General features: G+C 39.3%; 4 protein-coding genes and 1 pseudogene across 6 annotated transcripts; 2 read left to right on the forward strand and 3 right to left on the reverse strand.

The window, feature by feature from the left end:
• Positions 1–576: 576 nt before the first annotated feature.
• Positions 577–8,015, reverse strand: ccne2 (cyclin E2). 2 transcript variants are annotated; one of them, XM_085472021.1, is made up of 12 exons: positions 7,536–8,015; positions 6,016–6,055; positions 5,328–5,394; positions 5,165–5,218; positions 4,238–4,380; positions 3,797–3,932; positions 3,563–3,709; positions 3,359–3,454; positions 3,126–3,260; positions 2,864–2,975; positions 2,568–2,725; positions 577–828 (listed from the first exon to the last, which is right to left on the reverse strand). In XM_085472021.1, exons 2-12 carry the CDS (start codon positions 6,027–6,029, stop codon positions 715–717), a joined length of 1,176 nt encoding a protein of 391 aa, XP_085328147.1. In that variant the 5' UTR covers positions 6,030–6,055; positions 7,536–8,015; the 3' UTR covers positions 577–714. The 2 variants fall into 2 exon arrangements, with proteins under 2 accessions (XP_085328147.1, XP_085328149.1); XM_085472023.1 differs by lacking the exon at positions 7,536–8,015 and adding an exon at positions 6,764–6,915.
• A 2,160-nt stretch (positions 8,016–10,175) lies between these two features.
• On the reverse strand, positions 10,176–21,932 carry tp53inp1 (tumor protein p53 inducible nuclear protein 1). The gene is made up of 4 exons (XM_085472024.1): positions 21,709–21,932; positions 18,874–19,264; positions 14,857–15,391; positions 10,176–14,499 (listed from the first exon to the last, which is right to left on the reverse strand). The coding sequence occupies exons 2-4, from the start codon at positions 19,004–19,006 to the stop codon at positions 14,277–14,279; spliced, it is 891 nt and encodes a 296-aa protein (XP_085328150.1). The 5' UTR covers positions 19,007–19,264; positions 21,709–21,932; the 3' UTR covers positions 10,176–14,276.
• A 13,281-nt stretch (positions 21,933–35,213) lies between these two features.
• Positions 35,214–58,652, reverse strand: nagpa (N-acetylglucosamine-1-phosphodiester alpha-N-acetylglucosaminidase). 2 transcript variants are annotated; one of them, XM_085472026.1, is made up of 13 exons: positions 58,428–58,652; positions 54,539–54,744; positions 54,088–54,355; positions 51,799–51,938; positions 49,536–49,644; positions 45,861–45,989; positions 45,483–45,688; positions 44,181–44,228; positions 43,715–43,843; positions 41,398–41,529; positions 38,399–38,480; positions 37,586–37,678; positions 36,293–36,346 (listed from the first exon to the last, which is right to left on the reverse strand). In XM_085472026.1, the coding sequence occupies exons 1-12, from the start codon at positions 58,508–58,510 to the stop codon at positions 37,600–37,602; spliced, it is 1,611 nt and encodes a 536-aa protein (XP_085328152.1). In that variant the 5' UTR covers positions 58,511–58,652; the 3' UTR covers positions 36,293–36,346; positions 37,586–37,599. The 2 variants fall into 2 exon arrangements, with proteins under 2 accessions (XP_085328151.1, XP_085328152.1); XM_085472025.1 differs by lacking the exon at positions 37,586–37,678 and having other exon boundaries at positions 35,214–36,346; positions 58,428–58,647.
• A 181-nt stretch (positions 58,653–58,833) lies between these two features.
• Positions 58,834–86,822, forward strand: ndufaf6 (NADH:ubiquinone oxidoreductase complex assembly factor 6). The gene is made up of 9 exons (XM_085472027.1): positions 58,834–59,239; positions 60,996–61,095; positions 61,622–61,744; positions 61,975–62,031; positions 63,912–64,014; positions 64,934–65,067; positions 75,171–75,272; positions 81,301–81,357; positions 86,296–86,822. The coding sequence occupies exons 1-9, from the start codon at positions 59,049–59,051 to the stop codon at positions 86,422–86,424; spliced, it is 996 nt and encodes a 331-aa protein (XP_085328153.1). The 5' UTR covers positions 58,834–59,048; the 3' UTR covers positions 86,425–86,822.
• Positions 86,823–134,512: 47,690 nt separating this feature from the next.
• LOC146699084 (histone H1 pseudogene) lies at positions 134,513–137,521 on the forward strand (annotated as a pseudogene).
• The last annotated feature ends 6,658 nt before the right edge of the window (positions 137,522–144,179 follow it).

Raw genomic sequence — 144,179 nt, forward strand, 5'->3', positions numbered from 1 at the left:
TTTAACAAAATAAAAATAATACACACACCACAGGAAATGAGTCTGTCCATCTTCCTGAGAAGATGGCCTGAAGCACCATTCAAAAGCAGGCATCACTTAGAATAGCACCAGTGAAACTCCCAGATATGAAATGATTGGCTCTTTTTCAGACCAAAACCAGTCTAAGGAAAAAGAAAAGCCACGACAGCTGCTGCACATCTGTGGGCTTGGTCAAGCTAAAATCAGTTTTGAAGTAGCTGCTGCTGATTCAGACCAACATTTGCTAATTGTATATGTATTAAATATATTAAAAACAAAACAAAAACAAACTTAAAGTTAGGTAGCCTGTGAGCTGCATTCTCTGACCATATCAAAGGAGTCAGACCTGAATGGAAACGTGAACACGCTGATCTTAGCCTTCGTCACCTTTAACCACAATACTGTTGGCAGGATTGTCAACAGGGACAAATCCCAATATTTTACAGCTGAACATTGTCAATTCATCACCATGGCTACTAAAAGTCTGATCTTAGTGTTTAAAACAAAAAAACAAAACAAAACAAAAAAAAAAAAAAAACAAAAAACAAAAAGAACCACACAACACACAAACAGACCCAACAACACACGCACACACACAAGCTACATGAGGTCAGTTTGCCCAAAATTGTGCATCATTCAGCAAGTGGCTCCTATCGGACTAAGGAGAGGTAGCACGTCTCTCTGGTTTTGTCCTGGTCAGGGATTGGGTGGCTTCTCTGTGCTGCTGGGTGGTGTCAGAATTGGTCCCGCGGCAACAGGCGATAGCTGACCGGCGTTACTCTCAGAGATCATACACTCCTGAGCCATTCTCTGCAGGAAGAAACAGTTCCATGTTAGTAATTAAAATCACTTTATCATATACTTTAAGCTCCTAGGACCTGGCGTCCACATATGTGGACATCACATTTTGGGTTATTTAGACCAAAATACTCAATTTTTGCTCTTCAAGGGCCCGATATCCACTTACGAGGACATTATACTGCTACTGTTCTATCAAAATTTTAAACGAATATCCTCAGATGTGGCTCTTATTTTTCTTATAAACAAAAATCAGGTTTTTTTTAAAAAAAAAAAAATAAATAAATAATCTGGTAATTCTTTGTTTTTACATTGATCGGGCCCCAATGTGACCAAATATCAAAGAGAAATTTAAAATGCATGCCGTGGAAGAGTTCGGGTCTTAGGAGGTTAACCAAAAAAAGGACAAAAATCTGTCCAGTAGGGCTGCACAATTTTGCATAAAATGAGAATCATGATTTTTTTTTGCGCTTAGAATTGAGATCACGATTCTCACGATTTTCTTTTCCAATATAAATATTTATTGCACATCAACTTCGTAACAGTTGAGACCGAACATAAAAACAATAAATGTCTCACATTTTGTCGTTGCCGCAAAATGTTGTACTGCTTGCAATTCCGTCTCCACCGTTGCTCGATACTGCGTGTATAGAGCAGGTAGTGCGACAATAGAAAAATAGTTGCGGGACGGCACTGTGTAACGTTTGTCTAGAGCGATCGTTTTCCTAAATCCCTCGTTTTGCACAGTGTTGATGGGAGCCATATCTTTAGCCAGTCGATAAGTGATAGCCTCCGTAATTTCTTTGTGCCTGCAGGAGTTCGACAGGTATGGGGAAGCGCTGTATAAGGTTCCCGTTATTGATGGTTGGGTGGTTGACTGGGACGGATTTTCTCCTGTCACTTTCTCCTCATCTCTCCGTGCTCTCCGTTGTTTTTTTCCCCCCTGCCAATTTTAGCAGCCAGCTGGCTTCTGTATCATGTGGTATACTCATTTGTTGAGTAGGAAGAGTGAGCGCTTGTTTTCATGCAGATTATGTCCCGGATCAAAATGCGGTACAATAGTCTTTTTTTTTTTTTTTAAACATAGTTGTCATTTGGAAATGAGATCGCACATAAGTATGAATTGAGATCGTGATTTTCTAACGATTAATTAATTAAGCCCTACTGGCCGATTAATTAAGCCCTACTGTCCGATTAATTAAGCCCTACTGGCCGATTAATTAAGCCCTACTGTCCAGTCAGTCATAAAATCAAATTTCAAAGCTTTCATGTCATTGATGGATGAACACATGTAGCCGGATTAAGCAGTTTCCCTAATGATCAAATTTGCCAGTTTATACCAAGTAGACCCTGAATGATCAGGCAAGTTTTTAAAAACCCGAGTACCATTTTTACCAGGTAAAAGCCTGATATTGGTGCCTTACTTTTCCAGCGACAATAACAATAAGTGTTACACTGTGGTAAAACAATTTAAGTGGCCTCAGTTATATTCTTTCTTTCCCTTTTTGGGCTCGAGTCCTCCACCGGTTCTGTACAAATATGTGAAATTTAAGCCAAAGAATTAACAACTCTTTCAATTATATAGACTTATATATAGGCATGCATTGCTCTAAGCTCTTGCAAGGAGGCGTCTATATAGATATTTAACTACACTTTCTAACCCTTTTAAAAACATTCAAAATTGTGTATTACTTTACAGTGATACTAATCTTGCATTTCAGATTCTTAGTTTTCTGTCTACTTTTTCTTACCAGTAGGTTCAGATAGGCCACGTGTGTCTGGATATTGTGTCTGTCATCTGCTCTGACTTTTGGGAAGTTCTTGAGCTGAGGTTTGGGTTCAGATCGCAGTGTTTCCATGAAGGGAGTCATCCACTGATAACACTGAGACACACTATCCCATGTGAGACCTGAGACAAAAACAAGTTAACGATTGTGAGTGAAGTTATAAAACAAAGAATCCCACCAACAAATAGAGCCAAAAAATAAAAAATAAAAAAAATAAAAAAATAGAAATTAAATCTGATGATGTGAATGGGGAAACTCACCTGAGACTTTATGAACAACGTCAAAGGTGGAAAAGTGGCAGAAGGCAGCTGCGGCAAGAACGCTGTAGTTATAGTCGAGCGCGGTGATGTCCATCATACACAAGTCCAACAGCTGCAACATGCAGGTCAAAGATCAGTATAATACTGAATCAGAAAGTGTTTGCATCATTTTTTTTTTTTTTTTTTAAAATTCAAACAGATGAATAAACAAGGATAAACAGAAAAGGAGGATTTAAATAAATGTAGCAGCCGTTGAAAGTACCTGTGTGATCTGGATGTAGGTTTCCTGGGAGAACTGCGGCTCCAGGAAGTTCACTCCATTTTTCTGGGCTTCAACCTGAGTGTATAGCTTCAACCAGGAGATGGGGGTCTCAGGACAAAGGTTCCAGTCTAACGCCTATGGGACAGCAACACGAGGTCAACACAGAAACTTTGATTGCTACCACTCAATATTACAAGATTAGATTAGAAAGTGAAGTAGATGAGTTTGCGTACCTTTAATATGTGAAGCTCTGTGCGCTGGATGTCCCACTGGTCGCAGGCACCGTCTGTGACATAGGCAAACTCGTAGGTTTTAGGAGGGTAGATTTCCTGATGAGAAAGAAGGGGCAAAGTTGGTTATTGAGATTAAACGTCATCAGCACAAACAGAGGTTTGACTATCAGAAATATCTGACTCTATAAGAATTAAGACACTCACCTCTATCTTGGAGGCTATGAAGAGCGCCGTGATGCCGATGAGTTGCAGGTAGTCTTTGTTGATATTCTCCTGAGTGAGCATGAAGCGGTCAAAGTAGTCCTGGGCAAGGTACGCTGTCTGTCTGTGAAGGCTGTACACCTCACTCACCTGCCGAGGCAATCGGACATAAAGGCTGAGTCTTTGTCCAAAACCAGAACAGTCGAATTTCTGCACATTAAAGATTTTCACGCTCACCTCAAGCAGCCAGTCCAGGAGAATTGCCCTCATCTTGGGCTGCAGTTTAGGATGCCGCTCCAGGTAGCTCTTGTCATGAACGTACTTCAGCTCCTTGTTAAGCATTTTGATCCACACATCGTCCGAACTAGCCCAACTGGAAGAGAAACGGCAAGTTTTAACCATTTATGCTGGTCAATAAGTACATGCAACAGTGATGCTAACAACTGACTACAGACTGGACAAAATCCGAGAGGTGAATTAACGAGTTCTGCAGACAAAGCAAGTAACAGGATACATCTGAAACTTGATTTTTACTTGCAAAGTGACTTTGACTGTAATTGAGGGCCTTGAACCCTAAATACCAGGTGGGGTGGAGCAACATCTCCAACAACAATAGCGCTGTGGAGTATTAAGTGTTGCGCTACGACCTCCCTATTGAGGTGTAAAAGCTACACTTACCTGAGATGAGGAATGGGCGAAGCCTTGATGAAGAGGTTCTTGAATGTGTATTGTTTGAAGTTGGACGGGTTTGCTGGTTTTAGCTCTTTGTGGGGAGTTTCTATGAGAATGCATGGAGACGCTCCATCCTCTGACCAACACTTCTGGAAAGAAAGAATAAAACTTGAATTTAAAAGAGGAGACGGAAACTCCCAGACCTGACTGTTGGTCAAGCAGATGTATTAACATACTAAAAGGGATTAATCTGGCACATCCCATTGCTCTGAACAAATCAAAGTTACTCAACATTGTGACTTCACCTAGTCACAATGTTAAATTTGCAAAATGTATGATTTTCTGTGGAATCGGTGGCTGCATTTCTGTCATTTTTGACACTGCCTACATACCAAGTGTCATCTCATCTACAGCAGGACTCTACGTTACACCACCACTGTGAAGTTCAGTTTCATATCATGCTAAACAGCGACACCTGCTGTTGAATAAAAGGTAGTGCATGGCTACGACTAGAAATTTACTACTGAAACCTTTTCACCTACTCCTATAATATGATCTTATCCAGATACAAATCTGCTAGAAATAAGTCACTTAGGACCATGTATCAAGTCATAAGAGAAAATAGTTAAATAAAATATTTTAATTAAATAAAAAGGAACCAATGCAAACAAAGCCCATTTTCGACTACAGGCACCCATTCTATCTATAAATACAGAGACCATTTACTATAAAGCTTTACTATGTAGTAAATGGTGGAAATTAAATTAATTTCCTTATATAAAAAAAAAAAGTTGGGCTGACACACACACACACACACACACACACACACACACACACACACACACACACACACACACACACACACACACAGGGCTGAGCTCTTATCAGTAACAAACAGTCATTAAGCATCAATATCATTTGGGCAGTACTAACTTGTATTTCATAGCTTTGTTTCTTGGCAGCGGGTTGTAGTTTCTTCTTAGAACACTAAACAAGAAAAGACAGAAACATGTGTCTTTGAGCTAAAAACAGGACAAAGCTGAGACAAACACTGATAAACTGAAACACAGGATTGCAGCTAGTAACAGAAACAAACCTCAGTCTTTCTTTTCCTCAGCGTGACGGTGCTATTTGGATCTCTGGCTTGAAGAGTGATGCGATCACTGAAATTAAAATTAAATAAGAATGGTCAAATAAGAATCTGCCTCTTGCTCACTGAAATATTAATCGAATTAATCTGCAATTAGAGCCAACTTTTAAAAAAATAAATATTGGTGATCAACTTAAACACCAGTATTGATGGAAATAATGACTGGGCCACAGTGACAAAAGCAATCAGCAAGGCAACTGTATTAGGAGTTTCGCCCATTTAAATAAAGGGGTGATTACAGCTTGATGGATTTAAAGCTTTTACATTTGAGCGACTGGCCATCTTATCTTACTACATGTGATTGTGAACAGGTGACAAGTACAAAAATGTATGACATCACTGTAGGCTCTAAAACCTAATCACATTTACAACAGACTATGCCTTTCAGCAATCAAAACACTAAAAGCAACAGTGAACAGACAATGTGATCCAATCTAACTGTACAAACATCTATTAGTTTTCACCTCCAGTCACTCATCTCTGCTTAATTTGAACAATGGTGTCATTAAAGTCTCCTGATGTATAAACATCTGGAGTTTGATCTCTGAGGAGCTCCTATAGCTTTGCTGTAGGGTAGTGGCTCCACTTCACCTCCGGGCCCCCAGTTTCAGAACAATCACCAAGAGGTGCTCACCTGCGCCTGGACATGGTGCTGACTGTATTGTATGGCTCCGCTGTAAAGAAGGAGAGATTACATTAAATTCAATATTAACACTGTGAACAGAGATATTAAAAAAAATGAAAAAATATAAATAAATAAAAAACACTTGGGAAAAATAATTCAAATTCTCGTGGAAGTTTCCAAGAGTTAAGTGGGCCCTTTCTGAAGAAAATGCCTCCCCAATGCAACTAGGCATCTGGTTTAATGCTATAGGATCATATACAACCAAAAAAACCGTTTAAAAGTGAATGATCCACAGCTGGATCCTAATACGCTCAACAACCTCAGATATAATAAGACATCCCTTTGTAGGATTACTTCTAACCTGCTTACAAGTGATGGTTAGCTTATAATAACATATGCAGTGTTAGCTTGTGGCCACCATTTTAGGAGCCACGGAGATTCGATAAAAACCGAGAACGGGGAATTAACAATGCCGACAGACTGCATATAAGGACTACCAAGTGTCTCATTTCAGAGTAAAAAGGTAAAACTGATTAAAAACGTGATAAATACAGAGCCAAAGCAGCCAGGCAGGACCTGTAAGCTAGTGTGGTATCTGCAGCCAGAAAAGAGGGGGGCTGGTTTTTCCCTCGATTTTGAACAAAAAAAGCGGAGAAATCCCGCAATTCATATCAAATTTACCACTTTCAGCGTCACAATATACATCTCCAAACATCTTTGGTGTATTTAGAATGAGTGAAATCGACAAAATACTAACTTTAATTCGGGGTTGAAACTCAAAGACGCGCCAATTTCCGCAGCGTAGAAGCGGGAGGATTTGAGCCCTACCTCCCCGAAACTGCTCCAAGCCTGCCGGGTTAAAATAGCCAAAAAGACCGCTTAACATAAACGATATATAATTTAAAGCCACCTGGGCACCTAAAACAAACCCTTATGAAGCACATTTGTCAACAAGAGGATTTTTAAGCGCTACAAAGTAAGAGAAACTGAGACCGACCTCAGGCCAAAGATACAGAGGGGAGCTACTGTAATTAGCAAACTTAGCTCGGTAACTCCTAACTAGGTCAACAATAACCAGCTAACCCCGATGTGTACTTAAACTGGGCATCTACAGCTTTTGCATGCAAACGCATTGTTAAATGCTTGGTTTAAGGAAACGTGCACAAATGACAAAGACAACGTGAGGACGTAATTTTGTACAAAGTTTTAAAGCTACACGCCTCAGTATTTTAACAGAATCTCCACCAAAAGGCCAAATTCTCTCTAAATACACATCTGGCACGACATGCAAGAGCCAACTAAAGTAGAACAGACTACATCAGAGGTGGAAACAATGCCCGGGCAGTTAAAAAACAAGTTAACAAGAACACAAGAAAGCAGTCCACATTTGAATCCTTTTTGCGCCAATAACGACGACTTAAATACGAAACCTAAAATGAAAACCGCAGGAAAGGTTAAGCAGCTTCGAGGCATAAAATATTAAACTATAAATATTCATATAGCTGAAGTCTCCGAGTCGGTGCTCTTACCTCCTTAGTGAAGAATGAATGAGTACATCAGCTGTGGCGCCGGCGCCAATCCTTATATCCGCATCTGCCTGCCTCCTGCCAGTGCGCATGCGCGTTCCCGGTTTCACAGAAACGCGCTAAACGTTTAAATACGAATTGAGATTTGTACAAACCGGCTAAACTGGACGGTTCTAATCGGGTTGTTATAACTTCGACCGCGATAAAACAGCTTATTGACAGGCTCAGGACGGAGGTAAACCGGCTGTGCTTCCAGTTTGTCTGGAGCCTCCGTTCATTTCTAAGGGACACCGAGCTGAAGTATGAATTATGCAGTAAACACCACTTTCTGTACATTCCGGTTAAACTTTAACGATTCCGTAGACACCCTTGAGTATACTAGCAATAGATATTGGTGGTAATTATTTCAATCCGTGGAGTTATTTTCGCTTTTTTACGCGGCATCGAAACTCCTTCCGCATCCGAGTCCCGCCTGTGGGAGGGAGCTCCATGACGTAGAGCCAATGAGAAGGCGAGCAGCTGCAGCCGCGTGCTCCTTCTGCAGAATGTAAACAGAGGACCACGTGCATCTGCTGTCAAAAAGAAGTGCTGAAAAGCTGCTGCTACTTCCAACTTTTAACTACAACAATTATAATTACTTCACGAAACAATAGCAGAGCAGCAGTTATAAGAAAGTAAATAAAATAACTTGAGATTACCAACCAGTAACGAGAAAATAAAACTGACAAAAAAGGCACCAAGCCACTACAGAGATTCCTAACAACAATAAAGTGGAGTAAAAAAACCAAAACAAAAAACCCAGACAAATACTCAAAAACAAAGAGCCAAATAATTAAGAATGCCATCAGTAAAAAAAATGCTAATATAAACCTCATAAATAGATTTTTTTTAAAAAGCAACTACAAATAAGTCAGAGACAAAGAGATAATATGGGAATATAGATATGTAAAACACCAAAGTGGATCAAAAAGATCACTGAGAGGCATAAAACAGCTGCCAATACACAGTCAACTACTACAGAGACTCCTAAAAATCACAACATTACAAAGGGCTCAAAAGAGTCTTACAAGAACAACAGAGAGACATTAAATAACCATAAGTAGACACAAAATGGCTGTAAATACACAAAACTGTTGCAAAACAACAAGCACTTTGAGAGCACAACCCTCCGGAAAGGCAGCTTCCTCTCCAGGCAGTATTTACTTTTAAGGGAATAGTATTTTTTGTACATATTCTTTGTTTTCTTTGTTGTTGTAATTTGTACGTTAAGAAGTTATTTCATTGTTATTTTCAGCATTTTAGGAGCACCTTATCTAGCACTTTATTTAGCATCGTACTTTAAGCATAGATTTGCAGAGGAAGAACATTTGCATACAAAGTTTAATTATTCATTGAATATTTATTGTGTATTTTAAAATCAGTTGGTAGCCTTTGTTCCAGGTCCTGGACAGCTGCTCCTCGTCAAGAAATGTGGTGGTTGTCTGTGAAAAGGAAAGGTTGTGATTGAGAGCAAATAAGGTTTACCAGTAAGGATAACTAATGCAAGTGTGTGTGAAAATCTAGAAATAAAGGTGGTGCAAAGAAGCAACTGTAAGACACAATTACTCACCTTTCTTTCTTGTGTCCTGTTCAGGGTGTTTGGGCAAATGTTTCCTTGGGGGTCCAGACACCATTTAAAGGTTCCGGGAGAGGCCATGGGTTAAGAGAGTGTGGCGTTTTTATAATAATGGGTTTGGTGTAAGGATAAAGTGTAAAATATGTATTCATATGAAAATGAAAAATGTATTTAGATATTTATTTATTTGAGTTGATTTATTGTATAATGTGGTGGAAGGTTGGGTTTGAGAACTCACCTGTTAATAGAATAATGGTTTAGCCTGCAACAGCTGAAAGTACTTAAGGCTGCTAGTTGCCATTAGATGGGTGGACTGTTTGGTGAGGAGAGCTGTCTGATAAAGAAATACCCCTTGTTCCACTATACTTGTCTTGGTCTGCCTCATTGTAAATCCAGCCACAAAAGGCTGCCCTGTAACAAGCAGTAAACCTCAGAGCAGGAGCAGCGGATCAGCTGATCACAGTCTGTACACTAAGAAAATCTACTAAAGCTCACAATCAAAACTATTGTGAGCTTTGAGTCTTTTCTCCACACTGAGCCACTACAACCAATGTAAGGGTTCCTCCACCTGATGAATCCACTTTAACCTTTGACTGTACTCATTTCCCTTTTTAGGTGCGGCATTAAAGTTACTCTCTACGATGTAGACAACAGAAAATAGAGCTACTTTAAAAAATGCACTCTTTTTTTCTTTGCTCGTGTTCTACATAATTGATTCAAGCTAAATAGATTCAATAGAATTAAAATTTAGACTGAAATACTTAAAGCTCTTGGTAATATGGTCATGTAGCAGATACTTGTAACATTATTTCAAAGGTGGATACAAGCATCAGTTTGTGCATTTTGTCCGTCTGATGCCACTAGTTTGAAAAAGACCACTTGTCAGCAGCTTCTTGTTCTGAGGCAATAGTGCTAACCACTGCACTCCCTAGAATATGAAGTTATCTTCTGCACTATTATGTGTTATTTCTGGCTTTTGGTTGTTGTGTTAATAAGCAAAACTGAGGCTAAAGACAAAGACAAGAAAATTGTGTATGAAAACATTTATTAGAGGCTAATAAGAGATCACATGTATTAACTATTACAGTGTGAAAACAGATGACCCCACTTTTAATTAGCTTTTTTTTGTTTCTGATGTCTGAGTGATCTGTCATACATCCAAAAGACAAAGGAAACCAGTTATGTTGATAAATAAAAAGGTAACCCTAAAAGTCCTACACCTTTTTTCTTTTTGGCAAAGTGCAGTATTATTCCAGTAAACTACACAGAAAAGCAAAAAATGACAAAACAATACAAAACAAACAAAAACCCAAAAAGTCTAACACTTAGTGGAAAAATGCCATAAAATATTCTTCACACTTACAAATAAAACAATAGGAGAAAAAAAGAGGTTTTGCTACATCATTCTGTCTGGTTTGTTGAGTCATTATAAAAGCTGTACAAGGACTGGGCGGATGGTGGTGGCGAGAGCATATGAGCTTCCTCGAATGATGCATAGTTGGTTTCTGATGTTTGTCTGTGTGTTTTAATTTATTATTACGTCCACTTAAAAAGTTAAACAAAAAGAAAAACAAGTTCAAGTTCTTCATTGATGCATTGTCATCATAACATTTCAACCTGGAAGGCACGTGATCCACAAATTTCAAGGCATTGAACAAAAAGCATTACAAATCCCTGTTAGATTAATGATGGAGAGATGAGCTGAGAACAGATACTTAAGAAAAAAAACAAAAGAACAAAAAAACAAATTAATCGTTTAAGGCTCCTGACAGCAGGAGGAACCTCCGATCCCTTCTGTCTTTAAGTTTCTCTTTTTCAAAAAATAAAATGACACAAAATAACATCGTTCGTGATTGCAAAACTCACTGCAGAGAGAGAGACATTCGAGAAAGGACAAGAAAAAAAAAAAGCTTGAAAACACAAGAGATCCACTCTACTACAGTTTACGATTATTTACAGCAAATAACAAAAATGCCTTACAGGGCTTTGTTAACAACGCTACCTTCCCAGAAACTCGACTAGAGACATTCAGTCAGGTTTACAAGGCGATTAGAAGACCACACTGCAACAGTTTCCATTAAAAATGACTGAATCTTTTCTCCTCCATAATATGTGTTCGTTCCACGCTGCATCTCCGTATCTTCAGAACAGGATCGGTTTCCAAAACATCATCGTTAGGCAAATTTACAGAGTTTAGTAAGTTTCTGTTGATGTGTGTAAGGAAATGAATTTTTTTTTTTAAGTTGATAAATAAGCAAAATGTGAAGTTATATGTAGAGTCCTTCACCTGTTCTTAAATTATTTACGAACATTAAAATGGTTGCCGATTTCTGCCAGACAAAAAAAAAAAAAAAAAAAAAAAAGGGTTTAAAACAGAAAAAAATTAAACATTTTGGAACAAATTTTCAGTTATAAAAAGTCACAGACTGAGTCAAATTTTCTGTTTAACATCAGACAAACATACATGCTCCAGAACTTTACTTTAAACCTGTTTACCCTATATATAGATTTAAATAGTCTTTTTTTGGCAGAAATTGTCTTCCATAGATTTTAGTCACTCTATAAGGTTGGTTATTTCTCAACTTTTGCAGTGTGGCGACTCGGCCTGGGCTCCGCTTATCCCTACAGCAGACACATTAAACCATTAAACAGTCTACCATTTTAGAGCACCGTAACCGAGAGCTGTTATCAAACACTCAAACAATTTTTTAAAAAAAGAAGACCAGTATAATAAAACTACGGAGAGATTAAAGATCGCTGCTACTTTTTTTTTGGTTTAAATATTTAACGAAATGTAACTACGTTAACATGGAAAAGAGAACAGTTAAAATAGCATAAGGTACATTTCTAAAACCATGTTAGGTACAGTTGAGCAAAATATATAAACATAGCTGAAAAAAACCAACAGTTTCTCTCCATCCTGATGGATTTCCAACAGCCAACTGACAGTGTCAGAGTTCATTTCACAGTCCCGGGACCAAAAGACGTTTCTGTGACACTAAACAAGAAGTTGATTATTTCTCACAAAGGTTTTCACAGAGGGAAAGCACGCAGGGACATAGCTGGAAAAGTCCGAGTACACACAAAGAATCATCAGCCGTCAAGTAAATCTGCATTTTCCTAAAGAGTAAAGGTGATTGGTTGTGACCCTGAGAAGTGGACTGCAGATTCATTTAAGAACAAAAACAAAACAGAAAAAAAGAAAGAAAATAATAATTATCCATTTTTCTTTTTTCCCCCACCATCATGACACTAACAAAACTCTACAACCATGCAACAGATTGCACACTATCATAACCAAACACACCTAAGCAAGAAACCATGGACGCATATATACCAACTTCATACTGATATGTAATTTGTTTTTTCTTTTCAAAAAATATTTTTGGAAGTTTTTTTTGTTTTACATATTTTTTAACATTTCTATTTATCTCAAAGCTACTGTTAAAACAAGGCGTTTAGTGATATTTAACCCAGTATTTTTCCCATTTTTTTCTTTTCTTTTTTTCTCCTTTAAAGAAATATCATGAAAAGTACTGAATTATAAAGTCAGAGGCAGGTTCAGCTGGAGCTGCAGGATGAGCAACATGGAAGTTTTTCACCTCTGGTGGTGCTGCAGAGCTCAAAAAGCAGGAACTTAAGGAAAAATACCCTTTAAAGGCTTTAATACAGCTGTGTTTTGCTTCACTGGCTTCATTTGTGGTGTTTTCGAAGCTTTTTAATAATCAGTCAAACACACACAGCATAAGGTTGGGTGAAGGGAACGAGTTTCTTCTGCAACCAAAGTGAATCACAGAGAGAACCGTAGCACAGAAACTAGAAATCTACGTCTGAAAGTACGAGAGCAGAAAATGGACTAACAGGCAAAGCAGCTACAGTACATAGTTAGGTTTGACTCAGACGTGATTCTAATTTTGCTGAAACTCTCTGTTTTCAGTTAACACACCCTCCAGTTTCACAGGAGAACCTTTGAATGCACGTGTTTAAGTCTGGCTGAAGCGTTTAGTATTAAAACATAACAGCAGGAACCATGTTTTTTATAAAAAGAAGAGAATTTGTATTGCACTTATAAAGAGGCTCAAAATGTTGCACTTTTCTTCTGTAATAAAGATGTTATAAAGCTTTAAACTTTCACCATCAAAAAGGCGTAATTATAATAAAGTCAGCTGTAATAAAGCAGAGCTTCTGTTCCTACAGTTGTTATGGACATACCCTGTTCTCCTCTAAAATGCAGGAAGTCACTCAAGACACAAACAGAGCATTTAGTACAGATCACTGATTATAAGCACGTGAGATTACATAAAGGGATTTTTTCCTTTAAACCCACCTAAACTTCATCCTCTAGTGTGAACAGCCCTTCACTGGTAACATATTGGGAACACTGCATTCCAATACTCCTGCATTGATTAAATGAAAACGTTGTCCGGCTGCACTGTCTATGTTCAAGTCATTTAGGATCTGAAATGTCTCCTACTGCCCTCAGTCAGTCCAAAAAGTTGCCTAGATGACCAGCAGTCTCACTGTGAGACCCTGAAGTGACACCACCAGACCATCCTGCCACACAGTGAACCTGCCGCTTAGTAAAGTGACCTACAGCATTGATTCTACACATTAAGGTGACGGTAAAGAAGAAGAAGAAGAAGAAAGAAAAGAAAGAGAAGTCATCATGACCTCTGTTTCTCTCTGTGATTGGACGTACAATGCTCTGAAGAAATAGAAGAAGAAATGGTCTTGTGAAAAGGGAGGGGAGGGGGGGTTAACTTTATGACCTTTACATATCCCTTCTTCTCAGTATCAATACATAGGAGGATGGAGGATGGATGAAGAGGAGTAGGACGCGGGGAGTGAAGTGAGGGAGGGAGAAAAAGTCTTCACTGGCCACATTACTGATATAAAAAGTCAACAGCCACCTTCCCGATTTCACCACCCATTAAGCTTTCAGGAGAAATTAGGTGTGAGGTGTGTAAGTGGTGGCTGATGCCGTAGTTAACTTGCTGCTGGTGTTTGTTTGTTGAGAAGATGAAAGAAAACGGAGATGAATGCTTGTGGGTGGCCAGTGTTACATTCCTGTACTGCTTAAAGTATTGAGGTTGATGATGATGATGATGATGAATAGTGATGAGGATGTCTCAGAAGTTGAGATGCCTCTGGCTGGGCTGGTGCAGGTGCATGGTGTTGGCTTTTGGGGGGCGGAGCAGGTTGAGGCGTCGCAGGGCCTTGCGGGACATGGGCTGGGTACGTTGGGTGGGGTTTCCCGGCCTTTGTTGCACAAGGCCGGCCTGAGCGGAGAGCGCCGCGGCGTAGCAGGAGGAGTGAAGACTGGAGCGCCGCTGTGAAACTGCCGCCTCTGGCCTGCAGGAGGCAGAAGTTTTCAGAAGAAGGCAGATTAGTTTTTAGCACAATGCAATAAGTAATTTAACAGCTGCTTCAGAACATGCATTGGTTTACTATTATATCCAATTATCAGGAGCATTTTTGAAGTATCTGCTACCTTGTGTGCTCTTTCAGTTAGTAGATTATTTTTTATTAAAATGTCTCAAAAAGCCTGTGACTGGATAAGTTAACACTAAAAACGGCTATTGCAAAGTTGGTGCCTTTGAAGTGTTGTCCATTTGGTACTTTTGGACATATTTATAAATATGTCCAAGCTTGAAATCTATTTTCCAATGATGATGAAATTTCTGTCCATGGACAGAGCCCAGATTTTACCTGTGGCGAGAGCCATCTGGTGTTCTTCTGGCCTTTTCCTTTCCACTTGAAGCTGTCAGGCTCGCGGTCATCTCATCGGATGAAAAGTTCAATTCTGGTTCATGTGAGCTTTGTGGCAGGGGGTCAAGGTTCAGTTGTGGGATGCTGTGGTGAGTGTAGACGGACATGCTGGGGTGTTCGATTAGCAGGTTCTCCAGAGGGCTGGGCTCCAGGACGATGGGAAAGGTGCTACGCCCAGTGAAGCAGGGTGGGGGGGTAAGAAACCAGCTCTCCTGCAGAGAGCGGGTGTCCACACGCAGAAACCCACTCTCATCATCTTCCTCGTCCTCATCTGGACCACCGTCCGGGTCGGTGTCAGCCGTTGAGTTGAGGGAGGTGCAGGAGGCGTAACGGACAGGGGGGATGCCCATGGGTGAGGGGATCATCACCAGCTCATCATCTTCTTCATCCTCCTCTGCCTCCACCTCCTCGTCTTCATCTTGGATGATGGTGGATCCCGAGTGGCCATCGTTACACTGGCTGGAGCCAGCTTCAGCTAAGGGGTGAGATGAAGGTGTCATTAATGGAATGAAAATAGTACTAGAGACGCATCAGATTTTATGTCTTATGAAAAAAGTAACACCTGTATCTGAAAAGTACCAAGTACTAGTCATTCCCCACATGCTCTTACAGGCAACTTTTACGGCAGAAAGAGTCATGTGAACAACCTGTTACAAAAACAGGCTTTTAAGGCTTAAACCTATTCATTATTAAGGCATGGCCGCTTTGACTGCAGCAGGTGTCTTCTACTGTGAGTCATCGAACTGCACCTCATGACAGTGTTTGTGCCTTTTTGAGCATCTTTAAAGCCATCGTCTGTCAAACAATAAGGCCTGTTTTGTATTGACCTTCCAGGAGGCGGTGGTGGTGAATGTCGTTAACTTGTAGAAGCTTGTTTCCACAACTAAAAACAGAAAAACTATTTTTTTAAAAACCCAATAAAAACATAAATCCATTTTTAAAAATAACTTTGGGTCATTATCTCAAAATTTGGACTTTGACTAACTTGAAATGTTATTTTCTCATTTTTGAGTTATTTTCACAGAAGTTTGAGGTAATAAATCAAAATTTTAAAATACCAAACTCGAAGTTTTGAAATAATAACCCAAAACTTTGGTTTATGTTTTTTTTTTTGAGTGGTGGAAAAAGTTCGTCCCTTAAACTTAAAATACATTGGTTATACACAAACCAGTGAAAAGAGATTCAAAAATAGGCGTCCCTCTCTTTACAGCATATCTTTGTAAACATGTTCTGCGCCCTACTTTTCTAAAATGTTTCTCTATGAGGTCTCGAACCATTTGGTTTACAGACATCATAAATCCAAACTCCTTTATGCAACAGGTCATTTACTGTTCCAGCTGTTGTTTTGATTTTAAAGTAAAACGCCTGTGTAATGTCATCAGTGTACCAGCAGGCGGCACTGTGGCTTGGCCACGCAGCAGAAGGGAACCTGCCAGATGTAAACAATAATTTTCTGGAAGCTGATCAGCCAAACAGCTGCAAGCAGGCTGACAGCCTGACAGCTCAACATTGCATGCCCAATGAACCGCACGCACGCATGTTTCTGTTTGAATTTGCAAAAATGTCTGTCTGCTGTTAACCCCAGGGAGAGCAACTTAAGCTCTCTCTACAAGAAGCAGCATACACAACCACTGCTCGTTCCTTTGCACATAAATCATCGTGTGCAGCGAGCACGCATACATCCTGCCCTGCTAGCTATCTTATGCAAAACTGGAGGCTTGCCAAAAGCTGCGGGTCGGGCTCTTGTTTTGATCCAGCCACAGCTTCTAATGATTCACAGAGAAACAGGAAGTTGTGAGGTGGAAGGCCAACATGATCTCAAGCTTGCAGACTGGATGTTAAAAATAACTTTGTGTCAACACAGCAGACATCTCTGCTCGTTTTCAGTTTTCTTTAAGGATGGGGACTTACTTTTGTAAAGAACATGATTATTAGAATGTTTTAGTGGTCATCAAACACACAGGAGGAAGATAAAGGTTTTTTGACCTCCACCCTTCTCCTCTGACCTCAGTGCTCTCACCCGTTTACTGTGAGAGCAGTGTTTAAAGCTCAATTTCTACACGTGACATTAACACCGCCCTGTGGCTCTGACTCCCTGGAGTTCACAGAGGAGTCCTTGTTTACCCACAACAGGCCAGAGAGGTTGCAGGGTGCTGACTCAGTTCGCAGCAGCTGATCTTCTCACTTTATCCTCTCAGCAGCAGTGGGACAGCTCCCACTGTCCGAGCCCCATCAGCTGCTGATCTCTTCCTGCGGAGGCTGCAGGCGTTTGCAAACACAGCAGCTCACGGTATGCAGTGTCAACTAGACAACAGGTCTCCAGCTCTAGAATGGGGTGCATGTAGTGTTTTGTACACTTGGGCTCACTGTACATTGGGTTAATGAGGTCAGTCCAGATTATGAAAGGACCAGCTGATCCCCCACATAACCCTGTCTCCTCCATGAACCACAAAGGCTCAGAGCATGCAGAGCATCAGCAGAGCAAACAGACAGCATCACCTTTAACCAGACTTCTTCAGCTCCTGGCCTCATTCAACCACATTTGCAACGTTCAAGCCATACTTTCTTATAACATTATTACTTCTTACTCATTTCTGACACTGTGTGTGGCACATTCATGAGCCTGTATTCACACTTGATAATATGCATGAGTGATGACAGGCCATAAAAACCTCTTTTTTTTAAATATTGCTCTTGACATGCTTACTTATGTGATAAAACCCAAACACAATTCTTTCACCACACAGATCTAAGAGCACAAATGTTTGTAATAGAATAAATAATAGGTCCCCCTTAAATCAGCTCTAGCCAGAGCTGGTGAGAAACCTGACAGAAAATGTCAACAAAACATTGAGTCACAAATACACTGAGCTTCTATCAGCCTTGTACAAAACATAGCATGGTGTATCTTTGTGATGGAGACACGGATATGATGTAGCCAGGTGTTTTTATAGTGGAGGGATGTTTGAGGAAACTTTCTGCCCATACATGTTTACCTCCTGGAAGCACTGGGACCTATTTTTACCTCATCTGGTTCTCCAGACACTTTTGTTTGACCTGTTTGCAGGTTGACTTGCCCATAAACTGCCTGACATCCAACCTCTTCACCCCCTCCAGCTTGAAGTGAGTCAGACAGCCTCTCGTTCTCACCAGCCCTCGTGCCAGAAATATTCACACGGTTATGGAATTTTGGGAGGGGGGGTCAATTCAAGTTAAGACCCACTGTGGGTTAACACCAAACCAAAGCTGTGCCAAGAATCATCCAGAGCCATTTGGGAGTCACTGCAGTGTGTCATGTTTCTGCATACAGTGTGTGGGTGGGTGACTTGTTGAACTCTTCTGTGTCGTGTCGTGTCTGTTTTGACTGGAATCTTTTTATGGTCTCAGACTGCACTGGAAACTTGGCATGGTTTTTACCTGCCATTACAAAACTCTAAAGTTATACACTGTCTTTCTAGCTGGTTGCTCCATGTTGGATTAGCTCAGTAGCCTTTCCTGAACTCACAGTCTTCATCAGGGGGTGGATTTTGCTCTAATCTTCCTTAAACTGATTGACTTTTTTTTTACTTTTGGCATATATGCATGGCATTTAACACTTGCTATGCATATATCTGAAGTGTGTGTGTGTGTGTTTCTAATTTGTTTACCTATTTAACCCAAAGTTTTCACATATGCCATATAATGAAAGGCTGGATAAAACATTTCTGCTTGAGCCCTTTGTTCCTCAGTGTCCTCCTGTTAGAGTCAGCTTTCATTTCATAGTTTAGTTTACAGTGTTTTGAGAACAAAAATGCATTGTCTGACAGCTGAACAAGTGAAGCAAGTCTCAAAGTCGTTCTAAAATCACTGCTGCGTGTCAAAATGTTTATTTACCTTCTACTTTATGGTACTAATGCAAGGTGTTGGCTGATTACAGATTCTGAACCATTAACTGGTTCTTGTGAGAATCAGACTTACTCAGGTAGTTGACCAGGATCCAGTCTTCATCCTCCTCCTCTGTCTCCTCCACTTTGCCGTCCCCAGGTCTGCTGCCTCGACTCACCTCCTCCACATCGTCCCCAAAGAGAGCACTGGCGAACCTCTGGAACATCCTGAGATGTCCTGCAGGGGCGTGAGGATGAGGGAGGGGTCGGGGGAGGCGCGTGGCTCTGGGCGACGGCAGGGAGGTGTTGCGGTCGTTTTGGTCATCAGCTGCGGGGTTCACAGCAGGGGGAAGGCTCCGTAAAGGTGCTAAAGTGCATCAATAAGTTGTGGTCATAGATCATCTGAGGGCCAGCAGGCGCAGGCTGGACATCGCTCAACGTCAGGATCGCTTCAGTGAGTGCAAAAGTCTTCAAAAAAAAAAGCCCTGAGAGGCAGAGAAACATGAGGATTCGGTTATAAACATTTACAGGTGCTGGTTTTACACACAAGGCCTCACATCCCCATCCCTCATTAAAGATGTTAGGACAGAGCCTGAAAACACACCAGGGCTTCCCAGAGAAATGGTTTAAACACAAACACACACACACACAAGAACGACTTTAATGACAAGCCTGTTAGTATTCGCCTCTAGCTGCACAAATTTCCGGGATGGATTAATTTCCTGTCAGACTTGATGGTCATGAGCAGCAGCTGCAGTTTCTTCAGTTATTGATCTGAAGGAAACGAGCGGAGAAAAAAGATGTCCTGTCTGTGTTTAATTCACGTGCAAATAAAGGATCTGCTGTGCTCAGAGGATGTACAGACACAGCTGGCTGGCAGCCTGTTTGTTGGCCTAACTACAGCCTTTCACATGAGGAAAGTAGAAAGAAATGAAAAGTCACAAGTGTCACTGTCACCCTACAGCTGCTGTGTAAATGGAACCCACTGGCACGATATTAGCAGATTGAAGCCAAGTGTACTCCCCCCCCCACCCACCCCTTATTTTGGCCTTCACTCTACAAATTCAGGTTTCTGTAATATGTCCAAATGAACTCTTTTACTGTCCAACATGATAGCCCTATAGAGTTTACTTATGGCTAAACAAACAAACGATGGTGCAAGATGCAAATGTATCATCTATAAGACTTCCATTACATGTAAATTAGATGTAAACTGAAGAAAATGTGGCAAATATGATAAGCAATTTCATCATACTTCATGTATAGGTGTGTCAGGCAACACATGAACACTGCATTAACAGGTGCAGTAGCTCAACTGTTGTAATAACAGCCTTATCTTACATCATTCACAACCTAATCATTTGTTATGAGTAACGAGCTCTCTCAGTGGATAAGTGACATTTTAATTTCATATATCTGTTGGCACTTTTTTCTGCTTACGCAAAATGACTCACGATAAGTTATGGTTTATCCACGAACACTTAAACATCTAGTTACAATAACGGTAATCACCGGTAGGAGGCGGAAACAAAACACGGCACTGGATAAAAACACTTAAATTCTCATCAGGAGCAAACAAGCCCAGATATCCGATTTTTTTCTCCCTACCCTTGAAGGCGCATTGCCTCTGGCTGTGTTGCGTTTAATTACCTCTCGTATTTTCCGGCACATAGCGAATAAAAAGCGCTCTTCTTTTCAAGAACAATCTAACCCCGCCTCTGTAAACATCGAACAGCTGTGAGGGACAGAAAACGCTTCTGACTGACTCACTGTCTCACACCGACAACAGCAGGCTGATAATCTGCAGCACCTGTTTCTCATTCCCCCTGCTCACCCTCCTGCCCCTCCTAGGGCAGGTCATTTCAGGATAGGCCTAAATCATTTACACGACTTTATTCCTGTTATTATAATAATAACCATACACAAAGAAAAGCTCTCCCGGGCTTGGTTAATGCCTGATTAATGTTGTTAAACGGGTCACTGAACGTCAGCGCAATTGATGCATCTATTACATCAGATCGCGCTTTGTTTGGGTGTTGAGTGCGAAACGGGCTGTAAAAGAAAGATGGGCTGTTGCATGGTGTTTAAATCGGATGTCTATACAGTATGCAGTCTGCGGGATTAAGAATAAACCCATAAAGTGGGATTCAGTGGAGGATAAAATACAGATTACCCACGTTTTAGCTGGCAAACAAGAGTTAATACACAGCTAAACTCAAAGGGCGCACGCTTTTATCCTCACCTTAGATGATTTCTGTAGAAAATAGTTAAGATTGTTTGGGGAACCCATCTTATTTCGCGCACCCCCCCCCCCCCCCCCCCCCAAAAAAGAAAAAAAGATTCTTATTGACTTTACGGGACAAAAGCAGCAAATAGTCATTACCGAAAGGAATACTTGACACCTCTGCTTGATAAAAGACCAATTACCAAGTTAAGTTTGTTCTCAATGGAGTGATCGAAGCGCTAATGTGATTTGGCGTCCAGACTGTGGGGGGATAAAGGCTGAAGTGATTCGGTAATAATGTGGAGCTACAGCTCCCTAAGAGTGTTGGCCGGTTTCGATGGTTATACAAGGAAAGAAGGAGGAGGAGGCTGTAATTCTACCCGCACAGTGCTGGACCGCATATTCACTTTAACTTTTATCTCCGTATGATATGATATCAAATATTTTCCCAAAATAAACTTACTCCAGTCCAAGTCGAGCAAAGGCAGAAAGCTGTGCAGAGCCACAGCAACCAAAGCCACCGGCAGAGAAAGCCGAATAAAACGCACAGTTAAGGCTTAATAATGGAGCATAGCTTCTTAATTGCTGTATATCTACCAAAACACCAAGTGCCTCTCCTGTTATGTGCATGCAATTTATATATAATACCGAAATCAGAGGCTTTGGGGCCGGGTATATTCACCGAGATGAAAACAAAGAGCTCACCTGCGGCAGAAGGAGGAGGTGTAAACGAGTCCAAACCGTGATTAAAATCCTTAAAAATGAGGTAGATGCGTTACTTTTCGAAAAATAGAAAAACTTGAGGTTTCTTCGCGGAAGAAATAAAATATAAAAACGTTACTTTAAGGACTGCACATCAGGAGTCACAGTGCGGCGTTTCTTTTCAGTCCCGTTTCCTCCTCGAGCCCCCGACTGCGCCTTCTTTTGTTGTTGTTGTGGAGCTCAACAGCTGATCGGCCGTGACGTCGTTAAGGACCACCTCTCTGCGGGAGGAGCCAACCGGAGCCCTCGAGGGGCCAATCAAATGCGCGTTAAGGGCAGTCACTAACCCACGTGACTCCCTCCTCCCTCTCCTAAGGAAAAAGAAAGGGACATGACTGGACAAAGCGCTCAGCTGAGCAAGACTATAGTTTGTTTCTTTCCCCCAAAACAAGTTAATGTTACATAACAGAGCAGATATCCGGGTCCAGCCGCTGGGTTTCCTGTTTTCTAACCGTTCAAACACCCCCTTAGAGTCATCAGATTTACAATTTTATTAAAATACGATTACACAGCGAGGTTTGAATAAAGTTTTCATCATTTACTTTAGAGTTAAGAATGATTTCATTAGTTTTGACATTTAGACATAAATAGAGCATACTACACAAGTTTTGGGGCTTTTTGTAAGTAATATGAGTATCTGTGACGTTTACAGTAGAGTAACTGTTTTTGCTTTAAGATTAAGAAAAAAAAATGCTACAGCAGCACTTAATATTTAAAAGTTTAAAAGCCAAAAACGGTTGATGTGCTTCCACATTATATTTGTCCCCTTCCAGTTTCAGCATAAAAGAAATGCAAAAATCCAGTAAAGATCAGTGTTGTGCTCAGCAGTCTCAATCCTCAGAAATGCAAAATGAGAAAATGCAGCCCTCCCCCATGTTTCACACTTCATCCTCTTATCACCCTCCCTGCACCCAACCGAAGAAGTGGAGGAAGGGCCATCAGTTCCAAATAAAAGGCCTTAAAGATACACTTGGATATCTTCACTGGTCTTTAGCTACAGCTGTAAAGTCGATACTCTTATGTTCAAACTGCACACTATGTTTTATTCTAGGCTTGGTAATAACAGATACTATGAACAACAACCAACAGTTGTTGGATTTAGACATGTCAAGAGTACATGGTATGCTGGATTTGTCTTCATGTTTAGATGAATGAAATTCTTCAGTGTGGCCTGCACTGTACTGTTTTCCATTTAAACTGAATACTTTCCCACTGATTCACTGACCCGTTTTTACAGAGAGCAGCAGCCCAATAAACATAATGTCGCCATTCTAATAACGGTTTTATTAACAGTTAACGTTTAACTAATTTACTCGTGCTGTATTAACCTTTAAAACTGGATTAATACCACTCTTTCTGAACAGCTGTCATAGGTATCCACTGCAGTTTCCAAGACACCACATCAAGTATCAGGGAATCAGATGAGTTTTATGTTAACATGAATTTAGTAAGAAGGACAAATATGCTGCACCTCTTCCTAATTTTCACTATTTATAAGCTTCTGACTCGCATGCTTGGCTCCAAATTCAAAATCATGTTAACAGGATGGAGATAACATCAGTTTTGGGGTTTTTTGGTCAGCAGCAGGCTTAATAGGATCCACCTTCGGAAGGGTGGAAGTAGGAAACCTAGCCTTCACCCCTTCCCCTTTTTAAAAATCTCATCCTCCCATTGCCCTGCACACGACCCACACTGTGGAGGAAGGGCCATCAGGCCAGACAAAAGGCCTCCAGGAAGTTGTGTTATTCTTCATCTCGAACCACCAGTATGTTCTGTTCTTTATCTCCAGCTATAAAGTTGTTTTATGAAGATGTTATGGTGTTCAAAGTACTGACAATTTTTTTTCTCATAAATGCTAGTATACATAAGGTGAACATAAACATGTAGGTCTAACTGTATAACACGCTATAATGCAATTGTAGATAAGATAAAAGTGGTCTGTCAACTAGTATTTTCTATTGTGGACACCAGCAAGTGCAGGTAGCTTTATAAACAGATAATCAGTGGAAAGTACTCGCTTTTAAAAATGTCCTCATATTAGTACATTATGGGATATTGCTCACATCAATTGTCACGGTGGTCATAAATGCCAACGATAGGGACACGAGGGCTTTTTTAGAGCAGGACATTTAAAAAACATAATGATGAAAACAATACCACGAATGAAATCACATCAAATATGAAAGACTTAAAGACAATGATTCTCTTTTAAAAGAACTTTGTTCGTGTTTGTTTTTTAACAGAATTGGAACACAACATGTTCCCTTTTATCAGAAATGATTACAGGCATTTTGATGGTGACTGTATTTCTTTGTACAATGATTGTAGTACTTTAGATAATGTAGACAAAACAACTTGTCATTCCTTTCGAACACGCATAATACTTAAATTTTACATGTGGAATAAAAACACTTAATAGGGAAAAACCACAGACTGTATATAAAAGATTTACTTAGCCCTCTTGATGGTATCCATTAAGGTTTCGTAGTCATGTAACCACTAACCACATGGCATTAACTTTTCCTCCATTTTGGGCGTGTTGACAATTGTGGTGATAATGTAGGCTTAAGTGAATAAGGCCCAGTGTCACAGGCCTACAGACATGTCCAAAGCCATCTGACAAACACTGAGAAATCACCGTCTGCTTGGCAAAAACCTCCTTGTGATTGCGTTGGTTAACAGCAGATTGCCCCAGTCACCTTTAGTTTGCATGAAATACAGCGACTTCTTTATAAACACTCACCAGCTACTCTGTGAGCTGTAATAAAGGAATGAAAGCAGGTAGCAGGCTGTAAACATCCTTATTAATTGTACTACGTTGGGTATTTTAATACGTAACTCTATGGGGATTGATTCATTCTTGTAGCCAGCCTCAGCTGGCTGTGAGAGCAACTGGACTTGTGTCGGCTGTGGTTTGGCACAAATATCAAATAAGACTACAACACATGGCGCTGTTAGGTAGCTTGATAGCATTAGTGCCACCTAATTAACTGAAAACGTATTCCTCCCGGTCGGTGGTACCTCCACATAGCCAGTGTTGACTTTAACTAAGAAGTCGGATATCAGAACTCAGAATGACGTCACTTTTGAGTTGAGTGCATTCCAGATGTAAAGTCAGAAAAACAATGAAAAACAGGATTCATTTTGCTTCTTAGCATAATAGAAAAATGTGTGTATCGCTAACAATGCAGCACAATGCTTGTTTTTTTGCTCTGCAGGACATTCATGGATAAAGCCTGATCAGTGGTCTATGCATAGCATATTTAGCGAGTCAAAAAAACACAACAGTGGCAGCACAGATTTAAAGTTCACAGCTTTACTTCTGTTTACCTTCAATCCTGCCATATTGGATTGTTAACTCGTTAACTAATAGTTTTTACCATTATTAGTACACAGCCCAGGTAATAGTGCACTTTGGAACACTCAAAATAGCAAATATTGAAGTATGCAACTTGACATACAGCACGAGGCTCACTGCAGTCTTTATGAATAGATGTTTCCCTTTGAAATGTCCCATTAAATTTTTACCTTTTAGTATTTTCCTTCCGATCCATATGTTATATTTTCAAATCTTTTTACTAAATATTTACACTTGATGTTCATGCTTTTGTTTTTGAGGTTTTTGTAATATTGACTAGCTTAAGTTCCTCTCTTTTGTTCTCCCTCCAGCTGCTTTCTCTATTTTTCCTCCAAATGTGGAAAGTTTGAGTTTCAAAGTTGATTCATTGACTGTTAGATGTTACAGGGTTGGAATGCTACTGAGTATATTTACTCTTCTTACGTAATTTTAGACTGTTGTTCTTCACATATTTCTTCTACATTTCAGAACCCAACATGACACTCTTTAACTTTATTGAACACATCTGGCTACTTAGAATTCTTTAAAACCATGGAGTTTAATCAACTTGTGAAACACATAAGGGATCACTGGTTGTGCTGTCACTTTGTGCAGTCTTTTTGGATGTATTTTGAGTATAATTTGTTTTCCCTAATCTTGCTTTGTCTACCTGGCATTTTCTTTTTCTTCTCCCTATAGCTGTTTTCTATCTTTTTTTGTATTTCACTCATCCTTTGTGTGGCTTTGTGCGTCCCTTTGAGTGCTTTATGTCTGTTTGAGCTTGTTTTGTGAGTTTTTGTCATTATTTTTTGCGATTTGGCAGTGGCTTATGGGTCACTGAGGTTGTTTTGCTCCCTGTTGGGATCACTGTGTCTCCTTGTGGTCATTTTGTGCATCTTTGTGCAATTTTAGTTAGTTTTGAACTCTTTATAGTCAAATTGTAGCTCTCCGGATGAGTTACTTTTCAATAACAATTGTTAGGACTCACTTTAAGTGGACTCTCTGGTCCAGAGCCACCAATCCTAGCAGTATGCCTGACTTTTCTACAGCCGTCAACATCCACACAGAAGAAATGTGATTGGTTCAAGCAAACAGAACAGAAATTCCAGTGGAACATCCATGTCGAAAAAACATACAGGGACGCAGAACATAGGACCAACGTGTTAGCCTACCATGTTTTTCCATTTCCCAAAACACAAGGACGCACCTGTACCACTCTGACAACACAACGCTGATAAGATGTCCTCAACTGCTCTGTTTTATTTTTCTTTCTGAACTATTACATCACAGCTGCTGCATCCTCCCAATATAACGTCCATAATGCTAACTTGCATCATAAAACTAGAAGCATTCTTGGTATTGAAAGGACAGACAAAACGAATGTAGTGACATCAACCTGTTACAGGATTGTTAAATAAATACATTACAATGTTTGACTTGACTGAAACAATAGCATTATCTTTCTTTAATTTCTAAGTCTTATTGCTGTTTTCAACAGAACTCAGTGCCACAGAGTTTTATTGTTGTTGTGTAGAAACTCTTAATCAGTAAGCTATTCTGTGTGACTTGTTCCTTCATTATCACAAAAACACACACAGTTGACTTGACCACATACTCGATTCCCTGCTACCCCAAAAACACATACCAGAGGACCAAATTTTCTAAAAGCAGTTCCAAAAAATATGCTCTAAACTCTTCTATAATGACAAGCTTGTTTGGGAAGTTCCCGAGTCTTTTTTGAATTAAACCTCAACACTTGAGAGGTAGTGAGACATGAACTGACACTTGAAAAAGGAGAGTGGGTGTGTGGATGATGAGCTAATTCAGGTACTCACTGTCTTTTAAATTAAGGCTTGTTCCCTGCTTACGAACACTTGTTTGTTCACTTAAGCTGTTTCTTATTAACAAATACTACGGGACTAATGAGGCATATTCTCTGTCCTGTGGGTGTGTGTGTGTGTGTTTGCATTACCTGCACAGTGGGGACATATGTACACCTATTTTCATACAAACAAAAAAGATCTCAAAACTTAAATGGCTAAGATTTAGTCGTGGTTTAAGGTTATGATAAGATGAGGGTAAGATTAGATGCAGGTTAGACTTACTAAGGAATGTCATGTGGAGTGACGCAAACCCTGGTATGTGTAAGTAAACAGGAGTGTCATGAACCAAATGTCCGCTTGCCAACATAAGTACTGTGTGTGTTACACTACGCATTCATCCATCACAACAATGCACAGTCGCCGTCCTTCTGCTGCGGCTTTATGTAATCGAGCTAATGTTCACTGTCTGTGTTGCACAATTCTGTCCTCGGCGAGCAGACGGCAGAGGTCAATGACTTTGTTTTGATGTCATTCAAGACACACTGAGTAACGTATATGCTGCACAGTGATCACAGGAACCTACCAGAACCTGTTTGTCCTCATACTAAAGTGATACTTGCTGCAGCTTTGAAAGGTGACCGTAAAGAATTCAGTTTGCTCCAGGGATTCCAGCAGTGGTGAGTGTTAAGGTGGAGCAAGGGTATCAAAGTATTTCTAAAACATCCGGACTCGTAAAACTATTGAGAGACCCATGGGGAAAAGACTGTAATGAACTCAGTAATGATTAAACTGTGATGTCATATTTGTAATTCATGTTGGCTAACATGACATAAGTAACGTGTAACAATAATTGAATGCAAAATGTGTTTTCTTAGCATGCGTGTGGATGTTTTCATATTAATGTGCAGTTTTTATGCATATGTATATTTACATGCACGGGCATTCATAGTTTATGTGTACATGTAAGAAAGAATGTGTTTTTTAGGATAGGTGTGTTAATTTAGTCCGATCCTAACATCAAGTGTAGAGCAAGATTTTGTTTGTGCTTTTTTCCTTCTTATGTTTTCCTTGACTGCGTATTTTATTTAATCGTATTAACAATAAAATGATTGAAAAATAGTTCTTGCAGTAAGTGATGTACAAACACCTTGAGTAAATCTAACTGGTCCCTTGTCATTAATGTATCTAAGGAGATGTTAAACGTTTCCATGTGTGGCATAAGCAAAGGTATAATCCTAAAGAACCAACATTAGAACATTATATATCCAACTTGGAATTTATGAAAGACATGGTATCATTTGAGACATTGTGATCTTGATAAATTTCAAAATATGTAATTATGTTTTATTTTCCTTGATAAATCTATAACTAACTCTTATCTGTAAATAAAGGTGCAGTCTCAGAATTGAAACTACGAGGAAATGCTTAAACTCTATACAAGTTGCAGAAGAAGACCAGTTGTATAGACGTTTAGGAGAACATTTCTTTATCAGCGATCTCAATAAATACTTTTCTGATTGGTTTATGGTCTAGGTTGCTAGTTTCAAGTGTCACGCAATACAGCATCATATTAATTTAGTATATTATGGTCATAAGCAGGGAATGTGTCACAGAGCAGGCCACTTTGTGATTGACAAGCCACTACCATATGAGTGTTGTTCTCAGTCAGGTCCACCCCTTGCTTGCGACATAAGCTTTCAACAGTCAAGATGGCACAAATGGTCGAAAGCATCAACCCAATAAGCGATGTCCCTGTGGCCACATCCATCTTTTATAAACAGTGTGAACTTAAATCAAATTTAACATTTTATCAAAACAGTTCTTGTTTTACATCTGCAACGCCGAAAGAAGTAAACGCGCCCTCTCAGCATGTTTTCAGTATCATCTCCATGTTGACTGTTGCTATGGGGACAAGCCGTCTGTCTGTTGATTTGCACTTTAGATTCATGACGTACAGATGCAGAGAGGAATGTGGGCCCGGCTGGGAGTAGCACACTGACCTCTGAGGCATCAGAGGTCACAGCTTCACAACTAACGACGATCAATGACAACTTCTACTTTATCTTACAAAAATGTAGTAGTAAAGCTTTCAAACATAATATTTCTAAGTTCCTGTGGTTTAAAAATGGAGGGCTTTAGATTTTGAATAGATACAGTTTTCTGCAGATATTTCACAAATTTATTATTTGTCCCTCAAACAAGACTCTTTAGCAACTCTTTTGTATTTCTAAAGACTGTAATCAGAGACACTAATTGCATCTTACAATGATCACAGTGACAAAAGAGTGAATATAGCTGTATCTGATTTCATATTCCATTATTCTGATTTGTAGATGCCCATAAAAGCTGCACAAATGCACAAAGGTATTTGACCCACTTGAGGGTCCACAAAAGAACTTGTATGAAAAACACATTGCTCAAAGTCTGCACTGAAAATGATGTATCGTAAGTGACTACAGTAAATCCTTCTAGAGGGATGCGAGCTATACTCTCTAAATGTGTTGTGTACATTAGTCAGGGCTGTTGTGTGTTTTATTGGGCCTGCTATTTAAGGGATCAGCTGATTCTGGCCATGTAGGGTATACAGACAGAGGAGAGGACTATACTGCAGTAATTGTCTGAGATGTGTCCACTCTGAATGCATGAATAAGCAATGAATTCAAAATGCTGCTTGTTATCAACAAGGAAATTAAAAGCCTACAGGACCTGAGCGTTCGAGCTGTTGATAGATGGGGCGGATTATCACTCGAACTCGTTATAACCTTTACATGCAAGACCACAAACACAAACATGTATCCACACCCAGTGGAAAAATGCTGCTTTAGAATTCCGACAAGGGTTTGATGTGCTGGTATCAGAAACACATTGTGCAGATGGTTAACTTTGCAGTAAAGGAAAAGGTCCCTCCCATAGTTTCTTCAGAATAGAAAGCTTGAAAGCTGTTTTAATATAAACATCTGAAAAGCTGAAAGGTGACATCCTCCTCTTGAGTTGCATCAGCTGAGCTGAGCAGACTAAGGGGCGGGACAAGGTGCTGAGAACCAGCAGGCCATTGGCTCTTAATGCCCCTTTTCTGCTGGCTGCAGCTCCAGTCCTGCTGCTCATAAAGTGAGTTAATAATAGTGGTGAAGTTATAAAACACAGACAGTTTCCTTTCTGTTTTAGGAAATTGCAGGAAGAACATGAGTCACAGCTTGGGAAAAAGAGTTTGACTGCATGTAAAAAAGCAATGCAACTGTACACAATGACACTATGGTTTAATATTTTGCAAGACAGCATTAAAGGTTATTCAAATGTTGAAAAAAGTTAAGGAAGAAGCATTTAAATACTTCAGAAACATTACTGAACAGGTTAAAAAAAAAAAAGGCATAAATGCATGTGAGTTTTTAAATTAGGTAAATGTGTTGATGAGTTGTTGTGTTGTAGAGGTGCGGACACTTAAATCCTCTTTTATACATGAATATATTTACTCACTAATGACCAAGCAGCATTTTCTGGCTTCATTTTAAAATGACTTTATAGAAGACACAAATAGCAGACACTTTTGAATGACTTATACATTTCCTCATTTAATTGAATGATAATATTAACTCATTCACTGCCAGCCATTGGCAGTGAATGAGTTAAACCCATTGACTCATTCACTGCAATTGACGGCTATAGACGTCAATGGCAGTGAATGAGTTAATAAAATTCCTATTAGTCCAGAATGACACCACGTCTAAACTTTCTATACTTAAAATAGGGACCTACAGTACAGTACGTGGATAAATGTACCTTTAAAACTAACTGGTCTAGAATTACCAGGTAAATTGGTTGCATTGATATGGAGTTTCTATACAAAAACATTTAATCCCTTTTTAACCCATTCATACGGATACAATGAGGACAGGGTAGCATTCACAGCACCAGCCTAGCCATTGGATGCAGTGGGAAGATCCATTGTTTCTTCTCAATGACGCTTTTCTGAGTGAACAGCGAGGAGTGACCCACCCACCTTGAGATTAGAAGTTAGCTAATGGACGACCCTCCTACTGTGCAGCCGAGGTTGGGCAACAAAGAATTTGCATCCGATTTGCATCCTCATTGTTCTACAGCAGCTTTTAAAGGTAGAAAAGCCAAATGACTGCTCTCTGAGATGAGTGAAATCTGTAAATTTGTGTTTTTCATCAATAAGAATCATGTTGACACCTTGAGTTGTGATTATCACAAAAATTATATTATAAAACATTTTTTTCTTATTTCATGTATAAGGATGTGTGGCTTTTTTGCACAACTGTTTTCATCATGATGCAGAAGGAAGTTTGTGATGATGCCACATAACTGATGAATAAACAGCAGTTTTCTTTTTTAAAAAAATACATGTTACAATTAAAAATGTCATGTGGAACCCTCTCGTAGCAAAACAGTGACATACCACGTTAGGGTAGTTTGTGCAGTATAAATCCCTGTATTCCTGCTATGATTGGCTGGGAAGCCTGGAATTTCAAAACTCTTAACAAGCGAGAGTCTTCTATCTATATAACCGGTTTTCCAGCTGGTTTGCTCGTGAACTTTTTGAGATGAACGCGGAAGTAAAGCCAACTAAGCTGCTGAGTCACAAACTGTGTTTCTCCACAGATGGTCAGTGCTAACATGGTTACTAAACATGGTGGAGCTCTGCAGAGCAACTGTCAGCAGCTGCTCAGTGTTAATATCCATTGTAGGTTAACTAGGAATGCTTGAAATAAAAGAAATCAACAGGAGAGCATTGTCAGAGAGACCGACAGGAGGTCCTCTACAGAGAGTCACATAACTTTTTATCCATGGAACAGAAACAATAAACTTGCTTGGTTCAGCTAAATTTGTCCTGGTACTGTAAACATTGATGTTACTTTGGTTCCTGCTGACATTAGGGAAAATATCTGTATTTATTCAAAAGCAGTATGATGCCTCTCGTGTCTCTCTGTTAAACGTGAAGCTACGGCCTGCTGTCTTTTAACCTAACTCAGCAAAGCAAACAAAAGCATTCCTTTCTGCAGACAAACATTTTTTTTCTGACTTAATATTCTCAATAAAAAAATGCTTTTCCTGTTAGTTTCACAGAACCACAGCTGATGGTTTACAGTGAAGAAACTATTTGGATGACTAAGTTTAAAAGCATGGGTTTTCTTTGTCTGAAGATGAATGAGACTGAAAACACTCTTACATTTCCCATGCTTCCTGTACAGAAGTGTGGCAAATATCAAGTTGATAGGTTAGTGTAAGCATACGCAGTGTCCATACTCTTATGCAATGGTGCACTCGCATGTACTCAAAGTAAAAACAGGTCTGAAGGATTTTTTATTTATTACAAAACTAACTTACAGCTATGATTTTTTTAAATTTTACATGTGTAGTTGTCAGTAAATTTGATGCCTACATTTGTAAGATCTGGTTGCATAAGTTAACAAGCAAGTAAATAAACTGACAACACTGGTGTCCACATACCAGAGTGGCAGTGTATAAAGGACTTAGTGTCCTCTGTTTTTTGGTATACTGTGTTGATTCGATTTCATCTTTGTGACTGCCACACTGAGGTGTAAAGGGTGTTCTTCACTTTGCAGTTGCAATCAGTAAACATTGAAGGAGAAAGCATTCTATTAATGCAAATATCACCTTTTATTCAGTGTACCGTATATTATGCAACAGTGTGTCGGTCTAATGGCATGATGACTGCAATTTGTGTGGTTTAGATCACGTAAGAGCAGCTAATGCAGCACTTGTAAGTGGTGGAGTATTTGTAGCGTGTTTTATGTGTCCAGATGTCATATGAGTGGTGACCCAATTCTTCAGCTGATGGTATAATACTCAGATCCCCACAGCGCCATGGTGAACTACATAACTCGTTCAAATATTTTAACTTTCCTGTTAGTCCTGCTTTATCCTTCTACCCCTTCTGTAATCAGTTTACATTTGATTGCATAAGTTAAGGGGACTGTGCCTGAATGAGCTCCAGTTATATATTTTCTTTGCCTTCTCCTGTAACTGGTCTGCCCTTTGATTGCTTTGTGGATGCTTTTGGACCGTGAGTTTTGAACATAATTAGAACTGCATTTAAGTTTCTTGCAACTGCCTTAGGAAATAATTAATTTGGCAATTAAATAAAGAATCCATAAATATATACAGAGCCCGCAAATGATGAAAGTCTCATGTCACTGTTAATTAGGGACTGATAGAGAAAGAAAATGCCTTCCGGAGCTACAGTATTTTTCCCAGGGAATGAAGAGAAATAATAGATTCTCCCATAAAGAATGAAAAATGTATTTTATTAATAGAAAATCTTAAGTCCATCATTTAGACTGCCTTACAGAGCAGAAATACAAATGTCCTCAATTCCCTCGTCTTTCTCAAATAAAGCAAAATAAAATGTGAAGCATTCAAGCAACACACAAAAAGCTGAAGATAGGAAACTCAGAACAAGTTAAAAAAAATCATCACTAAAAAAAAAAAAAAGTAAAAGTGAAAGTAGGACAAAGTTATATAAAGTGACAAGTGAGCAGCTCATGGTTAAGGTCCGAGGACAACTGTATGCCCCAGTCACCTGCAGGTGAAGGTTCAGCCTGTTTATCTCTGCACAGTTAAAACTTTGTCACTGTGTAGCAGCACTAGAGTTTCCTCATGGAAACACAATGCTGATTTAGAACAACAAATAAACAAAGACAGGATAAGGCCAGTCAGTGAGAGAAAAAAAAAGACAAGTGCATCTACAAAATCGGCTTTAACAGTTAGCACAATGCATAAAATCACTCCATAAACATCCATCCATCCATCGTCATCCGCTTTGTCCGGGGTCGGGTCGCGGGGGCAGCAGCCTAAGCAAAGAGGCCCAGACCTCCCTCTCCCCAGCCACCTCCTCCAGCTTGTCCGGGGGAATACCAAGGCGTTCCCAGGCCAGCCGAGAGATATAATCTCTCCAGCGTGTCCTGGGTCTGCCCCGGGGCCTCCTCCCGGTGGGACATGCCTGGAACACCTCACCCAGGAGGCGCCCAGGGGGCATCCTTGTCAGATGCCCGAACCACCTCAGCTGCCTCCTTTCGATGTGGAGCAGCAGCTGCTCTACTCTGAGCCCCTCCATAAACAGTTAATTAAAACATCAAAATGACCCAGTGCTTTCTCTTTGTGCCGTTTGACAGTTAGTGCAGAATGAAGAAAACAGGAAATATAAGTTTCACAAAACATCTAGCAACAGAAGCTAAGCCTGTTTTCCTGTTGGTTCACCGTCTTGATGAATGTTGGGTGGATTCCTCTCAGTATCCCCAGAATCCCACTGACTTTGGTGGTCAGACTTACTTTTCCCAAACAGCCAACTGAAGTCCCTTCTAGAGCTAATTCCATGCAAACACAATCTTTATATAACACAGGACACTAACACAACCGTGTTAGCATGCTGACAAGATGATTTTACTTTTTGGCTAATGTTATCGTATACCAGTGAACCTGCAAACTCCAGTGCTGAACTGAAAACTGCAGTTCCCTCTGATGGCCACTTGAGGCTGGCTCCAAAAGACTTTCATGTTAAAATTCCCAATTTTACAACATTAAAAGCATTTTTAGCTCCGGATCAAATCATCGAACTGGATCTGAACTGAGTACTGTTGGTACTTTTGTATAAATTCATGCATGCTATTGGATAATATGGTCTCTTGTGAGATAGAGTCTGTCCAAAAAGTTTGCACTTCAGATTTCGTGAGAAAAGCTTTAGTTTAGTAAAGTTTGTTAATTAGCAGTAATTAGTGGATTTCTGTTTCAATGTATTACAGTTTACAGATACAGTTTGCTAACCAAGCCTGCTTGCTTACAACTTAGTACCATAACGTCTTGTCTAAATATGATTGGTTCAGACACCACAAAACCAACAAGTCAGTGGCCAAAACACTATTGTTAAAGCCTGGTAATGAAGAATCTAAAGACCAGTTGCTATAGTACCAGCACAAGTTAAAACTCAAGATCTTTTTGCTAGCTTACTCAGAAGCTTTAAAACACATCTCACTGTGTTTGCAGCTAGATTTTCTAAAAGGTCAACTCTTTTAGTCATTTATTTTTCCTGACAACTGTAGCAGTCAGTCTTTATGGTGGTGTTTCAGTTAGCATACAATATTAGTACACTACTATGCTAAATGCTAACGCACCGACCAGATGACGTTGCTTTTGCATGATGGTGCTGTTTGAGTGCAAGAGCAGCGAGTATAATGGCCCCGACAACTGTGTTAGGTTGAAAGTGAACATAGAAAGAAAAGTAAATGATTTCTACTTTGAACAACCAAAACTGAATCGTGATATTTACTTTATTTCGCTTAAAACAAAAATAAATCATCTCATAAATACACTCTGGGTGTCCGATTATGCTTATAAATGACATAGTAATAATTTTCTTAATAACATTTAATATAAAATTGGCACCTTTCTACACAGAAATTCAAAGGGATTATTCACATTTATCTCATAGATATCTGAAATTCAGACATGGAGCTCAGTGCAAATTGAGTAAACTCTATCATTTTGTTTAAAAATTGTCTGATTGAACCACATTTTGCTTGGAACATCAAACGTTTTCATCTTCGTCTTCTTCATCCGATTACATTGCAACACGCGGAAAAGTTTGTCCTATCAGGAATCAGTATCATAAAGTAAGCCCAACAGTCTGGGAGTTCTTTGGTTACATAGCTTCACTGATCTTAAAAATATTGCTGATGCGTTCAAATTAAATCTGATTCTAAAAAGTCAGCTATGAAAAAATATCCATCTGTTTTATACTAAGTGGAAAGATAGTTAACTGACATTTAAGTGAGATAACCCATTAATGCGATCTTGTAATACAGATTCCTGACAGGAGTTTAAAGTTCTTCACAACTTGAAAAGTTGTGGTTTTGCTGGAGTTTAGCTGGAATGGAGACATTCAGATTGCTGATCAAGTTTCATAGCTGTAAACAAAAACCTTAGGCATGTATGTGGGTTAAAGACTGCAATAAAGCTGTTGTGCTTTGTCCTTTAGTTTCAGTTTCATTTTATCAGGAGTGTTGATAGAAACCTGTCATTGATAAGAAGAGCAAATAAAGCAGAGGATTACAGAGTTCAGCGTTATCTTTTTGTGCAATAACTGTCTTCACTCACTATCCTTGGTCCTCTTGACAGCTACGACTACCCTGAGTGTGAGGAAGACCAAATTTCATCCTGAGAGTCTGAGTCCTCCAATTGAAGATCCTCTTTCTCAGCTCTCTCAGTGTTGCCTCTGGCACATGAATTGACTCTGTTGATGTTGTTCAGAGGGACGTACGAATAATCCTTGCGCTCGGGAAAGTGAGATGCCACTGAAACGGCACGGCACGCCTGTACGAGGTGAACCAGCAGGCTGGCTGAGAGGACAGTAGCCAGGGTGAAGGTGATGATCAGCCACGTTCGCCTGAGGAGTGGAGGAGGTTAGATCATTTCAATGATGAATCCAGAAGCCACATGTATCAGTACAAAGCACTCACTGCCTTACTGTAATGAGAGCAAGCAAGGTTTCCTTACAGTGTGCCTTCATTTTAAAACTGGATTTTACTGAGTGACTGAGTTCAATAATGTCCACAGCTGTATTTGCACTTGTGCAGTTTCTCCTTCTCCTACAACTTTAAACAGCTTTTCATACAGGAACTGACCCACTTGTGTGGCAGGGATAATATAAAGTTGTGGGAAATATGTGCATGTTTTTTTTTTAAACATCAAATGTTTTGATTTTTAGGTTCCACTTTTATAGTATTTTATAGTGAACCGCTAACAGTCCTACAGTAGGAAGATTTACTGCTGCAGGGAGATTTAATGCCCAAAGTGACAATGGAAACAATGTAGCTGATGGACATCAGTTGGGAAAACTATATTTAGACTATTTTAAAACATTTACTATATATAAAGACAATGTTATGGGTATGCTAAAGAGAAAAAGAGCCATTAAAAATTACGTGTTCCTGAGTGTTGGTTAAAAACCAAATCAGTTGCTAAAATAGCTGCTTTAGGGTTAAAATGTATTTTTCCAATGTATCTCATTCCTTAACCAATTTGTTAGCCTTCTGTTTATGTAGAATATGTAGAATATAGTTTATCATTTCCTGAAGCAAATACAAATACTTTTCCTTGTCTGATAGTAAGTAGTGAGAGGAAAAAGCAACAAGCCGTGAGAAGAAGTCTGAGACATTTCTCACATGTGGCACACAACATGAGATAGTCTGCTAAGGGTTTCTTCTGACCACTAGAAACTTTCTGTCAGTACTGAGGCAGTTGCCTGGAGGAAGCTGCGTGCAGGACGACTGCTCACTTGCTTTAAAAAGCTACTTTCAGCTGCCTTCTTATTCACAAAGAGGTCACCATCATGTGGAGCTCTGCATGTTAACAAATGTTAACAAATTTCCCACGTGTGGGACTAATAAAGGTTATCTTATCTTAGAATTGGCAGATTTTTACACTATTTGTTAGAGGCAGGTTAAAAACTGTTTAATATTCAATAAGACTGTGCATGAGATTAGCATATATCTAATCAGTTTAACTGCCAGACTGAAAAGTTGGTGGTATTATTGTTACCGTGGTCTTGAGTCAGTATCTCCTTCACATGCTTGTTTGGATGATAAGGGACAGAAACAGTTAAAGATAACAGAGCTCCACCTACTTTGTCGCAGCTGATCAATCCCTGCCTGAAGTGGGAGTTGGTTTTGGAAAGTTACAAGAAATGAATGACAAAGACAGCCCCATCTGGAAGGCCCTGGGGGAAGGGGATTTCAACGCTGACATGCACTTTGACTACTGCTGAATATAACAAATTGGAACGTGTCCAATTTTTTAACAAACACTGTTTAAAGGGATTAGTTCTTTTTAAACGTGTCCTTTCCTACATAAGTGACCAAACATTAGAAACCATAGCAACAACTAACAATCCCTCACTTCCATGTGAAAGGTAATGAGGCCAGTGAATGCATCCCACCCCCAGAGTGTCTTTTACATGCCTTGTTTACATGTAAAAGAGAGAGTGTGAGAGAAAAAGCCAAATGCGGGTCTGGGCTGCTTCAGATGTTTTCTATTATTATTAAACTGAACTACAGTATTTAGAGCAGAGGGAAAAACTGGATCACTTATTAACAGGATCTGTAATTTTCTGTATACATAGCAATACCATATATACATGGAACATGGCCAAAGCCTTAGATTTCACAAACAGCTTTTTAAAAGCTCTTGGTTCTGTGTGCAGCCAGTGTGAGTGAATAAGAATTCTTGAACCTCATTCCCATTCATATTCCTTCTTATTTAACACATTAATACTACGTCGAGAGCTCAAATCAATGCTAAAAATGGTATCAAAATGGCAAAATGTAACCACTTTATTTTTTAAAAGGGAGACAATTTATTGAAAAGACCTCAAGATGCACAGCAGGGTAAAAGGTGACAGGGGAGGGTGGGTTAAGGTTGTGTGATCTTTGACACTTACTCCGTAAAATAAGGCCGCTCTCTGTAAGCGTCTTCTTCTCGCCTCCAAGATATAAACATCTTTCTAGCCAGGCAGTGTCCAGCTATGGTGAGGTGAGGAAAAAGAACAAGAGATAAATGACAGAGGACACTGACTGTGGCTGGTCAGTGTTTTTAATCCCATCCTGCATGAAAAGGTAATTTTCTAACCCAGACTTCAGCCACAATTACACTGGCTGCTCCTCCTGTAATTGAAATCTCCTCCACAGCCAAACCTTGGATTTCAAATTGGTGTTTTTCCAAATAGAGCAGCATGGCCTACTTTTATATCAGCTCTGTGTGAAATTTAACCTACAGGCTGTCACCATTAAAGGGAAACTGGAGTAGTTATTAGCAGCTCAGGTTTCCAGCGCAGTTATAGATATTCAGACTATCACTGATATAGTTGGACATGTAAATTAGTAATCAGAAACTAAGGCAAGAAATCAAAGATAATTATATGCAAGTCACACTAAATTTTGCCAACTTGTTACTCTTAGAAAAAGGATTTCTGAATAAAGTCTCCCACGCCTGTGCACCTCTGGGGAGAGGTTTATGTTTCTGTGTTGGCTTTGTGCACACGATGCCTGCTACAAACCTCATCTCATAAGTTATTGTTGGATAAAATATTGCATGGACCAATGAGTTAAACTGCTTAGAGAGATGTATTTGAATATTAATTTACTACGTCTTTAAAACTGATATCATAAGTCAACTTTGGAAAATGTTAACAGAATCAGGTGAAGACAGTATTTAAAGCTTCACTTTCTCCCATGTAGCACACAGCTTTAGATGTGTTGTCACGAGACTGAAAACACTGGAGCGATGGATAGTTAGAGCATGCAGTTAGGAAGGTAGGAAGGCCATTTGGAAGTTATGAATTATAGGTTTGTGGTTTGAACTCATACAGCGGTATCCGAGATCATTTTTTCTGTTTTTGTTGTTCCTATTAGAAACATAACAGAAGCAGTAAAAAACAAGTCTATTTATATCATGATGTAAGTAAAATATCAGACCTGTCAGGCCACATAAACAGTGCTTTAGGTCACAAAAAATGGCGTTCCTGAAAACTCGTTATAGGGTCAAGATTTTCAGAAACTTGTTCTGCAATGACATCATGTAACATCAAAGGTGTGTGGCTTTATCACATTTTTATGCTTTTTTTTTTGCTTTTGTGCAATGGCGGACATAGACAAAATACTTTTTCTGTTAACGATATTATCTGCATTTTTCTAAGCATGCGGACACATGCGCACAAATGCAAATCTCGCTTCTTCCTCTATGCACTGTCTTTTGTTTATATAATAACTTCCTGCCCCAGGCATCTGATTGGCCAGGATTTCTATACAGTTATGGTCATATTACCATCTGTTGCTGCTATGGTATGCTCTTCACAGCCCTTGACACTGTGTTTTAATATGTTCGTGTGGGTGGAAATATTTTTCAAAACGATGCTTGAGAGGATAGGATTTAAGGAAAAAAAAGAAAGCTGAAAAACCCCCCACAAAAAAACAACATCAATGATAATAATAACATTAAAGGGTATAATGTAATACAAGTAGAGTGCAGAGTGGAATTAAAGCCTCTTTTAAATAAACAATGATTGAACATTACTAACTTTTATGAGGATATTCACTGTACTAGTTTTGGCTACATGTACCTAATATTCTGAAAACAGATTGTAGAGCAGAAAGACATAACCGTATGAGTTACAGTGGAAAGTTTTGAGAGCTGACATGCAGGTGAGTAACATTTCCAGTCCTCCCAGATGAGCTGACACGGTGCTCCTCTGTTTAGACAGACGGCAACAAAGACAGAGCTGCGTCTACATCTGCTCTCTGCAAATATTGAATCATTTGCTCATGTGAGAATATGCACACTTCAACACAATGATAAACACCATCTCTGCCTTTTCTCCTCACGCACACACATACTGAAGCTGATTTACATAGTGTCACATTACTTTAGTGTCTCCTCTCACACTGACTGTTTTTCCTCACACATATTCTCTTACTTTCTTACACTATGTTTACTATGTGAGTATCTCACCCTACTTTAAGGAGATGGGATAGAGAATGACTGAATCAACAAATGGAAATATATTTGAAACAAAGTAGCCACATTAACCAGCTGTAAGGACTGAGAGCTGGTTAATGTGTACATGTGTAGTGCTTATGGGCAGCAGGCAAATCAGTATTTAATATCTGCTCAGCTGTTTAACAGGAAAAAAAAAAAGAAAGAAGAAAAATGTAAATGAGAAACACCACAGTGGGACTTCAGTTGCACTGAAACACAGTACAGATGACCACATTTTGAAATGTGATACAGTGAAACAGCAAAGTATGTTAGACAAAAGATTTGGTCTCCAACCCTGTGGAACTACATGCTTTAAAAGGTTGCTACTTGCTGTGATTTGGTCAGAAGGCATCTATTAAATAATACTTTAGTCTTTAATCTTTCTCCTCTCTTGTATGCTGGCTGTGAATTTTGCCCAGAAGAAAGCAGGCAAAGGAGATGAAACTGAGTTATTTGCATCTTGTTTCACTTCAAATTCTCTACAAAAACAACCATAAATGTTCCTGCTTTCACAACTAGCGGCATAATTAATAATTAAATATGGTGTAACAAACAGGCTAGGGATGAGGGAAAAGGAAGGAACAGAGGCGCTGTGCATAGAAAAAAAAATTCAAACTGTTCATTCACGTGAAAACCCCTGCAGCTAATCACCAGCTGCATGAGAGCTTAAGGACAGGGTTTCGTTCATCTCTTTACCGCTACCATCAACCACCATATGACCCTGTGTGTACAAGCAGTATGTGTGCCTATATATGGGTCTGCACAGGAGTTATTGCAGTTTTGTAACAACTTTGTTTGCATTCTTTTTATTTCAAGCAGTTCTTTTAAGTTTACTTTATGCTTTACGTAGCTTTAAAACAAAAAAAATAATTTAGCTTGGTTAACTTTAATAACCTTGGTCTGTACCTGTGTGTAAGGTGTAGTTGGTGCTTCCTGGCAGTGTGGTGTGGCAGCTTCCTGTTTGTGGGTCACATGGACACCGATCCTCACATTGACACTCATGAGCGCAGGACAGACCGTAGAAACCCAGAGGACACACTGAAAGAAAGAAAAAAATGAAGTGAATTTACATTTTTTAATATTTAAATAAAGAACAAACAAATTTAGCAAACTAAATGGTTCATTTTGTGACTGAAATGGTCGTCAAGTTGATTTTTCTCTGTTTCTTTTCAATCAAGTTTAATCGTCGGATCTTTTAAATAAGTTCTGAAAAGTTTTAATACCCGTTTCATTTTTACAGCCAAAATAAAAGCATGAATGAAAACAAAAAGGTTATTGAGTGACTTCACTCAGACTTTTTTTGTGATACACCTGTTCAACTGCTCATTAATACAGATATATAGTCAGCCAATCACATGGCAGCCTCTCAGTCCATTTAGACATGTAGACATGGTCACAACAAGCTGCTGAAGTTGAGTATAAAACTGAGTATAAGAGTAGGGAAAAAGGCAGTTTGGTGCCACACTGGTGGATTTGCATATTTCAGAAAGAGCAGATCTGCTGGGATTTTCCCACACAAACATATGGTTGTCTGCTTTACAGAGAATGTTCTGAATATGAGAAAATATCCAGTTAGCAGTAGGGCTGGGCCATACCATACTGTTCACAGTAATACCGGTATAATGTTGAGCAACGATAAGAAAATGAAATATTGCGATAGAATATGGGTAAAACGCGCATGCGCAGCGCCTTTGTTTTCATACGCACATGGCGGAGAATGAGAAGGACGAAAGCGGATCATTGAATGAAACGGATGAACCAGAATTGGTTTGTAAAAATGTTGCAACTTCAGTGGTGTGGAACTGGTTTAGCTTTCGTCTGTCAGAAAGCTAAACAAAGCACTATTTTTGGTAGAGCATGCTAGCGGGCTGTCGTTATTACCGTGTTCTTTTGAAAATACGGCACACTTAAAATCAATCCTTTCTTTTTCTGAAAATCGACAGTGCCCCTGTATAATCCAGTGGGCCTTATGTATGAATTCTGTTTGTGTTTACTGACCTCGAAATGATTTTATGTGGTACACGGCGCTCGAAAAGCTGTCAAATGTTTTAGTACGACTTTGCTAAGCTACGAAGCCGCACCACTTGATGGATTGTTGGAGCATTACGGCTATCTTAGGCAGGAGCCTCACGGAGTGATACGTACTGTGCTTCAACATAATATTACCGTATTGTGTGTGTATAACCTCTTTTTAAAGTTTTGTGGATATTATACATGGTTATGCTGAGGATATGTCAGCCAACTTCCACTGGAAATGCCTTTTGGTTAAACTGTCAGCAAGCAATTTGCATTTGCACTGTTATATTTTTATATAACTTTAATGCACATAAAAAACAGCTGCTTGTTTAAGTGAAAATACATTGATGTTTTTTTTTGCACTAATAAAGTTGAGGAGTTGTAAAGTATTTTGTCTAGTGTCAATTATATTGTCAGTTATATCGTTATCGCAAATTTTCAAATGTATATCGTGATAAATATTTTTGGTCATATCGCCCTGCTCTAGTTAGCAGTGGTTCTCTTTTTGAAAATGCCTACTTGATGCCAGATATGAGAGGAGAATGGCCAGAGTGCTTTGAGCTGACACAAAGGAAACAGTAACCCCAATCACCACTTTTTGCAAGCAAGGTTTTCAGCAGAGCATGTTTGAATGTTCAAGAAGTCGAACTCTAAAGCAGACGTGCTACGGCAGCAGAAGACCACATTGGGTGCCATTACTCCTCCCAAGGAGAGGAAACTGTGCCTACAATTTACACCTTCTCACCAAAATTGGACAAATGCTGCCTGGTCTGATTATTTTTAGTTTTTGCTGTTACATTTGGATGGTAAGGTTACAATTGAAAGCATGAATCCATCTTGCATTATATCAATGATCTCTATTTCTGGTGGTGGTGTAATGGTGTGAGGAATATTTTCTTAGCACACTTTTGGCCCCTTCGTACCTGACCATGCCTTGAAGACCATAGTGTGATCCACATGTGACACATAATACTAACTTGTATTAAGTGGTGTGAATTCTAGCCAACACAGCAAAGGTTTAGTTAATGATTTCCTTCTACAGCATAAATAAAAATGGATGGAAATCAAGTTGCAGTTCAACACATGTGACAGAACATACATGCAATAGTTCAACACAATAGTAAAGAAAATCCTTTTATTTCCACTAAAATTCCGAGTGACTTTCAACAGGTCCGGGTGAAGTGACATTTAGCATGCATAGCTCTACCTTGCTCACAGTAGTTGCCATGGAAACCTGGAGGGCAGGTGCAGCGTCCGTGGACGGGGTCACAGGAACCGCCATTAACACAGGAGCAGGTCTGATTGCAGCCGTCACCATAGAAACCAGCGAGGCACTCTGCAAACAAAAAAACAAAACAAAACAACAGAGACATTTCATGTAAGGAGCGTGTTTAATTTTTGTGTCACAGGACAGCAATCAAACAATGTGTGAACATACATACACATTTAAACAAAATATAACACAAATGAAAAAAAAACAACAACATGTAAAGGTGCAGTGGGATGACCAACAGACCCACACGGGTGGGAAAAATGCCACATTTAATCAAACCATAACTCACCATTAGAGGCTGGTGTTGGTGAAAGTTAATGAGGTTGCATATGTGTATAGAAGAACAAAAACATGTGTTTGCATTCTTGCGTACGTGTGACTGGATGAGGCTTTTGATTACCTTGGCTGCAGTTCTTTCCTCTCCAACCAGCATCACAGACACAGCCATCTGCAACACAGATGGAACAGACAGAAAGACATGAATCACAGAGGACAAACAATGAGTCAACAATCAGTGGGGAAAACAAGAAGTTTGATCTTTCACTTATAATACCCCCTCTAGGCAGGCTTGAAATATAACTGTAAATACTGTGCTGCTCTACGCTTCCACCACTCAAGTCAAACTGCAGTTTGTATCCAATTCTGGAGTTTGGAGCATGTCTTTGCACATTGAGCTGACAATCATTGTCAGCTAGACCTCACATCTGTTAACTTGAGTCATCGGACTTCTTAATTATGTTTGTGAAGTTTGGACTTCAGTTTTGAAATTCTACATTTTATTAGTCTGTTACTTTGCACTACTTAGCTGATATCCATGTCTGCGGATTTCAAAAGTACTGTTTATTGTGGCAGCTTGCCAGCCAAGCTTACTAGCGTTTGCTGGTAACTTAGCACTCAACCCTCTTGTCCATATGTGGTAACTTCTGGGCCCAAAATACTCAAATAGCAGCAGCCAAAACGGTAAGACTGAGGTATCAAAATGTGAACAACACAAGCTAAAAAAAAGTAGGTTTTTAACAGTGTTTTTAAATGATTAAGAGACTGGGCAGCACTTATGTGAAAAGGATTGTTGTTGCAAAGATTAGAAGCCACCATTGAAAAGGCTATCACCTCTGATTTTAAGCCTGGATCTATGATATCAAAGACCTCAGTGCTCAGCTAGGATTTTGCTGTCACCAAACCACTGACACTCTTAAAAAGAAGCAATCAAATTTTAAACTGGATCCTGAAATGGACTGCAAGTCAGTGTAAAGAGGTCAGTATAGGTGTAATGTGTACACCTATCTGTAGGTCCTCTAAAAAGCAATGAAAGGAGATGTTGTTTTTTTAAAAATGGACCCCAAGAGAAGCATATATAAAATGAAAGAAAAAATGGAGAACCCTTAGGTATTCCTCAACCAAGTGGGGACACACATAATGAATACTGTCCTAAATGCACAGGGGAACTCCTATCTGACAAATATGACTGGAAATTTTTAAAGGCTGTACTCTTAATACCCAGACATTGGACAAAGATTACTCTTAAACCAGCTGCAACTGCACTAAAAGCTTTAAAACTCAAATTTTAGAGGAACTTAGAGTGCACTGATGTCAAATTCAGTACATCACTGATGACATGTTTACAGGGCTAAAGGTTTAGAATTACTGTACTATAAGTAATCCTGCTATTTTGCTTTATCTTTACCAGCACTTTCATGCTTACTGGCGGTACAGATGCCATGGGGTCGGCAAGCTGATGGCTGACACACCAAAGAGTCACAAGCAGCACCCTGCCAACCATCATGACACAGACAGTGTCCGTCCACACAGTCACCGTGCTCGCTGCAGTTTGCTGGCTGGCATAGTCTTTTATGGATACACAAGATGGTGGAGACCTTTCGCTCACAGCGCCACATGTTATCTGAAATACTGGGAGGGAAGGAGATGTGTTGACAGCATGGAAGGACAGAAAAAAGTCTATTAAAAAAATCAATCATTTATTAACTATCATGTACACCTATATGCACACTTTAACATTAAATGTTGGAGAATAAAAAAGTAAGTGTAAAGTTTCACAAGTGTGAAGGGACAACTCACTCACCAATGATCAGATGGATAGCTGGCCAAAACGCCATTTTTAACATAGGTGGCAGATCCGCCCCCATCCAGATTAATGGCATTGATCACTCCATGCTCCTTCAGGAAATCAGCCATCTCCCAAAGACTCAAACTGTGTTAAAAAAAGCAGCACTGAAAAAACTGAAGACAAACACTGTGGCCATAGAAATGTTGAGGACTTTAGTCATACTGGCAGCGTGTCAGAATCAGTGACTGCCAAACAGCCTGGTGCATCTGTTACTGTTCTGTCTGTCTACATTTATTTGGTTCTGTGTTTTGTGTTTGTAATTATGTAACTACCATGTTTCTCTCACAAAATCTTGTGCATGAGTCATTCAGCTTTGTGTATTGTATGGAAACAAACTTGCATGGGTGTTGCATTAGCTTGGGCTATAAATTCCTTGGTATATGCTGCTGTACATTGCATACTTATCCCCACATACAAAAACAATAAAACAAAACAGATATCCATTTACAAGAATATCTCAAATAACTGTATACAAACATTCATAGTCCTCGGAAGGTGAATCCTACTGACACACAGGTAAAAGCTTCACGTGATAAAAAGATCATTTTTGGAGCAGATACAAGGTAGTGCTGACATTTTGCAAAAATGTCCCACAGATCACCTCTCATGGTTGGATATGAATTGCTGGCAATGTGGATAAGTGGCAAGCTTTGGTCAAAGATCATATATTTCAGACAGTAGAAATTACTTCTAAAAGTTATCTAAAAGCTTAGTCTCCAATTTGTCTTTTGCAAACAGTGTTTTTGATCTTGATTCTGTATGATGTCAACAAGGGGAGGGGGATATACTTAATATGGTCACCTCAGGTACATGGTAGCTCTGGGTGTGTGTCTCCACAGAAGCCCCCCTCTGTCATTTAAATCTTTTTTGAGAGGCAGTCATGCAGAAGACAACAGGCCTAAATACACAGTGTCCTTTAAAGGAGAGGAGCTATCATGGTTTGCCTCAGACAGAAGATGACCTGGGGCCCTGCACCAAAGTCCATTATTTTCCACTGTGAATGATGCAAGCAACTCTAGCGGAGTCACAGTTTGCCACAGGTTTTCATGTGTCACCTGCCTGCCAAACTTAAAAAGAGTGAGTCTTTTCAAGGATTCAAGGGTAGAGAAGAAAAGAAAGGTGTGGGATGCTGTAGATGACGTAACTTTAAAATTGAAACTGTGACAATAGATGACAAAACCTCATCTCAGTAGTCTGGCTTGATTTTTGTTTTGTTAATCTAAATGGAATGAAACAACCATTAAACTCTGCAAATAATTAAGATTATGCAGATTAAGATAAAAATGATAGTCCCTGAAGAGAAATATGTTCTTGATCATGAGAGCATGCAGACCTGCCTGTGTCAGAATTAATACAAGAAGAACAAATACCAAAATATATTGTTTTTCCATTTACTCAGTATGACTTACCATCATCGTGGTTACAATGGCACTATAATATGAGAAATAAAGTATATACAAAACACAAAATCTTCAAAAGCTAATGAGTCAAAAACACTGCAGTCAAATATTTTCATGTTGTTGGCATTTTACTTTATGTTTGGGTTTGTCTGGCCAAATTTCTAAAACAGACGCCTGATTATTTCACCAATCGCGTGTAGATTAGGCTAAAAAGTCCAAAAATGGCCACTGTACTGTGGATAAGTGGTTCTTTGCAGTTAAGATGTCTCACAATTCAATGCTAATCAATGCATCACATAATGAACACAGAATGATTAATTAATTGTGAAAATAATCATAGATTAAGTGTCTGACTGGCTGATCATCTACGGCAACCTCCACTAGAATTAGTTGAGAATTTCAAAGAACTAGCATGTCGTTCATGGAAACTAGAGGTCAGTTTCTGAGGTCACAGCTTCCTTCGACCTGACTTTTTCATGTTTTATTGAGTGGGAGGTGGCCCTATATTGAGCAGAGATATACAGAGGGCAGCAGACATGTTCAGATGTGTCCGATTGTTGTGCTTTTCAAACCCCGATCATAAACACAACAATAGAATATCTGAAGTCAGTGCAGGTCTGTGGGGTCACAGCACTAAAGGTGGAGGGAAAATTAGATCAATGCAATTGATTGGTGGAGTATCTAAGAGGGTTGAGCTAATATAAGCCTGATAGTGTTATCGGATCTCTGTTTACCAAAACCCCTGTTTACTACATTCACTGTCAGCTTGTTTTTATTTTTCAGCCTCCAAATGACCTCGACCTGCATTAGTCCATCATCTTGTTGTTCAATGCTGTTGTTATTGATTAAACTAATCTATAATTAACAGCTATATTTTGAAACAACTTTATATTTTTTTTTTTGCATCTTGTGAAAATATCATTTCTCTGCAGAGTTTGTGGACACATTTTTACTGTTGCTGCTTCTAAAAAAAAAAGATGTTTTGTTGTCAAAACAAACCTACAAGACAGGAAACAAGCAGGTCGAAAAAGCTGTGTGTTCATGTGTGTTTTGTGTGTTTACGCTTGAGCATCTGTTTACATTTGTGATGTGTCTTCTTAAGCCTTTTCCCACCAAAATACCTGTGGGGGTTTTGTGTGCGCTACGAGTTCAGGAGCCATCCCTGAGGGTCTTCTTTCTTTTGTTTTTTTTCCTGGGGGAGGCAAAAGCAGATCTAATCGTTTGTAGGCTCTGGAAACTGCTGTTCAGTGCTAACTTGGCTGTTTCTGCTCAAAGCTGATTGGCCATTTCTGAACCTTTTGTCCTTGACGGCCAGAAGTCTTCACCTCTTCAACCTCGCCATTAACAGTGTGAAGTTTTACTGACTGACAACAAAACAACAATGCAGCAACCTTGCCTACATTTATAAAACCCGGTGCTGTACCCTGGTGTTGTGACAATAATTCCCTCCATTGTTCTCATTGTTTTTATGGTTTAAAAAAAGAAAGTCATCAGAAAATAAAAACTGATTAGTAGGATGTTGCTGCAAAATGTTTGCAATACCTTACAGCCAAACCAGTACCTGTTGTGAAAAGTTTGAGAGGGTCTTAGGGCTGCTCACTGAGCCCAGATCAGCCAAAATGTCTTTGTTAGACGGTCGTTAGGTAATTTGTCTTGCTTATTCTCTGATATTTCCTGACCACAACAAGGAAGCTGCCAGTGTTAGGCTGTAGATGCTTGTGTCACAAGATCAACAAAAGATAAACACTGATGGATTAAGTTTGGTGTTGGTATAAAACAAATTTTAAAGATTCACTTTTTTCAAGGTTTTAAACATCTTTAGAAAACCAGCAAGTGGAAAATATGCAAACAGTCAACATGTCATTTTCATGGTCATGTCAAGTCTTTCAATGAGCTGAAGTAAACTGGAGACATTCCAACGTACATGGAGGTTGTTTTTCTCTTCACTGTGTGTGAAATCGGTTCCTGGATAATAAATTCCCACTTGGGACATCCTGTGTTGACTCAAAAACCAGTGAATCACTTCAAGCTAACAGGATAAATTGACTCTTTTCTTACATTTACACCCGTGTTTGCCGTTTCTTTTCTAATGGTTGGAGTAGATAGCTTCCCACTCACTGTGTGTAATTTTAAAAACAAATTGTTTCAATTTCATCACTACTTCTTGCTTCAGATTTCTTAAAAAGAAAACAGCATTGTAAACATTGTTTATCACCTTTCCTTTTCTTACCCTCGTGCTTTTGTCTGTCCATCAAAATGAAACAGGATTAACCTTCCCTCTGCATCGTGGCCCACTGCCGTCCTCGCTGAAACTACATCCACAAAAGTGCGGAAACCCCCTGTGAAAATATGAGAAAATGCTTTTTTAATTATGATGTACGATTAACAGTTCAATAAAACCTGTTAAATCAAACTGTCTTGAATTTATCCCACCATAGAATTCAGGATCTACAGAAATGTGCACACCAGTATGAACCAGTTATTCCAGATTAGGAGTTTTGTGATTAATTAACTCAATATTTTGTCTTTTTTATGCTGACCTCACATTTGGGAATTTAAAGTCTAACACCTTTTCCTAACCATGCCTTTACATCCAAATGATGCATTATAAAGACATGACTCAATAATGCCTCAGTGCTGCTATTTCAAGCTAATGGCTGATTTAAACTTCTGCAGTGAATGCTTGTAGAGCCTACAATGTAATATGTAAGTCCCCAGCGTTGCTGCTGGCATTTATGTTTGTGCTTGGTGCATTATGTGCCAATTACCTTGTGGTCATGTCCCTGTGTTTTATATTCCCTATTCCCTCCTGGGTCCCTACTCTTTGTTGTTTTTGGGGGCCAACATACTTTTCCCTCAAGTTCTACCATTCCTTTGTGCACCCCTCACATCCATACTGACAGTTTCATCAATGTCCTTTCAGGAATTTGCTGACATTTGTGAGTCCTTATGTTGAAGCTGACATTAATATTCCTTATAGTGAGATGATGATTGTTTTTCTCTCACTGATAAATTCAAAAACTGCAGTGAAAATTAGCCAGAAATGTGTTTTAATCATACATCCCCAGTAACAAGACCAAACATTTAACCGAACGAATGAAGAAAAAGCAATTACCTTTATTAGAATGACCAATAAAATTTGATAAAAATATTATTTCAATGTTGTGTCTTTGCTCCAAAACAATGTTTAAAATCACTTTTTGTTTCAGTATGGTTCGATTGAAGAGTCAATCCAGGGTGCCAGTTCAGTTCAGTAAAGTTTTAAATACTGTAATCAACTGTTGGCTACAGGAACAAGGCAGCAGCTATTGAGACAATAAGGTCGTGACCTTTGAATTTTTTTTCTGGGAGCCAGGTGCTCCAACACTTAAGGTTGCTGTAAGTGTTCCCTATACACAACTAAATTAAGGCAAGCTGCATGACATTGATGAGTAATGTGGCTTTTGGCCATTACATTTAGTCATTACTAATATCTATCAGTCAATACTGAGAACTACTACTTATTCCAGCTAGCTGGTACACAGAGACATATTGTACTGGCTGTTAATGGGCAAAACATGAAAGGCTGCACCATGTCTCTTGCACTGCTCTATATTTTTCCATGTTATAAATTCAGCCTTGAAAAAATGTATGGGTTGATAGATAAGGCTAAATAAGACAAGATAAAAATTACTTTAATAACGACTATAGTGGCTTAGGATTAGTTTGCTCTTTGTGTAAGACAAATGACTCTAGACGTGTCATGTTTATCATCTGGCGCCATGCCACACCCCCCGTGTTAGTTCAGAGCTAGATTTAGAAAACCTGGGTCTACACACATGATAGCAGCTGTTAATTTTAGTGAAGACAGAGAGTGTAAGCACAGACAATGTAAAAGAATTAGCTGTCTATAAATGTAAAGACATTGTGGGCATTATGAACAGGCCTCTGGGTTATGCCAGTACTGAAGCACTCTAGCCAGTTAGTTACTGAATCTGATTGAATAAGCCCCAGACAATTCCAAGGTCAGAGAAAATGATGCTGGACAAGCAGAGAGTAATCTAAAATAAATTACCTCCAAATGAACTCTGTTTTTTTTTTTTTTTTTACTGAAATCCTGAGAAATGTTTTTTTTATTTTATTTCTTCATTTTTTTTTTTGGGGGGGGGGGGGTTGGTTACTGACAGGCTGGATCCTTTTATGTAACAGTTTAACGTAACCAAAAATCTGGGTCAATACCGGTCCTAATATCAAATTTTCACTATGCAAGTATCGTGGAATAAGACTTTACAGATAATATCGCAATATCCATATAAGATTTAAAAAAATTCTACCAGTCAGAATCAACCTTTACTTTTATTTGCTTAACTTCAGTCACCATCAATATCAGTATACCGTGACAAGATTTATAAATATCTCTATTTCTCAAATCCTAAAATCTTACGATTGAAAACCTTTATACATACATGTGGTCAAAGAAATGAATCCAGCTGGATGTGGATTTGCATCATTACCTGTTTCCTGTGTCTTGTTGCACTCGGCCTCAATGCTCTCATTGATGTAAATCTCGCCGTTTCTCAGTAACCACACCACCCCGCTGACTAATTGGACAAACGGATTGGACTGATCCAAAACGTCATCCTGAGATAGATACCTGAACGGTAAGAGGGGAGAAAGGAATTCAAAAAATATATAAATAATAAAATAAATATAATACTACTGTAGTACATATTATAATTTCATGTTTCTATATTTGATATTTGTGGTGATAAATAATGCTGGTAGGTAATCCTCTACTTTAGTCCAGGCTGAAATGTCTGACATCAATTTGCACAGTTTTTTATGCACCCCAGAGAAAACAAAGAATATTTTTTTACTTTTGTGTTACGACTACTAACAAATCCTCTTTTTTACCACTTTAGGTTCAGGCAGCTTTATTAACTTTAACAGCATTTCTGTTAACTTAGAGGGATAATGTTAAAACAGCATAGCACGGTGGTTCCCACATTTGTACTCGCTGTAGCTGTTTGATGCGTCTCTTAATAAAAATAAAAAAACCACACAACCCACACACAGATATCAACACTTCAGTTATCTAACAACATATTAGTCATAGCAAACAGCTGTTTGGACTCTGTACTTGATTTAGTTTAGTAGACCAAAGCTACTGAACTTTTGGACACTGTGTCTACAAAGAAAAACTGAGCTCGGCTCCATCTGGAGGAGTAAACAGCCCAACAGTCACTTCAAACTAGGACCCAAAACTGTCATTTTGTGGGCGAAGCAATGCGTCCTATTTTAAATCAGAGGTAGGTTTATTATGAGCTCGACTGACAGGTCATGGACGGCACAAAGGGCCCAAGCAGGACTGTGAGCAGGTTATTTTTTTACTGAGGTCCACTCGCTCCCTGGGAGTGTGACCGACGACACAAACCACATCATGTTGCATCATGTGCATTTCTGACCTCAGTTATCAAACAAACAAGTTACATAGAGTACTTCATGGTTTAAAGATAGACGATGAGCAGATGTTTTGTTTTTGTTCATCGAGGAAAATGTGGTGGCTTCACATATGAGTGTTATTTAACTTCTAGTTCAATTTTAATGTGATTCTCTTTAAAGCATTAATGTAAAGATATGCAGTTTTCTTTTTCTACAACAATTTGATGATAGTTTAATGCATTTCCACTGATTTAACATGCTACAATGATAAACACTAGTTAGATCAGTGAGTGATTCAGACATGAGCTCATCTTCTTTTGTTTTTCACATTAAAAAAGAGCAGAGGTTATAAGCTTATGCAAACAGGAAGTCACTGTATTGCAAATGTGCATTACTTGGGACAAAACCTGAAAAGAGGCCAGTATCAGAGGCAGAGGTGAGAAGATATTTTAGTGCCATGATGTCAGGTACAGTTAAGAACAAAGAGGGAATGGAAAGAGGTTTGTTTTTATTCACGGTGTGGTTTCTGGCTGTTTGAAAACACTGATGATACAAACTGTGAAAGTGGGCTGTACCTTGTAAAAATAAATGCTGGCTTGTACGTTGAATATTGTAATCTGAGAGCTCAATCTAGCAGTAATTCTACAATTATTGGTAACTTCACAGCGTGTCTTCTGTCCTGTCTCCCTCCCTTCACCCCCCCTAACTGGTTGCAGCAGATGGCTGCCCCTCCCTGAGCCTGGTTCTGCCAGACATTTCTTCCAGTTAAAAGGGAGTTCTTCATTCCCACTGTTCCCAAGTGCTTGCTCATACCAGGATGTTTGATTGTTGGGGTTTTCTCCATATTATTTTAGTGTCTATGCCTTTAAATATACAGCACCATGAGGTGACTGTTGCTGTTATTTGGTGCTATATATAAAATTGGATTGACACGAACATTTGTTACTTTAATTCTGCATCTTTTCTTTTTCCTTTGTTTTACAATTTTTATCTTTTTAGGAAAATATCCAACAGTCAGCCATATAAAGCACAGATGCCTGACAGAAACGGTACTTGAGACACACTTGACAGAGGAGAAAACGTGCTGTCTGGAAAATAAAAACATACTGATATGTATGATCACACTTCTTAAAAGGTTTGACTTTTTTTGCCTCCTTGCATACTGTGTGTAATATGCTGTTTAAAGGGTGTTTAAAACTGCATATAAAACATTACCTCACCTTGGATCATGTCTGTTCATGCAGATATCTTTGAGTATTTGGATGAACTCATCCTTTGTCTTTGGGGCTATGATCTAATGGTGAATCAACAATCACTGAAACGGATTTCTCTGTTTTACATTTTCAAGCCGCATTTCTTACCCAAACACTAGGCTGCCGTCTTTTCTGATTCCAAACTGGGCATTTTGCAGTCCTCCACTGTCCCGCACCACCCTGCTGTTGCTCACCACGTTTCCCAGACACTCCCTTGTTACTGTATTGAAGAAACCAGCATTTTGCGCATACAGGCACTCAGCCGCTTCAGCCGTCTCTCGTACTGTTGCCCTCACTCTCATTTCGCAGCCGCCTGGCCCCCCTGGCTCCAACACGGACACCGTCCTCAGGGGGTCGTTGACCACTGTCATGTGTCCTGGTAAGAAAGCCGCAGCAGGATGAGGTGAAATTGAATCTTCAGTGATATATAATAAAGGATTCTTGCCAACACTTTGAGATGAAGGTGGGCGAGTACAGAAGTAAAAAGAGGGATCAATAAATCAAACACCAGAGATTGATATTATTTTTTGTTCCTTTAACTTATGATGTCATCACTAACCATAAACAATTCTGGAGCTCCCCGGAATATTGGACACAAACAACTTGGTCTCAGCAACCGGCTGCCCGCTGCGGTTACTGGAGGCCCAGCTCTCATAGGTGGTGTTGCCATGAATGATGGGCTGACAATCCCTGACATAGCGATGAGAGTGGGAGGGGCCGTGGCCTTGTGTGTAGGGCAGCAGGATGTCATCGTCCATAGACTCTCTGCAACGAGAGAAGAGTTGTTGGTCTTAATTGAAAGTGACAAAAGTCAATTAGAAAGTGCCACCTGTGGCAGGTGTTGCATGCAAAAACATTTTGTGTGTGTGTGGGTGTGCCTTTGGTTCCAAGTTGCACCCAAGTGTTTGTATATTAGAACTCTACCTATAGACAGACAAAGGAAACACCCTGTCTCTACACAAAGGCCAATGTAGAAATAACATTTCTCAAGTGAACTTAGTAGATAGTTGGACAATGTTCCATCACAATTCTTTCAAGACTGTCTGGAGACTGAAAAAGGTTTTACTGGGGAAAAAAGCCAGATAAATGAACGGACCTGTTAATCCCTTCATTGATCTAAAGACATAACTGAATCTTTGTGTACGTTTGTGTGCAGAAATGCCAAACATTTTCTAGTTCCATCTTCTCACAACAAAGCTCTGGTGCTTTGCTTTGTCATATACTGCCAACCTATCACATATCATATTATTCTGGACAGTTTTTTGATCAATGCCAGCAAACTGAATATTACTATGGGTTCTTTGAGATTACAAGGGGCTCCATGCTTTTATAACCAAAACAATAATAATAAAAATAATAAAATTATTGAAATCATTAGTAATCATTAGTTAGTAGCCAACAAATATGTGTTAAAAACACACACCTCGACTAATATTAGATGCTGCAGTTTCGCTAGAAAAATAACAGCAACAAAAATAACAAATCCTGATATCCACTGCACCAACATGTAATGTCAATAAACCCTTTAGTAGCTCAGTGTGTCCCATTGGCTCTCTGTGAGGAAGAAAAACATTCCCACATCTCCAAAAATAAGAGCTACAAAAACCCCTTCCCCTTAGGGACGCTGTGGAAATAAAAACGCATTTGCGTGTTAATCTTTAAACAAATAAATCATGTGAGGACATATTTTAATGGAGAAAATTTCATCACAGCCTTAGCTGGTCAAATCACAGTTTCATCACATGAAGGAATGTGTTTTCAAAAGTGCTGAGTTGTGGTTTCTGCTCAGGGTCATGCAAAAATAGTCCATGCACAGCCTGTTTTTTTTCCTAAATCTTCAAAGATCCCATTATTACTTGAATGTTAAACTCTTACTCCTTAATTTGGTTTCTTAGAATTCTTATATTCTGAAGTATATATACAAAACAAATAACTTGTATGTATGCCCACTGCCCAGTAAGAATATTTTGGTTCTTTTTACTATATTTTTTTATTCAGGTTTCAATGAAACCAATAGCCTGATGGCCCAGAGCCAATAAAAACGATGTCACTGGCCAGCTGGCAGTTTTTCCACCATTTGGGAACTTTTGCTGTAGCCAGTATTTTTTCCACTAAAAGGGCCATAAATGTTCTTTCTCAAACCACCTGTTTGGACCTCCTAACATCTACCACTAGTTTCTTCATTAAGGTGTGTTTTATAGTGTCAATGCACAATAACATCAAGTTGTTTTATACTATAAGGTAAAGGTCCTGCAGTATTTAGGAGAAAACCCTAACATTTAAGCAACCACCTATCAGCAAACACTTTGAGATCGTGGAAAGGAAAAACCCCACGACCACTTGGGGAAGAGAAGAGAAAAAAAGCTAGTCCAACCTAGAATCTATTAACTAGTTTTCAGCTTAACACTGAGGCAGGATGTCTCTAATTTTAGAGATATTGCTTACATGAAAAAGGAAGACCTACACATTTGTTTAATGTGAGCACTGAAGGAGATATCCTGGCAATAAGATTTCTCACAGTGTTGCTAGGTGAGTATCTGGTTAATTACATCAGTTCTCTCTGAATTTAGGAAAAGAAAATTACAGGACATCCAGATGTTTATGTATTTAAGACGTGCCTGTAGCTTAAATGTGTTATCTGGCTTCACAGATAAATATAGCTGGGTATCAACTGCATAGCAAAGATTATGTATGCAGTATTACAAGCATGTATGGATAGTACTGCACATAGATATGTTTCAAACCATTCCAGTGCAGTTTCTTTTTAATAACAGCAGTATGTTCTAATCTCTGTAGTAAAACATTGTGGTCAGTGGATGCTGCAGTTAAGTCTAACAGGGCAAACAGAGTCCACTGCCCGAAGCATAGGAAAATAATTTGTAACCTCCACTAGTGCTGTTCCTTTGCTGTATTTAACTGAAACTCTAATAATATTATTTAACTATTTCTTGCAGATATCTTTAATAATAGTGTATTCGTAATACCAGTTGAGCTGTGCTAGGAATGTTTAGAACTACTAGGATTTATTGTATAACCAATATATAACCACTGCAACCACTAAACACAATCCTTTACTTCTTAATTATCAATATTAACATATAGAATATACAACTTTCTTATTGCAAATCAGTATGTGCATTCAAAGCAAAGGGGGTTCCATTTCAGAGAGTGTTTAATCTCAGCTGTTCTGAGTTAGTTTCATCTCATTAGGTGTAGAATACTGGCTTATATTTTGTTTGTATATTTTCTTACATTGTGAGTTCTTGTGCTTTGCACCTGTCAGCGCTGACGGACTCGTAATGTACTTGAATTTATATTGTACTTTTGTAGTCTAACTGACCTCAAAGATCTTCTAACAACAAGTCACACTTTTAACTATACATTTATATAACACTTTAATACATACACTTCATGTGCCTGTCAGTACAGAATTCCTACTTATTCAGACACATATGTATTTAGACAGTGGAAAGAAGCTAGGCTACCAAGAGAAAGCTCAGTACCTGTCAAGTTTTTTCCCTCAACCTCTGTAACTGCTGTCCCATAAAAAAAAAAAAAACACATACATGATTGGTGAATCTAAAAACCATCTAAATAGATATGGGTCAAACTGACCCACATTTATTCAAAGAGTGGTGAGCCTCTGTGTACAAAAATTTGTAGCACCTGTACAATAGCACAAAACCTTAAATTATTGTAATTTTTGTGTATTTTGGTTAATTTTAGGAGAAGTCATAACGTTTCTGGCTAAAAGAATGACATTTAGGCTTTACTTGCTACTGTCAAATATCAAAACTGATCCAATTTAAGTTTCAAGTTTATAATACATCAGCGCCGTCTTGCGGCCAATAAATCCAACTGCGTCAACATTTTCTCCAACCGTCAACTTCCGTGAAACCAAAAACGTGACGGCTCGTCTTGTGACCAAAAGTTTGGGTTAAATAAATATTATGTACAGTTGCAATCACAGAAACACGGGAAAAGTTAAGTGTAAAGAACACTGTTAGTTAGTGAGAAGACATTCAATCGAGCCAACCACAAATGACTTACACGTGTTTGTTAATGCTGTTATTATTTATTATTAGATGTATTTAAATAAGCACATTAAATTACGTACTGTATTTGCGGTTACTAGTGAATAACCGCAAGAGTGAATAGTGAACTTTGGACTCTTCTGATAAGACTTTAAACATTGGACACTGTTACCCAACAGCTGGCAAGTGACCTTACCTAAGTTTGTATGCTGACGTGTAGGTAATTAAACACTGCACATTAAGTCAACTTCATCCCGAAATATCGTCAGCCACCTACCTCAAGTGATTTTTTATTTTACCAGAAAAAGAAAATGAAGAAGACACGTTTCTTTTAATCTTTATTCTTGGCTAACAACAGTTAGTTAGCAGTTGACTATATATAACAGTTAGCTCAACCAGGAAGTAGCGCCTTACCGGGTATTTGTGGTCTGGGACAGCCGGACACAGAGCCACAACAGCAGCCAGACACACGTACATTTCACCGACTGTGTTGCCATATGAAGAGGAAAATTAGCCTGTCAAACTCCTGTCTCCTCCTGTGGATCCCACATCCTTATCAAAGCCAGCAGAAAACACACGGCAAACTCCTTTTCCTGCTAAATTTCAAAATAATGGTTGCTATGTGGCACATCGTTGTCAGAAGAATAGATATGAAAGTTATTTCATGTCTATTTTGCAATATGTTCGTAAATCATTCAAAAACAAACAGAATCTCCCCTTATTTTAATCATCAACTATTTGTGGTAAATGTGAGTATAGGATACCGGCTCTTATTTTGGCAGCAGAGTCATGCCATATCCGGTGGTGTTACCGGAACACCGGTAACTACAATCAGTTCAATTGAATTAGGACTTTTATACCTATTTAACAAATCAGATGTATTTTTTATATTTTATATTTCAAATATTCAATGGAAATTAATTAACAACATGCGCGCTGGCTATTTTATTGATAAATAAATAAATCTGCTGGTTCAAGGTGGTCGGTGAACTATTTTGATGTAACACAAGGTCGGGGTGCACGCTAAAGGGGAACATGGCGGCTGGTGTTAGTGTGAAACATGGATTATTATGCAGCAAAGCCTGGCTGGTTTATGGTCTTCAGAGGAAAATATCACCTTATAGTGTTTGTATCCAGCGAGCAGCCGAAATACAGAGTGTGAGGGCATCAACCAGCACGACGGGAGACTCACAACACACTCAAAAGTACTGCCTGGATCTGGTTAGGTGGGTCTGACTGCTAGCAACACAAACTGGGTTAGTGGTTAATTAGCTAATCTGTGTTTATAGAAAGCAGATATAATCCGGTCACTTATAGCAAGAAACTTCGTCCTGTTATTGAAAAAATAAATAAATAAATGGAAGCAATCTAAAGTTTTTAAGTTTTGTGGGGACACATCTCTATGCAAGACTTCTTTCAAATATCGCACACCTACAGTTTACATACACCAATTATTCAAATGAATATAAATTGTATGTCATTTTAATGATTTCTTTAATGCGCCAGCAGTTTATAGTTCATTCATATTATCTCACTCTTATTGCCTGTTTATGCCCTGCCCTTATCTTCAACGCTCTGCTCTGTTGTATGTTAATTGCCCCTTGGGGATAAATAAAGTCTTTCTGATTCTGATGGCAGGGTTGGGCCTTGGTGTTTAGTGGGTTTCTTGAACATCGTTAAGCAATTTCCTTTCATATGAGGGCGACAGTTTAGGTCAGGGGTCCCCAATCCCAGTTTAAATCCATCACAGCTGATTTAAATGGATAAATTACCTTCTCAACATGTCTTGAAGTTCTCCAGAGGCCTGGTAATGAACTAATCATGTGATTCAGGTTTGTTGACCCAGGGTGATATCTAAAACCTGCAGGGACACCGGCCCTCGCGGACTGGGATTGGGGACCCCTGGTTTAGGTCTTCTTCCAGACCTTTGCCAAGTGGTGACAAATCCGAATAACTTGTACTTTAATACATTTTTTTAAGCCAATGATCTTGGAATCTGCAGTTGTTTAGAAATGGCTCCACGAGACCTCCCCAACCTGTGTAAATCTACACTTCTCCTTAGATCTGCACTGGATTCCTTGGACTTTCTGGTTCTCATTGCTGGTCAGTTCAATGAGGCCTGTAAAAACAAAGCCCTTTTAAGCTTGCAATGAGAAACTACCAGTTCTATTCTTGTTATGAACTGATATGATCATAATTTAAATCATGACATCTTCAGAAAATGAACTAAAATGGAAACAACAGCTGTAAAAAAGCCACGAGGATCACATACCTCCCCTTGTTGTATGTATATGATCATTGTTATTGTCCGTCACTATGATTAAACAAAATCTGCAGCGCTGACTTTCTTTTCTGTGTTATAAAGCTGATCTCTAATATTCTAATTTCTAAATGGTGCTAGAAAAAAAGACATATTGTGCCCTTATTTTCTCCACCCGTTAACATTGGTTGCTTGAGCTCTTATATGAGAACTTACAGATCAAATGTTTTAGAAAAACAATCGTTTCAAAATACTATTATTTTGTAGGAATATGGGTGGGTCACTTGAATTTTTTTTCTTAAAAGAATCCCTAACAACTAAGACTTTCTAATATTTTGGGATCCCGAACTGTTCCCTGGGATCCCTATTTGCAGGTACTTTTGTTTAGTTTTTAGTAAAACTGTCAGAAACTCACTGGAGGTAACAAGCTCTTTCGGTTGTGTTTGATGTGAACTTATTTTTGTTTGAACATATTTAAGAGAATTGGTTTGTTTAATCTCCTATTTATTTATTATTATTTTTAAAGTGTTTGTTTTAAAATGTGGCTTTTGAAGTTATCTTGTCCAACTTATGCAAAATTACAGTGTTGTCAAAGGCTATACAGAAGTAGCAAGTTAATGGGACTATTTTGTTATATGGGTATGAAAATGTTTTTGGATAAAACATGAAATCTCATCTGCTTCCCGGCACCCCTATCAGCTCGTTCTCTCTCTCCTCCTCAGGTCCAGAGACTATGATGGTTTCCTGTCCTCTCTCCTCCTCCCAGAGAAGGCACGGCGCTCTTCTCTGGCTCTGAGGGCCTTCAATGTGGAGCTGGCACAGGCAGGTATTGGTACAATCAGGCTGAATGCAGAATGATTACTGATAATACTGCTGTTTTTCTACTACTTGCGTCACTGCCGCTGCTACTACTGTTATACCGCCACTATTCCTGACTTTCCTCTTAATTAAAATTAAAAAAGAAAGGAATTTAATGAAATCCTTACAGTACTTACTTACTTATTCTCAGCTGCATTTAAATAAAGCACCAAATCCACACTTAAGCTTAAATTTCAAAACTTACATTTTAACTACTGATTTTATCTACTGTTCAGATTTTATCTGTTTTGATTTTTGATTTTATATACTGTTTTGTTTGTTTGTTTTTTGTTTGCTTGCTTGTTTTAATCAATTTTAAATCATGCTTTTATTTGTTTTTGTTTCTAATGTCTCTGTAAAGCACTTTGAATCACCTTGTTGTTGAATTGTGCAATACAAATAAACTTGCCTTGCCTTACAGTGGCTAATTTCAGGTCCTTCTCAAACTGGCTCGTCAACCAATTGTTTTGCTCATTTGTTTCTCTACAAGGTGAAGGACTCTGTTTCCCAAAAGACCATTGGTTTGATGCGAATGCAGTTTTGGAAGACGGCTATAGAAGAAATCTACAGAGATGAGCCTCCGAACCAACCAGTTAGCACTGAGCTGTGGAGGGTAAATATTAGCCAACAGAATACAGGGTATTTTAAGAAGTTTTTTCTTCATGTTAGCAATATATAGGGGAAACACTGTCAGGATGTTGGATGTCTTATTTCAGTTTTAAACATGCCATGCAGTGTGTCGGATTTCTGTGTTTCTGTCCCTCGGCTTCAATTAGCTGAGGGGCACCAATCTGAATCAGTGTTGCACCTCAGCTAATTAACAGTCTGTGTGGTGTTTTTCAGGCAGTGAGGACACACAAACTGACAAAGAGATGGCTGCTGAGGATCATAACAGAGAGAGTAAGACAAAATTAAGATGATCATTAAATTCAAATTGCTGCAAGTTTAAATTGTGATATAATAAATGAAGTTGCTGATGAGTGAAACTGAACACGAATAACTGCTTAAATGTGACAATATAAACTTGTCTTTGCATGTGTATATTTTGCTTTTTTTCAATTTTCATTTATTATTTTCGCTTTGTGGGTTATCTACAAGACCTGTCAGATGGTTGCATCCTGTGCCCTTAGAGGTTAAATAATGGCTTATTTTAATGGAAACTAGAAAGTGCATTTTCTGAAGAAACTGCAGTGTGAATGCTTGAATCTGAATGTATGCACTGAAATGAATTAGTTACTGAATTTAAGTTAAAAATCTTGAATGAGATAAAAAAAAAACCCGAATTTAACCTAAAAACAAAAGTGCTGAACTGCTAAAAGCTGAAGGTTACACAGAAGAAGAAGTTGGAAAAAAGCTGAAAATGTTTTAATTGTAAATTAGAAAAAACTAAGAAATGAGAAAAGAACATTTAGAGTCAGAAAACATCTGAAAGAATATTAAAAGGTCATATTCTTTGAATCACTGAATGACTAAAATGTGATCCCTCCACTTGGACCCACACAGTTTAAAAAGTTTACATCTCTGAGCTTTGAAAGACAAGATGTTGGAAAAAGAACAACGATGGCGACGTTTTGAGGGTAAAATGATGGCTTTAACACTGTGGACACAGCAGCAGTTGAAAGAGAAGTGTTTAAGATGAATTTTGGCAGAGTGGCAGAGAGAGCTCGTTAAGCAGGCAGGTGTGAGCCTGGTTGCTATAGTGACCGCACCCAATGGCTCCATACACACGGACACAGACATGCACCTCACTTTTGCTGCTTAAAATGAACAGAAAAGTCAGGCCGAAACAAATCGCTCCCAAATGAAAAGTAAAAGTCGTATTGACAAAATTCTTTCACTGTGAGCGACAGCAATGTCTAGTCTACCTAATTCTCAGTTTTCATGCCTGTGGAGCTTATTATATGGACGTGGTGACAGTGGAAAGACACCATGCTCTTCTGATTTTCAAACGAACCTTCTGAGCCATTTTAACATTAGAGTCTATGGAAGAGTTGGAGGGAGGAGGCTGTGCATTGGTGACATTTATGAAAGAACCATAACACCTAGTACAATAGTAAACACATTGGATGAAAGAGGACAGCCATGGCTACGTTTTGAGGGTAAAATCATACCTGTAGAGCAAACGCTGCGGACACAGCAGCAGTTTTAAAAAAGATTTTAAGATTAATTTTTTTGCTCCTCTCACTCTAGCAGTTGAGCTGCCTCACTCTAGCCCCAACATTCCGTCCCATACACACCCATTATAAACTCTGAAACGGGTGAAAAAACATCATGAAACTTAAACTGGAACTGAAGAAAAAGTATAATAGATATTGAAAAGATAAATACAAGTTGAATAGTTGAATGTCTTGTCTTCGTTTTAAAGTTTGAATGGTGGCTCTATGTGAACGTATGTTGAAGTAGTAAGAGTTTAAAAATGAGTAAGTTGAATGAGAATTTGAAGGGTCTCCCCATTGAAATACATGGGAAATTTTTGTTGAATAAAGTTGAATAAAATTAAAAATATAAATGTTAAAAATGAGAAAAGTAGAAGCACACCATTCCAAAAGAAGAGGAATCTAATGGTGTTTGAATGGTTTTTCTAAGTTGAACAGTTTTGAAGGAGATAGTCGGCGAAAAACGTACGGAATAGGAAAAAATAATAATAAAGATTAGAAGAACAATACTGTGAATGCTTTTCAAGCATTCACACTAATAAAAACGAAACTTGCCAGCTGCTGTTTAGCGTAATTAAAAATGGGAAAAGTGACATTTCTGTTATTAAAACTTTGTTTTACCAGGAAAAGGACTTGGATGACAGAGCCTACAGGAACCTTCAGGAGCTGGAGGCGTATTCAGAGAACACACAGTCATCCTTGATTTACCTCCTGCTGGAGTGTTTAGGTAAGAAACTGTGTTGATAGCTAAAAGACAAACAGTAATTATAAATTGAGGGGTGTCCCGAGTCCCTCCTAAAGACCTTTATCTGGGCAGATCCATCCATATTTTATGGGTCATTGTTTGCTGAAACAAATCCAGTCAAAATCCAGTAGTTTCTTTTTTTCAGCTCTGCTGTGTGTTGTCACTTCAGTGTGCCCGTGTGGCTGCAGGTTTCTTTAATCACAGCCGGATTCTGCACAGCAGCATTTCACTGGATATGAGAGTGAAAGTTAACAGAGTGTGAAAAGGAAAAAATTATCTGGTCAGTGATTGTTTCTGCTCTGACAGCTGTGCCGGCCTAAGCCAGCTCGTCTAACCCTCTTAGCAAATTCACAAGTTTCATTTTAGCCAGCACAAATTCTGCTTTTTACCATTTAAGCCATTTAAAAACTTAAATATAGGTCAAAATAAATGGTCTGTTGTTCATTTTGTCTTCTTTCTGCTTTCTGTATCCTGCCAAATATTGTTTCTGGTGTTTTGTGCTGGTGGATTCATCATTCTGTAATACCAGCAGGCCCCTCCCTCTAATTGTGTCACATTGTGAGTAAATATGCCAGGAGGCTAGAAGAAGGCTGTGGCTATTACTCTGTGCCAAATACATATTTAATCAACACTGAAGTAAATTTATAGGTGTCAGATTGGATTATGATTTGGAGACATTTAAAATGGAAGGACTGTAGTTAGGATTGGGCCCCTCAAAATGAGAAAAGTCTGTTTTAGATGCTTTAATTGGTGTACTTTGGTGTTACGAAAAAAAATTAATGGTTTTGATCCACACAGCATTTTATTTCCAGAACAAAAACCTGTTTTTTGCCTCAAGTGAGGAGTGTGAAAATGAATTATAGTAGGTGATGCCAAACTGTGTGGCTGTCTTTCTTTGCAGGTGTCAAAAATGTCCAAGCGGACCACGCAGCGAGTCACATCGGTAAAGCTCAGGGAATCATAACATGTCTGAGAGCGACTCCTTATCACAGCAGCCGACGGAAAGTCTACCTGCCCATGGACATCTGCATGTTGGTAAGTTGAACTTTTTCTTTGATTTCAGGCCCAAAGGAGCGAAAAACTTGGGTGAGGTTTGAGCTGCAGCTGTTGAGACTTTAATGAAGGTGACACGTCTGATAAACTGTGGTTTTGTTGACCCAAATCAAACCCAGGAAATCAACAAATTCAGGACTTGAGCCAGATGATTTTTTGGTATCATCATCAGCAGATTAATGTGCCTTTGTTATTTATTTCTTATTTATTGTGTTAAATTCATTTCTCAAGAGTCATACCCTAGCGTTTACTTTAATGTTGCCTTACTCAGGCAACTAAATCAAGTCCCGTGAAAATCAAAGGTTTTTTTGTGTATGCAAGCAGGATGTTTTTGAATTTTTATTAACATCACATCCAGTTTAGAAGCCAATCATGGTCCAGTTTACACGAGAGTGATGTGAAAACTTGAAGCCTGAATTGCATATAAACTTTGCAAGGCTTTTTCAGAAGGCATGGATGTAATTTAAGCATTTCTAGCCTTGTAACAGAAACCTAAGAGTACTTTCAGTGAAGGATCTTTTAAGTGCTACTTCATATTTAGCTGAGTCTGAATCTTCCTCACAAAAGTAACATAAGGCAATCCCACACATGCCAGCAAACATTTGACCGACTCATGGCACGACTCTGCCGCGTTGTCAGTGACGTTCTTGTTGGAACAGTGTTGAAATTTTTGTCCACCATAAACCGAAAACAAAACTGTGAGGCATTATTACACAACAACAATATGGCAAAACCCTCTTAGTTTGCATATTTGCAGGCACAGCAGAAAAACAAAAGACACCTCAAACAATTTGCATCCACACGCTGAGCCATCTGTCGCACACCCAGAACAATAACAGTCCGGCGATGCAGAGGGAGCCAGGATGCGCTGGGCTGTATTTGCTGTGCAGATGCGTTTGGACTATTGAATGTAGCATGCAGGTGGTGCCCTTAAAATCTTCGAAGCCTTGTGACAAAACCTACCTCATGTCATTGCCCTCTGCTGCCTTAAGAGGGCGCTGGTGGTGTGCTGTAATACCCTGCACATGTACACATGCACACTTCGGCTCATATTATCCATGCAGGGTGACTTGCACATCACTAATGAACTAACAAAATGTTATAATGTAATGTTCCCTCAATTAGCAAACAAGAGTTGAATTTCTTGGACACAGCAGGCAGGCGCGATGGAATAAATTGTCCCGATACTCGAACAATCACTCATGTTTAAAAAAGCACAAGGGGAGCAAGTTGAGGAGGGAAAAGGGGCTGGTAAGTAGACTGAAGAGTTAATGTTGTTTAAACAGTCAATCAAATCACTGCAAACATTCACAAGGGGATCTGATTATTTTTTTTGATGCAACATTCATCTTTTGAATTGCCATAAAATCTTTTCTTTCTTGTTTCTATTTACAAAGATTTGCTTGATTGAATTTCATTAAATTTCCGTTCATATATGAGTCTTAAGATTTAATCAATTACCAAAATATAATATTCAAACTTAATTGGTAACCTCTTCTTTTTTGGTTTTGCTGGATAGGAAGGATGGAGCACAAAGACAGGACAAAAACTTTTATGTTATAGCAAATTGTATTGAAGAGCAACAGAAAATGCTTTTCCAGCACAGCTCACTGGTTAAGCTGGATTTATAGTACTGTTAGAACAACACACCACAGCCTGATGTGAACCTTTGCAGTTAAGTCACACATTGCACTTACACAGGCTTTAAAAAATCTGATTTGATTTCATGGTTGTAATATGCCACATAAACAGGGTTTATTGATTAACACAGGGATAATGTTTCTGTTCAACTAAGTCTAATGGGCTGTAATTGTATCTAATTTGTTCAAATTGCTGTTACAATAGCTGCTGTTCTTCCCCAAAGAGGGTTTTTAAGCTCTGACTGTCCATGTATAGGTTCCACTGGATCTAAGAGGTCTGCTCTCTTTTGCTGCGTTTTAGTTTAAAAATATTTCATATTTATTTGCTTGTTAAATTAATAGGTTAGATGAGGTAACAACCCTGTTTCCAGGTCCAATCACCTGGATTAGTTAGAAACCGACAGTGTATGCTGCAGCTGATGGGCTCACATTGTTCTCCAATGACTCTTTGGCAGGGTCGGCATGAAGCTTGGGATCAAAACTTTTTCACAGCAAGTAATCCAAACCACACAGCTGCATATTAATGACATCCTTTGTGTTATGGATGGGCTAATTTCACAAGCTCTGGCATTTATCTCTGCCTGCTGAGCATCCTTGTGTATATTTATGGAGGAAAATTTAACCTTCATCCTAGAGCTTCACTGTGCTAATGTACTAGTCTAAAAAACACTCTGTAGCTACCCACAAGATGGCACATTCTTATGTCAGCCAACTGCAGTAACTCTCCAAATGTCATTGGTAATTAGGTTTTAGTCTTTAACATCTCCAAAGTTATATTTGTGGTGTCACAGTCTTCACAGTCTTGTGAAAATGGGAACCAAAACTGAAATTACCCCATAATTCAGCAACTTGTAAAGCCACCACTGGTAGTATCATTTTCTGTATGACTTTATCAGCATCTCAAATCATTGTTGAGGAATGTGTTTGCGGCATTATTTCAGTTCATTGAGGTTTGCACATTTCTGTTCACAGCTCTTTTGAGGACCTGTTACAGCATTTCAGTCTGACTGTAGAGTTCTTTGGTATACAGAGCAGTTCAGTCAACGCACAATGCAGTAAACCCAAATCATCACACCTCCACCGCTGTGCTTGACAGTTGGCATGGGGCGTTTGTGCGGATGTATCACATCAGGCCTGCAGAGATGTAGCTCTTGAGTTTTTTGCAGTTTCTTTCACTGAGCAGTCAGACCTTTGAGTCAATTTGCTGGGGCGTCCTCTCCTTGGCATTGTGTTAACACACACGTGAATGCGCCTATCTGGCAAACTGCCCAAACATCTGGCTTTTACACAGGTGCTCACACTTGCTGATTATTAGTTTACCCTCTCAGGCTCAAATTAAGTTTTAGTTGCTAATACACAACCATGTCCTGCAGGGGTACTTCTGAGTAAAAAATCAGGTTGTTAGTGTTTAACTGTTGCAAATCTGCAACGCCTGCCTTGAGAGGGTTAAGTGCATGTGACTAGCAGCACCTGTAGCTTACACTCTTAACTCCCTTGGAAGCTGTGTGGGTGTACTTAAGTTTTTTTACCCGACTGCAGAGATTCCTGAAAAAAATATTTTTTTCACATGACTGCAGGCATGTCATCTGTAGCTGTCACCTAGCTAGCTAATTTGCTGTTAACCTCTGAATCACCTCAATCTCATAAAACCTTTTTTTTTTTTTTTTCACAAACAACTGGAGTGATTAATACTCAGTACTTTATCCGATACTTTATGCACTACATGGATCATTTTATTGGTTGAAAGAATTTGGACTGTTTTTAATATTTGGGACAACAAGCCTACAGTTGGTTAAGGAGCTGTGGTTCAGATTGTCCATAAATTGTGAGGTTGGTGGTTTGATCCCCAGTCAGCATGTCACAGTACCTTTGGGCTTTGGGTTAAATCCTCCCTTAAAAATAAAAACTTGATGTGTGTCATCTTTATGTGATGGCGAAAGCACCTCGTTAGGTACAAAATGAAAATACTATGCGTGTGGGTGACTTTTACTTGAACCGTAAAAGGCTTTGAATTGCCTGAGTCTGTAACAGAACTATTTACATGCAGGATTACTAGAATGTACAGTCTGAACAGTGAGAGTTTTCTCTCATCTTTTATTCATTAACACTGACTGACGTCCTGCAGTTTATTTCATTGTGAGCTCCATTCAGTTCTGTCACAGTCTGACAGGGAGTGACGCGCATCAAAATCTGCAGGATTTAAAGGTAAACCCACTCACTTATTGCACGAGGTCACAGTGTATTTAGTTTCATTGAAATAAATTTAATAGTATGCACAAATGTTAATTGTATTTTATACACTTGTCAACTTAAATCAGATTTAGTTGCAGGAGGCTGTTCAGGGCCCTTTGTGGAATTTCAATCACCATAACTCACTGCAGGAAACACTGTGATTGGTACAACACATAGAAAGCCTGATGTTTATAAAGGGCAGCAAAAAAGAATGGATGCAGTAATCATCTATTCTATTTTATGCTACTTATGTGGTGGATGTTTTAATTAAATGAAGTACAGATTATTCGGAGTGATTGTTTTGCACTGATTGAGTGGAAAGTAATTTAAAAGAGGATATAGGGCTGTAAAAGTTGCTAAACTGAGATGTGAAAAGTGCCGTTAGTGGGATTTTTTTTTTTTTACTTGCCAATATATAAAAGTGCTCTGCTTTGCCTCTAGTAGCCCATAGACTTTTGCAGAACTGCAAAGGATGTTAATTTTATGTTTGGTTCCAGGTGCCTTGCTTCAGTGCGTTGTCTGCTCCCAAACAGCACCAACAGTGTGCGACGTTAGCGCCGCATCATTTCAAGTCACAGAGTCCAAAACCAATGTGTGTCAATCTTTTTATATACAGTCTATGGTCACATGCAAACATGAACAGGATACTGAGTGCAGGCCATTTAATGACCATAGCTGTCTTTAAGAGCAGAGGTTCTGTGGATGTTATACAGGAGCCTGTTGTTGCTCCTTGATATTCCTCTATTGGAGCCTTTAGTAGCAAGAAAATAGTATTAAATGACATTCTCGTTTTTTGAAGTATAGTGAGTGTGAGTGCATCGAACAGTCCACTTAAAAATACAGCAAAAACCTGGCATATGATAAGCTTCTATCATTTTCTGAAATTGGCACAAAGGACTTTCAGAATAGCAACAGCTTTAACAGTCTGGATTGTTCCATCCTTTTGTTAAATGAGGCACATGAAATATTGATTGAAGTTATGCTGGCAGTGGAGATATCATCACCTTTGTGCTCTTATTCCATTTGGCACCATAAATAACACTTGAACTACAAGCTGCGGCACAGCTTTTGTAGGTTGTTTGCAGTCATTCTTCACTCTGCTCAGTATCTGTCTGCCTCTGTCGAAGTTCTGACATTACATTCATAAATATTATGTTGTGAGTGCAAAAATAACAAATCCAAACACAGGACCAAATTACTTCGTCTGGATTTTGTCACCTGACTTTTCTCACTCACACAGTGTAACAGCTGGGCAGTGTGGGTACACAATTTGTGTTACTTTGTGTTTCATTGATGCTTGAATTCTGAAAATGACTGCGAAAAAGGTAGAAATTACACAACTGATAATAGGCAGACACTGCAGGTAGTCTGGTTAGAGGTAATTGGATGGTCAGGAACCCCTCATCATCTTTCCTGGAAATAATTTCTCATATTCAACGTCACTTTTATTATTGCCTTCCACTTTTTCCCCCCCTTTTTCTACTTTTTTCCATTATTTTCCCGCAATAGCTCATCCTTCGCAACTCCCCCCCCCAGCAGACCTAGAGCTGAGAGTCTCAGTTTAGTCCCTACTATCTGCTTGTCTGAGATGTAAACATATAGGGCTGTGCGATATGACCAAAATCTCATATCCCCATATAGAATTCTATCGTCCGATAACGACATAAATCACAAAAATGTAACATTTTCTGTAAATTCTGTGAATCTCAGGCAGCTCGACTTGCGGGAAGTGTTTCCAGCTGCGCGTCATGTAGCTGGAGTCGAGTGTTTTAACCGATGCATGAAACGATACATTTTTAGACATAAGTTGTAACGGCCGCCGTTTTCTTTGTGAGTATTTATTACACGGCGTGCTGCCGGGAAAAGCCTGTTCTAACGTTTGAGTCTAAGGTTTATTTTTTAGCACCTGGCGGCTCTTTTTTTACTTCTCATCCGTAAATAATCTGCTCTTTCATGTGATTCAGTTTATTTTGAAAAGTCTCAACAGGATCTTGAGCTTTATTGTGAAAGGTTTATGTGGAACATAAGCAAGCGGACGCGCAATGGTGCTACTGTCGTTGTTGCTAACCACAACGCATAAAAACAGGCGCTTGTCCGTCCGTCGTGGTTATATTAAATATAAGAGAAAGAGAGAACTTTAAGAAATGAATATAGCCACTACAGTGACCATCAAAACGATGAAAAAATATTGCCGTAAACAGTTTATTTTGCGACACCACGAAACAAACGATAGCGTAAAATGAAACTAGACGTTTTTATATCGTCATCCGATATATATCGTTATATCGAACAGTGAAGATATCAATTTGCTAAATTATGATTCCTGCTACTCAAATATTTTAAAGTAATCCAGAATATCATATATAGGGCTAACAATACTTAATAATTACTATTAATCCAACAGTCATTCATTGTATGTGGTGAATATGCTAATAAAAGCTTATGATAGCTGATTTTGTCAAATGTCTGTTTTTCTTTTTTTTGGTTTTTGGTTTATTTTTTTTTTTTTATTGGAGCAAAATGAATCTCCTCATGTGTCCAAAAAGAAACCTGTCTTGATTCAAAAAGATGCTGATTACAACAAATGACAATTTAACTAATGATACAGTATGTCTCCATTTTCCAAATCAAGCCAGCTTGTAAATTGTTTCATGGTTAATATAAATGTTATTGTTACGTTTTTGTACTGTGTAATTATGCAACATTATACTGGAAATCCCATCATTTATTGAAGAGGGATTTTTTTTTCTACACCACCACAACAGATTTTAAATAAAACAAAGATTTAAATAAAGAGAAGACAGATATACTCTCACTGGTCACATTATTAGGTACTGTTGAGTAGCTTGGTAACACAAATATCTGTTCAGCCATTTGCATAGTGGCAACCCATACCTGCTGGAGGAAGTGGAAGGAAGGTGATTTAAATGACTTTGAACAGGGTGTGGTTGTTGGTGTCAGATCGGCTGGTCTTAGTTTCCTACAAAGTCTCCAGGGTTTACAGAGAGGTCTGAAAAAGAGAAAATACCTAGTGAGTGGCAGTTTTAGGAGATTTTAAAATCGTTGTTTGGTGTGAGTTTCAATTCAGATGTTAAGTTCAAAATTTTTTAGTAAAACAGCATAAAAGCTTAGATCTATCCTGCCTCGCGTCCATACTTTAGGCTGATCGCTACAGTTCGTGTCCCTTAATACTAATACTAACTGATTTATCTTCTGATTGCTGCTTACAGCAGGGTAATGTGCAAGGTCAGGAACTTGTTTCTTGGACATGACAATGAATCAGACGGCCCACAGAGTCACCAGATCTCAATCAGTGTATGATATGGTGGTCAGGAGGTTCAAATAGTGGATGTCATGTCAATGTGGACCAGAATCTCTGGGGAATGTTTCCAGCACCTTGTTGAATCTGTGCCGTGAAGAATTAAGGAACTTCTGAAGACAAAGGAGGTCCAACCTAGTTGTGATTTACAGGGAGTCCTGAAAGATTTCTATGTATTGTATGGTCAATGCCGTATTTGGTTAAAATCCTTGAAATAAACCCGACAGTCTAAACTTCAGTTAAATCTTAAATACGTTATTTTAGGTGACGTACAGATGCCATATCACAAAAGACCAACACTTTGGTCCGGTTTCAGAAAAATTACATGCTATGTGCTGAAAGTTGAAAACTTTTAATCACACAACCATGTGGTCTGAAGGCAGTTTGTTTCTTTCTGTGTCGGTCGATTTGCAAATATGAAAGAAAAAAAAATTATTTGATGACATTTGTTTTGTTTTTTTAGCTTTTCGTGGCTTTCTGGGCTTTTTTTTCCCATTGTTTTGAATTATTGTGACATATTTTAATGTAATATTGTTGGTACACAGCAAAACTTTCATAGTTTTTGTTCTCTCCAAAGTCCCAGTGGCTACCAGGCTTCCAAAAGTTGCCTATCATGTTTACAGAAACAGTTATTTTGTGCATCTCCCAAAAGCTCATTTAGCACTTTCTCAAGTTTTCTTGAAGTTTAATTTATTTATTTCAATTCAAAAACCCTTGAACACCTGAGTGTGTGTATGTGTGTGTGTATATATATATATATATATATATATATATATATATATATATATATATATATATATATATATATATATATATATTATTATTTTTTTTTTTTTTTTTTTTTTTTTAGGTACAAAAAGAATAGATCATTGTTACCAACCAAACATACGAGTCTTGAGATATTCACTAAATAATCGCAGAACAATATAAAGATGTTACAGACAAAGAGAATTAATCTTTGTTAATGTAATGCTGTTTGTAGGGAATAATTTTTCTAAATTCTGCTGTAAATATCACTTTTGTTCCTTTTTATATCTCAGCTATAAGGTAACCTGCAAATGGTCATGCATGTAAGATTTTATATTCTGCTGGAGGAAAAGTGCTCATGGTGCAGAGGAATCAATGCTTTCAGTTTATGTGAAATAAATAGAACAGGCTTTGCTGCTTTAATGATCCATGTAAACTGCAGGATGTCAATAATGGACACCAGTCATTGATTTCTCTCTTCTTCTTAGTGGCCTTGACTTGCTGTCACATCATTATGTGTGGCCACATATGCAGACGCACCAGTGGGAGTTATATTAATACCACATCATCCAACAAGTTGAAAGAACTTATTAAAACGTGACATGTCTGCAGGTGTGGAAAAGCACAAAATTTAGTTCCTTGAATTAAAGTCTTGAATAAAATTTCAATCTTAGCTCATGAATGTGTTTTCCACCTTGGAATAGGCTCAACATTCCTGCTAGACTTTCAACATCAACAGGAATACTAGTAGACATTAAATGTGGGATTGTAACAGTGGATTATGTTCACTACTTTTTTGTTGAGTTTCATACACAGTCGCTAGTGTCGCTGGAAAGGTGGGAGGTATTCTGAAAATCATCAGTTAAAATGACCTGTTGTTATCTTGTCAGCTCGTTGTGCTTATCTGGAACCAGGGTAATACATTTATGGAAAAATGGGAATTAGTCTGGGATTGAATTGGTTGTTCTGATATGCATTTCTGCATACAGTATACACTTTATTATTATTTCTACCAGTGACCTGTGTTGTTGTTGTTGTTGTTGTTGGTTTTTTTTTCTTTTTTCTTTTCTTTTTTTTCTTAAAAGGGGTGTGGGTGGGGTGTTAAACTGCATTTTGTGTGATGTTAGTTACTGCACTAAACACCAATAACTGAAGTGTTTACCACTTTTAAATAAATTGCAAAGGATTTGATGCTTACATTATGTTAATTAAAAAAAATGTATATTGTCATTGAATTGTAAATAATTTATTTGAATTAAATACAATTGCTTTAACTTCCAGGGTAAAAATAATCGCACCCCCTCTGTGAGCAAGCGCTTGGTAAATGGTGGGAATGACGAATCCCCTTTTAGCAGGAAGAGACCTCTGTCAGGCGCAGCTGGTTCTCAACAAAAAACTATTATATCGTGCAAAAATTTTCCACAGTAATAACATGGTGCTAACACGGAAATTGCCATGGTTTTTAACAGGGTAACTACTTATTTATACGAAAATGTCATTTAATACAGTTTTCTTGCTACTTAAGGCTCCAATATAAGAATATCAAGGAGCAACAAAATGCTTCCTGTATAACATCCACAGAACCTCTGCTCTTAAAGACAGCTATGGTCATTAAATGGCCTGCACTCAGTATCCTGTCCATGTTTGCACGTGACCATAGACTATATATAAAAAGATGGTCACGCATGGGTTTTGGACTCTTTGAAACTTTGAAATGATGCGGCGCTAATGTTGCACACTGTTGGTACTGTATGGGAGCCGACTACGCACTGAGGCAAGGCACCTGGAACCAAACATAAAATTAACATCCTTTGCAGTTCTGCAGAAGTCCAGGGGCTACTAGAGGCAAAGCAGAGCATTTTTATCTATTGACAAGTTAAAAAAAAACAAAAAAAAAAAACCTGTAATGTAAACACTGCTGCAGTGTGTGTGTGTGTGTGTGTGTGTGTGTGTGTGTGTGTATTTATTTATTTTTTACTATTCAAGTGTGGGGGTGATATGCCCCCATAGCACAATGTCACATTTCATTGCTAGAGCTCCAGGAGCCAACTCGGTGCTTTTAAACCTTTTTTGTTGTTAAATTGAAAGAACAGCTGTGAACTCAATGCACAAACATCACCGTTTTTTGTTATTGTGTGTCTCTCCAGCACGGAGCTTCTCAGGAGGATTTCATCCGCGGCAGCCGGGAGCAGAACATTCGGGATGTTGTGTATGACATCGCCAGTCAGGCTCACGTGCACCTGCAACATGTATGTACTTCACCTACACAATAAGGTCTACATTGCATGCACATGCACATGGCATATTCCTGTATAGATGTTTCACATGGCAAAAACAAGTTCTTTTTAGTGCTACTTTTATATATGATTCGCTAGTTTATGAAACTTGGCTTCTGGGATTTACATATGCATCGACATGTACTCAGTTGGTTCAGGCTTTTGTCCAAAGTAAGGGACAACAGATCAAAGAAAAGCTTTGAGAATAATTAACTCAACACTCAGCACCATATCCCATTTGAAACAAGTGCAACAAGCCTGCAAGTGTATGAAACAACATAAAGTGCATAGCAAATGACCTTTTTTCATTTTCTCCTGAGAGGTAAGGTAGGAGAGCAAGAGAGCACATTAGATGAGTAAGCACCCTTGTGTGGTTTTTGAAGTTTGAGTGGGAGTTTGAGGGCTAGTTGTTGCTCATTTGAGAATATGGTACCATAGGGGAAGCCTGAACAACAGAATTTGAATATTTCTCATCATCCAGCCACTCTGTGACTGCCTTGCTTTTGCTTAAAGCTCATTGGCACTTATTGTTAATTTCAGGAACTGTTCACGAAAATAAACAAAAACAGGAGGCCTAATTTCCTCCTGTTTTTTCCTCCTCTTTAGATACATAGGCCTAAAAAGAGGTCAGTGACCCCCTGGTGACTAGAAAAATGTGTATTTCCTGACGGGTCGGTTGGTAGTTGCTGCAGGTGAAATCAGTCACAAAGAGGGCTTTAAACCAAAAACAACCTCGTGAATGCTTTGATTGCTAGTAGGTTGCTGATAGTTTGCATGAAAGACACCAACTTGTCTGCAAACATTTTCCAACTATGGAGAAAGCAGTAGTGAAACCCGAGTAAGTTCGAAGCAGTCGGGAAATGGAGAATATCTCCTTTCAAAATAAAAGTTGCGCTTTTTAATACATAACTATTGCAGTAGTAAAGGCAACACAGTTTCAGTACCAGTTAGCAAGTAGTTGGCAGTTGTTTGCATGCAAGATGCTAAGGGAAGATGCTAAGTGTATATTTTATATACATTCATGTATATAAAATTACACTTTTTTCCCCTAGCAACCCATTGAATGTCCGTGGGTCTGTAACCGTGTGGGACTGGGGCTTAAAACAGCTGACCACAGTAGCTTTTAGAAATATTCTAATATTCCGCAGTTACAAAGTGTATTTTAAGTTGCATAATAAAAACATTTGGATCTTTCACAAACAAATTCCACACAACATATGCACGGTTATGTCGGCCCCTTGAACTCCAAACTGTGTTTAACTTCAAACAAAAACAACATAAAATTTGTTGGTCTTTACCTCTGCCATTGTGTTGCTCTTCCTCTAATTTGTCAGTGTTGTCCAGTATGTTGCCCTAATGAGTACTGAATATTTTCAGGTGACAAATCGACATCGAAGTACAGTTCAATTGAGTTACAGTTAAAAAGAGAGATGGATATTTTTTTCATATGTTCAGTCAGCACTGCACATGAATATGTTTGCTGGATTGCATTCTTATAAACTACATGTTTGTGTTCACCCAGTTCAAATGTAAGCTTACTTTGGATAATAGTGGTGCTCAGGGGAAATAATCAGGCTTTGTAAACCTGTTAGTAGGAGACACTCGTCTTTCAGTGCGGTATTTCTACAGTATAGAACATAACCAGGCTGATCTGTTAACACACTCAGGATTTCCACAAAGGCCTTGAACTCAGCAGCAGCATCACATCGAGGCTGGCCAAGCTCACAACATATTTTTGCATAATGCCTCTGCAGCACCTGTTGATTGAAATTATGACTCGTTTCAGAGACGAGATGAAGTAAAATTCTCCTCCGCATTTCTGTGTTTTATAACACTCTTGAACACCTCTTAATCCACTCAAAACAGCATTGAACAAAAAGCTGTGCTATAATGTAAATGAACACCAGTGACACATAATGCTTTGACATGCTGTGATGTGTGTCTTGCACATTGAAAATGCCCTGGAAATGTCTTCAGTTTGAGTATTGTCTAACTAATGTAGCTCTAATTAGTTGGGAGATTTATTAACCTCCACTTACATGCCTCATTGATTTTTGTACTTTAGGAGGCTTTTTCATTAAGTGGCTTCCCAAACATTCATCAGCAGTTACTTGTTTTAATTTGAGCCTTTTTTATACCAGTTAGGAGTGTCGCCAACAGTTAAAGGACGTGTGATATTAAAGTGTAAACAATAAAATGTAAATGATTTCTCTGCCATGAATAGATGTAATGTTATTTTTTTTTCCTATTGTGGCTATAGCCATTAACCAAAGAGCCAGTTTACACAAATTATGCAAGTAATGACCTCTTTGTGTGTGTGGTATGTTTACATATGTTTGTGGGGATCAAATGCCCCCATTTTGAAGGCATTTTTAAGAGTCAAAATGTGGTTTTAGTGTCAGGACTACAATAAGTTAGGGTTACGCGTTCATTTTTGATTGTAAGCGGCTAGGGAAAGCATTATGTCAATAAGATACCCCCACAAAAGTGTGTGTGTGTGTGTGTGTGTGTGTGTGTGTGTGTGTGTGTGTGTTTGTTTGTTTTGTTTTTTTGGGGGTTTTTTTGGGGGGGGTTTTATAATTAAAATAAATGCATATTTAAAATGATTAAAACTGGAAATTTTAATTCAGACAAAATGTTACATTTAATTATCATAAAGTCAGTTTTTCTAAATGACTTCTAATGGTTTTTTTTGTTTGTTTTTTTTAATTCACAGTGTGCTTAAAGTCACATTTGTCTTTTCTACAGACTCCTTTCTAGGTTTAAAAGAAGTGGTACTCTTCCTACACTGTTGGTCATTGAAACAAGATTAATCCGTCCTTGATGTGTTTCTTTTCAAGACTGACTTCTCAATGGGTCTTAGTTCTTATTTGCAGTACTTGTGTAGCAAGACCAGTGATAGGAACACTTACTGTGAGCCAGATGAACAACTACATTGTTTTTTGGTTTTAAAATCTCTTTAATGACACTTTAAATTAAATATAAGACCAAACTTGAATCAAAAATTAATTCATTAAAAGGATAAAAAACAAACTATTCTCTTTACAAGTCAATATTTTTATATAATCTCAAAATTAACATTTAGGAATAATTTAAAAAATGGTTGGGTTTAACCATGCTGTGCATTTGTTATGGTGTTCTGTATTTTCATATTACTATTTCTTTGAGTTACAAGTAAGTTGGCTAGTAAGGTCTCACACTTCATCACCGTATTCTAAGCCTTGCTGGATCTAAGTGTCAGGTGCTTTCCTGTATTAAGATGTTTTTAAGCTTGACCTGCAGCTTGACCTGCAGCGCACACTGTGTCTGAGGAGGATGTGTGGAAGTGCTTCAGGAAGGTGAACGCACGCAAAGCTACTGGTCCGGACGGGATTCCCGGCCGCGTCCTCAAGTCATGCGCGGCTCAGCTGGCTGGAGTGTTCACACACATCTTCAACCTTTCCCTCTCTCTGTCTGTAGTCCCAGCCTGCTTCAAAATGGCCACCATCGTCCCTGTACCCAAATCCTCCACCATCTCCTCATTGAACGACTGGCGACCTGTAGCCCTGACCCCCATCGTAAGCAAATGCTTCGAGAAGCTGGTCAGGGACTTCATCTGCTCTGCACTACCCGACTCACTGGACCCTCTACAGTTTGCATACCGCCACAACAGGTCCACTGATGATGCCATAGCCCTGACACTACACACTGCCCTGTCACACCTGGAGAAGAGAGACACGTATGTGAGGATGCTGTTTGTAGATTACAGCTCAGCATTCAATACCATCATTCCCTCGAAGCTGGACAGGAAACTGCAGGATCTAGGACTGAGCAGCTCCCTCTGCAGCTGGATCCTTAGCTTCCTGTCTGACAGACGCCAGGTGGTCAGACTGGGCAGCATCACCTCATCCCCCATCACACTGAACACTGGTGCTCCACAGGGGTGTGTACTGAGCCCTCTCCTGTACTCACTCTACACCTACGACTGCACAGCCACTAACAGCTCCAACATCATTGTGAAGTTTGCGGACGACACTACAGTGGTGGGTCTTATCACCAACGGTGATGAGACGGCTTACAGGGAGGAGGTCAGCGCCCTGACCCACTGGTGTCAAGACAACCATCTCACCCTCAACATCGCAAAGACAAAGGAGTTGATAGTGGACTTCCGGAGGTGCAGAGAAGTACACACCCCCATCACCATCAACGGCGCTGCTGTGGAGAGAGTGAGCAGCTTCCGGTTCCTTGGAGTACATTTGGCTGAGGATCTTACGTGGTCAGTACACACAAACAAAACAGTGAAGAAGGCGCAGCAGCGCCTCTTCTTTCTCAGGAGACTGAAAAGATTCGGCATGAGCCCCCGCATCCTCAGGACCTTCTATCACTGTGCCATTGAGAGCATCCTCACTGGATGCATCACCACCTGGTATGGCAACAGCACCGCCTACAACTGCAAAGCTCTCCAGCGAGTAGTGCGGTGCTCTGAACGGATAATTGGAGGTGAGCTTCCCTCCCTCCAAGACATCTACAGGAAGCGCTGCCTGAGGAAAGCGGGGAGGATCATCAAGGACTCCAGTCACCCCAGCCATAAACTGTTCAGACTGCTTCCATCAGGAAGGAGGTTCTGCAGCATCCGGTCCCGAACCAGCAGACTGAGAGACAGCTTCTTCCATCAGGCCATCAGACTGCTGAACACGTCATAGACACCTCAGCTTCACTACTGGAACTTCAACATTATGCACTCCACACTGTATATAAATGCCACTTGTTTTGCACATATTCAACTCTGTATATTTTATATATTTTATTATTATTATTATTATTTATTTTTTTTTTTACTATTTAATTTGTAAAAATGTGTATACACACACACACACACACACACACACGTGTAGGAAAATATTTAGTATACACATCCAGAAATGCATACACTATTATATATTGTACATATATTTATTAGTTTCAGGTTGGCCATTCTTGTATTTTGCTCGTTTGTGTTGTTGTGTTTGCACATCTCTGTTGCTTGTGGGGCTCGCACACAAGAATTTCACTCGCATGTGCTGTGCCAGTGTGCCTGCACATGTGATGTGACAATAAAAGTGATTTGATTTGATTTAAGTTAGCCAGTGTTTCTTATCTGCTTATTGTTACTGTTAAGAATCAACTGCATGAAAATTGGGTGGCCCAAGATGGAGCAATAAGTCTAACCAAACTACTTACAAATTGATTTGAAATTCAGGGAGATTTGATTAAGTGTGGAAAAAGTATTCAGCCTCCCTAAACGCCCAGTAGGAGTCATGCTGCTCTGCAAGAACATTGATGACACGTCAAAGTATAAGATGGAACTAGTCGCCATCGCTTTTGACTTCCACTTGTCCCGATCAAATTTTTAAAAGATACACTGCATACCATCGATATGGTGTCTGAGCTGACAAGCCACTCTCCCAAGAAACCATGAAAAACAAATTACCACCAAAATAATGCATACATGTTTCATCTTTGCTCATTGTAAGAGTCTCTACTGTCATTCTTGGTTACTGTGTAGTATACCACAAACTTCATTCATCTAAATCGAATATGTCGGATTTATTTTTGAAAATTAAAGAGAAGCCAATAACCAGGGCGAAAATCGCAGAAGTCTAGCTCCTAAAAAAGTGATTTGATTGACGTCTCAGTGCAGCAAGTGTAGTTTATGAGCTGCCAGTGTGTCAATATGTTCACTTGCTCCTTTGTATAACAAGAGAAGCACAAAAATGTGTAAGTTGTGTCCATGAGAGAACAAAAAAAGACCTGAGTTCTTCACTGTAACCAGTCCGTCCCACAGCTTCAGGTATGTGCTGTGTGACGGCAGACAAACATGAGATGTAACCGTTTCCTGTTGTTTCTGTGTGGGTGAACGGTCTTTAGAAAAGCAACCCTAAAAGGCCGGTGTGGGCGCGTTTTAAAATATTTGGTGTGGGCGAGTGTAGATTTTTTTTTTTTCTTTCCATTTAATTTCTGTTTATTGTGCTCTCTCCTTCAGGCACAATCCTTTAGCCACAATGTTCCAGCAGCTGCCACTCCAGCCTTCCTCCCCACTGTAAGTCAAATAATGTGGTCATGGTTTTATTCTTTGACAATTTGATGCTGACATTCCTCTGTATGCCTTCTGAACTGCTTCGTATAAAATCGCTCTATATTTATTTTGGAGAAAAATTCATCTGAATGTCAAATATGCCAAAAAAAATGTCTTAAAGTGACTCAGAGCTTTAATTAACCTCCCATGAAAAGCTTTTAAGAACTGAGCCCATCAATTTATTCTAGTGGATTCCTCTTTTTGTTCAGACTACCAGAAAAACAGACTTCCACTGAGGCCAAGGCAAAGCGATTTTTCAGGCTTCTGTTGCACCCAAATATAGTATCCTCATCACTTCTTATCAAGAGTTAAATTGACTTTTCAAACATTCCTTTAGGCTTGAAAATTACGGCTCTATATCTGTAAGATTTATTTGGGGGGGTTAAAATAAGATAATGAAATTGGAAATCCACATCACCTCTCTTGGATATTAATGAGGTGTCCAGTATCCAGAATATTAACAGCAGTGTTCAGTGCAGTTCAGTCAGTGCACCTCCAACACCTCCAGCACCATGACCTCAATTATGGACATAAAGTTGTATTTAGTTGAGCTTCTGCATTGGATTACGTTATATTTCCCAGTTGATTTCCCACTTTTCTGTCTTTAGGACAGATTACATATGGAGGTTTAAAAATGTTTAGAAGTCTTGCTTATTAACTAAAAATGAATGCAAGTCATTGTTTGTAAGAAGCAATCGCAGTTTAAGCCTTTTGACAAACGAGGATCCGCAGAGAGGCGATAGATCACAGAACTGATTATTCTGTGCAGCCATGATGTAAGTTGCGAGAATTTATTTATTTATTTTTAAAAAAGCACGATGGCGTTCTGCTTAAAGACGAAAACATTTAAAATTAGGGCACAAAGATATGTCTCTCTTTAGTTTTCCAGCTGTTACATGCGATATCTCTGGAAGCGCAACTTTTAATTTGGGAAAAGCCTAAACTTTTTAAAATTTGCATATTTTTAAGATCTGTTAACTTTTATGTAACGCTACATTAGAAATCGTGGCGATTAAGAAAACATATTATTCAGTGGGAGAAGAAACCACATAAACGGTAAACCCACTGTGCCAATGAGCTGCCGTGCCCAAAGATGAGTTTGAGAAAACTTGATTTTAACTGTGACTGCACAGTTAAACCAGATCTGCAGGTACAACATTATGACTACTGACAGGTGAAGTGAATGACACTGATCATCTCTTTCAAGTGAACTTTTTGTCCTGAACATTGATGTGTTAGAAGCAGGAATATATGGGTAAGTGTAAGGATTTGTCAGGGTGCCCATGCTGACCCCCCATCCTTCACTGAAAGCACCAACCCTTTCATAGAAACTGTATTCCCTGATGGCTTTGGCCTCTGTCAGCAGGATAATGCATCCAGCACAACTATGAGTTTCAGGTGTTAGGACTTGGTCTCCTAGATCCCCAAATCTCAATCCAATCGAGCATCTCTGGGATATAATGGACAAACAAATGCCAGATACCACAGCACACCTTCAGGGGTGAAGAGGAGTCCATGCCTCACTGGGTCAGGGCTATTTTTTTTGCAGTAGAAGGGGAACTAACATAGTATTAAGCAGGTGGTTCTAATGTTATGCCTGATCATTGTATACCATATACAAGAAAGAGTGAAAACAACCCTTCAGATTGGCTGTCATTTGGGGAAAACAACAAATGGGGGTTACATCTGGCCACTGGGCCTGGTAGTGAGCAATCATTGCTTATGGCCAAAAAACTCAGTTTAGGTCATTTTAGCTGAATGTCCTTTCTCAAGATGCCTCAGGATGTTACTCATCATTTGCAGTTTGAGCGAGGAGGAAAATTGATGGCACACAATGTTAAAAACAAAAACATGAGCATGCTCATCGTTGCACTGCTGACCTTATTTGTTGCCTCTGGACTTGGGCACTGGACTCTTCATCAAAACACTATTTGGACAGTGACTTGTAGCTACACAGGCAGCTCTTATCTCCAGCAGTGATCTTCAGCATGAAAGCTGGGTCAGTTTGACACAGAAGTTGATAGATAAAATTTGAGGTCAATGTTTGAATCACAGATTCAGCATGATTCAATTATTCCAATGATTCAAGTCCCGCAAGGTTTTAATCACAGATGGTAGTTTAGAAATTCACTTTTAGAACAGACAAGTATGCAACAAAGTGTTTTCCTCATGACGCAGATAGACGTTGTAGTCAAAGTTGAGTGTCCACAAGAAAGACTGTGATTAAGCTGCCTGCTTTTTTTTTTTGTTGTTTTTTTTTAAGTGTTATGTGTTTATGTGTTGAGTCCTTTGCTGTGTGTGTTTTCAAAGAGGTGAAGAAGGGTTTTGATCCTTGTTATTTGTAGTCTATCTCCAAAAAAATGAATAGCTTGAAAAAGTTCATTTTAATTTAAAAAGTAAACTGTCAAATTCTATATTTATGACATGTAAAGTGAAAACTTCAAGCCTTTTTGTTAGAACTATTTAAACAGTGCGAATACACACAATCACAGGGATGACACTGACCTGACAGTTGTCCAGATGACAATCATCAGCATCTTTCACAACGAGGGTAAGTCACAGAAAGTTCTGGAAAGGCTGGCTTCTCAAGTGCTGTATGAAAGCAAGGTAATGGAAAATCGACTGGAAAGTAAAACTTTGTCAGAAACACAGGGAAGGGTGCACAAGCAACATGGATCACTTCATCCTTGAGAGGATTGTCAAGAAAAGTCAATACCAGCTTTACAAGAAATGGACTGAGGCTGGTGTCGGTGCATCAAGGGCCACCATGCTTCAGGAAAGAAGCCACAACTGTCACATTCCTATTATCGGCGCACTCCTGAATGAGAGAAGACAGACGTGTCATACCTGGGCTAAGGAGAAGAACTACTGGACTCGTGCTCAATGGTCCAAAGTAGCCATCTACCAGGAGATTCTAGACCACTTCATGCTTTCATCTGCTGAAAAGCTTTATGAGGATGCAAAGTCCTTTTCCAGCAGAAAAGTCCAAAATACTACCAAAGGGTTTGCTAAGCATGCGATTACTGTGCTTCAGTGTTCCAGCCAACTCTCCTGACATCAATCCAATAGAACATTTAAGAAAGATGAGAAACAGCTGAAACTGATATCGTCAAGTCAAGCTGGGCTTCAGTAACAGATCAATAATAACTTAAGTTGAACACCTCCATGACTCATCACTGCAGTAATTTGTGATAAAGGAGCCTCAACCAATTTTTTTTAAAAGCTTGAGGTGTTTCACTTTTTGTGTTGTGGATATAGAAGATGTAAAAGTTTACCTTTTTGACATAAATTATTTTTAAAAAAAATTTTTTTCACAGTCGAGTTAGTTGAGATGCACTAGTACTCTAGCGTACTGAATTTAAAGTAATACGTGTTTGGTACCATGAGAATGAAGCACAATATGATTAATCAAAGCAATCTACTTTATTGTCCTCCAAATATGTTAGACTGTTGCCTACAAAAAACTAACAACTTATGGAATCAACACCTGTTTTTAATTATTGATGTCATTATGTTGCTGCTACCTGTGTAAAATCTGAACAATACATCATCAAATATCTGCCAACTCAGGATGTATCTTGTGTTTTCAGAGTAGATGTATTCAGATGAAAATGTAAAGAACTTGCACTAAGTGCTGTGTAAGAAAACTGCAGCTCATCTCTTTGGAGATGAAATGGCATCATTATATGACTAAAGCTGAATTTAAAAAAAAGAAAAATGTTTCTAAAATTTTATTAACAGCATTACTAAAGTGTGAGTACCTGGAAATTTTTACTCTACAACACTGAAGTGATGTAATTCACCGAAGGGTTAGTCAATACTTCCCAGTAGCTAAAAATGCAGCACTGCTTTTATCTCACAATTGGTTCCTAAAAGGAATACACTGTTTTAAGCTGACTGTTTATACCTGCATGCAGAAGCTGTTTTCTGAATCTAAAACAATGATTTCAGATGATAATGATGCTGATGTACTGACCTGCATCTACTACAGCACAAAGCTGAAAAGCTCTCCAACTCTGCAGTTTGCAGCAAAAATCACTCTGCACTCCTGAGTGTAGATTATGATGTTCACGCTGCAGTGGACTTGTATTATTTGTCCATATGCATGTGCTTGATACTTTTCCAGCTCAGTGTTCTTGCCCGCACAAGAAAGCCGGCACAGACACTCACGTTTCTCACCGCGCCGACGATTTGATTTAAATGAACGGCAGGCTCGGATGAGTCATGTGAAACAGCAGGGTAAAAACAGAGTAGTCCTAGTGAAGCCTGAGGGACATGAAACGCACAACCGCCGCTTAGGTTCTTTTATATTAACACATGAGTAGTTTATTTAAACCTTACAGTTGAGAGGGTACCTTTTTAGAGCTGAGGACAAATACCATAGCAATATGAATGCAAAGTTCTTTATGACATTGATCACTCAGATTTCTAAGAGAGCTAAAATGCTCTTATCTGATGTAGTCATGCAGATGGTTTTCAAATCATTTGGTGACATTTTGTTTGTTTTCCTACTTTAGTCAAGCTGCAATTTTGTCCTCTATACCCAAATATAAAACCATAGAAGTAGCATTTTTAAGACTCAGTAGTGTACATCTGTGGCCATAGTCAATTTTTGGCTAGTTTCAGGTTTCTGACTCACCTCCATTTTGCTCAGTGACTCACAGGATATGGAGGGGCAAAAAAAAGACATGGCCAGTGGTGTATGTGTTTACTTATTTCTACTGCAATTGCAGTTAAAAACTTGTTCAAGTACCCTAACCAACAACTAAACCATGTTATGAAGGTCTGAGTCATATCCATATGAACAATACCTGTAGGAGGATGAGTCGGTGTTTACACGGGAGCTTGTTAGGTCAAACCTGTTGAAGCCGAAACCAAACTCTCCTGTGATGTGTGCTTCAGGTGGTGTTGGAGGACTATCTTCACAGAGTGAGGAGGGTGGATTTTGATGTTTTCCACAAGAGTCTACAGAACAGAAATCCCCTTCTCCCAATCCAGCTGTACATCCGCTCCTGGAAGAAGACTTATTGACTTCATTTCTCTTCTTCCTTCAGCCTTTTTAAGGACTGCTGCAGGAAATGAAGTGCAGGGGATTTATCTCACCACTACCACCAAAAAACCACAAACCATACCAGACCAAGTCTGTGGTTCCCACAACAGCTTATATCTTTGAAATATTTGTTTAATCCACAAGTTCACTGGAGGTGTCCTGCCATCCTGATCAGAAAATGCTTGTGTAATGTTTTATTCACAATGTATGAAAACTTTGATCAGATGTCTTCTCGTGGCTTACAGAAAAATCTAATTGCAAATTGGGTCAGTTGTTGTTGTTGTTGTTGTTGTTGTTTTTTCACTCGTCGTTTCTGTAATAAACACAAACTTACAAGTTGAGACCTGTGGGATGTTAGAAGTCACCTTTGCCGAGCTGGACTTGTCTATTTTTAGTAACACATAAAATTTTTACATCTATGTAGCTTTTTAGTGTTATGTCAAGTTGTCTATTTGATGAATACGACGCTGCTACTGTGCTGTTGTTGTGGACATGTTCACTGAAACATGAAACGCTGAGGTATGACTTCAAGCTTTAGCTTCTGAGATCTGAGAAAATAGTGGGTGATAAAACCGGAGCAGTCAGGTGGGTTGGAAACAAACCTCTAGGTGAATATTTAATAAAAACACTTTGAGAGTACCTGCACAGTTTTTTTTCAAACATTAGTGACCAACATCATGCCTCCCCAGGAACACAATACATGTAGCAGACATGTTAATTCTGTTGTGAGCTGCGCTACCGATATGGTTTCTACTGTATGTGGAATTGACAGGAGCCTGAGGGACAGACCTCGGGACGGTTACATTAAAAAAATAAATAAAAAGAAACTATGGAATTTTTTTTTTTTTTTGTCCTTGTTTCCCTATGATTCTCTTGTCTCTTCTGCTCTTACAAATGCCGAGTGCTTTCTCATAGGAGCTGGGGTCTTCAACTTGCAATATAAAGCTTGGGGTAACTGATGAATTGAAGCTAAGTAATGCCTGCTTGACTACATTAACACGTGGATGTTTCTCAGTAAAAGTCTGCCAGACCAGGGTTGGACAATTAATGTTCTCAAGAGCTTACATAGGAAACTGGGACTGTTATGGAGGGCCACACCAATAGGCTTATGAAGAGAGAAAAATAATATGAGCAAAATTGAGTTAAGCTTGTTGATGTGGCCCTCCAGAACAGTCCTAGTTTATTCTTTGACAGTACAGCTGTGGACTCATCACATGAATGTCATGGTAATTTGGGGCTTTTAATTTTTTTTAACTGTTCTTTTCCCAGGGCAAAATGATTGTACAACATAGTAAAAACAAGATTTGGGTGCACAAGCTTTGGCAGCATAAAAGGATCTGTTTGACAGCTCTCACTAGATTCACCAACTTGGGAAGGTCTCTTCGAGCCATTTTTAAACAACTGCAGATTTAGAGTTTATCTGTTCAAACAAGTGCAAGTTATTCAGACGAGTCACAAGTTTGCCAAGGTTTCTGAAGTAAACCCAAACTGTCACCCTCAGATCAGAAATTGGTTAGGATGTTCAGAAAAAACCCAGTAATAGCAAAGGTTAAAGTGGTGGAGTTAACATCATGCGCTGGTGCTGTTTGCTGCCTTGGATGGAATAATGAAGAAGGAAGACTACTTCCAAATTCTTCAACTTCAAATGAAATCAACAGTTATATGGTTGGGACACCCACCAAGACAGTGATCGCAAACACATATCAAAACTATAATTTTGACCCTATGTGGATTAGAGAAAAGAAGAAGTAATTCAAATTTGTTGTTTTTATGATTAGACAAGTTTTATAATGATTCCAGTATGGAAAAAGAACACTTCAAAAATCATTAATAGCCCGAAATTACCATAACATTCATGTCCATGAAGCATGTGAGCATATGAAAACTTTTGACTTCAACTGTATGTTTCTTATTGTCAGTACCTTACCTACAAATACATTCACTCTTCTGCAACTGTGTCAGTTCAGCTTGCTGCAAAGGGACCTTTGACACACTAAACTCTTATACCAGCCTATAGTACATTAGACCCTTTTGTTAGCTCAAAGAGCCGTGTTTTAATGCTGTTGTTTGGCAGCTGTAATGTCAAAGCATCAGAGTTTCATATGGGCAGAGTGAGTATTCTGGTCATAGGTCACTTATAAAATCCCGAGCAGCTGTCAGCCGAACACACATCGGACCACAATTGATGAGATTGTAGCAGAAAAACTTCACACAGCACTCGTCGACCTTTCACCTTTTGTCATTTTTTTTATTTGATCATTTTTAAGTTAGATGAAAGTTTACTGCCAACAAGTCCTGTTGCTTTTACCGGCAAAAAGTAAGTAGACTGTGAGTCTTCTCACATTATGCTATATGTCACTAACTTAGGTGTCTTTATCCATCATTTGGGTACTGTTGATACTTTGTACGGCTGGTCTGTTCACAGCTTTCCACGTTGTCTCACTGTCTTGAGTACACTACAAACTACAAAAATACAACCTTATAAAGAATACAAGAAAAGCTGGGGAAAACTTTTGCAACTGTAGCAAATTCTGCAAAACTTTTATGCATTATTCTTGGGAGACAGTCTGAATTGTAATCCTGTTATTTTTGTCATTGCCAGTAATTTCAAAAACTTCCCATTTGTTTGATACAAGGGTTTTTAGGCTGCTTTCCTACCTTTAAATGCAGAATTGCTGAGGCAGGAGAGGAAAATATGACTCAAAGCTTTCATATAGTTTTGTTCCTGGCTTCAGGAGGCCCATGGAGCCTCTCAAAGAATGGAGCCACATATAAGTACAGAAACTCAAAAGGTAATGAGACTGAAGATGCATACGTAAAAAGCAGGCAGTTCAAACCCGAAACATTTTATCTCTGAACAGCCCTGTGGAGAGCAGTCTGAAGTTTTCTACGGCACAATACATCGGCGTACTCAGACAGGTTCCTCTGTCTTTGTGTGTTACAGTCACTGTATCAGCAGGTGTCTCACCTAAAATAAATCTAATGTTCTGCAGCTGTTATCAAACCAAACAGCCCCGAAGAGAAAAGAAAGAACTGCAGCACGTCATCTCAGTTTCACACTGAGGCTGGAAAACATCGAGGAAATTGCAACCAATCAAGTTTCTCTAGACTGAAACAACCCCCACATCATGGCTGTTGTGTCTGTGGGATAGAATACCGCTGGAGCCTTTAAATATAATGAGTTTCAGCTATTTCTTACAGAGCTGACCTGCCTGTTATTCTTGTCGTTCGATAAATGCTGCAATTCTGAGATACGTGGAGGTGCATTACCTACATTTCGATGGCAAAACCTTTTACTAAACTTCCTTTTTTTTAGTTTTACTGGAAAAATATTCGTTATTTCTCTCAAGCAAAAATACATCAATAAGTTCAGATGCAACCCACGACCCTGGAAAGGATAAGCAGAAGCGAATGGTTGGATGGATGGAGGTCATTCACTTACTAAAATACCCTAAAAAATCAGATTTTGCTGTTTCTAAGATCCTGCACGTGGTTCATACACCAACCCCAGCTAGAACAAAGTTGCTCTGTGATTAGTGAATTTCTAAGTAACCAATGATGTCCTAGGAATGTTGTTGTTTACCTGGAAAAGTTAAGATGTAGCTAAGTCGCTCAGTTATGAATTTGTCATTGGTGGTGATCCCAACCCAAATCTTAGAGGAGCACATTCTGCTTGTCAGATCTGGGTAAAAACATAAAAAGTTTTTTACAGCAGAACATCCCTTTAGCTAATCAGGTCTGAAAAAAATTATAAGAAACTAGCAATTTGTTTGCAGCCTCTTGTATTTCATATTTTATTTAAATTTACTGTACTTGCTAAAACTGCTTCAGCTAAATCTTGGCCGGAAAAATCCAATTTGTACCTGAAAAAAAAAAGACTATGATGGCCATTCTAGGAACATGTGGGCTACATGGGCTCTTTTTACATCAAGGACTGCATATTGCAATATTTCATTAACTATTGCAGAAGAAGCAGCGTTGTGTTTTTTAAAGGAACTTCACAAATTCCCAGACCATCTGGATCGATTTGGTTGCTTCCTTCGTGTCCACAGATATCAGCAAGCCTTTAAGCCTCTCTGACTCCACAGCAGTTGCTCTGAGCACCTGTTGAAATGTTTGAAACAGGTTGATTATAAAATCAGTTTATGTGGTGAGGAAACATTGCCTGTTTAAAAAAGGAGAAAACACTGGACAGTACATTATGTGACAGCTCGTAGCTCAAATGCAAAGATTTAAATACTGAAATCTTCTTGCACAATCCTGATGCTGTTTTTGTGGCTCTGCGTGTCAATTTGTATATTTCATGAGATGTGCATTTATGATAAAAAGAAATCACGTGGGAAATTCACCTCTGGGCATCGAGCGACCCCACAGTGCCACAAAATGAATAAAAATGAAAGTTATTTTGAATGCTTGGAATGCTATTAGCATGTTAATTTGGTCCATCTATGACGTGTGTGGTTTCAGATGCTTGGCCTTTTTGTGCCAAACCTGACACAGAGACTACAGATATGTTAGCACCGGCAAAGTCATGTTTGTTTATTTATTTATCAAACTTGCAAGTTGTAAGACATAAAGTCATTATAATGTACAAAAGCACCGGATTAGACCAGTTAAAAATCTGACAAAAATAACAAAAATGTGGCTATAAATTGTGAAAAAATGTAAGTAAGAACGGAGACATACATCTAGAGACTACTTCAAATATTTTTCATTAATGAGTTCTTATTTAATTATTTACAGCAAACCACATGCAGTTCAGTTTTAGAATAATTTACATAACAAAAGAAGGTCACAGGAAGATGATGATTTTGGTTTATAGTTCTGTATTTAACAATGTAATAGTCTCTTTGGACTATGAGGGTCACAGACGACACTTTGTCCTGCTGTGTAAGTAGGGAGTGGGTGCAAGAGAGCCTGGAGAGGTGGAGGTATGCTTTGGAGAACACATGTTGGAATCAGAGGGTCAGGTGGAAAGGTGAAAATGCAAGGCTGTGCACTGGTCAGAGTCTGTGTAAACCATTACCAAGTTCCAAGAGTTCACTTTCTAATATTGTAGTGTCTTTATCTTAGTGAATAAATTGACTTTGTTGTGAACTGTGAACTGGCTACACAAATATAATTTAATTTACCTTAAAGAACACACATAATAAGTTTTGACCAGTAAACATCGTTTAGCACGACCTGAACCACAATCTGGAGATTTGTTTATGTAAATTAAGTTTTGATGGCTGAGAAGATGGGCATAGAGAAGACGGGACTTGTGTGTAGCTTGTTTATGAACGTGCGATTACTGTCAGCTGTAGGACAGCAGGGACAGGCCGTTCATAAGCATAAAGAGGCCATTCAGATGCCATTAAAATTAATTTCATGCAAAATCTGATATATTACCTCATGGACATTCATGGATTATTGAAACACATGGACAGAATTTTATATCAAGATTAAAAGAAGAACCTCACCTGGGTTCAGATGTTCAAATGAGTTAATGAAAACCTGAAGTCTAACTTGACCATCCTCTCACATTCATCAACATATAACATAATTAGAGCTCTAAGAGGTTGAAGACAATTTTTCTATAGTTTTTTAGGCTTTCTATAATTTCACATTTGCATAAAATCCAGCTCCTCAAAAGGAAAAAAAAGCAAAGAAATGTAATGTGTTACTCTGCAAGTATATAAGAGAGGAGGTTGAAGAGATTTTTACTGAAAGCCAAAACAGATAAATGCATGACCTTTACTGTAAGTGTGCCAAGTAGATCCTACAGGAGCAACAAATCGAAATGGTCTCATGTTGGATAATGTTTTTTACGGATTTGATGAGCAGGGTTGTTCACCCTACCCTCACCTTGACGTGACACGTGTCTCGTTAGTCCATAATTAAGCCTCATCTCTTCTGCCTTAAGCTGTCACTGTCAGCACCAAGACCAGTAATTACTAACTATGACCGAGGGAAGCTCGCTGCTTTCATCAGCAGATGCACCTACTTTTCACTAAGAGAACAGAAAGCGTTAATTAATTCATATCTGCCTCATCGTTCACAATTCCATTCAATTAGAGCTGGGCGATATGAGATTTTTTCATATCACGATATGTTTTTTTCATTTCAGGCGATAACGATATCTATCACGATATGAGCCAAATAACTATATTTGTAAGATTTAAATGTGCCGTTGCTCACAAGTAAAATGTGAAATAATCAGCAGCTTGTTTTTATTTAAATATTTATTTCCCATAATAAGTTCAACAGGGTAGATGTACTTAAGGAACATGAGACTTTTTCAGATAAATAAAGGCAAATATTGCAAACTACACAAAAGGCAGCCGCTAAAGCGTTTAAGTTTCAAAATAGAACAAACGAAACAGACTAAATTGTCAATTCCACTTAGAAACAAAATATTAATTCTAAAAATAAATCTTAGTTTGTTTTACAGAAGAACAGACAAAACTGACTAACTTTTGTCAATATCAAATAAACTGAGAACTAAAAGGAAATTCTCAATCTCTCCTTGTTGTATAGCTGAGCTTTTCAAACTGTTTTAACAGTTACTTTAGTCTGACAAAAGCCGAATGACGAATTAGCGCTTCCAGTCAGAGACTGAGGCTACGTCCACACGTACACGGGTATTTTTGAAAACGGAGATTTTCCGTTTTCGTTTTAAAAAATAATCCCGTTCACACGTAAAGGCAGAAATGAAGGAAAACGCTGCTATGAACATGCCAAAGCAGCAGGTGGAGCGAGATTCCTAACCGTGCAGAAATGTTGGCCAATCAGAAGTCTAGAAGCCTCGGTGGGAAAAAGGAAACAAAGCTGGGGCATAGAAGCAGAACCGAGTCGTGTGTGTGGAGGGACAGTAACTGTGTGTATATGTAAGCATTTAAACACTGCAGAGAGTAGAATTAACAGTAACAGTATTGTAGAAATTCATTTCACCGAAACAATAACGTGGCGCACAGTGTGACGCATGCACCAGTTTATTGTATTTCCAGACTTGCTTTCGGCACAATTTACAGTGCACGCTACTCTGTTTTTTGTCAGACTTGAAATAGCCGAAATACCTTCACACTACGGAACTTCTATGGCTCTTCCGTTTGACAATCTCTCCGGCATTGGAACCATCATCTGTTTTCTCTTCGGTCACGCTCGGTTGATTTTTCTAGTCAGCACACTCATTTCCTCCATTATGCGCTGGCTCCATTACGCGCTGGCTGCTTCCCAAACAAACACACGTGCGGCGTGGCACTTGTGCTGTACGTAACAAGTCACGCGACGTGACGCTGCGGCTGTGATTGGTTCGGCTCTGCGCTACTTGATTTGGATTGGCTGACCCTTTTTTTTTTTTTTTTTTTTTTTTTTAAGAGGACAAGAGCGGCGAGGTCTATCGCGATAGCTTAATTTCTCTATCGAGTAAAAGTTATATCGCGATACATATCGTTATCGTTCTATCGCCCAGCTCTACATTCAATATAATTGTGAACCTTTTTAGAGTCACTGAAATGCTGCTCTAATTTACATGTGTTTTCCATTATGAGACTGAAGACCTCAATGAGAATCAGACCACGAGAGCCCTGACACACACCAAGGCCACATTTGTTCCTATAAGTTGGGATTTTAAAAGAGAGAGCCCTCCTACATACTGCTGCAACAAGACAACAAATGTTGTGTTTAATTGCAGTGCTAATTTTAATGATGCAAAAAGCAGAAAAATATTAATATTAAAGAGATTCGCTGCCTCCATTTCCCCCTTTTCCTAGAATCCTACTCTGACACACCAAGCCTCTGCAGTTATTCCTACATGAACCCTCTCTGTGGTCTTCCTCTTTTTCATCTTGCCTGGAACCACCGTATTCTACATCCCCAATATATCGACTATCCGTCCTCTCCTCGTGTCCAAACCATCTCAAATGTAACCTCATTTCTAATCTTGTCCATTCTGATCACTCCCAATGAAAATCTTGCCATCTCCAGCTCGGCCTCCAGGAAGGTCTCACTACCATGTATAGTTCCCCTCTTAGCACCCTATTATATGCTTTCTCTAGATCCATAAAGATTCAGTGCTGCTCTTTCTGACCTTCTCTATCATTTTCCACGAACACTCTGTGCTTTTTCACTGCATGATGGCTACTTTTCAACCATATATATTTAATTTGTGTACACTGGGGTATTTATAACTATTTGTACATATTAAAGATATTTTACTATATTTTGGAACTTGGTGATATATTGTATTATTTCATTTAGTTTAGGCAATTACATAATTTTCTCAGGGATTAATAAAGTATTCTGATTCTGATGCTGCTGCTCACTGATTGTCACCTCTCTTTTTAAGCTAGTGTCAACAACCCTTTCTCATAGCTTCATGGTTTGGCTTATCAGCTTTAAGTGAAGACAGATGTAGGCACTATTTAAATAATTTACAGTTCCCTCCATAATGTTTTTGACAAAGACACAATTTTTGTACACCACCATGGTGGATTTTAACAACAATCAATATTAGATTGACATCTTCAAAAATATTATGACAAACTAGCTCAAATTTCAATATAAAGACTGTTTTTAGTACCTGAATAAAAAAAAAAGAAGCTTTGCAGCCAATGACTGCTTGAAGGCTTGAACCCATGGAATATTGCCAAATGTTGTGATTTAATAATGGAAAGAAAATCACAGGTTTTCTTGTCAATGGTTGGTTGTTTTGTACAAACCTATGAGATCCACTGAGAACAAAGGTGACAAAGATGAGCACAGTTTGGGTAAATACCCATTGGATGATCATCGTGTGCAGGTTTCACTAAAATCTGACCAATACCCTAGAAGGAGGAGTGAACTGTAATATGATAGGTTTACAATGTTTTCTGCCACAAAGAAAATAAATTCATTAAAAATCTAAGTGAAATTATCCAAACATCTTTTTTGTCAAAACGTATTTACAGCTGCCACAGGTGATGACTATAAACAGAGTTTATAAAATGCTATAGGTGGTAGATTTGTTGTCATGGCATGATTTTAGTCTATGGAAAAAACTACCAGTTGCTCTGACTGAACGTTACATGCATAGTTCAAATGCAGTTCTGCCACATGTGGTGCATTCAGCATTTTAAAGACTTTTCCACAGAAGTTTCCACAGATCTAATTCTATGCATTGTCACTTGTAATACAAGTCACCAATTTCCTCTTTATGTCATAGATTTATGTTTTTAATACTTTGGCCTACATTTACCCAAGTTCTTTTGTTTTGAGTCTTTTATTTCCCAGTCATATGAAATCCAGTGGACTGTTTCTGTGACATCAAAGGTTGTTGCTTGAGAAGTCCAACTGAGTCTATTAACAATTGAAAGCTTGTGGCAGGAGTTGAGACATCATGTTTAGATGGACTTCTAAAATCAGACTATAAAATCGTGCCAATTTGGAGAAACTGAGACATGCTTTCATGCTGTGAGTATGGGAATGGTAACCTAAGGTTATATAGCTTGCACATCACATTATCAAAGCATTTCCAGAGGGGGTTTTTATATACTGCAAATCACTCTCTGTAGCCAAACCGGGTTGTTAAAAAATCTTTCCTATCAGGGTCGATACTGACTGTGCCCAAAACAACAATCCAGGCACAAGTTAGCTCTGCTTGTACGGGGGGTTGATCTGAAATCTAACATAAGCACAAAAAAATCCATTGGGTTTTACTGATATTCAGTAATTTTAAATAGATTAAAAGAACCAAACATCAGACTTTTACACCAAACTCTGAAATTCCCTGAAATAACAAACATTTGCATTACCACCAGGTAGGGGTGCAACGATACTCGTATCGATATTGAACCGTTCGATACAGTGCTTTCGGTTCGGTACGCATATGTATCGAACAATACAAAATTTGTAATTTATTTTATCAACTTTCCTTCTGACGATGCTGTCTGTGTTGAGCGCTCAGTGAATCTGCGTTCGACTACTCCGCCTAGGCTGCACTGTCGAGCGCAGATCCACTGAGCGTTCAACACAGACAGCATTGTCAGAAGGAAGAGCGCAGGGCAAGCTAGCAAGACAGAAGTTAAGCTCTCCTTGCAACATGGCAAATTGAACCTCCCCCAACCTCATTCAGATCTGGCGTTTGGAATTATTTTGGTTTTCATGTGACGTATGACCCTGAAGGTAAGCGCGTCATGGACTAAAGTAAAACAGTATGTTGGATGTGCCATGCAATGCTCAATTACATGGGTGGGAACTAGTGTGTTAGCGCAGTTAGCTCGTAAACGTGTTGGCCGTCTAGCCCCAAGCAGGGGTAGCTCGTTAACGGAGATTTGCCGTGTTGTGGCGTTAACGTTATTTCAACGAGATTAACGCTGACAGCACTAGTGGGAACACAACGAATATGACTGCACATTTATGCCGACATCATCCTAGTGCAAAGACAAGTGGAAGCAGACAAAAACAACAAGCATGCATGCTACAACTTTACCCGAGTCATTTAGACAGCTGTTAGCACATGATTCTCCTTATGGGGACCTGATATGTTTAATATTGTGGCGAGCTCAGACAAGGAGGAGACGGAGGTATCGTTTGGTCTTCCTTCCAGGGAGCTAGCCAGGGAGCACAGCCGTTTATTGACACCTGCAGAAGAACACTGCCGCTAGCTAACTGCTCAGCGCTGCAACCGCACAGCAACAACAACACACAGAGCGCCCTCTGACCCCGGAAGGACACACCGTTGCAGCGAGAAGGCGTCACCCGTCGCTATGGCAACATAAACAAAACATAACTGTACAAACAGAACCCCGAACAGCCCTGACCCGCTACACAGCCCCCACCTAAGGGGTCAGTCGTCCCCGACGACCCCATTGCCCCACACAAAGTCCTGCAAATGTCCAGGTGCCTTCTTTTGGCGCACCGGCCGGTCACGACCGGTGGGGGAAAAGTCACTCGGGTCAGAACATGGGGTGCCACCATCATCCCACTTCTGACACCAATGTGGCGAGCTCAGACAACGAGGAAACGGAGGTGTCGTTTGGTCTTGCTTCCCGTGAGCTAGCCAGGGAGCACAGCCGTTTATTGACATCTGCAGAAGAACACTGCCGCTAGCTAACTGCTCAGCGCGGCAACCGCACAGCAACAACAACAACACACAAGGCGCCCTCTGACCCCGGAAGGACACACCGTCGCAGCGAGAGGGCGTCACCCGTCACTATGGCAACATAAACAAAACATAACTGTACAAACAGAACCCCGAACAGCCCTGACCCGCTACAATATGCTGCTGAGAATATAGCCCAGAAGAAGCGTATAGTATAGCTTTTATTTTGGAAAGAGCCATTTCTCTGTAATGAACTCTCTTTTCCAAAGATGAGTGATTCCTCAATCAGATACAGGTGTTACCGCGCCAGATCCGCGGCCCCGAACCGTAGTAAGGAAACCTCTGGCAGTTACTTGAAGGTTCCGTAACTGACTCGTAGCCGGCAACAGCTTACTATACAGGTCAACTCCGCTAGCAAAAAGATCGAAGGAGGCGTAGGAAACTGCTTCACCGAACTTTATTTCTTCTCTAAGGCACGAACACGGTGTACAGTGGGCTGAAACAGTTTACTCACTGCGAGCATCGCCGACACAACTCTGGCTGTCGAGGGAGTTATTATATTCCTTTTATTTATTTTCTTTTCGTCTCTTCTGTAGCTAACCGTTACTTTTCCCTCTCTCTCTTCACACACACACACACCAGGCAGTCCCGCTACACACATCCCGAATACATTTCCCATCAGGCTTCATCCTTAAAGGGCCATGCCTGTAACACAGGGCTTGCAAAATCGCTAGCCCGACGTCCCGGGGCTAGCGATTTTTCCAGTCATACTACCAAAATCTATCTCTGCCCTGCCCGTTGGGCTATTGTAGGAAGGAAAAATATATGTCAGTGCTTTTGCATTCTTTTGGAAATGTAGCTGGGTAATTATGTCATTGGCATCGGTGAGCCACTGTCAATATGTGACATATTGAAATCGCGTTTGAATTTGCGCTTGTTTTTTGCTTTCACTTTGCAAATGTCCAGGTGCCTTCTTTCTGCGCACCGGCCGGTCACGACCGGCGGGGGAAAAGTCAGAACATGGGGTGCCACCATCATCCCACTTCTGACACCAATGTGGCGAGCTCAGACAACGAGGAGACGGAGGTGTCGTTTGGTCTTGCTTCCCGTGAGCTAGCCAGGGAGCACAGCCGTTTATTGACATCTGCAGAAGAACACTGCCGCTAGCTAACTGCTCAGCGCGGCAACCGCACAGCAACAACAACACACAAGGCGCCCTCTGACCCCGGAAGGACACACCGTCGCAGCGAGAGGGCGTCACCCGTCACTATGGCAACATAAACAAAACATAACTGTACAAACAGAACCCCGAACAGCCCTGACCCGCTACAATATGCTGCTGAGAATATAGCCCAGAAGAAGCGTATAGTATAGCTTTTATTTTGGAAAGAGCCATTTCTCTGTAATGAACTCTCTTTTCCAAAGATGAGTGATTCCTCAATCAGATACAGGGCTCGCAAGATTTTTCCAGTCGGGCTACCAAAATCTATCTCTGCCCTGCCCGTCGGGCTATTGTTGGAAGGAAAAATATATGTCAATGTTTTTGCATTCTTTTGGAAATGTAGCTGGGTAATTATGTCATTGGCATCGGTGAGCCACTGTCAATATGTGACATATTGAAATCGCGTTTGAATTTGCGCTTGTTTTTTGCCTTCACTTTGCAATCGCGTGAACTATGTATAGAGAGCGACAGCACTGATCTGTGAGTGATGATAATTTGCGCACCAATTCCTCTGACATCGTCTTATCAATCGTTAGCTTACTATGCAAACATGACAAGTGAAATCTCCTGTAGCAAGCTTAAACATATGAGAGGTTGATCGCGCAGAGAATCGCTGACCGTTGTGTGTGTGTGTGTGTGTGTGTGTGTGTGTGTGTGTGTGTGTGTGTGTGTGTGTAAAAGCAGCAGGATATATATTTTAGTTCTGCTGAGCCAAATAAGACAGGTCAGGGTGAAGAAGTGACAGCCAAAGAAAAGCCTACCACAAAACGGAAAAGTTATGACAAATCAGACTATAAGGCAAAAAGAAAGTGCAGCTTCATGGTTTCATGGACAAAAGAATTTCTGTGGCTGCAATATGACGAGCTATATAACCGGGGCTGCACATAAGTGGTCCGCAGGTGCGCATTCGCTGTCAAAAAAAAAAAAAACGCGCACAAGATATGAAGTTGCATCGCGTGTTTGCATACATAAGATTTTCTGGAGGAGGACAGACATTTGTTTAAAACTCTTAAAGATGTCGAAGAAGCTCCTTTAAGCAATTACTTTGGTGTTCCTCCACCTCCAAAGAAATGTCAGAAGGAGTCCGAACCACAAAAGAAGCGCGTATTCTCGGAAAAGTGGTTGCAGGAGGTGAGCTGGCTTCAAACAAATGATGAACGCACAGAGATGTGGTGCAGAATGTGCCGTGAAAATCCCACTCTAGCGGACAAAAACAGTGCCTTTTATATGGATGCAAACGCACGTTGCAACTTCTTATCTGGTGCGCGTCTTTTATTTTGACAGCGAATGTGCACCTGCGGACCACTTATGTGCACCCGTGTAAATAACATAATGTTCTGCCGGGTGTGTTGTTGGTTTTCTCTCGATTTCTGAGTCGACAAGCGCCTTTGTTACTGGGACCAGTCATTTTAAGAAAGGCCCCCATTAGAAGCCATGAGAAATGCAAGAAATGCATTATTGCTCAGTCTGCAATATCTTTCCCAGAACAAACACCAATTGCAAATAACATACTAAAAATAAACCTGAAAAATCTGTTTAGAACAGCGTACTATGTTGCAAAGAGTGAACTACCACTGGCAAAATTTTGCAGTCTTTGCAAACTTCAAAAAGCAAATGGCCTCGATCTTGGTTCCACTTGTTTCTTACCCGTGACTTCAGCGGAAATTTCAAATTCAGGATCTGACACAGATGGATTCATGTCCTACACAGTTCTTACAAGTTCATAGAAATTTCTGTTCAATTAGAACCAAGTATTTGAGTTGATGATTGTAATTTTTATACAATGTTGTAATTTGTTTTTCAACAATTTTTTGATGAATGTTTTGTTTCCTTTACAATATTATACTTTAATGTATAATATTGTAAAGGAAACAAAACATCAATCAAAAAATTGCTCTCTTTTTTATTCGGGCTACTTACATTTATTTTGGGCTACCAAAAACTGAAGAGTCCCTGCCCGAAGGGCTACCAGGGATTTTGAAATTTTGAGATCCCTGAGATATATTTATTTTTTTAATTACTTTTGTTTCAGCAACATTAAATTTAAAAACTGTACTTTTGAGTTAAAATATATATTTATAATTTTAATAAATGACAAATTAAAAAGGCATGAACATTTTTTTTGTATCGAAAAAATATTGAACCGTGACACCAAAGTATCGAACCGAACCAAACCGTGAATTTTGCGTATCGTTGCACCCCTACCACCAGGACAGCGTATCACAACAGATCAGTGTGTTCAGCTGAACTCAACCTGTGACGTTTTTTTTCCGGCTTGAGGCAAAGTTTGTGGAACTAATTTTCCAATCCACAGACACAGAAGGGCGACTTCTGTTCACATTTATCCATGCGGTCTTTGTAATGTGACTGCAGCCCCAGGAAAACCAATTTCTTACAGTCAGTTTCATAAAACAAAACTGTTCTTAATGACTTTCATTCAAATGCTGAAGAGGTCAAAAAGCAACAATTTGGTCTTTCAGGAAATACGACAGATTAATCAATCTTTAATGTCTCTGCATGCAGTGCGGCTGACAGCACCGAGCTTTCTGCTAATAATAAAAGTGAATGCCAGCTGTAATTGGTTGTTGGACACTGGGAATTAACTAACAACAAAGACAAGTTGATACATTAATTTATACAAACTAGGTTCGAAAGATGGAGCACCAACAAGAAGAAGAATATTTTAATCCTGGGTGCTGCAGCCAATGTTGAATTATTTGTTTGATTATGATTTCTATAGTCTGTTGCATAGACGAAAATTAGATAATGAAATTGCAACATGCAAATTCCAACTTCTAGAGATGCTCCTTCATACAGAGCGTCCATCTGAGCGTTTCACTGTGTGGGAGACAAAACCAAGGAGAAGGAAGAGTGTCTCATCTTACTATTGCTGTACGCATGAGGGCAGCCACAAAAACCTGTATGTAGACTGGTAACACGTGGCTCATGACAGAGGAGGAATTGCTGTATGGGCAGTTTGATAATGAAATAAAGATCAAAGCTGCAGATATAGAAACATGCATGAACGGCTCTCAGTAAAGGTTGAACATGTCAAAGGCATGCCAACTTTATTCACTGTCTTCAGAAGTGCTGCAGTGCAGTGAAAGAGCTTAAATGTATCAAGAAGCTTTTGATATGCCAGCAAACATGTGAGCTGTAATTCAGAAACACGCAAGTCTTGACAACCTATTGTGGTCGTGGATAACTGGACACACAACAGTTGAGGAGTCAGTTCTTCTCTGGATGGACCATCGTGCTCAGTGTCTGATGATGATGTTTACAGTACTAGGACCTGAACAGACCCAGCAGCCTAACAAAGAATGACAAACTTTAAACACTTGTTAAACAGTGGCAATGGGTTAGGTTTGCAATGACTGTAGAAGAGATCTGATCTCCTAAAGGGGTCCTCGTGTGAGTTCATTCACACTTGTTGGAAGTGGTGTGCATAATTCTGTTCAAATAAGCCCAATGAAAGCCACTCAATGGAAATGAGGAGAAGTTAGTGAAAAAAGAAAGAAGAAAAAAAAGGAAGAGGAGGGGATAAAAAGCAAGAAATTGGTGAGTGAAGCAGATAATAACATATATCAGCTATCAGCTCCACTAATTACATATAATAATAAATAAATGCTGCTAGTTTAGTCTTAACTGTGAGGACAGACATTTAAATAACCAAACTTCAATTAGGATCACATTATTTGGTTTGTGTCCTTTGATGCTTAACCTTAGTTTACTTAGCTAGTTAGAATACGTCTTTGGAGATTTACAAGACATTATCTATGAAAAGCAGCTTTGCCTCTATCGAAAAAGTAAAATTAAGAGAAAAAAATTTACTCAAGCTTTTTCTGACAAAGGTAAGATGCACTGGCAAATGAGCAGATGGTGCACAGAAAGAAAGAAAAGGACAAAGACACATATTCCATGGAGGAATATATTTAATTTATTTTAATGGAAAAGTTGTTGGCTGAACTTAAAAGCCTGTCAGACTTCAAGGTCAGTTGATGCTTTAAACCAAAGAAGCGCTCTGCTACATTACTTCTCTGACCCCCCACCAGGGTGCAGATGACACTGTTAGCTACATCAGGATATATAATAGAAGGAGCACTTATGTTGCCTCTGGTGTTGACAATACAGGAGTAACACCCTGTATGGAGCCTGGATCTGCACTGTCTGAGTTGCAGGGATACTTCCAGCAGAGCTGCAGCTCATCTTGGAATAAGTCTGAGTCCTTAAAAAACATCAGAGGTGAGGGTAAAAGATTTGGTGCTTTTGTTCCTAAAAGACATTCTGCCATTCAGGTGCCTGTCAACCAAGCTGTGCTTCTTTTTTTCTGAGCTGTACTTTTTTAACACTTTGTAATGGGAGCAATGTGTGGTTACACAATAGTACAATCAGTAGCAGTGTGATGAGGTTCTGAGTGTCTTTTCCAGTACAGATAGCTCAGCATTTTTTTTCCAGTCAGAGAGAGATGGGAAATTTTCAACTTCAAGTTAAATGCAAAGGGCAACATGTCAAAAGTGGCAAAAGCTGGAGATCTTTTATCGAAAAACTGAGGCTACTTCCAAAAGGGAGTCAGTCATCACAAACTCCAACTTTAAAGCATCCTACTTTACAGCATTAAAAGAGATATTTACAGTGTGGCATACACACAAAAAAGATTTTAGGTTTCTATGGGTAGTCTGCTCTCTCTTAACAGCTCTGAGTGGGGTGATTTTTAAAATTGGATTTACAACTCATCCACCTGGATACCTGGGTTGGGTTTCCATGGCCGAGCATCTGCATCCAAGCTTTAAATCCCCAAGCACAATGCAAAGTGTTGTGGACTTGAGGACTGGAGACAAGTTCTCTTGAGTGACGACTCTGCATCTGGCAATGCAATGGGTGAGTCTGGGTTTGGCAGCTGCCAGGAGAACTCTTCTGTTTGACTGTATTGTGCCAAGAGTAAAGTTTTGGTGAAGGGGAGATTATAGTGTGGGGTTGTTTTTTAGGACTCTTGATTCTTCTTTCACAAACATATGAACTTGAGGGTCATCTCAGGTCAGGAGAGCAAATGATGCTTCAAAAAGATTGATGGTTTAGCATCTGTTTGGTACTTGAACTTAACCATTTTGGGACAGAGTATCTGGAAAAAATCTGTTAATTGGCTGCTAGCACTCGAGAGATACTTGTAATTAACAACATCTCAAATGTCATTCATCAGTTCATGATAAGATTTACTGCCTAGAAGGAGCTAAAAAGCACAGTTGAATGGATTTTGAAGTTGACCGGGAATCTGCTGGACTTAAAAGAAGGTAATTACTGGAAACTTCTATTACTTTTTCTCTGCGCTGACTGCTTTAGGTGACAGTTGCTCTGCAGGAGCATCTTAAGGGAGCAGGAACAGCCATTTTTTGCTTCAGTCAGCAGAAAAGGTTTGTAAGCGAAATGAGTGCACTGACATCTGACAGGCTTGGGAAAAAAGGAGAAAAAAAAAGTTGGATCTGCATCTGATCAGAGTTGGAATAAGGCAGAAAGGACTGATAGCACTAAACATCCTATCATTATCTCTAGGGAACAGCATGTGCTCTATTTGACACTAATCAGCTGGGTTATGCATAAAGAAATCATCCTCTCTCAAAATTGTGCAGAATCTGCAGGAGCTATTAGGTTACATATATCAGCTCTGCAGGAAATAAAAATAAGATGAAACATATCAAACTTTGAAGTCTACAGATGCCAAAGATAAAAGTTAGTCAAGCAGAAAATGGCAGATTTTCCAGAAATAAAAACTCCTGAACAACGATACAGTTTTTACTGATTTGGAGTGATGTGGTGACATGGCACAATGCTATGGTGTTATTTTTACATGCATGGAACATGGGACAGTCACTTTGCAAATAGACTAGATAAAGATTCACGAAATAGTGTTTCAGATTAGTAGTATTTAAACAGTTGCAGGTGTGTGCACCACTAAAGAAAAAAAAAAGCCCATGTGTTAAAACTTATGAAGAAGATGTTTTATCTTTTGGTTATAGTTTGGACTGGGAATGAAAATAGCATAAGAATTCTACATGGCAGCTGATTGTTTTATATCTTATTGTGTGTCATACAAAGTAATTTCTTTTTATCTTTCCCTATGTTATTACTTACTCTAACATGGTTATCATAAAACACAAAAATGTTGTTCGAAGACTGAGTGATTTTTTTTTTTCCTTTCCAGCCCATGCTGTGAAAATGTAAGAATAACCAAGTTAGGAATATCATCTGTATAAAATCTATTAAAGAAAAAATATATAGTTATTTTCAGTTCAGCAACTATTCAGTGGCTTTGAGAAGCAATAGTAAGGACATCAGGTAAAGTAAAGACTTGTCAGATCAAAAGAAGAAGACAATCAATTCTTTTATCCTTGAACAGAATAAAAATGAAAAAACAAATACAACAACATAGACAAGAAAAAGCCTTAAAACAGTTTGATTTGAACTAAGTAAAAATTGATTTATGTTTACAATTCCAGACGTGTATGTTCTTTTTTCTTTGAATGATGAGGAGGTCGAGACAGAAAGTGAGAAGCAATAAATGGAAAACATGTAGATATAATAAGAACAAAGTGCATGCAAATATCTGAACGTTACACTGCACTTTGTAGTCACATTAATAAGATACACTCAACAGCCACTTTGGCTGATGTGATATAAGTTAAAGGCAAATGTCTTATCAACATTAGACAACTCGGGCATCAAGCATCAGAATGAGGAAGAAATATGATTTGGACGTGACATGAATGTTAGTGCCAGATGTGCTGGTCTAAGTATTTCAGAAACTGTGTGTCTTCTGGGATTTCCCCACACAACCATCTCTGGGATTTGCAGATAATGGTCCACAGAAGAGAAGATATCTGATGAATGGCAGTTCTTTGGGCTGAAATGAGTTGTTGATGTCTGATGACAATGACCAGACTCAATATAACTGAGATATGCCGAAGAGCATCTCTGAGTGCACAGCACATCAAACACTAAAGCAGCAGATGACATCATTGCTCTAGTCCAGTCATCTTTCTGGTCAGCCTCTTCGAGCCAATCAGCATCCACTCTGCATATTTTAAATCACACTGTGCATCTTTTACTCTACCTTGCAGCCTCTTTTCCATCTCTGCCTCACCCAAGTCCATCCAAGCCTTCATGTCATCTCTACCAAGTAGAGTCAAATTTGCAGTAACTTTGTGGCGCTAGCAAAAGGTGGTCAAACTATGTGTGTCAAGGTCAAATTAATCATAAACTTTGAAGCAAATTTAATAAATTTATTTAAAATGATCTAGATGCATTACTTTTGGTATGGTACTAAAATCCATGCCTTCTGTAGCTTCCCTTTACTCCTGCCTCAAGGGATGAGTTCAAAAAAGTAAGTAAGTAAAATTTATTTATATAGCACATTTCACAGATAAAAATCACAAAGTGCTTTACAATAAGATCAGACATACAAGTTAAAATTAATTAAAAGCCCGTTTGTATAAAAATGTCTTCAGCTGCTTTTTAAAGGAGTCAGTAGAGTCTAGACAGCGTAAAGACAATGACAGAGAGTTCCACAGTCTAGGTGCCAGTGCCTGAAAAGCCCGATCCCCACGTGTTTTAAACCTAGTACGTGGGACCACCAGTAGCCTCTGACCTGAAGACCTAAGTGCTCGGCATGAAGCATGAGGTTTCAACAGGTCAGAGATATACTGGGGAGCTTCACCGTGCAGAGCTCTACAAGTTACAACTAAAATTTTAAAATGAACCCTAAAATTTACAGGCAACCAATGAAGAGAAGCCAAAACTGGAGTAATGTGTGACCTCTTGTTTGTACCAGTTAAAAGTCTTGCCGCTGCATTCTGTACAGACTGAAGGCGATCCAGAGCTGATTTGTTAAGACACGTAAAAAGACCGTTACAATAATCCAAACGAGAAGAGATAAAAGCATGAATAATCATCTCAAGTTCGGCCTTTGACACCAGTAGTCTGAGTTTAGAAATGTTTCTTAGATGATAAAAACAGTTCCGGACAAGTTGTTTAGAGTGTTTCTCAAGAGACATCGAACTGTCAAATATAACACCTAAGTTTCTGAGACTCGACTGAAATGAAGGGTCTAAAAAACTGATATGCTGCCTAATTTCTGAGAGCATGTGATCAGGTGCAATAATCAAAGTTTCTGTTTTATCTGCATTTAACTGAAGGAAATTGTCATTTAACCATTGTTTGATTTCTGACAGACAATTATTTAAACAAGACAATTTATACAACTCAGAAGCTTTGAAAGAACAGTACAACTGAATGTCATCAGCATAGAGATAAGAAATATTATTGTAACGTCTGATAATGTGGCCTAGAGGGAGGATATACATCAAAAAGAGAATAGGACCTAAAACAGATCCTCGAGGTACCCCAGAAGGCAGAACTGATGTTTCCGACAGCACATGATTTATACAGACAGTAAAGGATCTCTCAGATAGATACGACATAAACCATTTTAAAACAACACCAGTAATCCCAAACAAGTCCTTCAGCCTATTTATCATGATGCTGTGATCAACAGTATCAAAAGCAGAGCTGAGATCCAACATAACCAGAACAGTGTACTCTCCAGAGTCTGCGACCATCAGAATGTCACTAGACACTTTAAGCAAAGCGGTTTCAGTAGAGTGCAATTTGCGGAGACCAGACTGGAAAATGTCCAGAACATTGTTCTTTTCCAAAAAGTTAAGTTGTTCTGCAACTGTTTTTTCCAAGATCTTTGACACCAATGGTAATTTTGATATTGGCCTGTAACTGCTTGGAAGAGATGGGTCCAAATTTGGTTTCTTTAATATTGGTTCAACAATAGCTTGTTTAAAATAGCTGGGAACTGAGCCAGTATAAAGAGAATGTTACAGTTTGTCAGGATATTTCAGTTCAAATACTAGTGATACAGCAGTACTACAGTGATATTACTGGGTTGTTTAGCTTTGGTAAGGAATAAATCTAAATTTTAATATATATAGTAAAATAAATAGTTTTCTAAAAAAATGCTAGTAGTGCATAAAATTCAGGTATAAACAGATTACAATGGTTATTGTACTGCATACTGCAATGTTGTGTTGGATGTAAGGGTGAAGCAATGGATTCTGGCTTCATCTATGTTAGCTTCCTTTTATTTAAATATCTGTAATTTTGTCTTTGCAGAGACCTCCAACAATCAACTCATGAGCAGTAATTGTAGCATCATGGCAACATGTAAACATCCAGCAACCTTTAATCTATTTATTTGTATCCATAGACCCAAAGGTCCAATATATCCACATGAACAACAGCTGCAGCACCGTCTAAGAGCAAGTTATAAATACAGAATTTGACAGGCATTTTGTGAACTAGTCATGATTCTGGATCTATTCATTGAGTAAAAATTAAAGTGCTTCCAATCTCAGCAACATTTCTCTTTTTTTCTCTTGAACAGTGCACAGCCTCCATCTGGATGCCCACTCACTGAAAGGAACAGAGGGAAAGAGCTCTGTGCTCACTCACTGGGGGAAACCTTGATGAAGTATAGATTTTTCAGCAGGTGCTTTAGAAAAATAGAAATTGCTAAAAGGGTAAAAAAAACAAAAAAAACCCCATCAACAAATAATGTCAAAGAGCCACAAAGTTTGTAAGCCAACCAAGCTCCACAAATTCCAAAATAACATAAACAGACAATCTGAAAAACCCCTTATAACGTCTGAATCTAATTATGTTTTTCAGCTTTGGATTCATGTTTTGTGATTCAGTTTTTGCTTCCTCCTCTTAGTCTTTTAATCTTTTGCTCCTTTTATCTTACCGTTATTCCATTGTTGAGCTTTAGTTTTACAATCCTGTCTTTTTGTTCACATATTTGTTTTTAAAATGTATTCTTAGTAGTACTTCTAGTTCCCCCTGTGTTTCTCTGTGAGTCTTATCTTTCTGTTACAGCGGGTTCCTGTTTGTTAGTCGTACCTATTGTTGGTCTTGTCTTCGTGTTTAGAATTTTGTTATTAGTTACCTGTTTATCAGTCCTGTCATAATTGTTTTCACCTGTGTTAATTATGTTCAGCTGTGTCTCATTCCCCAGCTGTCTCCAGTAGCCTGTCAGCCCTGTTTGTAAGTAGTGCCTTCCTTTGTCATTTATCAATGCATCTTTTATTATTCCCTCGTTGTACTTGTAGTCTGTATTTAAGTCTTCTCCAACACTTTTACTACAGTCAGAAGTATACCTGACGAATAAAGCTTTGATTGATTGATTGACCTACACAGCTAACAAATAGTTAGTCAAATATTTGGTGACAGTAGCATCTTTTTTTCCCCAGGCTTTTTATGAACAAAAAGCCAACAGATAAAGTATATGACTTAAAACTGTGTTAACCTGATTTAATGAATGCTTAATTATTGGCATCCGTAGCTAACTAATCGTAAACATTGGGTGTTACTGTGTTACTGTAATCAAATTACAAGATAATTACTGTTATTACTTGCAATACGCAAATTCAAAAATCTGCATGGTGGGTTTAAGGGAGACGGTTTTCAAAAACATTCAACATAATTTCACCAAACACGGTAATTTTAACTGTGGTATAAGTAAAGTCCTGCAGTTTATGTAGTGCACGTATGGCCTAACATTAGCCTTAAATTTAGGTTTAAAAATCATGAATGTTACAATAAATTATAGAGGTTATCTTGCTGTGTAAGAATCCCAAGCATTAATCCCTGACAGAGTGTGTTCTCATTTATATAAATTCTATGTAAGGGAATCAGGGCTAACTTCTGGGTTTGCATACAAAAATGCCGTCTCTGTAGTACTTTGTAATTGTAAACGTTGTGAGCAGGTCAGCATATTCATTGTTCAGTTCATTGTTTTCTGTGCATGACATTTGGCAACTTTGTAGATTTTGATTAAAGAGTTTTTATATTAATATTCAAATTGAAAATCCCTTGGCTCCATAGTGTGGTGGTTTACACATTTGAATAATAATAATGTGTCAGGAGGTGTAAAAATCTGTCAAATCAAATATGCTGAGATACCTGCTGTGGGGAACCGTTGTGAATAAGGGAGCAGCTGAAAGTAGCTTCTTTTCTGATAAAATCCAAAACACTGACCTGAAAAACCCATGGCTATCACTTGTAGGTCAATTTGTGGAGGTTAGGAGAGCCAGCAGTCTGTGGATATGCTCAAGAACAGATGGAAGACTTTTACCTTTACTTTTTGATGTTGTGCGCCATTATTTGGCATCATGTTTTCCTTGTTCGGCTCACATCAGCTACCAGGCTGATTTGTCACATCCATGCAGGGACCACAAATGGCTGAATTGTGGACACCTAACATTCAAGGTCGCACTTTTGCCTCCACCTGATGAGTCGCCACCTTCAGCCTCCCATATTACCTCTCTGCAGAGCCATACTGGTGTTTTTGTTGTTGTTGACAATGAGAGAATGCATTAGTTAACATTAAAGGCAGTGTGGTCACTAATGACTGACACGGCTGCACAAAGAAGCAAAATGTAGCAGCATAGCAGAATGCCTAAAGTTTTTACAGCAGCGGTGATGTGTCTGTAGGCAGAGCATAAAGTCTGAGAAGAGAAAAATCTGAAGATTGCCTGAGACTATCTCAGTTTGTTCAGTGGCTGCCTTTTGAATAATTCCCATCAATAAACTTAAGGGTAATGTATTTTCTTCAGTTGTTTACCAGGTCAACACATTAGCATTTAGATTTGCACCACTACATGTAAGTACATTGTCTTCTGTGTCTTTTTGGCAACTTAACAACAAGGCTTGTATTTTGTCTGTGAAACATTTTAAAAATAGTGCCATATGGAAGGATATTAAAGGCTGTTGTACAACGCCTGTGAAATTCTTTGTGTAATGAATATGCATGTGAGAGTAACTATTTGTAAAATACATAAACTGAAGAACTTTCTTCTTAGACTGCTGCTGCTATGACCCAGACCTGATTAAGCAGAAGAACATTGATGGTTGGATAAAAAACCATCAGAGAATCTGAAGATTGTCTGAAAGTAATTCATCCATCCATGCACCTAATGACAAACCACACTTCTGCCCAACCAAAAGTACCTTGGAAGAGGGAAGGTTTAGTGATGACGCTTATTACTGCCACTGAAATAAAAATGTCAAGCAGTGTGTTATAACTCCATGACATGATGCTGCCAGTTTCTAATTGGCAGATTAGTTGTAAAACTTATTTAAATAACTTATTTAAAAACAATGTATCCTTACATTTCAGAAAAAGTAAAGCATACAGTTAAATACAACAAGCAGGTTATTTCATAAATCATATTCAACACTATTTTTTTCTCTTTTAACAATTTCACATATTTAATTCTGAACCAATTTGTAACTTTGTAAACTTTTTATCTTCATCCTGCAGAGAATAATTCATTTTCTCTGACCTGTAGACAACATAAATACAGGTTGTTCTTGCTCTAGTGAGCAAAATGTCCTAATTGTTCCTCGTACAAGATTAATGATTAGGTGGGACAGAGCCTTTCAGTCTGTGGCATCAAGACTTACGAACAGTTTTTGTTTAACCTTTTTTTTGAGACTTTTTCTTTCACGGCAGATTGTTCTGCCCGAGGTTGCATTCCTGTTAAAAGGGAATTTTCCTTCCCACTGTCACCAAAGCGCCTGCTCATAGGGGATCATCTAAATGTTTGGATTTTCTTGGTTTTCTAATTTATTATAAGGTCTTTACCTTATAATATATATCACCTTGAGACAACTTTTTTTGTAAATAAAATTTATTTGTATTGATCGACTGATTGTCTGTTAAAAGTGCTTCACATAGTTTAATAATTAAACATTCCTGACTTACCAATTCATTCTGTAAAATTATAGTGACTAAAGTGAATGTGTCAAGGTTCTGGGAAATGTAATATATCTTTCAAATAGATATCAATTTGTTTTGTTTTAATCCTTTTAGTTTTAAAATCATTCATTTCATTTAGCAAGCTGATTCAATGAGTGAGTTCTAGTAATAGTGAAAAATATAAAATGATCAATGATGGCAAAATAAATTTCTTATGTAAAAGCAAGGTTTTGCAGGCCTGTTTAGTAAACCTTGTTTTAATGCAACCTTTTTTAAAATTTAAAATAAACTGTCCTGAACATATTTCCTGATACATTGAGTACAATTCCAGAAATAGTTGAAAAAATTCTGACAGCCCATTTTAAAACATTTGCTTCCTTCTGTCCTGTCTTTGTTTTCTTCTGTGACTTAAATGTATTATTCGTAATTGTGACAAATTAAATCCGCTTTCTGGGTATGTTATGTTCTTGTTGATAAGTAGCTTACCAAGCAGAAATTTTAATTGGACTCCTTGAAACCTTCAACAGATAGCCAAGCAAGGATTGCAGTGGGTTTAGCAAAGAGACTTTGACACAGGCATCAAAATAATTGGTTAGATAAGGCGCTGCTTTCTACATGCCTTTGATTCTGCAGCATCTCTGACACACACAATTATTTTCACATTCTTTGTATTATTCACAACATTTCCACATAAAAACCATGGTGTTCCAACAAGTATTCATTATACATTAAGTTTAATACTGGTTTATGTGCTACATGCACTGAGCTGACAACAACAGAAGTAACAGCTGTGCAAATACGGTGTATAAAATCACAATTTACATTGTTGTTGTTTCACACATTTGTTATTTCTTATAATTTCAACTATTGTGCATTTCTCCGACCCTTAAAAGTCCGACTATATAAAAGATACCCACGATACTTTAACCATGTTTTAGTACTACATGTATATAGAGTATGTGCTTGGGGAATATACTTTTTATTGTGTAAGTTGTTAAGCTGTAACCTGACTGATTACTGATGAAACCACTTATTTAAGCAAAAAATGCAAATTATGACAAGAATGTGCATGTATTAGTTCTGTGATGCAGATACTGTATAAATCTTGTTATATTTGATTCTAATTCTAATCTGTGGGCGACCGTGGCTCAGGCGGTTGGGAATCGCATCTGTAACCGGAAGGTCGCTGGTTCGATCCCTGGGCTCTCTGTCCTGGTCGTTGTGTCCCTGGGCAAGACACTTTATCCTACTTGCCTACTGGTGTTGGCCAGAGGGGCCGATGGCGCGATATGGCAGCCTCGCTTCTGTCAGTCTGCCCCAGGGCAGCTGTGGCTACAACTGTAGCTGCCTCCACCAGTGTGTGAATGTGAGAGTGAATGAATAGTGGTATTGTAAAGCGCTTTGGGTGCCTTGAAAAGCGCTATATAAATCCAATCCATTATTATTATTTATGACTCTATGGAAAAGTAACCTTTAATGTGTCCATTTTAAAGTTTCCGTCTTTATAATTAAAGTCTTAAGAAAATATGAAAAAATTTAAAATATTTTATCATCTATCTAGTGGAAGATGCTGTGAAAGGATTTGTAGATTAATGGAAAAAAAAACAACCTTAAAAACAAAATATTGTTGCATTTCTGAAAACGGTAAAACACATTTATTTTTACTTCCCTTTTTCAAACACAACAAAAAGGTTATTTCAGAAAATGTTGTCTAGAAGTGCAGCATTCTCCAGGATTTTTAAAAAAATATTTCAGATGTTTTATTCTGAACCAATTTCATGTTGTAAACGTTGTTTCATTCTGTATAGAACAATTCATTTTCTCCCAACTGTAGACCAACCAACAACCCAAAAGTGACAATTATAAAAGGAGCACAGGATTATATACATGCACACACAAAGCACTGAGCAGGGGAGGTAAATCAAACCAAAAAACACATGAGAAAAAGTAACCTTCAAAGTAAAACCTATAAATAACCAAAATATATCTATATTGTTTCTGACTCATTAAGAAAATTTAAAAGACACAAACATCCAAAACAGCACCACTGATAGTGCAGAATGATCAGAAATCAAATAATAAACTTAAATTATTAACTTTAGTATTTTACTCTTATATAATTTATGTTCTTTATAGATTTTTATTAACCATTTAATGACCTTTTTTTTTTTTTTTAAATCATCATCATCTGACATGTATCCAATTAGAGTAGGTGGCACTCATAGGGATCATTTTGTGCTATGACCAAAGCATCCCTTTTTCATATGAGAGCAGACATAAGCTGAAGCAGAAAGGCCAACTTAACAGTGAAAGCTGATGACCACCGTTGTGATATCTGTTATCTGCAGCTGGTGTTTTAGGTTTTTTTGAGCCAGCTAATGCAAAGAAAGTCTGTGCTGTGTTGTACCACCTGATTATGGACTCCATATTTCAAAGCATGCTGTGTTAGATGATTAGTAAGGTGAGAAAGGTGACAGATTTTTTTTGTTGTCAGTATAGTTGCCATAATTGATCCATCTTGCGAGTGTTTGATGTGATGCAGCACTAATATGAAAATAATAAAATCAGTATCATGCAAAAGTTTCTAACATACTAAGCAAACACTTTGCAGAAGCTCCTATTCACCCTGTCATCCCCTACGGTGTTTTAGTATGATTAAAAATTAACTAATTTTATTCAACAATTTATCTCCAGTAAGCTGCTAAAAATATTGATTCAAAAAAAGTGGATGTTAAAACAGTTGTTAAAACAGGCTTGATGCTGACTTGATAACACACAAGATATAAATCAGGATATGTTAGACAAAAACAGAATAAAACATCTCCATGATTAGATATGAAAGTAATGGAGCTACGTTTCTAAATAGAGGAGAAACACACAGCAGATTCTGAGGAGGCGATGGCACAAACTCCAGCAACAAATTGGGTCTGATCTGTTGCCACGGAGACCCATCTCTCCTTTCATTTTGTCACTTTGACATCTCGACTCATTTATCTCCATTTATTTACCTGATGCATATAAAACCCTTCAGAGAGACTCATAAATTTGACTTCAACTAACACCTGCAGCCGACTTCTTAATAAAGAGAACAAAAAACTTCCAAAACAAATTAAATCAAGCACAATGAAAGCTCGGAAATGTCACATCCTGAAGCTCACTCACTCCGTGAACATCTCACGTATCTATTTTGTTTTGATTCTTAGCTGAATCTAACTTGGGAAACTGAATGACTGCATCTGCTGGTTGTCATTATGGTGCTTTTATGGTACTTCTGGACGTGAAGAGACAAAACAGCTTGACTCAAGAAGACGGGGGTGAGACTGAACTTAATGTACCCCACCGCATTTTCAAACTACGAAGTATGAATGATTGTACTCATATCTAATTTTAAACAACCGAAAAACATGAAAATGCCATGAGTCAGAATTGTGACGTTGCCGCCACCGTCTTAAGGCGGTCCCAGCCTTGTTATTCTGACAAGGGACTGTCAGCAGGAACTGCCAGCTAATGCAGCTCAGCTGGGCCTTCTGTCTGCTTAACATCAGCCCTCTTTGGTGTCTTATCTTATGTGATTTACCTGAAGATTTGGATGTGGGACCTCTTGCACCCAAAATTAGAATCTATCCCTAGATAAGAGTTGGAAGAGGTTCCAGGTCTAAATTTATTTATTAAGCACTAAAAAAATCTCACAGTGACTAAAGTGTTGCGAAAAGATTATTTATTATTTATTTATTATGGATTAAGAAAACAAAACAAAAAAAACCCTAAAACGATCAAATAGATAAGAAAGACCTGCCATCTTCAGAAGTTTTCTGATGACTCTGCGGTGGTTGGATGCATCAGCAGGGATGATGAGACAGAGTACCGGGCTGTGGTCGACTCCTTTGTCACGTGGTGTGAGCAGAATCATCTGCAGCTCAACGTGGCAAAGACCAAGGAACTGATCGTGGACTTCAGGAAGACCAGGAAACACTTGACCCCTGTTTCAATCCAGGGGGTCAGTGTTGACATTGTGGAGGACTATAAATACCTTGGAGTACACATTGACAATAAACTGGACTGGGCTAAAAACACCACAGCACTTTACAGGAAGGGCCAGAGTCGTCTCTATTTTTTGAGGCGACTGAGGTCCTTCAACATCTGCCAGAAAATGCTGAGGATTTTCTATGAGTCTGTGGTGGCCAGTGCGATCCTCTATGCTGTTGCATGCTGGGGGAGCAGGCTGAGGGTCGCAGATGCCAACAGACTTAATAAACTGATCCGTAAGGCCAGCAATGTTGTGGGGATGGAGCTGGACTCCCTCAAGGTGGTGTCGGAGAGGCGGATGCTGTCCAAGATAAAGACAATGTTGGATAACACCTCCCACCCACTCCATGACATGTTGGTCAGTCACAGGAGCTCGTTCAGTGAGAGACTGAGATTACCGAAAAGCACCACTGAACGACACAGGAAATCATTCCTGCCTGTGGCCATCTCCCTGTACAACGCATCCACTTAACACACTGTTTGCTGCTACAGCTACACATGTTTCTTTTCCAACTATTTATTTATGAGTGACTTATGTATGTATGTATGTATATATATGTATATATTGTACTATTCTTAGTTAGCGTATTGTCTGTCTTGTCTTAATGTTGGTTTAAAATGGAGCACTGTAACAAAAAATAATTTCCCCCAGGGATCAATAAAGTATTCTGATTCTGATTCTGATTCTGAAAAGGTAAAATACATGTTGATGGGTGCTAAACATATACAGTCCTGGCCAGAAGACACAATGAGCAAATCAGAAAGACTCAGATAATGCGTTGCAACTCAGAGAAAAACAAAAAACCCCAACAAAGCATCATCAGCTCAGATACAGAAACTGATGCACAATCATCCAAAACAACACAAAGTGTGCTGCCTTCCACAAGGGAAACAACTGAGAGCATAAATCCATAAAGAAAATAAAAATAGTGTTACATTGAGTGAAGTTTCAGTAGGATAGTTTTCTCATATATGCAATCACTGGTTTGGATTTTAAAAAACCCCCATCAAGTTCTGATATTTTCTTGTAGTTTGTATTAATCAATTCAACATCTCTGTGGTGAGAAATACTCTCTGTGGTCCTTGAAAATCTTTCAGAAGCAAATAAATATCCATAATATTAATTAGAAATAAAAGGTCATAATTTTAACTTTTCTTCAATTTAAATGTTTTCTTAATAGTAAATAAAAGCGAATACTTCATACTTTTTATTTGTCTCAAAATACTACTACTATAACTGACATTACAGCAACATTTAGTTCTGTTTCTCTGGTCTTCCCTGGTGTTAGGTCTTCATATCGGGTTTAAAATGCTTCATTAATAGTGGCAAAAAATATTTTCTCCACATTTCTCAACATTTTACGCTGAGCTGCAGGAGAAGAAACTAACCTCATGATTAACTTGACTGGGCAGACAGACTAGTGTGTTCACTGAAAATCTAATTTTGTAAAATTACGACTGGAGAAGAGGGTGTGAAATACTCCATGAGCTCCAGTCTGGCTGAGAATCCCCAGCTGAGTGGCAATCTTAAACTTATGATTTCAGAAAAAGAATATTAGGACAAAACAATGCCACATTATTTGATGGAAATGAAAAAAAATCAACCCACAGCTCTGAACAGGCTAGTAGGTTTTTCCCAAATTTAATGGCAGCAACTCAAAATGGTATTGAGTGGTTTGTATGGCCCCCACATGCTTATATGCATGCCTGACAACATTCAAATCAATTTATCTATTCAGCGCTAAATCACAACAACAGCTGCCTCAAGGTGATTTATATTGCAAGGTAGACCCAACAATAATACGATCACATAAATCAGGTTCCTTTGAACTGCCTGCATCCCAATACCTAAAGACCCCCACCAAATTATAGCTTCTCCAGACCTTTTTACAACTGTTGTCATCTGTGAAAACCACAGGGTGCCAGTGGTGGACCTGCCTATTTCTGGTAAATGGTCTGCATTTGTATAGCGCTTTACTCAGTTCCCAAAGCGCTTTAAACTACATTCAGTCATTCACCCATTGGCAATGGCAAACTACATCTGCCACCTGAGCTACAGCCACCCCTATTCTATGGTAAATACCAATTTGCCATAGAATACCAGTGCTGGGCAGTGAATACAGGGCCGATTAGAGGACATTGGGCCCTCAGCCATGCTCATGAAGTCTGCTTTTTATTATTTGACAGAGAAATTCACGCCAATGGCCTGCAGGAGCTAATTTTGTAGCTCTTAGCAATGCTTGTCCTGTTCCTCTGACATGCTCTTTAGAATGTGCTGGGAGACACAGCAAACCATCTGGGATCCCATCAGTGGCCTCCATATGTAAAACCATTCCTGTTTTGGGGGTTGTCTCATTGTAGACCCTCTAGTGCATGTGTTGTTAATGTCATTAACGCCAAAGAAGCCGAAAAAGCTTAAAAGCCACCTCGTTTCCTTAACTGACCAGAAATTTCACTAATGTAATGCTATAGTGTGATTAGAGAGTTTTCCTTTAATTTTTTTTGAGTAATCTAATTAGAGAACTGGAGAGCCGTGTCAGTTTATGTTTACTGCACTGGACAGTTTTCATTGTTCTTCAGACTGCTTCATTCTCATTATGCACCTCTTATCTTCTAGAAGCTTAATGGAGGTAGAACGTGACTAAAGTATGATTCTTATTCTCTACCAGGAAAGAACGTTTGTGAATAAATGCCACGTAATGAATTCACAGAGCCGCCTCCTGCAAAAGTGCACCTGTTCCTTCTGGCACCGACTTTGCTTTTACATATTATCCAGACCAGGTCAAGGATTGTGTAAGAGAAAAGGAGTAAAAATTAGAATAATGAATAATTAGGTCATCATCCAAAAGAGAAGCAGCTTTGAAAATTCATCACTGAGATGCAGCTGGTGGCCCAGATGAGCTGCTGGAATCGATCCAAGAGGACAATGATTTTCTGAACATTAGAGAGCAAAGTTTCAGTCATTCTGCTTCTCAGATCACACTCTTTTTGAATATCTCTAGCTTTTAAGTGATACTGATTGCACTTTCCAACAGAGTCTTTCACAGGCTGCACGCACTCAGCCCTCACCGAATCAATGCTCTGTCTCAGACAAGGATCGCTATTGCAATGATTTTTTTTCTTCAGTGTTTCTAAGCCTCCGACGCCAGAGACTGTGACTTTAACTGTGTGGAGAAAAGCACAAAACCTTTATCCTCATATTGAACCCTGCTGAAACTGTTTAATTTGTTAATTAAATCGTTTTCAAACAGAAGGAACATTCGATGCCATATGTCGTTATTACTGAATTTTACTTTAACCTTTAGTTGCAAATGAGCTGAAGTTAAATCTGATTCAGTTTCTTGTGGAATATAATTAGGACATTTCCATCCAAGAAGTTTCACTTCTTTGCATCTAATATAATTAATTTGAATACAACTGTCAATTTAGGTGAAATCCACTTAGCACTTAACTTAGAGTGAGCGTTCAAGAACCAGCTACCTTTTAGTGGACAGAAGGAGAAAAGTTTGAACAGGAACTGTCCTCTTAGAGAAAATAGCCGCTTCAGTTGTTTCAGAAAATTTAAATGACACTTGCATCTAAAAGTCAAGGTGCTCTATAGACTGCAGGGATTTATGATTGCTCTACTGGGAGAAAAGGAAGAAAACGAGGCATTATTGCACATCATGTGTATGAATCCCAAACTGCAAATAACCCCCAAGAAAAATTGTTTCCTCTCATTTTCTTGCTAAATGAGAGCAAAGCATCACAATAACCCGGTATGCACCGCATCCTTTGTAGCCACTTTCCAGTTTTTGGGAGCATATGCATTTTTGTGAGTGTGTAGCCATCTGAAACTGTCCATGTCTCCCTGCTTAAACAGCAGTGAATGATTTCTAGTCTAAATACCTGATGCAGGTGCTCCAGGGAAACATTCAGAGCACAGTCCAGCTGTTGGAATGGATTAATACGAAGGCGATTTAGGGCCACATTAAGAAAAAAAAAGTTTCATCATTTTGAAAATAAGGTTGAAATTTCAAGAAAAATGTGCAGATTTTAGTTGTTTCAACACAAAACTATTATACCCTCTACAAAATTCCTTGTGCAGATGAGTGAAACAAAGCAAGCAGGTGTCTTGTTGTGTCTTGTGATACAACATACAGCCTCTTTACTGCACAACGGTATAATCATCGATAACTTTACGTCTTTTCTTTTTTTCCCTTCTGACCAGATGCAGCTTTCTGCACCATCTTTTTACTGTCCTCATACTTATCACCACACTGCTTATGTGCTAAAAGGCAAATCATTTCCTTGTAAGTAAAAAATCTGATTCTAAATTACAATCTCACTAACTCATCTACACAAGGCGTTTTGTAGAGGGTTTAGCAGCCGAGGCAGTTTCCCTTGAGACAACTATAATCTCCACATTTAAACTTTTTCTTAAAATTCCACATTATTCTCAAAATGATCAATAATATATATTTTTTTCTTAATGTGGACATAATATGCCATCCTACATTGATGAGAATATGAATGGGTTAAAAAAAGGCCGCCCCTTACATGTCTGCGGTGTTGTGACTTTCTTTGATAAACTTCAAAAAACAGTTTATCAATGCAGCATGACAATGTACTCACATGCACACAAACAAAAATTATCCATGCCGCTGGCGCCAGCCTGCAACCTTCTCCGTCTTTATGCTCTCTGTGTGAATGAGCATCTGTAGCTAGCTTGTCCTGTGTTCATGAGGTCCTTTTGGAGGTCTGCCTGCTCACTGCCTCTCACACTAACATTTCATCATCTAATCACTCCCCTGCAGTATTTACACACCAGCTTTTTCACCCATTCCCTGCCAGATCATTACACCAGTCTGTAGCAGTAGCCAGGCTTATCTCGAGCTTTTGAGTGATTTACTTTGCTTAACTGGGGTTCTCTTTGTGCCCCTCCTCAGTCTGTCAGCCACATCTCTGCTTCTCCCAAACCCCCCAAAACTTACATAACTGGTCACCCTTTGCTGTTCCTCACCGTCCCAGTCGCATAGCAATTCTAGTTCAGCCTTCTAGTAAAGAATATTTATTTTTCCAACAACTTTTCACTTTTACTCCTTACATTTTTAAACAAATGTCTGTAATTTCTACTTCTTACATCCCCCCCCCCCCCCCCCCCCCCCCAAAAGTTATATGGTTTAAAAAATCAAGTAATTTAAATTTTTTTTATCACAGCTATCAGGTCATTTCTATCAGCTAAACAAAGATCAGCAAGCACACAAACTGTTTGTGTGGAGTTTGTCACACACTGCGTTGCTAGCTAAAGGTCTAGCTTCTGGATTTCACAGGGAGAGAAAAGAGTGCAAAATAAGTTCACTCAGAGATGGAGAAAGATGTAAGACAGACAGAAGGGGAGAGGAAGAGGAGAGGTCCGCAAATTTAAAGATTATCTGTAATATCGTCATTTTTATTCACACGTTGGACTTTTTTATGATCTGTTGTGATAAATTACATATTTTTATATTGTGAAACATCCTGCAAAAACAAACTAGGGGTATACTTACTTTGCGTTCTTCAAACTCTGTTATTGTCAAAGTCTATAATCAGAAATCATCTTCATGAATGTAAATACAAAGTACAAACTGTTGGTTATGCTCAAAAACAGGAAGACAGGTTCTAAATGAGTCTTTGGACCGATGAAACAAAGATTAACATGTTAATCAACCACAATGATGGGAAGAGAAAACAGCTTATGCTCTGAAGCTCCTCTTCAGCTATGAAACTTTATGTGGGGGATACTGAGCCACGGGCTGTATGGCTGTCAATTGAACCAGGTCACTGGTGTAACTGATGATATGATTGCTGATAGAAGTAGCTGGATGAAATTGGAGGTGCACAGAGCTATGTTCTCTGCTCAAACTAAGCTGCACAATTGATCAGACAGCGCTTCACCCTGCAAATCAATAACGCACAGCATACCACAAAAGCGACCCACAAGTTTCTCAAAGTAAAGGAATTCTTCAATGATATTTTTCAATCGTCAGTTCACTTGAAGGCAAAATTATGTGATTGCATTTCCAACCAGCATGCCCTTAAGTTACTGTAGTTACCATAAAATACATTTTATATATTTTGTTGACATTCACTTATGTGTCTATAAAAAAATACATTCAATATTTAGTTATTCTCTACGGGCGATTGTGGCTCAAGAGTTGGGAGTTCGCCTTGTAATCGGAAGGTTGCCAGTTCGAGCTCTTGCTTGGAGAGTCAGAGGGCCAGGTGGCGCCAGTGTCCGGCAGCCTCGCCTCTGTCAGTGCGCCCCAGGGTGGCTGTGGCTACAATGTAGCTTGCCATCACCAGTGTGTGAATGGGTGGATGACTGGATGTGTAAAGCGCTTTGGGGTCCTTGGGGACCCTTAAAGCGCTATACAAATACAGACCATTTACCATCTTCTGTTTTGCATCTGTTTTGCAAACTGTTTTAAAGGAGGGACTGTTGTGATGGATGAATTGGGGCTTGACTGTATGGGAGTTGCAAATGCCTCATAGGTCAGGTGAGGCTTCTGTAGAATGGTGATTAGGGTCCCAGTGGGGTCAGAAATAAGTCCGATCTGATTATACCTCCTGAAGAATGAAGAACTGCAGCTGTGTAGCAAACTGCTGGATACTTTCTTTTCTTGCAGGTGGTTTATCCCCACGCTTTCTGCTTTCTATTCTCAGTGAGCTTGAGTCTAGAACATTTAGTTAGAATAATGGTTATTTTCTTTCCTTCTTGATACACAGCAAGACAACCATTAAGAGCTTCCTTCACAGCCTCTCAGATTCTATGAGCATTTTATAGAGCTAAAACACATGCAGTCAGGGACTTTTGGTGTAAACAGGGTTTATTTATAACAGACCATATTCAAGAGTGACTCATATTTGTCCTTGAGGGGCACAACTGGGTTTAAAATAATTCTTTGGATTTTCTCTTCTCAGATTTTTTGCAAAATAGCAAAGAAAAATCATTAGAGGTGCAAACAGTCTTCAACTCCCATCACCTTATAGAGAGTATATGAACCTTTAGCCTACGATTTAGCTGTTTGCTCCACAGCATTGCTGTTTTAGTTCAACTACCACTGCTATTGAGTCTCAGCACTGGTACATCTTCACTTCAAACCCATCATCTGTCAGGGGCTGGGGCTGTGACCCAGCATTTTGAGTTTATTTTGTATTTTTGATTTCTTATGTTATATTGGAAATATGTGAAGTTCTTGTGTTGTTATTATTAGTTAGGATTTAGCTGAGTTTTAGTCTATATTATGTTTCACCTTTTCTCCTTTTTTATGAGTCTTTTCTGTTTGTCATGTGCTATCTCTTCATCTATGTAGGTTCCCCTTGGGTCTCTCTACTCTGTTCCTCTCTCTGTCTCTTGTGTCAAGCTTGCATGTCCCAGTTCATGCCCCTCCATGTTTCCTGTTTTATTTTGAAAGTTTTGTTTCCATGTTGGGTGTGTTTAGTTTTGCTTCCCCTGCGGCGTCATGTTCTTTTGTGTCAGCTGTGTTTTGCCAGGTGTTTCCACTTACCTTATTCCCCTTCTGTGTATTTAAGTCATCTGTCTCCCTTTGTTCATTGTCAGGTCATCTGTTTTTCTCACCTCATGGTCCATGGATATCATGGTTCTCTCATCTCAGTTTTCTCATGTTCTGGTCATGTTTAGGTTTGTGGTGATCATTAGAGCTTTTCCATGTCCTGCGTTAGTTGCTTCCCAGTTTAGGTTATTGCTTAGTTTTTCACCTTTGTTTGCCCGTGCTTTTGTTTTTGTGGTAGTTAACAGCCAAAATAAACGGCCCGCTTTTTGTTAAACTTTAGTCTTGCCCCTTTTGTGTCTGCATTTGGGTCCATACTCCTCAAACACATCAGCCATTCTGGCAGTGACAATCATCATTAACATACTTGTCATGTTTTCAGTTTTGTTTCATTCAGTCAGTCAACTAAAGGCAAAAATCAGGAATTTAGTCTTCACTGTTGTTAAAGCTATTTAATTCAAATTAAATGCTTATTAACTGGTGTGATAACGATATAACTGACGATATAATTGACGTGAGACAAAATACTTTACAAATTCCTTAATGATATTTTTATGCATTTAAGAGCGTTTAGTGAATCCAGTTTTGTGTGAAAAACCCGCTGAGTGTATAAATTAGTTCATATTTGTTTTTAATAATTGCTAAATGGCTGATTTGAGTTTAGCTTGCTCGGGCTAACTGGCTAACTGAAAATTAGGCTTTTGCAAGAAACAGCTTACATTGGCAAACCCTTTCACCAACAGCCTGGGATTTGATTTAACACATGACTGACTTGACAAAAAAAACAGTTTCTGTGATATTTCTTAAAACAGAACATCTGGGTTGGATTGGGTATCTGTTTAAGCCAAAAAAGGGGATTGGTATTTACTGAACCTCAAATGTAAAGCTCGTCGAAGGCTGTGTTAGAGGCAGGTTGAAGCAGTTAAATCTGGTGTTAGCTGGGAATGGGCAGAGACACGTTGGTGCAGCTCAGCACAGTGACACTAAATCCATATCGACACAAGCTGCTCTAATGCTCCTCAACAGAGCTCCCTGCTGCACTGATTACTCTGCTGCTGGAAGAGATGACACACACACACACACACACACACTCAAAACCGACGTCAAATATGTCTTAAAGTCAAAATCCTTTTTGCCCACATCCGAAACTTTCAAAAATCCCTTATTTTGCCATTTCTTATTAAAGGATCATAGCGTACAGTATGGTATGAAATATGTATCTGAAATTATTCTGCACAATCATCTGTCAGTTTAACAGCCTTGGACATGATTCGAGGCATCCACCCTGCCATTAATCTGGACACTGACACACTGGCCTCATGTTTGAATTAGTCGCCCATTTACTTTTCTGTGAAAGTGAAAAGTAATATTGTAGTTGTAACATTTCACTAACACTTCCAATGAAGTCTGAATGAATGCAGTCACATTGTTGGATGAACATGGAGAAGATCATGGCAAGACATTTTTAATGATAGCGAGTCTGCAAAATCACAAGCTCCCTGGTCCTCAGAATGAAAGTCATACTTTTATGTTGCTTTTCTATACTTGTTGAGCACCCAAAGTACTTTTCAGCTAAGGCTTAAATCACTCAGAGCTTTATATCTATAAAGCACACACAAACATTTGGGGTTCACTACTCAGATTGTAGCTGGAGACTTTGCACTTTGCTTAGGTCATTCCCCGTACATGTGGAAGATGTAGTATGGAGAGATAGTCTCGATATGATAGAGAACTTCAGGTTTCTGGATTTGTTAAAGTTTTCATGCACCAAACACCAAACACGCCCCCCCATTTGCCCTTAATCCTGTTGTCTCTGAATGACAAACATAACTGAGGCTTAAATTTTTCATTGTCAGTGAGAGCTAGAGAAGAATAAGGACAAATACACATACACAAAGTTGCTTCTTGAAACTACTGATGCGCTTGTGTTTCTTTGATTAATTACCAACTTATTTTTAGTTAAAACTCTGAGATTAAAAATGACCCTGCTGCTGCAGCTGCTGTTGGCTTGAGAGGCACTTAGGTCTCAATTATAGTGACTAATTAAATCGATTGTTTGTCTAATTGGATTAATGAACAGCCTGGCACATTCCCTCCAGAGGTCTAAACCCAGACAGCGAGCAGATAGGAAACATTTTCTCGGTGATCATATTTCACATTTAATGTCAGGTATATGCTTCAGTAAGGACACCACCTTAAATTTAACATAATACCTGACGTAAACTGATTAGCTACCATGTTTTGGTAAGCAGGTTTAGGTATATGCATCATGATATAAGAAAAAAGGTTCGTCCATAGACAGCTGTGGCATAAACACAGTGTTTGTGTTTTCACAACTTTTGTTGTTCTATGTAAAGAGCAAATGCTAAAAAAAAAAGACCAAAGATCTCAGCTTCACACACCACCAGACAAACAATTTCTGGCAACAGCATGCAGACCGTCAATCATCTGTTATAATCCAAAAAAAAGAAAAAGAAAACTAAAGCCTGAAAGAGAATGTCTGACCTTTTCCAGTATTTCTGAGCAAAACATGCAACCTGCATTTCCTAGACATCGTAAATAAGCTTCTTTTTTTTCATCACTTACGGTACCTCTAAGTGCAGCTCAATTTGGAGCCAGACACCCTCTCATTGCTGCTAACATTATCAGGAAAAGCAAAGGAAGAGAGCAAATGAGTTCTTCTTCTTGTTAAAAACACACAAACAAAAAACCCCACCAGCAACAGAAAGTACTTAAACCGATCCTGAAGCAGAAAGAAGTGGTGGACAAACTAGGGATGTTTTTCAGAATTTATCAGTCACACTCCAGTTCCTACGAAATGGATATATACATATAATAGGTTTTTCACCATTTTTTGCCTATTACCCATCTTGCTGACACCCAAATAATGAAGTTTGTCTCTCTTTAACTCCTTCCTATGAAGTTTTATGTCGCAGAGTTGACTCCAGTTTGGTTTGCTCTGTGTGTTCAGGGTCTGTTCAACATGCACAACATACACATTTGTGCAATTTCCTGCTGTCTTAATGGGGTTGGGACCATCAGTTGTGTTGTCCAGAAGTCAGGTTGGTACACTGCCCTATTTGACAACTGTTAGAATTAATATTATGCAAGAACCAATCAGCTAAGTAAAGAGAAATGACAGTCCATCATTACTTTAAGAACTGAAGATCAGTCAATTTAGAAAAACTGCAAAAACTTTGAATGTGTCCCCAATAGGGATGGGTACCGGTATCTTCTGACATAAACGGTAGTAACCAGACCGAAAAGCAGCGCACATTTCGGTGCTTTATTTCGGTGCTTTTTTTCCCTGAGATGTCATACACTTTGGATTCTAGCCAATCATTTTACCTTTCCGAGGATAGTAGGGGGGACCAGGTACATACGCTACAGATTAAAAATGCCCAAGGCTAAGCGGTCAAAAGTCTGGCTGTACTTCACGGCAAAAGACACAAACTCAGCAGCCTGCAACAAGTGCTTTAAGGTGATACTGTGCAAAGGAGGTAACACCTCAAATCTGATGAAACACCTGGCGACGCATAGCGTTTTTTTAAAAGCCGAGAAATGCGCCGTATTTGATAGCTTGCTGCAATACCTCACGCCGAGCACATCTACTGCGGGTGTGGTGCCTGTTATCGGACCCGGAGTTAGCAACATATCCCAAGAACCCGAAGAGGAGAGTCCTGACCCCTAGCCCTGTCAGTGTAGCAGAAATGATGACAGATGATGATGGCAGCAGCAGCCGTTCTTCTCTGGGTGAGTAGGTTAATGTTGTTCGTGTGTAATTTACGTTGAGTAGGCTAACCACGTTATTAAATTAATGCATGTAAGGTGAACTAGCAATCATCGTCGTAGTTACATGCGGCTGTCTTCTTGTTTGATGGCAGATGCTCCCTTCACCCTGGCCAAAAAGGCTGAAATGACCAAAGAAAAAGTGGAAAACAGCTAAACATGAGAGGTTTTTGGACAAAGTTTGTGTTTTTTCCATTGTTTAAGCACTGCTTCCAGCCAAGAGTGATACCATATATGCCCTATAGCTGCAGAAAAGGCTAAATTCTTATCTTTTTACAAAAAAACAGCTAAACATGAGGTTTTAGGACAAAGTTTGTGTTCTCCATTCTTTAAGCACCGGCACCATTTCAAAAGTACCGCTTTGGCACGGGTATCCGATAAAGCCTAAATGATACCCATCCCTAGTCCCCAAGTGCAGTTGCAAAAAACATCGAGCACTACAATGAGACTACCTCACATGAGGACCGTTGCAGGAAAGGAAGACCAAGAGTTACCTCTGCTGCTGAGGATAAATTCCTCTGAGTTACCAGCCTCAGAAACAACAAGTTAACAGCACCTCAGATTAGAGCCTAGATAAATGCCACACAGAGCTCCAGTAGCAGACACATCTCTACAGCAACTATTCCGAGGAGACTGAGCGAATCAGGCCTTTATGGTCAAATAGCTGCTAAGAAACCACTACTAAGGAAAAGCAACAAGCAGAAGAGATTTGTTTGGGCCAGGAAACACGGAATGAACACTGGACCAGTGGAAATCTGTGCTTTGGTCTGAGGAGTCCAAACTTGAGATCTTTGGTTCGACCTGCCGAATCTTTGTGCGATGCAGAACAGATGGTCTCTACATGCATGGTTCCCACCGTGAAGCATTTGATGTTTTCAGTGAAAATCTACAATGTAAATAGCCATGAAAATAAAGAAAAAACATTAAGAAGGTGTTAAATTTTTTTCTAACAAAACTAAAAAAATTTCTAAAAATGTTCATAAGAAAATTCAATAATGAAGTAAAAACCTAGAACATTTCTAGGAGGCGTCTTCTACATTACATCGGTTTCTTGTGCTCTGGGGGTAACAGGGCTTTAAACCGCAAAAAGATAAGAGTTCATCCAGATCAACAGTTCCAAGAATAAAGATTATATTTCCAATCCTATCATTTGGCCCAAGCAGAGATACCGGCTCCCGAGTGGCTCGGTTCATAAAGGGCTGTTGCACAGGTGGGAGCCTTTACTCATAACATGATGGAGAAGAAAGGGAGGTGGTGTAAGCTGCTCTTCCCCACGGCACAAGAAATTTATGTAATGTCAAGGAAGCGCCCTGTAGATTTCTTTAATGAGGAAAGTGACAAAGAGGAATTTCTCCGCTTCGTCATCTCCCCTGACGATCAGCTCTTCCTGACTGAAAATACAGACACTGAGGAGGAAGAGGAGTGCAACCGATGACACAATGAAAGGTTACTTTTCTATATGATAAAAAAAAGCTTCTAATTTTACTGCGTTTGTCTTCCACTTAGTACCAAAGACAAAAGTGTACCTGTTAGTATAACAATATAGATGTAGCAAAAGTGAAGATATTGCTGCTTTTCAAAATGTGTGATTATATGAGATTGTTTTTTCCTACATATAAGAACCCAATGATTGCACAGCTACTGAAATAAAAGCAATAACAATAGATATTCATTTATTTAGTTTTAGTTTTGAGACACCAGCTAAGCCTTAGTTACATTTAAGCTTTAAGATTTAATAATTTGTTAAATAATTTTATATCTTTTTGTAGATGCAACAGCTGTAGTAGAGTTGAATTAAATTGATCTACTGTATACAGATCAAATCTGGGAAACACTCACAGTATACTGGACTCAACTCATATACTAAAAAACAATATTTGGAGTATTTACTGACTGTTGGAGAGAAAAGGTTTCTCTGTGTTTTGGGGCTGTTTCTAACCAACTAGGCTGCAGGCCAACTCTGCACCACTTGAGTTACCACAGCTTTCCAGTGTCTCTCTCAGACATCTCATGGAGAGCCTGCGTTGCTCACAGCACCCATCTGCCTGCCTCTTATCGTGACTGCCACCATTTCCTGTCAGCCTAAGCCCACTTATGATTCAGTTTCAAACTTGTTATAAAAAAAACCCCTGCTCTCTTCTGCACTGACATCTGAACCAGTGCTCTGCTTTTGGGTCCTCAGACTGACATGACCTGATGCAAAAAGTCAGAGCTCCTGCTGACAGGAGAGGCACTCGAGTCTCAATTAGACAAACTCATTTGATTGACTGGTAGTATAATTAGATTATTGAGCTCATTCCCCTCCAAAGAAAGAAACCCTCCAGACATGCAGCAAGCAGATGGAAATGTGGAGCGAATTGATTGGAAATAATCTTCATTTTATATTTAATACAAACCATGACCTGCCAGCTCAAATCAAACATCACACAGGACTTATTGAAATCAGTACATATCAAAGTTATGATAAGCAAGTCTTAATGCACATTTTATCTCCCAATACATTTTTATTAATGACTTCAACTACTCTGTTCCGGCTGTTCACACTACCATGAAAATATTCTGTTTCGTCAGAGTTGCAGGGATGTTTCAGGCATGCACTGTGTCACAGGTGGTGTGGGTGAAAAGTGAAGTAAAAAAGACAGAGACAGTTAAGCTTACCAGTGAGTGGAAGTAAAGCAAAACCAATTGCAAAACTGAAAAGTACAAATGGAAAACAAACCATAGTTTCCTGCCTGATAAACCTGCCACTTAAACTCTAATAAAGCTGTGACTGGTGCCATGCCTCCAAATGACACTTCAAGCAAAATGGAGTTTTGCAGTGGAGGGGAACTAAAGGAGAGCATGGCTTTGTTATCATGGCTGCAGTGTAAGTGTGCTGCAGGCGGGGTTGTGGACCCAAAAATGCAGGACTGTGCAACACAGAACTGAACTAAAAATCGCAGCTTTAATCCCAGAAAAAGCATCAGCAAAAGATCCAGATCAACCAGAGACATAAAATAAACTGACTCACTGACAGCAAGGCAAAAAGTGAGACAGAACCACAGAACTTAGCTACAATGAGGGGATCGGAGACAATATATACACACAGTGGATGGTGGTGAGAACACAGAGACAGGGGAAGCAAAAACGAACATAACACACAAGTTGCAGACCATCAAAGTAAAACAGGAACTACCACCGAGACACAGGACTAAGATACATGAACTTGACAAGACCAGAAAATACAAATAGTAAACAAACAACCACAGAAACCTGGAACACAAACCATACTTAGAATATTAAATAAACCAGAATTTAAAAAGTCCAAATGCATAAACACTGGGTCACAGGCACAGAACCATGACATTTGTCATCAGCATCATTCCTCTTGGAGCCAAACACTGGAAGCAGGAGAATCCCAATCCTGATGGGGCCACACATTCAATCTTTCTTTTAGTGTTTACATGTGATCAATGAACTGACAGCATAAAGAGACTTAACAGACACCGCCACAGAGATTCGACTGAAGAAACTACAGCTCTGGGTTCAAGATACACTCACCTTCATCATCACTCTGGGTTCTTAGCTTTGTGTTAGCTTGATGTTTGTCAAGATTCTAGCAAAAAGCTAAAATTGCGATAGCAGCACAAGGCGGATGTTTCTGTCTTGGATGCCGTTTCCACTTCACCATTGTGCTCTTGTTCGTGCAATAAAAATAAAAGTGATGTCCATGTCTCCACTGATCCAAAGCTGTAGACCACACCACCGTTCCCCCCTCCCCATGAACTAAAATCAACTGACTGTAGTGGAAGTTTGCTGGAAGTAGCAGCCCAATTGTAACTCTAATGTTACTACAGAATTTTGTACAGTAACATGTTACATTAGTTACATTATGATATTACTTAATAATGTATTGTGTCTACAGTAATGCTTCTTAATGTATTACACCCAACACTGCTCATGGACAATGGTAAAATGGTAATCAGAATATTTTATTAATCCCTAAGGAAACTATGTGGCTTACAGTTGCTCCAAGAAAGTAACAGTAACAGACTAAACTAATTAAATAATACAATATGTTAGCGAATTGACAAATTGCTCAATTATAAATATCAAGAATATTACAGAGGTGATTATAAATGTCAAGAGTATTGACAATATGATTGACATTTGACTGTTACCTGTGAATTTTGTCATTTGCTATTTTACTGTAGAGGGTATGCAAAAATGGTGTAACTATTGCATTGTTTACAGTGTACTAGACGGAGGAGTTGTACAGGGAGATGGCGATGGACAGGAATGATTTCCTGTGTCGTTCAGTGCTGCTTTTTGGTAATCTCAGTCTCTCACTGAACGTGTTCCTGTGTGTAGCCAGCACCTCTTGGAGTGGGTGGGAGGTATTATCCAGCACTGTCCTCATCTTGGACAACAACCGCCTCTCCGACACCACTCTAAGGGAGTCCACCTCCGTCCCCACAACATTACTAGTCTTGTGGATCAGTTTGTTTACTCTGTTGGCATCTGTGACCCTCAACCTGCTGCCCCAGCATGCAACAGCATAGAAGACAGCACTGGCCACAACAGACTCATAGAAAATCCTGAGCATTGTCCGACAGATGTTGAAGGACCTCAGCTGCCTCAGAAAATAGAGATGACTCTGGCCCTTCCTGTAGAGTGCAGTGGTGTTTTTAACCCAGTCCAGTTTATTGTCTATGTGTATGTTAGATTTGTATTGTTGATTGTCATTTATGCTTAGAAATATTTACTTATATATGCTTAGAGTTTTGTAATTAGTTGTAGATTGGTAGAGGTTTTGATCCTTGATAATCTGCAAACTTTGTGTGTATTAGACAGCACTTTGGGAGCATGAGAGGTCATACCGTGTCTTATTGTTTTATGGTAGGATTAACGTAGCTACGTCTGTTCTAGTCTAAGTGCTCTTTGTTTAGATGAACTGCAGGACTTCCTCACCGTGTTATCTAGGATGAACCATCTAGGGTGAGGGGGAGGCTACCCTCTTCCTGACCAAGGATGTTTAACCCTTTGATCAGCAACACACACACACACACACACACACACACACACACACACACACACACACACACACACACACACACACACACAGGCAAGGTACTCTTTGTTTGTATGTAGACGTCGTATGTTAATGAACCTATGCATATTCATGTAACCTCAATAAAAGGGCAGTGTTACAGGAGGACGGACGAGACCAACTGGAGTCAAGCGGTTGTCCGGTTCTCTCCCGTGCACGAGTAACATGAAGAACTTTGCCTATTTGTGTCTTGCTTAGCAGTGTAATTATATTGTCTTAACGTTCCAGCGAATAGGTTTATGCTACAAACCTAACATTAATTGGTCCTTCGAGAGCCGGAGCCCTGGAATCGCATTCACCGAGGGGAGGAGAGGCACGCTGAAAGCCTGACGTCAGCCAGGAAGTTCCTGTGGATTCGCTGTATGTCTTTTCTCCTCGATGAATGACGGTCGGCGGGATTCGGGCTGATATTACACGCTAAGCAACACCGAGTAAGTTTAGAGTCCAACTCTATAACTGTACGTCTTCGCCGCTCAGTGGGGCGTTGTCCGTGGCCGCTCAGTGGGGCTAAAATTCGCCGTCTAAGTGGGGCGATGTACAAGGCCGCTCAGTGGGGTTTTTTGTACAGAAGCATTAAGTCGCAGAGTTGCGCAGTTCGAACTTTTTTTTGGTTCGCCGTCTTAGTGGGGCGAAATACAGACCGCTGTGTGGGGTACTGTAGTGAGTTCTCCACCGCTCAGTGGGGTGTTGAGAAGTTCCGCGGGGTCCAGATTGTGCTGGACAGTAGGCCTATTTTGTGTTGTTGTCATTGTCGTCGTCGTCGTTGTTGTTGTTGTTGTTGTGTGTGCGGAGCAGGGGCCCGTTCTTCGTACCTCGCTAAGTAGGTTAGCCGGATTAGATTGTTGACGATTTCGCGTGATCCTGGATCAGTCGGTTCCCCGAAGCTCATCCGGGACTTGCTGTCATAGCAACAGAGCCGTAAGCGTAAACCTGCTCGGGAGCAGGTTTACTTTATGTAAACAGGATTAGATCGCGGCCACGCAGGTATGTCCGCTTCATTTATACGAAAGCAACAGCGACATTCCACCACTGTTTCACCATAAATAAATATTATCAATGTAACTAAAGATAATGCAGCACGTGATCCTTTTATTGATTTCACACAGATACATACAGGTCATTTCCTAAAAAAGGGAAATGTACTATTAACATTCTATTACATGTATGTGATTATTACAGATGTAATTCATATTTCACAGTAGTAATTGCAAATTACTTTGTGTAATCAAGATGAGAGACCACGGCTATAAAAGCGAAGGTGGATTTGGGAAGCCTGTCGCAGCCATGTCCTGTCCGTATACGCGAGCAGCCCATTGCGGAAGGTGCAAGATTGATAAGGAGAGTTTTCAGAATTCAGCGTATATTGCGGGATAGACAGGATCCTTTAGCTCAGCGCGACAGTGTGCTCATAGAGAGATATCGATATTCCCGTGAGGGTATTATTTACTTAACCAACTTGTTGACGAGGGGGTGCAGGACCACCATCTGTCTTTTTTTTGCTCTGCCCTTTTCTTGGTTGCTGTTATGAACAAACAAACAGATTATTTCAGGGTCTCTTTCCTAGAGACGAAAAGCAATATAAGTGATAAATATTACCATTCTGTAGAATATTCTTATATTTCACTTTTACTTGTTCCCATGTTCTAGTGGGTCCTGTTGTGGCTCTAATGTGTAAGGGGATATAATATAACATAATATAATGTAATATAATATTGGATAATATAGTGTAATACAATAAATTTACCCTACCGCCTACTGGTGTTGGCCAGAGGGGCCGATGGCGCGATATGGCAGCCTGGCTTCTGTCAGTCTGCCCCAGGGCAGCTGTGGCTACAACTGTAGCTGCCTCCACCAGTGTGTGAATGTGAGAGTGATTGAATAGTGGCATTGTAAAGCGCTTTGGGTGCCTTGAAAAGCGCTGTATAAATCCACTCCATTATTATTGTTATTATTAAATTACTTACGAGTTTAATTTGTCAGCAACTTTCTGCCAGCCCTCTCTCCTTGCTTTTGCAGCCTTTGCAGTGTTCCCTTGCGTTCTGATTAAACTCTGAAACTCCTGAAATCCCTCAATCAAGAGTTCTTGCTCTGCTGCCGAAAAATACCGAGCGCGCTCCTTCGACATTTTCGCCGACCAATCAGAGGGTTGCCGATCAATGTTTCTACTATCGATGCGTAGCCCCTTTTACGACACCCAGTGATCTCACATTACTTCATCCAGCTGTACTAATCGTCAACAGCAGGTGTGTTCGGGGAACCGGATTAGCGAGCTCACGGTTAGCGCGATGATTTGATCTTGGATGTGTCATTTGATCTTGGATGTAGTAAGCGACGTACGAAGAACGGGCCCCAGAACACGTGGTCTGTGACACCAACTGTTGTTGTTATCATGGGTTTCTAAGCAACCAAGAGTGAGTCGGAGGGAGACAGACGTTTGTGCTGGACTTTGCTCCTGGCAGCACAAAGTATTTATGTAAAAAAGAGAGAGCGCGACGGCTCCACAGCTGCGCGGGTTCACGCGAGCGAGGTCACGCGGACCTGAGCCGTGCGGTTAATCGCAGGCTTATAAATGGAAGAGATTCAAATGTTAGAAGTTTTCAGAAAACACACCAGCCTTGGAGAGCTGTGGAGAAGGCCAGCCCACATCAGCAGCACTTAAGATATGCTCTGGTGAATGGCTTTCCCCCCACCCCTTGCTGACACAATGTTTATTCTTTAGCTTGCCCTGATCGACAGCAGCCTGTGTGCCAGACCATAGATTTAATTGAGGTGGATAGTTGTTAAAAGTAATCTACATTAAGCTTGTGGTTGCTTAAATTCAGTACAATGACATGTGAGGTGAAGTGATATAGATAAATATTTAAACTAATGAAGTGCATAGAGGCACTTGACCTGTGTGGAAGACTGTCGTCTTATTATGAGCCATTGTTGAGATATAGAGCACATCTGTGAAAACAACTAATATGCTCAACCCTGTATGAAACATCTAAAAATACATGATGGAGAAGCTGTGTTGAATATGTAAGTGTAAGACTTTGCCACTGTGGGCAGAGCATGCAACTACTGTGTGATGTCGCGTTGCAGTTTTGTTTTTGTTTTTTGAGCTGATGAGCAAGCTACACATTATCAGATCAAGAGCTGTCTGAGAACTACTCAAAGAGAGGGAAACAGAGAGTGTGCAGCGTTTCCATGAGCAGTTTTTCTGCACCTTGACTCGTGTGTGTGTGTAGCATCAGCATCATGTTTTTGTTTATTTGTTTTGTTGGATTAAAAATAATTAAATAAACTGGTGATCATGCTTATGGATCACCATGGCACATATCTCCAGCCATATGGTTTATTTATGCAGATGAAAAAGTGAGTGTGAATGTGTCTGACATCACAGTGTTTTTGTGCACTGTGCAAAAGTGATTGCCTCTGATTGTGAGTGAGAGCGGTGATTTTGCAGACCACCAGCTATTGTGAAGAAAAAAAAAAAAGAGTGAAAAAGAGACAAATTACTACATTGTAGACGAAGAGAAATAATCATAGGAAAAAGGTTTTGTGTTGATCAGCCGAAAAACAACTACAATGTCATTTTCTGCTTTTAAGAAAGGATTGTTCACACAAACACAGACAGAGAGAGAGAGATGTGTGTTGATTAAGCAGTGATGATAATAATGAACATGTTTTAGTTTGTCACTTTCAGGTGAAAAGCAGACCTGTATCAATTTTCCACATGCAACAGTCGGAAGAAAGTTATAGTTTAACATCATTGGAAACATGCAGGCCAAGTTTCTGGCTGACTTATTTACAGTGCCATGTGTTTCTCAACCTCACAAGCGAGCTCACTCCTCCCTGAAGATAAGGAATGCAGCTCCAAAGCAATAACATGATAAAGAGACAGCAGCAAGTCCTGAGCACAAAAAGTCCCAGCAAAGCAGCAGCAATGTGGATAAACAGCAGCAGAAGAAGAAAGCAAACCCATCTTCCTGTCTGATTGGTTGAATTTCACGGAGGGGCGAGCAAGATGGCAGCGTGAAGAGGAGTTTTTGTTTGAGTTCTCAGCACGAGACACTTATTTGACGTCTTTCTGGCCTTCGGGACTTTTTTGGAGATCAGCGCGCTAAACTTGCTGGATCTGAGGCCAGGGTCTGCGGCGGCAGCATGTTGAAATGCTCAAAAAGGACTGAGTGACTCGGGCAAGCCACATGCGGCTAGCGACATGAAAGAAATGGACCCTTCATGATGCGTTCAACGTGCCAGCGCTGTGGTGGGAAAGGCTCCATCATAAACACGCCCCGCGCCGAGGTTCAGGCCAAGAAGAAGAAGACGATGACTTCCAAGCCCAAGAAGGTCGGCCTCAGCGTGGGCGAGCTGATTGTGAAAGCCGTGGCCGCTTCCAAGGAGCGCAACGGCCTGTCTGTGGCCGCCCTCAAGAAGGCTCTGGCTGCCGGAGGCTACGATGTGGACAAGAACAAGGCCCGTGTCAAGACCGCCATCAAGAGCCTGGTGGCGAAGGGCACTCTGGTGCAGACCAAGGGCACCAGGACCTCCGGATCCTTCAAGATGAACAAGGCTACTGAGAGCAAAGCCAAGAAGCCCGCCGCGGCCAAAGCCAAGAAACCGGCAGCAGCTGCTAAGAAGTCGCCCAAGAAGGCAGCAGCAGCACTTCAGCTACTAGACAGGACAAAGCTGAAGGAGAACTGCCGGGACTGTTGAAGAGGGAGAGGACAAAAGAGTGAGAGGACAACAGAGTGAGAAGACTAGGTGAGAACACATAGGAATTATTTAATGTGGGAAATCAAAATTTGGGTTAGCAAACCTGGGGAAAAGAAAACTGACTGCTTAAGTTGGAAAATTGAGACGGAGTCTGAAACATTGCGAAAATAGAAACATATACAAAATCACACACACACAAGCAGAACATGCATTAACCCTACTAACAATTCCAAACACAAAATGACTCATGAAGACTCATAGCACATTAGTTAAGAAATGATTAAATAATAGCAGAGAAATGTGTAGGAAAGGCAGCTTTAAGAACATGCTCTGCTGGATATGCAGCTCCACAGACATGCATTAGACCTGCCTAATAACACAAACACATGTAATGAAAATTAGCTTGTTATCTTTCATCAGTGTTACAATAGTGTCAATTTAGCAGACACTTGTTATCAAATGCTGAATTTATCCTAAAGAAAAAAAATTGACTCTACAAGTTGCAGGACAACAATTTAACTTTTGTGGAAAAAAAAAAAAAAAAAATCCTGGTTTGATAAATCAGTGATCAGACAATAAATTTAGTGTTAAAATGGTAAATTGGGAGAAGCTTCCTGCTTGATTGAGGCAGCATAAGTAATTTACTGTATGAGGGAAATTGTCTTTTGTGATACTATTTTGAACATGCTTTTCTGTCGTCCTGTCAACTTAGTGGGTTAATAGCTGATATGCAAATTAGTTGATCGGTTTTAGATTAATGAAAGGTGACTGAATTCTAGTACGAGTGAATGAGATGTGTTGGAGTTGTTGTGTGTTGAGTGGAGACTCTAAAACACTGAGTTTCCTGTTTGATGTGCGAGTGAATCCTGTATTTAGATACACAACTCTGAATACATCAGAACAAACGTCTTTTGTGAAGTGCATGGCAACATGTCACATGTTTTATGATGAAGGGAAAAAGGAAAAATTGAATAAAATAGATCTGTGGCTTAAATGAGTGAAGAGCACAGACCGGGTGATTAAACTCATAGCTAATATGACATTAGGGTTATGTTGTGTGTTGTGCAGTTGATGGTTGGTTTGGAGTGAATCTAGCTGATGATTCTTCTCCGGTTGTGAAGATGATGAGGAGTTTGTGTCATGACTTAACAAGGCCTTTTTATTTTGATACTTTCACAGTGCACTGAAAGTTTTGTTTGATAATCTCTGTTCTTTAAGCAGATCTGCATGTCGGGAATTAAAAGCGCTACACGTCGTCGAGAAAATTGTGCCAAGTGAGTTCTCCACATTTAAATGGACTCTGGAGAAAGCCACTTATTTGGGACAATTATTAAATGACAGTCCCAGTCCAAAAGGTTTCAGCGATGTAATCCAAACTAAAGTTCTTCTTTTTCTTTTTGAAATGACGTCATTTTGCTGAGAGTGGAAACTAAATGCGACGATAGGTTCCACTATCAGCAAAGAAAGAAAGAATGAATGCATGAATGAGTGAGTGAAAGGAAAACAAACTGACTGACTGGTAAAAGCTGACAAAAGCTGACAAGACTTTACTGATGTAACACGACTGTGTGAAGTTGACCCCCGCCTGGCAGGGGTGCAGATGAGTCTGTGTGTGCTTCCCTTTACAGGAGCAGAAAGATGACAGCAACACTCGGGGTTGCATGATGATTTAACCTTTTAAATGCCATTTTCTGTGTCTGTGAATTTACTATGTGTGCGTCATTCACTAGCTTGTGTGCTCACAGAGATATCTGTGACAAAGTATGCATACGCCTGCGCAAGCGCTAATATTTGCATTTTCTTTTCTTACAGCATGCCAGTTCTTCATGTGAATTGATGATGCGATTTATACCAGGACAACTGGTTGATGTTTTTTCCTACTACAGGATTTCTGGGTTTATGTGTGAGGAAAACTGTGTTTACAGGTTATGAGTGGTGATGCTGTTGCATTGTGTTGATGGGAAAATGTGAAGGTTACTTTGATAATGTGAATAACCTGTGTGAAATTTCCTGTGTTGAGAACTGGTGTTACTTCTTTCCACAGCTAGGGTTGACTTTATGGTGTTTTTATGGCACCTCTGGAACCTGTTGACCTGTGTCTGACCTCTGTCTGACTACAGTCAATGTGTATTGCTAATGTTAGTTCCTTTGAGAATGCTGTGGAAGATTCAGCTGAAACGGACAAGTGACATGAGTAAAACAAATAAGAGATACAGTGTTTCTGGGATAGTTTGATATGGGCTCATTAGCTGGCCACTTTTGAGCCCATAGTAATATATAAGTGGAGTGACTTTGCTTAAGAGCAGTCACCGATTACATTAATGTTGCCTGAGTACATGGGATGATCCATGTCTGAGGCAAATTATGGTAATAATTGTAGTTTACTGATTTGAGAAAACCTGCACATGACACTTGTCTTGCTGATGTTGAATGCTTCTTGTCCTTATGATACAATTGTTTACAGGTATGGAGTTTGATTTCACTTCCAGATTTTGCTTTCCAGGCCGTGATGGTGTGTATGCAGGCTCCTGGGAGAGCCAGGTGTTAAGCAAACTTAATATGCAACACACGCTAACATCTTTTATTGCAGGGTTACGGAGCTACTCCAGAGGAGATGCCCTGATGTTGCCTGGGACATGATCTAGCTAATCTTTTTCTTTAAGACAGGGATCCAGGTTTGGTGAGTTGACGCATGGGAATGTCCATGCGTCAAGAGGTGGAGTGCAAGGAGTAACATTAAACAATGTTTACTATTATTGTTGCAGTGATTTGTGTGATTAGCCGTTTTATTTACAAATATTAAACCTATGCAAGTGGTGCATCCATGTTCAGATGAGGCTTTGATGGCCTATAAGTGAAGTTCACTGAACTAAAGAATGTGGTTTGATGATTGTTGACATGCTCTCCAAATAGAAGTTTTTCTTCTTAGCAAGGAAATACAGGTGCAGCAGTAATCTCCTGAGAAATCTTCAGAGGCCCAGTGAGAAGCGTGAACCATTCCAGGCATAGCTGACAGCCAGGCAGTGGTTGAGGTCAAAGGTCAAGCTGGTTGGGGCCCATCATGAGATCAGACCTTGGAGCCACAGCAAGGACCATGAAACTGCCTGCAAAATAGAGGAGAGGATCGTCCACAAGATGGGAGCTGAGGCCAGGAGAGAGGCTTCAGGAGGATCAGAGATCATCTTCAGCACAGCAGACATCACACAGAGAGCTGTGCTACTGAGTTTCCAGGAGATTTTAAATACAATGAAAGATTCAATATTGACGCTGAGGAAGACAACTAAGGTGTACGACGTGCTCTACCTTAAACCTTCAGCAGCGTTGGAACATGAAAACTCGTGGGATGAGGGGAGCGTGCCAAGCTTCATCGACAGCGCAGAAGGAGTTCGGGGATGACATCATGATTCTGTGAAAGCACAGGAACCAGAAGCTATGGTGGTGATGACAGCAGTTTCCTATGAACATCACCTAACGCTGTGCCACTGTACTGTGCATACGATGACACTCTGAAGGCTGCTGGGATCATAACAGCAGTAAGACAACTGAACCCTGCACCCTTTCCACAGAGGTGTTTTCTGCAGAGTATGGACAATTAAGGAGTCATAAATATCCCCCTCACAAGACGAAGGTCTGAAGTCAGGTGATGGGGGCTGGTAAGAGGCCATAAAACTAGAGTGCTGAGAGGTCTGCAGCTTTGGAAATAGCTGAGAACCATGTTGACAAACAACAAAACCAACTGGTATGTTTGAATGTCTATTCTACATACATTTGGACTCTGGTCCTATGGACAACGATGGAAACAACTGGAAGAGACATTCATGACGCCCTGCAGAACTCAAACCACTCTGCAGAGAGACATGTGATGTGCACACCTGGAGGAAGCATTACCAAGCTGAGATGTTTTTGAAAATGTTACTTTTTTATTTTCACTATTAAATTAACAATTTCTTTGTTTGCTCGTAAGATGCAGTTTGCCATGAGATGAGCTCAATGAATGGGATAACTGCTAATACATTTGTTGAACTGTGTAACTTTTACAGTAATTTAGGGTGATTTGACATATGCTGAGTATAAAAATGTTTGCATTGAAACTGTCAGACATGAGGTGATCATAACTGGGAACTTTTCAAGCATAAAGGTCAAAAAGGGGGGAAATGTTAGATTTGTATTGTTGATTGTCATTTATGCTTAGAAATATTTACTTATATATGCTTAGAGTTTTGTAATTAGTTGTAGATTGGTAGAGGTTTTGATCCTTGATAATCTGCAAACTTTGTGTGTATTAGACAGCACTTTGGGAGCATGAGAGGTCATACCGTGTCTTATTGTTTTATGGTAGGATTAACGTAGCTACGTCTGTTCTAGTCTAAGTGCTCTTTGTTTAGATGAACTGCAGGACTTCCTCACCGTGTTATCTAGGATGAACCATCTAGGGTGAGGGGGAGGCTACCCTCTTCCTGACCAAGGATGTTTAACCCTTTGATCAGCAACACACACACACACACACACACACACACACACACACACACACACACACACACACACACACACACACACACACACACACACACACACACAGGCAAGGTACTCTTTGTTTGTATGTAGACGTCGTATGTTAATGAACCTATGCATATTCATGTAACCTCAATAAAAGGGCAGTGTTACAGGAGGACGGACGAGACCAACTGGAGTCAAGCGGTTGTCCGGTTCTCTCCCGTGCACGAGTAACATGAAGAACTTTGCCTATTTGTGTCTTGCTTAGCAGTGTAATTATATTGTCTTAACGTTCCAGCGAATAGGTTTATGCTACAAACCTAACAGTGTACTCCAAGGTATTTATAGTCCTCCACAATGTGGACATTGTGGAGGACAATGTGGACATTGTGGAGGACCCCTGTATTGAAACAGGGGTCAAGGTTTTCCTGATCCTCCTAAAGTCCACAATTAATTCCTTGGTTTTTGCCACATTGACCAAAACAATAGCTTATTTCTACCCCTTTAAAACAGAATGATTTTTTCAGAGTGACGCACAAATCAATCCCCCCTCCTCCTTTTTTTTTCATTCAAACAACTAAACATTTGAATTCAACAAAAAAAAAAAAAAAAATTGTTGTTCACAAAGGTGACTTTCTTACTATTTAACTGTGATACTTTAGAGGGAACAGAGTTCAATGGATGAGTTAAAAATATTTGTCGAAAACAACAAGAAGCATATTCACATAAGATGTCATTAAACGCTGCATGAGATTCATAGAAGTGTTTGTTCTCCCCTTCCATCTCGGTTGCAGAAAAATAGCCTTTTTTTCCATCCTTGTCTTCCTTCAGGGTGAAAAACGTGTGCTTCCCACCCCTCCTCTCGCTCCAAGGGGAATGAAAAACAAAGCCCCGCTGATGAAACATGGTAATAAATCTACTTTAAGCAAAGTGTGGAGGTCTGTGTGAGTGTAACCCTGCTGTAACAGAAACCTCAAAAGAGTCTTGAATCGCTGAGAATGACACAGAGAACGAACTGAGCTTAACCAAACTAATTAACAGTCAATCACAGAATTCAATGAAGTAATACAAGTCATTGTACAGGGGCACAAAGCACGCCACAGGGCTCTAAATAACACTTGTTCAATACTTATAGAGCCAGTAATTCTCTTGTGAAATTGCCCAAGACTAAGAAACCAATCCCACACAGCGATACCACAACATTAAATCCCCCTGTCTAATATTTTGTAACCCTCCCTCGTGCCACTAAAAGAGCTGTTATATGTCGGAGCATGTATAGATCTTCTCTGGGGGAGTCCTGTGGTGTGTACATGTGGCATTAGCATCTAATTCTTTGGGGTTTTGTTTATTGCAGGGTGGTACCTTTGTGAACTGTGCCTTTTCCTACATATTTGATTAGATTGGGAGTCATCACTGGCAGGGGACCAAATAGGCCTCGTCTGTGTGTTAGGGGGTCTGGTGGCTTGATTAGCGCTCGCAAATTAGCCTGTGTTCAACTCAAGCTCTGCACACAATTACTCTTGCTTTTAAGCTGCATAATGTTGTCACAGTGGCAGTGGAAAATAACCCATCTACATCAATATTACTTTTTCGAGTATGCAGTGGCTGATATTAACTGTCATTACACATGCATAAAAATAAGAGTGGCATTAATGCATCCTAACTTTACAGCAGTCAGGCAGCAGGTGGACTGTAGCTCTGCTCGACTTTTCCACTTTCGGATACATTTTTAATTACTGAAAAGGGGAGAGAGAGTTCAGGGTTTGCCACTGAGTATACTCACTCGTGGCACATCGGCATGGGTTGATACCGATATATAAAACCTCTTGCAGAAATTCAGTGTTGTAATATTTTTGGCAATAGCCTGTGGTAGCACAGCAAAATATCATATTTGTAATTTTGTATCAAAATATTTAAATATACATTATCATTAAACCCATGGATCCGGGGAGTCTGGATGCTGAATGATTGTAACGGCTGCGTGTTTTTTCTGTTAAATCTTGATGTGGATTGTACAAGTTAAAGTAACAGCCAAGACCCAAGGTCTCCCAGCTAGCAGGATATTATAATGAAATTATGAAGGTTAACACTTCATCTGTCATTGCTTCATGGATTAACGATGCCTCTGACATGAAAACTGACTTACATTTCAGTTTTAAATTTTTTCTATATGTAATTTCACATCAAGTACACGTTCAACTGCTTGTTAATGCAAATATCTGACCAGCCAATTACCTCACAGCACATAATGTAGACATGGTCAAGATGGAATGGGGAAAAAATGTCATTTTGAATGTGGCACGGTTGTTGGTGTTAGACGAACAGGTCGGATTATTTCAGAAACAGCTAATCTACTGGGATTTTCCTATTCAAACATCTCTTGGGTTTACAGAGAATAGTCTGAAAAAGATCACATATCCAGTGAGTGGCAGTTCTCTGGACATAAATGCCTTGTTGGGGTCAAAGAAGAATGGTTACACTGTTTTGAAACTGATAGGAAAGTGACACTACCTCAAATATCCACTTGTTACAACCAAGGTATGCAGAACAGAATGCACAGCACCTCAAAACTTGAAGCAGGTGGGCTATAGCACATCTGGGTGCTACTTTTGTCAACTAAAAACAGAAAACTGAGGCTACAATTCATCAGAACTGGACATGAACGTTTCCCGGTCTGATGACTCTCAATTTCTGCTTATTCAGATGATACAGATGATAGTAGCAGAATTTGATTTAAACAACAAAAAAGCAGCAACCCTTCGTGCCTTGTATCAGTGGCTCAGGCTGCTGTTAGTGGGGTAATGGTGTGGGAGGACTTCACCTAACATACTTTAAGCCCCTTAATACCAGTACCACTATGACACAATATCTGTCCCTTTATAACCACAGTGGGTCCATCATCTGATTATTGTTTCCAGCAGGATAACGCAGAATGTCCCTAAGCTCAAATAATCTCAAACCGGCTTCTTGAACATAACAATGAGCTCACTGTACTCGACATAGA

Source organism: Copadichromis virginalis, linkage group LG11, assembly GCF_057382275.1.
Source record: "Copadichromis virginalis isolate Kocher_CV1m ecotype Utaka linkage group LG11, C_Virginalis_male_GT1.1, whole genome shotgun sequence".
NCBI lineage: Eukaryota > Metazoa > Chordata > Actinopteri > Cichliformes > Cichlidae > Copadichromis > Copadichromis virginalis.

What these genes read in the sequence shown, in the direction of transcription:
- ccne2 (XM_085472021.1), bottom strand. An exon ending in TCCTGGACTGGCTGCTTGAG is followed by an intron (nt 3,710 to 3,796) that starts GTGAGCGTGAAA and finishes TTGCCTCGGCAG; the next exon opens with GTGAGTGAGGTGTACAGCCT. An exon ending in CCTACATCCAGATCACACAG is followed by an intron (nt 2,976 to 3,125) that starts GTACTTTCAACG and finishes TGCATGTTGCAG; the next exon opens with CTGTTGGACTTGTGTATGAT.
- tp53inp1 (XM_085472024.1), bottom strand. Translation starts at nt 19,006, where the DNA reads ATGTTCCAGAGGTTCGCCAGTGCTCTCTTTGGGGACGATGTGGAGGAG. An exon ending in GATCCTGGTCAACTACCTGA is followed by an intron (nt 15,392 to 18,873) that starts GTAAGTCTGATT and finishes CTCACCCCTTAG; the next exon opens with CTGAAGCTGGCTCCAGCCAG. An exon ending in CCAGATGGCTCTCGCCACAG is followed by an intron (nt 14,500 to 14,856) that starts GTAAAATCTGGG and finishes TGCCTCCTGCAG; the next exon opens with GCCAGAGGCGGCAGTTTCAC.
- nagpa (XM_085472025.1), bottom strand. Translation starts at nt 58,510, where the DNA reads ATGGCAACACAGTCGGTGAAATGTACGTGTGTCTGGCTGCTGTTGTGG. An exon ending in CAACAAGACACAGGAAACAG is followed by an intron (nt 49,645 to 51,798) that starts GTAATGATGCAA and finishes ATATTTTCACAG; the next exon opens with GGGGTTTCCGCACTTTTGTG. An exon ending in AGCTATCCATCTGATCATTG is followed by an intron (nt 45,689 to 45,860) that starts GTGAGTGAGTTG and finishes CTTCCCTCCCAG; the next exon opens with TATTTCAGATAACATGTGGC.
- ndufaf6 (XM_085472027.1), top strand. Translation starts at nt 59,049, where the DNA reads ATGGCGGCTGGTGTTAGTGTGAAACATGGATTATTATGCAGCAAAGCC. An exon ending in CCTCCTGCTGGAGTGTTTAG is followed by an intron (nt 64,015 to 64,933) that starts GTAAGAAACTGT and finishes CTTTCTTTGCAG; the next exon opens with GTGTCAAAAATGTCCAAGCG. An exon ending in CTCACGTGCACCTGCAACAT is followed by an intron (nt 75,273 to 81,300) that starts GTATGTACTTCA and finishes TCTCTCCTTCAG; the next exon opens with GCACAATCCTTTAGCCACAA.